The sequence below is a fragment of the Aythya marila genome (assembly GCF_965140915.1).
Source record: "Aythya marila genome assembly, chromosome: 2".
NCBI lineage: Eukaryota > Metazoa > Chordata > Aves > Anseriformes > Anatidae > Aythya > Aythya marila.
Genome location: NC_139043.1, coordinates 100224079 through 100368257, shown reverse-complemented (window position 1 = coordinate 100368257; position 144179 = coordinate 100224079). Strand labels below are relative to the sequence as shown.

Sequence of the window (144179 nt, the reverse complement as noted above, 5' to 3'; positions counted from 1 at the left end):
TACACATGGATTTGGGTGCTATAGATTATAATAGTTATCTGCAGTGGGACCATGTAAATGCACAGAGATTCATCAGTATGCAAATTTTATACACTCTGGCTCATTTTTAACAGTTGATATAGGTTGTCCTATTTTCCATGTAATATCTGAATTTCAAAGACCGTATTTCTGCTGTTGAATTGTATGCCAGAAATCATAACCAGAGCAGCAGGAGTATATAGCAGAAGTTGGCAGCTCTAATCATGCTTATTTCAGGAAACTGGAAAGTTTGATACCCTAATATGCATAACAAGCACCATAGTGCAAAGTTAGATACTTATATCTTGCGATTAGAAAATGGTACCCTTGGAGAAATTTCTCTGTCTACTGTCATTGACTCTATCAAGAAATAAATGAAAGGATGTATAATAATAAAAATAAATAAATAAATAAAAATGTGTTAATCTTATACAATATGTCTTATTTAGATTCTGTATTTAATTCCTTTTGCTTCCCTACACTTCAGATTTGTCTTCTCAGTGCATACTGAAGAGACTGGCATGTGTTGTGTATAGCAGATGGACGTGCCGTGGCATACACAGATTCTCAGAGCACTTCTGGCACACACTTTATGCTGAATTTGCTAGCTAGCGAGAACTCCAGCAGCAGCTGCTTCACAGAAAATGTTGTTTGCTGTTACTGTATTAAAATAATTAGGCCAGGATGAATCAGTGAAACCAAAGAAGAAATGAAACAACCTTAGATCAAGCTAGATTAATTTTATTGCTACATATTTCTAGACCTTGTTTGTTTTTCATTTTAACTGGAAGATATTTTATTGACAGGAAGAAAATCAGTTCTCATCCAGAATCCTCTACTAAAGTACTGACTCAACAACTTATTCTCTTTGGAAACAGCTGTAGCAGCCCTGGTAAATTTTGCTCATGTTGGAAGGGCTGTCTCAAGCAAACTCCACTGGTAGATGCACATAACTTTTCTCATTGCTGTATCTTGAGGATTTATTTTTATAATTATTTTCTCTTTTTCAGTGCAGGCTAGCCCTAAGTGGTCAAGCTTAGAAGACCTTGTCTTCCTTTCTTCTGTGTAGTAGAAGTACTGATTTTAATCTCACTCTGTTTTTGCTTGGCATTGTTAATATGATCACAAGAATAAGATCAAGGTTAGTTCTTATACATACATCCTTAATGAAGAAGAAAAAAGAACTAGGTGATTACTGTAAGGGGTCTTGTTAAATAGCTGGTCAGTGTGGAACAGAATAAAAAGGCTTCTTTCATAAAGAACACTAAATCATTTTATTAGTCTAATATTTTTTGAAGGTAGAGTGAACTAACTGTGGACAGGTCAGAAAATTTATTCCCTTCATTCCTTTCACCCTTACATGCTTTAACAGCAATCTAGTCCTCTCAATAGATTGCAGTACCTGTTTGGTGATAAACTCTCAGGGTTTTGGCTGGGATAGAGTTAATTTTCTTCAGAGAGGCTCACACAATGCTGTGGTTTGGATTTTTGATGAAAATACTGGTGATAACACACCAATGTTTCACTTGCTGCAGAGCAGTGCTTACAGATAGCCAAGGCCTTTTCTTCTCCTCTAACTGCCCGGCCAGCAAGGAGGCTGGGGATGCATCAGGAACTAGGAGGGGACAGCCAGGACAGCTGGCCCAGGCTGTCCAAAGGGACCACATCATATGGTGTCATGGTCAGTAATAAAATCTGAGGTAAAGGAGGAGGAGAGCCAGGGAAGCTGGAAGTGATGGTGTTTGTCTTCCAAAGTCATGATGCTTGTCTTCCAAGACCATGATGCTTGATGGTCCCTGTTTTCCTGGAAGTGGCTGAACACCTGTCTGCCAATAGGAAGTAGCGAACAAACTCTTTTATTATTATTATTATTATTATTATTATTATTATTATTATTATTATTATTATTATTATTATTATTATTATTTTGCTTTGGTTGCATGCAAGGCTTTTGCTTTACCAGTTAAACTGTCTTTATCCCAACCCATGAGTTCTTGCACTTTTACCTTTCTGATTTTTTCCCCCATCCCACCTGGGAGGAGTGAATAAATGTCTGTGTGGTGCTCAGCTGCCTGGTGGGGTTAAGCCACAACACAGACAAAGGTGGTACCTGATGTTAAAATTTCATCATTAGATGTAATATACCTTTGTGTATTAAACTTGCAGTTCATTCCTGCTGTAATTCCTCATTTGCAATGTCAGGATTTGATCCTCAGTTTAAGTCCCTGCTACACTGATAATTTTCTAGATGATTAGCAGTCATGTAGAGTCTTCTTGACAGTAAATCATAATAACAGATCATGTTCACACCTTTTCCTTTAAACCTTGTCTTTTTTTTAAGATTTATTAAAAATGGGCTAAACATGATTGCTCTGGTGCTTGTTGAATAATATCTCCTCATTAACTACTTGCATTTCAGGTTTAATTTCATACTGAATACCAATAGCCCAAAAATTAACAAAGAAAATGACAAAGTAAGTACCTTGAGTTTAAGGCTAAAGGTAAGCACTCCAGCATTTCAGCATTAAAATTACTGTTATTAGTAGCAGTTGTTGCTGTAGTTGCTCAGGGGTCTTTCTTTGACTTCTCCAGTTAATAAAATTGCAGGCTTACTTGTAGAACTACTGAATGCCAAGCAAGCGAAAGGGTATTTAATGCAACTGGCATTCTCTTCTGCTCTCCCACGACAGGATTAAGCTTGTAGTTCTTATTGGAAGTTGACCTATTCACCTCATCCTTATTTATGCACAGCATGTGCTGTTTCCTATGTAAAGATCTGCAAGAAAGTCTTGTTCTTTACCATGGAAAATAGCAAATGAAAAATCCCACTGCATAGATTTGTCTTTGTGGAGCCTACTTGTACTATAATGCTGTACATAACAGAATCTCATGATTTGACCTTAAGCTCTATGTATACTCTCTCTATATATATACTCTCTCTATACATGTACCCTTTCTCTCTATATATATACACTATATATAACATAGAGTGTATTTATATATATACTCTACATGTATATATACTCTCACTGTATATATTTTTTTTACATTATATTTATATAATGTGAAAATATTTATAAAAATATATTTTGTTTTGTGTTATGTTGAGGATGCTTCACATCATATATACTTTCCCCAATGGAATATGCACATGTTTCTTTTTTAATACAAGGGAATGGGTAAGAACCAGATTATTGATTTGCATTAGAGCACTATAAAAATAGTTTCTGAGCTGCACAGTCCACCTTATATATTTTCATTCTCTACTTCATTTATGAACACATTTTTTTCTTCCTTTGTAGATGACTCCACATTTAAATGATTTGCCAATATTTTGCCTTCTTGTTGATCCCTACCTTATGTGAAATTCTAAGCATAGTATTAACTAACTTTTGTCTAATATTAAGATCTGTTCATTTGCCACTGATTACTGGGCTGCCTATATGCAAAGTTACACAGAAAAACTAGCATTGATTTGCATGAGCAGAATGAGTAACTTCTCACCTAAATTAACAAAATCATTGAAAACGCATTAGCACAAAGACCAAGAGGTGAAAGCAGACAGTTCAGTAAAACTTAGTAAAGCAATAATTTGATTTGCAGACCCAAACTTGACCTGAGTGAGCAGCTGTAGATTACGGAGAAGCAAGAGTAAGCAGATACATGCAAACTGGGAATTGTGTGAAAGAAAAAAAATATATACATATTAACACTCATTAAAAGCCAACTAATATCTGTAGTCAAAGAACAAGTAAGATCTCCTTACCATTATCAAGATTACTTTTCTTTATATTTTATTTATATAGCAAATCTTTGTCTTTCTTCATTGGTCGTTCTTTTTGGCAGAATGCAGAATGGTACCACAGGTAAAGTAACTTACAGTTTGTCAGTTTGCTCCTTCTGATTTTTTTCTCTGTCTGGATTGCACAGCTGCATTTCAGGAACTATTGAAATAGTTCTAGTAATCACATTTTCCACTGTCTTGCAGTGCTAGCTTTGTTAACTGGTGTACAACTACAGTAGTAATGTATCATTCTGAAACCGTTGACAGGATTAGGCAAAGTGCTTGGAAGACAATAGTAAGTGTCTGCCTTCCCTTCCATAGCAATGTATCCAGATTTTAAAGAAAGCTTTATGCTCAAGATTTATGCCATACGACAAAACAGACTCTCTTTTCCTTGGAGTTCTGTAGGCACAGCTAAGTGTAGAAGCATTAAAGATAAGGAAAAATACAGTTAGATGGCCCCAAGTGTTACGTCTCTCAAGAAATAAATCAGCCAAGTGACATGGCAGACTATAGGAAATAAATAGGAGAAAATATGTATCAGTAAATCAACAGAATTTCATATGGCATTAACTGCATGTCTAGCTGAAACGAAAGTTAGAGTAGTAGCTGACACACTAATTCTTTACTCACCCTCATTGTCAGCTGATGGCAAAATGATATTTTCTTGGTTTTGTTTTTTAACAGGTAAGCAGTCCATCTTGTGGCATTAGAGTGACTTAGTGAAAAGATAGATATTAGTAAGGCTGGAGTAAGGAAGCAGTTTTATTCCTAGCTCTGAAGCAGCCTTCCTGTGTGACCTTGGACAAACGCCTTGACTGTTTCATGCCACAGAATATTTATCAGAATTCCTACCTGTTACCTGCAGATGATTACAATAAATACTGTCCAGTCTGGCAATGTCACCCACAGTTAAGTTTAATTTCAATATGAGTGTTTGTAGATTTTAAAGATTTTCCAGATTTTTGTTGATTTTTATTTTTTTAAATTCTAATTTAAAATTTTGTAATTAATTTATTTGTAATTTTAAAAAATCTCCAAAAATATTTAGTCTTTCAACTAAAATCACAGATAATAGGTCTATATCTCATTTCATGTTAATCAATGTAATGTTACTGATTTTAATGTTACTATATAAATATAAATTATAAATTAAAAAATTATAAATACAAATTATAAATTTAAATATAAAGTTGTTTGGGATCTAGAAAAATTCCATTGATGTAATTCAACATAGCAGTTCAAAATGGTCCATAAAATCAAAATGACAACTTCCAATAGGAAATATTTAATGAAATGAGATAATCTGATACACATCTTTACAGATTTAAATAAATAAATAAATAAATAAATAAATAAATAAATAAAACCAAGTCTTGTTCTCAAGAATTAATCTTTTAAGTCATCTCTGTAGAAATGCTTTTAAAGTATCTATGCAGTGAATGCCTCCAACAAAAAAAAATATTTTTTTTTCTCATAACTCTCTAGTTTTTTAATGTCTGTTGCTTAACAAAAAATGCCTGGGAACTCATGAGTACTTCACTAAATCCATCAACAGTCCTATCATATCTGTAGGGGAAAACAAAAAGAAAGTGCAATGATATCATCTACTCAGAAACCAGCTGCTCCAGTTGAGGGTACATGTTAAAGCTGCAGCCGATATTTTGAACTTTAACCTCTAGGTTAGAATCTTATCATATTTGATTTTATGATCTTTCTGAGAAAATATTGCAAATACTCCCGCTTGGGCAAAATGGCATCGTCAGAATTTTCCTCTCACTAAGTGGCCTCAGCATGTCACTTGTATCCTGAAGGGAATAGACTGGCTCCCTGTCAAACATTAAATTGATTTTCAAATTGCTTTGATGGCTTATAAGGCAGTGCAGTTTGAGAAGTGTGTATTTATCAGAATTGCTTTCTCTGCATGAGCCAAGTCTCTCTTTGAGATCATAAAAAGCAAAGTAAATTGGCAATTCTGGAATGTACAGTGAAAAACTTAGGAACACATATTCAGCTGTTTTACCACTCAAATATGTAATTGATTCTCTGACCAGGGTCTGTAATGTGACTTGATCCATACATATTTATGTAGCATTTCAGACAGCTGTAAATGGTAAGTAGCGTTTCTTTGTCTATACATCTATATAATCATCTAGATCAGGGCACAAGAACTGCCCCTGCAATATACTTTTAAGGAAAGGAATTTGGTCTGAAGGACACCTCACAGATGAAAAGGAAAGGTCTGGCTACTGTTTATACTGGAGTTTCTATAGGTGGAGTTGACCTATGAATGTGCAGAGGATTTGTCACGTCAGTAAGAAAGATATGACCACTGAACATGCTATGCAGAGTTCTTTGTATATATTCATAACTTTGTATTTGTATGTACCGAGTCCAGAGGAAAAGATGACTCATATATATATAAGATAGTCTCCTTTCAGTATCCTTCAACCCACAGGCTTAATGTCAAAGACAATAGATTCAGGTTTTAAACACAACTTAGTTAAATACAACTTAATTAAGGCCTGAGGAAATAAAATGTCCTTTCTTCTTAAATAAAATAAAATAAAATAAAATAAAATAAAATAAAATAAAATAAAATAAAATAAAATAAAATAAAATAAAATAAAATAAATATTTCTTATTATGCAATTTTAATATTGCAGTAGCAACCGAATACTCATTTGTTTAGACTGCACTTTCCTAGAATTTGTTGGTCATATAATAAATGATAACTCTTACATTAAAGAGATTCTAAAATGAATACAAGAATAAAAAAAAACACCACCACCACCACCACCAACAACAACAAAAAACTAAATTTCTGACATTCTGTCAGAATTTGAAAAAAAAAAAAAAATTGAAAAAAATGCTTTGAAAAAAAAAACATTTTCAAGCATACGGCTTCTTCCCAATGGGAAAATAATGGACTTTCTAAATAAGAATTCTGTCAAGCCTTTTATTAGAGCAACCATTTGTTCTCGATTTTACGTGCTGTAGAACCAGAACCTAAATTCTGTGGAAAGTAGTATTTTTATTTCATCTAAATCTGTTATTGGTCATTGTTATTTAAAATATTATGTCAGCAAAACTTATTTGCACAAATTGAATGGGTTTAGGAAATAATAATGAAATAGTAGGCACTTTCATTCAAAGACATCTGTGATAGAGATGAGAGCTTAGAGATGAAGAACCGATGAGGTCTGTTGCATAAACGAGTATGAAGTGAGTGAGAAAGATTTGAAAAAAAAAAAAAAAAAGCAAAATTATATTTGCTTTGGATGTGATTGAGTTTTTATTCCATATTTGGATCCAACTATAGTCACCTTTTATTCTTATGCTGTTGTTATTCAGGTGATTCCCAAATTATACAAAATGAAATGTGTTTATTGAGTCACTTTTTTTTTTTTTTTTAGTAATGTCACTTACCAAAATTAAAGGAATGTTTAAATGTTCACCCATAACTACACTAACATTCTATATTTTATTTTATTTTATTTTATTTTATTTTATTTTTGAAAATAATTCTCATCAATTGTAAACCATCAGAACTATTTCAAGGCTGCTTTGAAATATCTTTATATAGAAAATGACATGGCATTTTATAACATTCAAAGCAATGAGTAATGTAAAATGAACTGTTTGTAGATAATTGATAGTTAAATAGTGAGAACAATATAAAATAATAATAAAAAAAAGGTTTATCTACGCTGGAAATAATAATCAAGGAAATAAAAAGTTAAGAGTAACCTAATTGATTAAGAGTAACCTCATTGATTATCAGGCTACATTCTACCACGTTCTCTGTTTCTGACTCTCCCAAGCTAGGTAAAGATTTCAGAGTAATACAATTTAACTGCTTTACTCTTACTGACTTTTGTTTCAAGAACATAAATTGTAATGTAATTTAATCTTATTCCGTATTTTTATAATAGCTAACACAAGGATTTGTTGGTCTCACATGAAGGAGTTCAACAATTGTAACAATAAATATTTTTAAGCTTTTCAAAATAGATCTCACTGGCAATACATAAAATTATTTTTCAATTGTATTATTTATTTTTAATAAAAAATACAAATGTTCATGTTGACATTTTCAATATGACTATCAATCACCTTCATTAAAATTATCTGAAGTGCTTTGAACTTTATAATGAGAAAGAGTGGCTGTAATACCAATGAAATTAGATTGTATGTTTTCTCAACAATCTTATTTGAGTTAAGTTTAAAAAGTGTAAAAGATTTTCTTTCTTTTCAGGAACATAAAAATCAATTAAAATGTCAGAAAATTATTTCAATGAGTTAGAAATAAGCATTTTTGACATTTATCCTACGTAAAAATATGTCAAAGTTTGAAGCTTTGTTTTCTTCTGTATTGGGTTTCCATGTCAAGGGTTTTGGGGGTGGGGGGCTGTAGAGGTGGCCTCTATGAGAAGAATCCAGAAGCTGCCTCATGCTAGGTTAGGGCCAGTTTCTGCTGTCTCCAAAGGGACCCACTGCTGGCCAGAGCACAGACAATAAGCAATGTTGTTTGTACCTGCGTGAGGGCATATTTAAGAAAGGGAAAAAAACTGCTGCACAACAGCAGCTGGGAGAGAGAGAGTGGAGAGAAACAGCCCTGCAGACACCAAGGTCAGTGAAGAAGGAGGGCAGGAGGTGCTCCAGGCACACAGCAGAAGTTCCCCTGTACCCTGTAGAGAGGCCCCTGGTGGAGCAGGCTGTTCCCCTGCAGCCCGTGGCTCCCACATGGAGCAGATCTCCATGCTGCAGCCCATGGAGGAGCCCCCAGTGGAGCAGGTGGAGGTGGTCTGGAGGAGGCTGTGGCCCATGGAGAGGCCCCAGGCCAGAGCTGCTGCCCGTGGAGAGGAGCCCACACAGGAGCAGGGGAAGCTGCCACAGGGACCTGTGTTGGAGCAGTTTGCTCCTGACAGATGGACCGTGTGGTATGGACTCATTGGAGCATTTCTTGAAGAGTTGCTGCCTGTGGGAAATGCACGCAGGATCAGTTTGGGAAGGACAGCATCCCGTGGGAGGGACCCCACATGGAGCAGGGGTGGAGAGTGACCATGAAGGAGTGGCAGAGACGAAGTGCTATAGACTGATCACAGTCCCCATTCCCCAGTTTCCCTGCGCCGCTCAGGGGGAGGAGGTAGAAGAGGGTGGGAGGGAAGATGGTTTATTTTTATCTATCTATCTATCTGTCTACCTATTTTTTTTTTCTCTAGCTTGTTAGTAATAGCTAATAAAATTTATTAATCTCCCTATGCTGAGTCTGTTTTGCCTGTGACAATAATCGAAGAGTGATCTCCCCATCCTTATCTCAACCCTTGAGCCCTTTCCATTGTATTTGCTCCCACTTTTTCTTTAAGGAGGAGGAGTGAGAGAACAGTTGTGGTGCTCAGCTGCCCAGCTGGGTAATACCACCACTTCTCAACTGAACTTGCTCACATATTCAAAATTGTGATTCATGTTCTTTCATTATGACAAACACTTTTTGTCTTTGACTTCAAAGAGACAAGAATTTGGCTTGCAGTAATGTATTATGACTGTGACATACCAGCAGTTTTACATGATAAATCTAGAATTCCCTATTTCTATCCATGTATTTCACCCTGAATATGACAGCCTGTGCAACCATACTTACAGCATATTTATATATTTTTTCAGACAATTCCACCTAGAACATATGTGATGTTACAACATTACAAGGTTTAACATGGGTCAGACAGCTTATATAATGGTGTGCACGTAGATCAAATATATGGCAAACAAAGGGTAGAAAAAAGTTATGTTCAGTTTTAATGCTATGAATCAATTAGTGAACATGAACAACCTGAGTCCAACACTTCAGTTTTGTTGTTTGATTTGAACAAATTGTGTACTTGTAGCCTTGTATGGAATTTATGCATTCCTTTTAAAATAGGTTTCCCCAGTGAGTATTTATGAACATTAATTCAATTTCTGAAAATTATTATTTTATCTTTTTTTTTTTTTCCCCTTAAAATTCATTCAATTAACATTCCTATTAGTAAGGAAGAGCAGTTGCACAAAGCAAATCAGAATTGGTAAATGTGCACATCTTTTTTTAACACACAGAAAACAACAAAATGTTCTGGATATGTTATTGCTGTACCTATGTAGTTAGCTCCACTTAAAATAATTATGCGGTAGCATTTTTATTTTATAAGAGGATAAAGAGCTCTTAGCCAAGACCATTAAGACCATTAATCAATCTTTTGATTGAGAATGTCAAAACATATAGACTGAGAAATTATTCATAGTCTATGGTCATGAACTCAAACTCATAAGACAAACAAATGAACGGATTTCCCTAAATTCATTGAAACTATGTCTTTAAGTGAGACCTATTAGAATATACCAAGCTCTAGCATACAGCTTCATGCTACACAAGGGGAGACTTGGGACAATATAACCCAGTAACATTTCTGTTAAAAGCAAAAGGGAGCTGTAGCCACCCAGATGAGAAGACCAGGACTTTTATACTGTTAAAATATAAATTCTGTTTACTATAAAAGCAGTAAATCAATGGCTTGGATAGAAATAGGATTCAGATTTATAGACTCACAGTCTTACCTTCTGAACTATAGTGTGACATGTGCACAAGATGTTTTAAAATAATATTTTCGTTAGCATGGATTATAGCCTATAGGCTCAGGAGTTCATTTTCAAAGCCTACTAGGGCAATTGATATGATCTTTTTTCGTCTTACCTTGTTCCGATTTCTGTGCAAATTGAAGGTACATGATATTTACAAGAGTGACGCTAGAAGGGTAAATCTATAGGCTATAACTTCATATGACATAAATCAGCATAGTTCCTCCAGAACTGCACTGATTTATACTGATTTATACTGAACTGCAGTCTCATAAAAGTTCCTAACAAGCTAGTAGGTATTTCTTAAAATTAATAAAAGCTTGACTATTTATTTATTTATTCTGATAAAGAATGTTTTGGGGAAGAGAGTTTAGTGTGGTCACCTTCATGCTTTATTTATACTGTGAAAATAAAGCTTTCAAAGTTGAAAACCTCATATTAAGTATTTATAATACATTTAAAACTCTTATGATAAATTAAATTGATTAAGCTTAAAGAATTTAAAAAAACTCTCAAAAAGGCAGATTTATGAATGAGAGGACTTCAACATCTATTCTCTTACAGCATTGAAACTCATGTAAACAAATACAGTGAATTCCAGCAGTTTTGCTCCTTGGACATCTGATCCATTATTTTTCTTCCTTCATCTACAATAATAGGATCTACATATGTCTAAACAACAATATTTACTTTTCTCCTCAAATGATATTTCACAAGCTTCTCCCACATAGATAGCAAAAACATTTATATTTTTTTAGATGAGGCAATTTTCTTCAAATGACAGACTTTTGTGAAACATTAAAATATTCTATTTTACCATAAATTTCACATCTGTTTTCAGTAGTACTGCAACCCACGTATATTGAACTGCCGTTTGGGGAATGTGATGAAGTTGGGCCTCAGTCAAAGTAACACCTAATTTTATAGAATGCTCAAAGAAAACAGGCTACAAAAACACTGATTTCCAAAACATGTATAATTAATTCTACAGATTTATGGCTGTTATTTTAGTGTTTAAATGTATTTATATGTACACTCTATGTATAAAATGTAACATATATGACAAAAATAGGTAATTAATAATATGCTGTGGAGAAGATACAAACATATTACCTGGAGAAAAGCTAGGAAACTGGTTGACACAGTAGAACAGTAGCCAATGGTCAATAGTTGCTCCTTAACTTAGCGATTAACCTTCTGTTTCTTGTTTTGGTTTCAGAACTGCAGCAAACACAGACATAAGAACAGAGTATGTAAATTCTCTCAGTGAAGAACATTTTTCTGATAGTCAACCTGAATCTCCAATGTCGCAGCTTCATGCTGTTCTGTCAGGTCCTGTTGCTGGTCACCAGAGAGAAGAGATAAGAGCCTGCCTCTCTGCTCTCTTCTTGAGGAAGCTGGAGGCTGCCATGAGGCCTGCCCTATCTTTTCTCTAGGCCGAACAAACCAAGTGACCACAGCTGCTCCTCCATATGTCTCGCACACTAGGCCCTTCATCATCTTTGTCACCCTCCTTTGGACAATCTCTAATAGCTTTATGTCCTATTTATACTGAGGTGCCCAAACCTGCACACATTAATTCTTTATTGTTGAAAGATGAATATTTACATGAAATATTGCCTTTTAAAAGTTTTTTTTCAAAAACTTAATTTACTATTAATTTACTATTAATTTACTATTTACTATTAATTTTCGTGAAGCTACATTTCAAAGTGTTTCTGAAAGGAAAATAAAAAGATAAGAAACAGTTTTCTGTTTCTTAAACAGAAAAGATAAGAAAAATGTTTCTTATCTTAAAAGATAAGAAACAGTATTTTTGCGCTAAAAAGCCACATTATGCTTTATTTATGGTTCTTTGTTTTTGTTTTCTATGTTTTTGTTTGTTTGTTTTGTGTTGTTTTCTCTTTTCACCTGTCCATTCCAGCTCTAGATGAAGCACAATCCCACTCTTTCACATTTTCTGGGATCTGTTTTATAACTGTCAAACCACTTCTGCCCAACATTTCTTAATGATACAGAAGAGTACCAGCTATAAGCTTCAAGTTAAAATAACAACATAGATTATGCGAACACAAATACTGTCAAAAAATCCTATGCACCTAACATTGCAATTGCAAGCAAATCTGTTTTCATAAGCATTCTTTCCTAGCCTCATAAGGGTTAAAATACTGGCATGGGTACATAAACTAAATGTGAGAAACTATTTCAAAGGAGCTGAAAGCAAATAAACCTTTTAAAATACACAAATTATTAATAAATATGCCTTCTTTTGCTTATCTCTGTGAGACACGATCTTTCCCAGCCTAGGACCTACAGCGATAAAAGACTTAGCAAGACAAATCCACAGCTTCTGTTCAGCATTGCTATACATTTTCAGTGTTTCTTCATTATGATAGAGATGTTTAAATGTTTAAGAAAACTGCTAAGGTCTACAAAGGAGTCAATATGGGTAATTCAGGAAGACATTACAGGATATTGAGAAGACTAATTTTAACTAGAAATAGAATTATTAGAATTAAAATGGTTCATTTGGAAGGGACCTGCATAGATCGTAGGGTTCAACCACCTGATTACTTGAGGGCTAATCAAAAGTTAAAGAATACCGATGAGAACATTGTCCAAATAACTCCTTAACACTGACAGGCATGAGGCACCAGCCAGCTTGTTAGAAAGCCTGTTCCACTGTTCCACCACCCTCACCATAAAAAATAAATAAAAATAAATTGCCAATATCCAGTCTGACCATCCGCTGTTTCAGCTATTTCTGCATGTCCTCTCATTGATTACCAGAGAAAAGAAATCAGCATCTTCCTCTCCATTTCCCCTCCTCAAGAAGTTCTAGAGAGCTATAAGGTCACTTCTTAGCCTCCTTTTCTTTAAACTAGACAGAACAAGTGTCCTCAACCTCTCCTCATGACTTCCAGACCTTTCACCAACTTTGTTCATCTCCTCTGGATGCTTTCAAGCATCCTTTTTCTATTATGGAGCCCAGATCTGCAGACAATATTTAAGGTGAGGCTATACCAATACTAAATATATCGGAAGAATCACCTCTTTTGACTGCTTGGCTATGCCAACATTTATATGAAGTCCAGACTAGTCTCTGAAAACTAGGATCTTTGGGCGGGGGGGGGGGGCGGGATTGTTTAGTGCTCTTGGATTCCTGTTGCTGAAGGGTTATACATTTTCTATTTGTGTAGCTAACCTGAGCTATGGTACCCTTACTGTCTGAATATGAAATATGTATTTCTGAGTGTGTATGCCTGTTATAACTATACATACTTCAGCAAAAACATACATGAAGTAGTCTGTTTATGTATATCTCATATATGACTATTTTAAATTGAAGAAAATCACTATACTAATACTCCTCACAATATATTGCTAAAATAGTGCTACATGTACATATTGATGTAGAGAGAGAATTATCTGGGCTTTTCGTACTGTTTTCCTTTTGTCATTCTTTAAATATTTTAATCAATTTCTAATTTGCAAAATAAAATAAAATACACTATAATTTAAACAAAAATGTCTCAGGGCACCAGCTCTGCACCTCTTCTTTTGAGAGAAATCTTGGCAGTATTAAGAAAAAGAACAAAACAAAACAAAACAAACAAACAAAAAATATAAAATATAATTAAAATAGAATGAAAATAGAATTTAAATATAAAAATAGCAAAAAATGCCCTACTAGAACAAAAGTAAGGAAACTAAATTTCAAACACTGGACAGCATGGAGGAATAGAAAAATAGAAAAAATAGAAAATAGTGTAGTACATATTTCTAGTATATATTCAGTACATTTATCTACTTTATAGAAGCATTAAAATAGTAGTATATTAAAGTTTTCTTTGACAATATTCAATAACAATCAAAATATTTATATTCCTTTAAAAATAAAAGAGAATATCAAAAATATGTTGTTTCCAGTGTCAACAACTACTATCTTAGAAAAAAAAAAAAAAAAAAGCAGATGAAAAAGATAGCTACATTTTCTGTTTAGTCAAAATTTTGTCTTTGCACTCCTAAAGACATTAGGGATGCTTAGGGAAACAGGAAGAGCTTAGACAATTGTAGTGATAAAGGGCTTATTCATCAGAACATGCCAAATGTATGTACAAATGTACACTGATCATCCCTAACAATATACCATTAATATTTTTTCAAACCTTAGCTGGACATCAACTGCTCATTATTTCAGATTCACAAATGGTAGATCAAAGCATTACTTTTGGGGAAGAGGACGACTGTGGGCATTTTTTATAACCATGCTATTTCCAATAATGTAAGCATATGTAAAGTACTAAGAAAACTGAATTTCTTAGGGAAATTTAGGGATATCCTATTTTAGGGATAGCATGTGTCATATCGCTTCCCAGAAAAATAATGGAAAATAGGATTTTTTCATTAAAATAAATAATAATAATAATAATAATAATAATAATAATAATAATAATAATAATAATAATAATAAATAAAATAAAAAATAGGATTTTTCTCTGGATGTGTACATTCTCTTAGTTGTACAGATAGTCTTTCTCCCATGACAGAATACAGAAACATTTGGTCACAGAAAAATAAATAAATAAATAAATAATAAAGGTAAATGAGGTTAAGCAAATAGATTCATAAGCAAATTGGTTACCTGCCCATAAGTGCATGATCCCTGATAGAATACACCCATGAGTGCTGAGGAAGCTGGCTGATGTTATTTCATAGACACTCTCAGTAAGCTTTGACCTATCATGGTGAGAGGGAGTGGTGATGAAGAGAGAGATGTCTGAAAAATCAAGGATCAAGGACCCTATCCGGGTTTTGAAAGTCCTAAGAAACACTTTTATTGGTGTGTTCAATGTTCCTATTTTATATATAATTAACAATATAAGAGATCTTGCTTATGTTATCATTTGGAGTGCTTTATTTATTTATTTATTTATTTATTGGGGGGAATTAATGTAAGCTTATAGTTTTGATAGGCTGGAATGGGATATCTAATATTAACTACATGCTGAAGGTTATCTTTCAGTGAAGTAACACTGAAAATAAGTGTTACTTCATGAAGCCATGCAAATTTATATCAGTTGAGACAACAGTCCACTAAACGCCTACTTTCTTCATGTGTCCATAGCCTGCTGAGTGGAGAAGGTTAAATTGTCACTTTCTGGATCCTTATTATTTTTAAAGGCAGATTTTTGAATTCTCTCATACATAAATTTATATAGCAAGTCAAACTTCTCCAATCTATAGCTACACATTTCAGAATCTCACAGGGATAGCATTTGGAAATCAGCATTTTGATTAACAGATATTTTTTTCAAAATGCGCTTTTTAAATGTCACTGGAATACTGTCACTGAGGTATGGGGATGATGGATGCACCAGGAAAATAATGAAGGAAAAATTCTCTTTGTTTTCTTCATGAAAAGGTTCACTTTCTTCAAAGATAAATTTGTTTAACATGTGTGGAGCAAAATTTGATAAAATGGCTAACAGGCTTCAAATAACTTCTTATTTTTTTTAGTAATTTTCAATAGACAAGTGTAATGAAGAGAAGAATAAAGTCCTATCATGTATATTTTGTTTGCATTCAAATAATAGTATATAATCATAAAGCATCTTCATACCCTCATAAATTTTCCACAGGTATCTGACATTTTCACCCACTTCATCCTACTGTTGTCTGCTGTCTTGTAAAGTGTAACAGCGTAATTTGTCTGCATCCACACACACCAGATTTCTGACAACAATTAAAATTGTCATGTAGAAGCATTCTGAGATAAAATCTTTTAATTGCAGACTGATGCACTGGCTAAAAAGATATGCATTTGGGTAGTCCCTGGGCTGAAACACTGCTGGTTTCTCTGCCTCTGAAATTATTGACAATCTCATAGCCCATATCTAACAGCTGAGAGGATGCTGTGCCAACTGGTGGCAGGCTTCAAAAGGTTTAGAAAAACCGTCAGTGTAATTGTCATCTTTAATACTGAAAAGTACTTAGATGCCATTGTGATAAGCGTGATATAAACTGTATGAATAGAAAAGAGCCAGAAGTGTCTTTGTAAAGGCGTTCTGCCCTCACTATCCCCTGCTGCTTTGAACTGCCTGTAACCAGAAAGTTTATAAAAACAGACGAGTAACAACACATCAAGGCCAAAATATTATGGGAAAGACTTCAGTGAATTATTTTGATTCCTTGTCCTACACTGCAACAAGTAACTGGGACAAAGTCAAGAGGTGTCAGAAGTTCCCTGGATCAGATGGCTGCAGGATAGGACTGCTCCCTGTTCCTACTACTGGGAGAGCCAAAAAGCAGGTAAACACTTGGATTGTATGGACCCCAAAACTATTGGAGTCTTTTTTGTTATTGGTGTCTTTCTTTATTGTGGGGAGGATAAGAGAAAAACTCATATTCTCAGTGTACAACACCTTTCAAACAAGCACGTAAGTATTAAAGCTTTCAAGTCATTTTACATAGCATTAGGCTGATTATAATTATCTGTTTCCATAAAGCAATTAAAGATTCCTTGGAGCAGATTAAGGAAGAGGCAAGAACCCCAGCCTTGAGGTTCAGGCTCTTTGTCAGGAATTGGCGAAGACTTCTCTGAGGAACTATGGAGCTGTACTTCTGCAGACCCCAGTCTGCCATGCCCCATGCCTTGTTCCCCACATCTCTTCATAAGAGCCTGCTGGCATGTCTTCACATGGAGTCAGGGAAGTCCAGCCAATATTTGAGCCTAGAGAAGGGTCCCCCATATGCTGAATCTAAAAATAGTCTTTACACCTAAGCACCTAAATATGCTGAAGTTGTCCTTAGAATAAAGATTAGAAGCTGGAATTTTCCTTTCCTAACCTGCAAATTAAGGGGCCAAAATGAGGGAGTACTTATTATTATTAAAAACAAATCTAAACAAAGAAACGAACAAAAAAGAAAACAGCAAAAGGTACATTCTATTTGAAGCTTCGTTTTAAGGAAACCTTATTCATTAAAATGCATAATGAATTATCTAGAAATTCTGATTATCAAAACAACAACAACAATCAGAATGTGCAGGTTTTAGAGTATTTTCTGCACTACTAAGGGAAGAATGAATACTGAGCATTTGGAGCCCGGGTAAGATGTCAGCACAGGGCACACCCTAAATTGCTGATAAGGCTGCAGATAGTAGCTGTAACTGCTAAGCGTAAGTACCTTTTTAGATCTGTTTGGTAAAAAGAATAATGTTTTTTCTTTGTACACATAGTCTACTGTGATGTATTTACACTATAAATTGAGATGAATTGATTAAAGCATTATTAAAGCAAGTTATTCATAAAATAACAGTTCAAAAGCAGCTGCTTACGCATCTTTATTTAGTAAATAAGATACACTGTTCGGTTACTTGTGGAGATATAACACATACAAAACAGATCCAGCAGTCTTCCCATATTTCACTGACTTACTTGAAAGGATATAATTTATTATGGCATAACACTGAAATGATTTTAATTCAACCCCAAGTAAATATATTCCTTTCAAAGTTTCTCTAAGATTTTATTTACTTTATAATTCATGCAGATAAAGCTAATGAAGTTCACTAGTTTAATAACATCTTTTTCTAATCTCAGAAGTAATTGCCATCAACCACTTAGTGTAGATTGGTCAATGGTGTATATTTAATGAAAACAAAATATCTATGGTAATGAAAATGCAAATGGTGCTTTTCATTTGTATTTACTTGTAGCAGGTGTCTGTAATGTTTGTGCTTGTACTGAACGAAGAAAATAGCTGGAGATTAAATTACCCACAGAGAAAGATAAAAAATATATGATAAAATAATAATAATACCACAGATTGCACCACACATCTCCTGGCCACAGTCTTGACTGCCTTCTGTTTGCTTCTCTTGGTCAAGTTAAACACCACTCTGCCATGGAATGCACTTAGGGGAAAGATTTTCTGACCTCACAATACTGTATCTCCAAAGCTAGTGGTTCTGAACCAAGGTATTTCTAAACACTGCAGACAAACTGTGTTCTTCTACTGCAAATTCTGTAGAATTACATGGACAATATCTTCCTTTTATGTCCTGCTAAAGATCTGAAGGGCCCAAATGTGCCATAAAATGGATGTGATTTTCCAGTGTATTTTATAATTGTCCACTTTTTTTTCCCCACTCCTTATTAAATTTTCCAGGACTTTTTATAATGGAAGATTGAGTCTTTTCCCTCAAATGATACTATTGAGGAAAAAATCCCAAGCATATTTTAAATATTAATATAACACAATAATAAAAAATACTGCTGTTATTGTTCTTCTGGGAGAGCCCAACTACTGATCTCTCCAAGTAGAGATCTAAACTTCCTCAATTTCTTTAGTAGAAATCAGTAACTAAATGTATAGGAATGCCTTGATTCCCTGTATAGAGTTCTATGAATAACTAGTATTTAATTTGGAAGCATAAGGCAAAAGCTCTTAACTGCATATAAATATACTTGAATGTTTTATATTGTTCATGGATGAACTCAGGTTTATGAGAAGTGCAAAAAAGTAAATTATTTTAGAAAGATTATGAAGATGAAATCTTCAATAAGAATAAAAGCACTTTGAAAAAAATAAAATATGATCTTGATTTGAAAGCCCTAATTCTTTTGCCATTTCAATGATTTGAAAAAAAATCACATAAGGCTATCTAAAAATTAAACCTTATGTCTGAGAGTAGTTCCCAAATGCTTCTTGAACTCCAGAAAGATTGGTGCCTTGACCACTTCCCTGAGGAACATTTTCCAGTGCTCTACCACCCTCTCAGTAAAGAACATTTTCTAATATCCAATCTCAGCCTCTCCTGTCCCAGTTTCATGCTGGTCACGAGAGATAAGAGATCAGCACCTCCTGCTCTGCTTTCCCTTCTGAGGAAGCTTCAGGCTACCAAAAGGTCTCCCCACAGTTTCCTCTTCTCTAGGCTGAACAAACCAAGTGACCTCAGGAATGTCTCAGAAATCTTCCTTTCTAAACCCTTTATCACCTTTGTTGCTTTCCTTTGGATGATCTCTGATAGTTTGATAACTTTCTTATATTGTAGCTGCCTTCTATGATCAAGAAGGTCATAGATGACCAAACATGGATTAGTATTTAATAAAAAGAATAATAAAGGAAATAAACATGAAAAGAAAATTGAAAATAAATAAATGTGAGTAATACATTGATTTTTTTAAAAAAAGTATAATCTTAAAACAAAACAACAACAACAAAAAAAAAAGAGAGAGAAAAAAATAATAATAAATAAGAAGAGCATCAGGATTAATAAGAACAGGGAAAGCCAAGATGATTATAGTATTTTGAAAATTGTTTTCCAGCACTTTCTTCCCTTCATTTTTTCGACTAATAAAAAACTTTTTTTTTTTTTTGTCAATAAACTAGAAAACAATAGTTTTCAAGCATTTGACACTAGATTGCTTGATAAAATGAACAAAAGCATTATGAATGACGATGAGAAGTTATATGGCTACATTTTTTAATTTTGGGGTCATTCAGTGAACATATTTAAGGTAAAATAAAACAAAAAAAACCTCTATGCAGATGTGGAATACAGTTCAAGTTTCCTATTTTTTATGAATGTAGCAACTAACAAAAAGGTATACAATTATATGAAATTCTTTGAAATCATTAAGAATAAATCTTTCCTAGAGCTATGCTAGTATTTTATTTTATTTTATTTTATTTTATTTTATTTTATTTTATTTTATTTTATTTTATTTTATTTTATTTTATTTTATTTTATTTTATTTTATATTTTCAGTACAATAAAATCAGACATTCCAGATTGTAATGGACATTATTCATGGACGTTTTTTCACCTTTGTCATAGCTAGGGGTTATGGTCCTAACTTCAGGAAAAATGGAAACTCATGACGAAATTTAGTAAAAGAATATGAGTTCTATTAAATCTTAAGAGACTGGTGAACCTCTTGTGTTAGGCTTGTCTGGTCTGTAAATGCCATTATACCTGTTTTGAAGTAACCAAGTTCACTCACATGTCGTGATTCCATATTAGCTGAGGACCGTATACTTTTCCTACCTTTCTTTGCTATTAATTCTATATTTCCACACAGACAAAATGGTCTGTTGAACTTGTGATGATCTATCAATTTTTTGATGAGTGAATGAAGAACTTGGGCATCCTTTTGGTATGTGCCAAATAGGATAGTATAGTATACAGCAGTAGAAATTCTAACAAGCAAATCCTATGGAAAGAACAACCTACCCGTCTTTTTGAAGTAATGAACTGTTGCAAATATATTTTAATTTAAATTGGTTTGTTTCCTATTCAGAGTTTCAGGAAGGTACTGATGTGGACAGTCTGTGGGAAAAGCCATACATTTTTACACAGAAATGAAAGGAGTGTTGCAGGAAGTGCTATGCATATTCCAAGACTGAGTCTTTATAGAGAAGACTGTTTGCTTCATGTCCAGATGGAGAGCTATTATTTTGAAAGTACCAAACATACAGTGTCTGAAAATTTTAGATAGACAATATCTTTTCACCACCTCTGAACTGAATGAAAGATATGTAGAAAGGAACCAGGAAGGAACCTCTAGTTAGCTCAAAATTACATGTTATCATCTTGAATTTTTGATATCACAATGTAGATTTTAATTAAGTCATGTAACGTACATCTAAGAGGTTACTTCACAAATATCTTTATAGCATAAAAATGCAAGAACTTCAGCAGTAGCATTCTAAATAACTTGTCAAAGGTTGCCTAACAAACCAGGAAGACCCAGAGCTGAAAATCAAATCTGTTTACAAATGTGCCTTTCCTTTTCTAAAGGAAAAGATTTTCTGCTGATATCCTTCCCTAGTAAAGTAATATACTTCTCATTAAATTTAAATAAAAGATAAAAGCTCTATTTTCCTTCACACTGTGGTACAGAAAAAAAAAATAAAAATAAAAATATTAAAATAAAATCTAGAAAGGGAATGTAAGATTCAAAGTAATGCTTCAGCCACAGGCCTTAGTTGAGCTGTAGAAAATATTGAAAAACATTAGATTAATGTACTTCTAATCTTTGAATCTCCTTTTATTTATCTATTTATTTATTTATGAGACTTCTTAAAATTCCAGATTCAAATGGTTTGGGGACTTGGTCTCCTTAGTCCAACAAAAAGTTACCATTTCTTTTATAATATTGTGCCTCTGGCCTTCTATGGTGGTTTTACTTGGGTGGGCAGTCAAGCTCCACCACAGCTGCACACCCCCCCGCACCCCACCTCAAAGGGGAAGGAGGAGAAAATATGATGTAAAGGGATCAAGGTCTGAGATAAGGACAGGGAGATCACTCAACAGTTATCATGACAGGCAAAACAGACAGAGTAAGGAGAGAGTTAAGATTTATTGCCTATTAGTAACAAGCTAGAGAAGTGAGAAAGGAAAGAAACCAAAAACACCTTCCCCTTCATCCACCCTCTTCCACCTCCTCCCTCCTGAGTGGCTCAGAGGGAGGAGGGGGAATGGAGGTCAGTCCCTAACATTTCATCTCCACTGCTCCTTCTTGGTCACTCTCTGACTCTGCTCCAACATAGAGTCCCTCCAATGGGATGCTGTCCTTCCCAAACTGTGTGGGCTTCCCACAGGCAGCAGCTCTTCCAGAACTGCTCCACATATGGGTCCGTACCACAGGGTCCATCCATCAAGAGCATACTGCTCCAACCTGGGTCCCCCATGGGCGGCAGCTCCCCCCAGATCCCATGCTCCTGTGTGGGCTCCTCTTCATAGCCTACAGGTCTGGCCTGGAATCTGCTCCTGCAGGGGTCCTCCACAGGCCTCAGCAAGTGCAGATCCACCTGCTCCACCATGGTCTTCTCCATGGGCTGCAGCATGGAGATCTGCTCCATGTGGGACCCATGGGCTGCAGGGGGACAGCCTGCTCCACAGGCTACAGGGGAACTTCTGCTGCATTCTTGGAGCACCTCCTGCCCTCCTTCTTCACTGACCTTGGTGTCTGCAGGGCTGTTTCTTACTCCTTTCTCTCCCAGCTGCTGTTCCCCAGCTTTTTATTTTTTTATTTATTATTTATTATTATTATTATTATTATTTTTCTTAATTCTGATCTCACAGAGGCACAACCAACATTGCTTATTGGCTCAGCTCTGGCCAGCAGTGGGGCCCTTATCTAACGTGTGGCAGATTCTTTTCACAGAAGCTACCCCTATGTCCCCTCTGCTACCAAAACCTTGCAACATAAACCTACTACACCTTCTAGTCAAAAACACTTAGTTTACATTTAAGTGTTCCTAACAATAAATCACATATCTGATTTTCTTAGTTTCTATATATACACACATACTGAGGAGTGAAAAAGTCTTATTATTGTTATTATTATTATTATTTTAAAATAACGTCCTTACTATGGATGCTAATTGGAGGGGAAAAAAAAAAAAGTCAGTGGAAATTAGATGTAATGACAAATCAGAAGACATTTCATAAGAGATATCCTCAGCTGTATATATCTACCGTACGGTCTCATTCACATACGAATCATTAGCTTGATTCTGAAAGCCAGATCTGAATTACCAAGACTGTGCTGGAGACCAAGTTTGCACCTAAACCAACTGGACAAGAAATAAGACTTCAAAGACAGACTTGGGAATAGGTTCCAGCTGCAGAGTACAGGATATCAAAATGTCATTTTGTATAAAACCAAAGATGAGTTATTTTTCAGTCTAGCTAAATGAGTCATGCCTGGTCACCATGGGTCCATCATTATGCACATATTATGTCCGGCAAAGTTGTTACATTGCCAGCTTCAGGCAGGTAAGAGGATCCCATAAAATTCTGTAAGATTCCAACAGTTACACCTCAAGACACTATAGATCATGCATAGGCAGCCTGATGCAGACATGCAGATTGTGAGTCTCGGTGGAAGTTTTGCCCTTACTTCTTGTCGGACCCTAATCAGTCTTCTAACTTATGTGCTGCCTGCCAATTCCTATATTATTTTGGATGTTTGTGATCAGAATTTCTGTATTAACTAAAAACAGATGACAATTCACTTTTTTATCCCACAACCTATGCTGACAAAACTATGAAGTGCTCTTGCAAGGGTTAATGCTTTGCCTTTTTTATATGACTTGAGGAGTCAAAATTACATGGTCTTTCAATCACAACATAAGGAATGAGAAGAATGCAAAATGGCATTTGTACAAAAAGAATCCTTTGTAGTAGACATTGTCATTTTCATTACAATTTCTATACTGCTAAGTGTAACAGGAACTCAGCCATGACTGGTCTTCTGGAAACTATGAAAAATTTTAAAATGCATCTTTGTAGATGTATAATATGATTTCTGCTGCTTCCAAGAGCATTCTTGATTGCACATGAATTGAGAGTAAGGTTTCTGAAGATAATTTCAAACACAAATTAAAACTCACAGCTCTCCATATACAATGTTTTCCCTTTCCTTAAAAATTGAAAGTGGTTTGTGATAAAGTTCAATATGATGGGTGCCAATTATTTGATTCTTCAAAGAAAAACAAATTTTCTTTTTCTTTTTTTTTTTTTTTCTCCCTATAAATATCATATTATCAAAATGAACATAATTTTAAAAGCAGAGAACAGAAAGTTAGAAATAGACTATTTGGGACAGGAGTATCAAAAAGGGAGAAGCAGGTTAAGCTATGAAGTATGGAATATTTTCTCATTTTCTCATCTAACCTTCTAATCTTGCAAATAAAATGCTTGAGGCAAATATGAACAAATAGAGAATCACAACACCAAGACTGGAAATTAAATAAATAGATAGATAGATAGATAGATAGATAGATAGATAGACAGACAGACAGACAAATAGACAGATAAATAGATTAAAAAGAAAAGATGGAGATAAAAGGAGAAAATATAATTTCAAATGAACCATATTATAAAACATGTCAATAACATTTAAAGTATGAACACACACACAAAAAAACAAAACAAAACAAAAAAAAAAAACTTAACATGTTGAACAGAAACCTGTAAGTTTAGATTTAGTTTCATCACAAGTTAACATCAAGTTTTAGAAATCTGACCAAATATGGGAAAGCAGTAGTAAATCAGGAAAGACAAACAGATAAAATGGAAGTATATTGAATAGTCTCTTTGATTCTACTAGACCGTTTGCAATAGTAGTAACTACAGTTTTATTGCAGAGCTGTGTGCCCTCTCTAAATTGGTTTCCTGGCCTAAAAGAAGCAGAAGCAGCAGGCAGAAATCTTGGAGTCAAGGAGATAAATGTACTATTGAAAATGTTCTAATGATAGAAATCTTTTCACTTTTTACATAATTAGTTCTTGTATAGTTATAGTGAGGGAACAGAGAACAAAATTTGGATGGTAGAGTCTCATTAATATCAGAACCCGTTTAAGATATTCATAAAGATAAGAGTGATAAGGACACTCAACACAACAGTGATATCATTATTGAGAATATGCAATAAACATGTATCTGTTAACTGTACAAATTAATGCTCAAGCAGAACACAATAAAAGTGTTTTGTTTTGTTTTTAATAACTTTTAAAACACTTCTATGTTGATACAGAAATAAAATCTTTGTTTTAGAAAAAAGTTTTTTTTTTTTTTTGTAACCTAAGAACTGCTTAAACTAACAAAAGAAAAAAAAAAAAAAAAAAAAAGGAGGTAAGAAAAGGAAATAATGCACAATAGTTTATTTCTCTATACTATTAGCAATTCTATATACTATTCTCTATACTATTAGCAATTACATTATAATTTTAGATGAACCAATGGAGATATCTTTAGACTAACAGCTACTTCTACTTACAAGTATCAGATGTTATCCATTGTAAGCCAGGGAAACAAACAAACAAAAACAACACCAACAAAAAGGGCAAAAACTCTCACCCTCTTTATTTATGATGGTGGAAAAATGAAGCACTCCAAAACAGACAATTTTAATAGAAGCCAGTATTTGATATAAGAAGTGAACATCAACAAGCTTTCCATCAAATTAATTATCTGAAATTTGGAAATAAATTGCTTGAAATTGTCCAGTTTCTATGCAGATTAGTGATATCACTACTTGCTTTTCATGTTTAGAATTCAGTGCTAATGATTTATTGCCAACATGAATTTGGAAGTTAGTCTATGAAATCAACGCCCTTTTAAATGACTTTTAAAAGACCTTTAAATGAATGCCAAATTAGAGCTAATTACTTTTTCTTTGAAATCCTAGATTATTTTCTTGTATTCTGTTACTTTAAATATAACATTTCTAATCTAACATCTACAGAAAAGTATATTCTAAATGTACTGACTTTTATATTATACACCATTTTAGCATTTTCAGAATTTATTTTCATTTTTTTCTGATGAAGTTCATTAAAGGAAAAGGTAAAAGAGAAAAATCATGAGTGAAATGTAGAGTGAAATGTTGCATATATTGCAAAATCATGGAAGGCTTTGCTGAAGTGAAACAAAAATATAGTGGTGGGCAGAAAAGAGAAAATTACAGATACACATTAAGACTTCACACATAAATATTTTTTTTAAAGTATTTTGGACAGAATTTCAAGGAAGATTTAATTTATTTTTTTTTCCTGTTTTATTTTCCTCAACAAAACAGTAAAAAATAATGAACAAAAAACAATAGAAATACAAAAAATATTCAGTTATTTAGTTTACAATTTGAAATGCTGAGGCTTTCAATGTTTTGTCCTTAAAAATAAGTTTATTTTTAAAGTCTAAGTATATTATCTCTTTTTAAAAAGAAAATGAAAATACTACTTTCACAGTTGCTTTTTACAGATGGATGTTAATATACAATAGAACATAAATATTAACATCTTTTAAAAGCAATGTCAATAAAAACAATAGTGATAAGGGAGGAAGTTAATATTGAAACCAGTACTTGAAAGCTTAGAATGAACGAAAGAAAAACACAATGAAACAATTGTTAACAGACTGGAACTGGCTTACTCTTCTCTGGCCTTGTGCTGTAATCCCACCACACCTGAAAAATGAATCTCATGTCATCCTCTCAAATGTTCATTATGAATGAACATATACATGCAGCTGTTTTAATAGCTGTAAAACCTCTCACACCAGAAACTTCTGTGAAGAACCTAAATAAAAAGAATAGTCATCCCAGTGAAACTAAATGAACAACTGCCATCAGATGTGATAGTTGGTGATATAAATCCTGTCACATATTGAACGACCAGAATTTGTCAGTACCTGGTGCTAACTATGTGCCCTGGATCCCAGTCAAAGTACCTGGTGGACTCAATGCACAATTCTGCAAAACACATTCAGGGCAAAGGATACCAACTGTGTGGAAGCACTTATTAGAAATGCTTTATATAGAATTTAGGAATATGTTGGATTTTTTACTTCTCCATAGGTAGTCACTATGGGTAAATCTCATCACACTTTGGAGCGGTTCAGTCTGGAACAACATTCCTTCTGGCTAACAATTTAAGTTTTTGTTTTGGTATGGTTGGTTGGTTGGTTGTGTTTTTTGGTTTTTTTTTTTTTGTGTGTGTGTGTGTTTTTTTTTTTTCTTTTTTTTTTTTGGGGGGGGTGGGAGAGGGTTATTTATTATTTTTTTTTTTTTTACATCAAGCCTAACTTACTATCAGCCAGGGAAACTATCACGTAGGCCCTGAAGTTTATTCAGAAAACCACACAGTATTCAGACAGCCTGAAGTGTCACTACGTTAAATAATCTCTGCTTTTGCTCTCTAGTTATACTCTCTCATCTTTCGTAGTGGACATAACGTTGATGCAAAAAGAATAACAAATCTCACCCTTTGTATCTGATAAATTGTAAAAAACAAAATAAAACAAAACCAAAAAAAACCCACACACATATTTTCAAGTATTTGATACAAGAAAACACAACCCAGGTTATTCATACAGAGCACAGATATCTCATCATAAAGAAAACATGTTTCTTTTCCTTCCTGTTCTCTCCATCCCAACAAGCATGGGTAATTTATGAAGTTTATTGCTTTAGTAGGATGAGTTGGGTAACAAATTGCCATTGTGTGCCCCCTAGTGCTGTAGAAATGTGTATCTGCTTTCCACATAGAGCTGCTGAGAGCAGGTTGTTTTGTTTAAGTTTGGAATTTATCACCAGCAAGGAGGATCAGGTGAGTATTTCTTGCCACTCTTAAGCTCTGCCTCCTTTAAGGGTGAGCTGGTTATTTCATTTGCAGCTCAAAATCTGTGACTTTCCTACAGAGACAACTGCAATCTCTGAACACCAGAAGATGGAATGAAAGAATGGAGAAGGAATGAAAGTTCTGTCCATAACCCCTATTATTTTTTCCATTTTTAATATAATAATCTTTCTTAATTCTTTTCCTTAAATATGTTTTTAAGTAATGCTTTTCTTTTGTTTTTTATTTCTCAATTTGTGCAGCCTTTCAAAGCTCATCGTTTATGGCAATAACATTTCTCTATTAGCTGGGATCTCTTACTCTACATTCTTTTTATTTATAACAATAATAATGACAAAACAAAAGAAGCAGCTGCTCAACTGCAGTAAATTATCTGGCTTTCCATTCTCTGTTCAGAGTAAAAATAGCTGAAGTTTATTTCGTAAAGTGTATGTTTTCAGGATATAGCCTGCCCAACATGAGTACTGCTGAAAGACAGAATTTAACCTTTGTTCTTTCATGGCTGGTTTGAAGTGCTCAGCTACTTTCCCATAATTTTCTGCAATTTCTGGCCTCTAGTTTCTGTAAGTCTTATATGACCAATTAATTAGAAAACATAGAACCACTTGAAGAAACAAGTAATTTATAATGAAAGGTTCACTTCTGCAATTTGCAATGTTATTGGATGCTGTTAGAGTAGTTAACTCACAAAATACTTACGTCTGTTCCCCTGAGAAGCTGCTTCTTTGAATTTGACCTCTAAGCGTAAAAGAATCCTCACAGAATAAATCAGGGCTAGGCTAATATTAGAGCATCTGTCTGCAGAGAGGTGCAGGTATAGGTTTTTCAGTACAGCCACCTTTAAGCAAGTTACAGTTTTGAAGCTGCCTACTGGAGCTGGGTTTAGACACAGTTAGTATAGTTTCTTATATAAAGGCTTGATTTTGAGCCAGAGCATACTCTACAACTTTTTATGTGCTGCATTAGATATCACCTTCTTGGGCACAGAAGCTCTTATTTTCTACATATGCATTAAAGTAAATAATCTCCAGCTACTGAGTGTGGATCAATATCCACAGGCCAACTGTTTGTTCTTCCACTTAGCTTTACCATGGCTACAATTTTAGTACTTGGAGGTGAAATCAACTCATGAGGCAGATACACATTGCACTTAGAATAGGTTAGATGGATAAAAAATGATGTAAGTTTGAATAGCCTAAAATTCAACTGAATTGATGGGCACTTCTGAGACAGAATAACTAGTTTAGCTGGAACTGTCTTAGAACACACAGATCTTAAGAGTTCTACTACGTTTTAGGAACTGTATCACCTGAAAGCATCAAATTTTAGCTTATCACATACATATCAATAATAAAAATAGAAAGTAAAATAATTATTTCATAAACAGAGAGCAGTAACCTTTTACAGACTGAATACTCCAGGCTGCTGTTGGGTGATGACTGATTAGTTTGGGATTCAAAACTTAACACTCAGAACTATATAGGTGGGCATTCTCTAAGCATGATTTTTCTTATTTCACTAATATCCCCAAATTAATGACAGGTTTTAAGCCAGCAGGTTTCAAAAACTGTGATAAGACCATTGTTAACTTTTATGTTCCCATTATTTACTCTTTTCTCCTCTTGACCTTGAGATAAACCTGTAAGCTACAAACAGGCCTGATTAATTTAACAGTGGGTAATGCATTAATACTCATGTGTGATTCAAGACAAAATTCACTTGGAGATAAAACCAAATATGAAATATTGAAGTTTGCAAGCTTTATATATTTTGAAATGAATCCTTTAGGAAAGAACAAGAATTGTTTTCAGAATTAGTTTATGGAAGGCTGGGGAAAAAAAAAAAAAAAGTAGATGTAGAATAAAGACATTTCATGTGAGAACAGTGTATTTCTAACCAAAGTGCTCAACTGAAAACTGACATAAACTTATTAAAACCTAGAATTAAAAATCCCATCCTGCTGCCACTGAAAAGTTAATCACAGTGTGAAGCTAATCCTGGATATCAGGATTTTCCCACCAGTAAGCTCTGTGGTAGACCTACGGTAGATCTATGCTTTACATGCTAAGACTCGAACCCATATGAACCATCATAATGTTAAAAAAAAAAAAAAAAAAAAAAATTGTTTTTTTTTAAGAAAAAGAAACAGAGCTACAATAATCAGCATTTAAGTTAATATAAGAGCATGAAAGGATATAATCATCTACTTAGTGGAATCTGCTTGCACAGTAATTCTTGGTAAGCATTGGCTCTTCATGTCTCTTGTAGAGCAATAAAATTCACTACTTAAATGTAAAAAAAGGGTTTTTTTTTTCTTTCATTCAGCTGAAAAAAAAAAAAACTTAGATATAGTCATAGTTCATTAGGATTGTTTCAATAATTTTGCAAAATAAGCTCAGTGCATGAGAGCTTTCAAATCTGTAAATAAGCATATGACAGCAATGAAGACATTAGAACTGAATTTCAAAAAAAAAAAAAAAAAAAGTACTTATTGCTTTACTTTGATGCTTTGCAATGAGGTGCAGAAAGCTAATAACCAACTGATAAGGTTCTCAGTAAAGTTTTGATGCTAGTACAGTAATGCAGAACATCAGTATGAAAATGTTGGACAAATATTTTTAGAAGAAAAAAAAATACACATTTTCAGGACAATAATACGAAAGCATTGGACAAATAATTTCAAAGTTATTTTAGTATTGTATCAGTTTATATTAAACTGCTCAGTGTTAAAAAATGAGTGTAGCACTAATGAGCCCACATTTCTCAGATACTTAGAACTTCCATCACAGCGACTGTTTAATACTTTTTACCCCCATCCATTAGTCTAAGCAAAACTGTGTGATACATTACCACTAGTAAATAGTTGAATACTAAAAAAAAAATTAAAAAAAAAAAAAGTCACTATAAATATTTCTACAATTAAAGTATTTTAAGGACTTTTTAAGATGGTTCTGCACAGTGTAAATGATTGGAATGATTGGTTGCCCGTAGCTGACCATCACACTAAAAAGAAAAATACATTCTAAGAAAATCAGTAGCTACCTTTATTTATTTACTTATTTATTTTTGCTTTTAATTATATATATATATATGCATATATATATATATGCATACATATATGCATATATGCATATATATATATAAGTATATATATATAATTTCTACTTGTTTTGCACAGGGCAGGGATAAGTATCCTTTGGGGCTTTAGCATATCTGTTTCAGGTGACAGGACTTTATAACACACGTTGAAAATTGGATAATAAGCTTTATAATGAGGAAACATGGTTAAAAAATAGAATAAAATAAAATAATAATAAAAAAGGCAATTGAGACCAAAAGAAGAAAGGTTTTAGAAACTCTAATGTCAGATTGAGCTGGACCATTGCCTGGAATGTGTCTCTGCTCAAAAATTAGCTCAAAAATTGAAGTGAAGATAGAATTGAAAAAAAAAAAAAAAAGTCATCTGTCAGAGAATGATTATTTTCTACATTTAGACTGTTTCCAAGTATGTACTTTTGAAATCTCAGAGGTTGGGTCAGAGTATAGTATTTTAAGACAATGGCAGAGCAAAGAAATTTGACATTTGTATCTCAGATTCATCTATAAAACTTACCTTTGCCTTTTCAAGATTTGTAAAATATTTTTTGTTTGTTCTTTTTGTTTTCAAACATAGATTATGACTTGATTTCTAACTTCAGTTTTGAGTTTCATGCCTTCTATGTGTTCACTCCCTCTCTTCCCACATTCCTCTCTAACTTACATGTTTTAGGGATTCCAGTTCAACAGCTAATAAGAGCTATTAGTAGTAAGTAAGTAAGAAAGCAGTATAAGTTGTAAGAAAGTAAGAACACAAAAAAAACCCTCCCCCCTTTTTTAAGGTTAATTCACATATGTTTTATTGCTCCTAACTGTGATCAAAGAAAGAAGTAAGCAAGAGTTTCTGTTTTTAGGATGATGGTTTTTATCTGAAAACAAACAAACAAACAAAACAAAACAAACAAACAAACAAAAACAGTTTGTATGTTTTCTCAACCTAAATATACACGTTACAATATTGGCCAAAAAAAAAAAAAAAAATGGCCTCTTGAATCACAAAACATATACAAATTACAATATTGACCAAAAAAAATTTATACCTCTTGAATCACAAAACAAACATACAAAAACAGAAAGCCTATCCTTTGAGCTTACCTGTGTGCTAACAGCTTTCTAGATTAGCAGATGTTATGCTGTTTATTGTGTACCTCTCTCAGCTAGTGTACTTCTCTCCCAGTTAGAATAATTCTGGATGTAACTATTTGGCAAATCTTATCTCTAAAGTTAAATTGGCTAACATGTTGATTTCCCTTCTGAGTTAGCTAAGAAAATGAAGTGACAGTGAATATCATATTAACATATGAAACTCCACACTCAAATAGTTTCTATATCCTTAAATTTATTAGTGTCATTTGGATACCTGTGTTTCTGTGTTTTGTTACTGCTGTTTTATTTAAATCTTCATTCATTCATTTTCTTATTTATATGAATAAGTGAACTTTGTTTGTAGGTGTCTTGCGCTGACAGTCATAAAGTAACAGTTCCTTCCTATTTCAGCATACTGTAGAAGTGAGGTTGTTGGTCAGCCTCTGCATCTAGCTTTGTCAGCTTTGGCATCCTTGCCCCTCAACATACTGAATGATCCTCCCAGTTTGGTATTGTCCACTCTCTGAAGGTGCTTTTCATACCTTTGTCCAAGGCATTGTTGAAGATGATAAGCATTAGCAAACCCTAAGTTACACCAGTAGTCTGGACACTGCTGAAGAATGTGCCACAACCCATAGAGTCCACTGGTCCAGCCAGTTTTTCACCCACAATGTAGTTCACCTGTCCAGTTATACTGATCTTTTCTTCTTGGGATAGTATCTCTCTCCCTAGGCTCTGCCACTAAGTTTTATTTATTAGGAAGACTGATGGTAGATCTTGCCTGTGAAGAAGACTTTGTGCATGTTGGTCTTTTCCATGTCCCTCATCATAGATGTGGCTACTTCATTCTCAGTGAACCCACATTTTCTTTGTGTTTTCCTTTTTTAACTCATTCTTGCGGTTTAACTTGGCCCGCAGCTAAACACCACACAGTAGTTCATTTCCCCCCCCACCACCACACACACGCACAAATCCACCCCAGTGGGATGGAGAAGAGAGTCAGAAAAAAAAAGTAATGCTTGTAAGTTGAAATAAAGACAGTTTAATAAAGACAGTTAATAGGACACAAAATTAAAGGAACAATAATAATTATTATGACAATAAAAGAATATACAAAACAAGTGATGCACAATGCAATTACTCACCACACACTGGTCAATGCCCATCCCATCCCAGAGCAGTAATAGCACACCCCACACTGGCTAATTCCACCCTGATGCCATATGGTATGGAACATCCCTTTGGCCAGCCTGGGTCAGCTGTCCTGGCTGTGACCCCTCAAGCTTCTTGTGCACCCCCAGACTCCTTGATGGCAGGGCAATGTGAGAAGCTGAAGAGTCCTTGACATAGAGCAAATACTGTTCTGCAACATCTAAAATATTGGTGTGTTATCAATAGTATTCTCATCCTAAATTCAAAACATGGCACCATACCAGCTACTAGGAAGAAAATTAACTCTGTTCCAGCTGAAACCAGTGAAGGGACAAGTCCCTCTTGTCTTTCACATACCTCCACAGTTTAAAATCTACTTAATCTTAATTTTCCTAATTATATTCTCATATACCTAAACAGTGTTTTTACATTCGTCCTGTATAGCTTGTTTGTTCTTTCACCTTCTCCAGGCTTCTCTTCTGTATTTAAACAGCCAGGAATTCTTCATTCAGCCAGCATGGCCTTCTGCTATGTCTGCTATGTTTTCTTCACAAATTATGTTTAAAGCATAATTTTCCATATCCATAATGAGGCTGTCCTTGATGATCAGCTAGCTCTTCTGTGCCCATTTCTTCTTCAGAGAAGTATACCATGGTGTAATGCTTACCAGTTCCAAAATAAACTGAGATCAACTCTCCCACAATCTGTGAGCTTAGTTCTGCTACTTGCTTGACTCATTTGCTTCAGAAACTTACGGTCTTCAAATCATGACAGCCAAGTGGCTTTCAGTCAGGTCTCTGAGCAATTCTAGCTTATTCATGAGTACCTGGTCTGGCAAAGCACCTCCTGTAACTGGCCCGTCCAACTTGTACATGAAAGAGCTGGTGCCTGACATGCCAAAAATATGTATTGCTTTTGCACCCTACTGTGCTGCTCTCTGAGCAGATGTTGGGATAGAAGGAGAGTCCACTATGAGAATCAATAGGACTCCTGTCTTTTCTTTTTTTTTTTACTTTTTTTTAATTATTTTTTTTTCTGTGCAAACTGACATATAGGTTTCACTTTTCTTTAAAATATGCTCTTAGAATTAAAAAAAAAAAAAAAAGAAACAAAAAAAACCTTCAGATTTCAACTATAAAATTATTTCAAATTATTAAAATTAAACAATCAACAGGAATATGAGATCTGATCATCTGTAAATTAAAATCCTGGTACTGTCTACCTTAGAAATATCTTTATCATTGTCAGCTCCCTGATAAGGGTGGAAAAATGCTTCACTCCTAAACACACTGTTCTAAGTTTAACTTCTGTATTAAAATATCTATAATATGCCACAGTAAGAGAGCAAGAAAATGTAAAAGATCTCCGTAATAGCAGGAAAATTTGTAGGTGTCTGTGACAGTATTTTGTGGCCTGCAAAGGGGGAATAAAGTTCCAAATTCTTCTTTTGTTAGAAATTAAGTTGTGGAACTCCTGGTAAGATTCATTTCTGATTGTTTTTCAAACTGCATTATACAGTGGCATTTTTACCTGCTTGAACATGCTCGGACCAAAGAGTGAATGCCTTTCAGAATCTTACAGTCTGGTACTTCAACAACATGGAGAAACCTGGAAATCTAAAATTGATCTGCATGGTCTCTGGAGTAAACCTAAAACTGTGAATATCACAAGGCGCTTGAGGAAGAGTTAATTCATGCCCTGAACATGGTGAGGGACAATTAGAAAAATGATACAAACTGTATACACTTCTCAGTGTCCAAAAGTATTATTCCATTCCATTTACCCTGATACTCATGCTATTTGTGCTTCATCCATGAAATCAACATTGCTATAAGCAAGCAAAAATCTGCTTCAATCCCAAAGATGGACATGAGGTTCTAGCTACTACAACAGCTATTGGTATTACTCTCGCAATTATTTGTATTGCAACGTATTCCTGGACAGAAAAAAAAAAAAAAAAAAAAAAAAAAAAAAAAAAAAAAGTAACCCAGAAGAATCTTTTCTGGAGGATTTCTGCTGATACAAAACAAATCACCAATTTATAGCAGAAATATTCACTTTATGGATTTTTTTAATTTTTTTTTTTTGAATATTTGCTCTCTAACCCCTAGGTCCTCACTGACTCTCTTCGATATCAATCTAAGATAAATAACACAAACCAGATGTACTGAGTATTGCAGACTATTAGTGTTTTGTTGTTGTTGTTTGTTTTTTGGTTGTTTGGTTGGCTGATTTTTTAGGTAGGAGTGGGGGAGTGGTTTGGCTGACAATCGTCACTGGAGAATTTTGCAATCATTGAGCTCTCTTTCTTTTATCTAGTATCTTTTTGCTTCTCCAAAATTAACTGTTGAATCTTAGTCATGGACTGCTATTTATGAAGTTTCTGTAAGAAAGAATTCTGTTAGAGACCTCTGTTTGCTAATGCTTTCTATTTCCTTTAAAGCATAACAAGGCATAAGTTATACATAAGGGAGAGGACAAGAGACTTTAGTATGTGCAGGATATGTTACCTTGAATGCTGTGGTGCCCTTTACTTTTTTTTTTTTTTTTTTTTTTTTTTTTTTGACTTTCATGCACTTACATTTACTCTTGGGAAAAAGCATTATAAACCAGAAACTAGCATTTGATCACATGCAAAAAGTTATTCAAAGCGACCAAACTCAGGTGTTCAGAGCATTTATATTTTTAATTGCTTTATTATACAGATATATCAAGAAAGCACAAGTAGAGTTGAAAATAAAATAAATAAAAATAATAATAATAATTAAAAAAAAAAAAACACATAAAAACAACACAAAAACAAACAAAAAAGCAAAAAACCAACAACATGTAGTCCAGCGAGCTGGGCAGTGGACTAAATATTTCAGGATTTACGTGTTGTTTCCAGCTCAGGAGCTGACCTGTTACATGAATCATTTGACCTGGTTTTGCCTTGAGCTCATGCCTTTTGCAAAATAGTTACCTTCACAAATAGCAGACTTCGAAACTTTTAGCTGTTAGTAGGATACTATGAAACAATACCAATCATTCAAGATTAACAGGCACTATTTTCAAAGGAAAATGTTTTTGAGGTTGTTAAAAATAATCCCATAAGGGAAAGCAAGAAGGCAAAGCAGAGTCCTTATATCCCCATAAGGCTGGGGAAAGCAGATGAAGTTTTGGGGTGATTCATAATGGGTTAGAGTTGTCAGTGACATGATGGAGATGTGTTTGCAAGAGTTCTTCAGTGTGGAAAGGCTGCTGTGTGTAAGCTGTTCCCATAAGGAGGGATTCCATGTTCATTTTGCAGTACTGGAGAGTGTCCAGACTACCCCGAATTTCTGAGACATTGGAGGGAGTGGCATGCTGGACTCACAGCAAAAGGGGAACATGGGATGGGAAGGAAGAGATTCATCTTAACTTGAATCATCTAAAGTTTAGGCTTTGACTATAACTAACCTGCTAGACTTCTGCTATAGTAAACATAATGAGACTAGCACTTCCAGACAGAGACTTTGAGCATTCTTTTTTGGGTAATTGAATAACTTACACTAATTTTGATACGGTGAAAGTTGGGTGAGATGAACTACAGTGGGTGTAAACATTTTTATAGGCTAACTAGAGTGGTTTTATGTTCAGTCATGGTGGCAATGGGGTAAGACTTCTGTGAGGATAAGCTTTTTTGACAAGAACTTCAATGAAGTATTACTAAAGTTGCTGTAATGCTTAATGATTCAAATAAAATATTTCTCAAGTCATTGTAATGATATTTTGAATTCATAAGTAATGCAAATAAACTGGCATTTATAACAAATGAAATTAGGTTCACCATATGCAAAAAGTGTATATTGAATTACACTATAAATAGAAAATTTTAAGGATAACATCTTCTATCTCCTCTTTTACATCTGTTGGTCACCTCATTTATTTTGCCAGAGTTTGCAAGTATAAAAAAATTAAATAAATCATCCTATGAAAATGCTTTAACAAGTAATATTAGAATTGCCTTTGAGTTAGTGTTTAAGTGAACATGTGATGTTAGTGTGATTGGTCAGTCTGACAAGAAAAAATGAACTGCCAAGTAATTAAGCTTTTAGGTAATCAATCTCAATCTAATTTCATGGTCAACACTTTCTTTTGCCTGTTTTATTATTTTTTACAGCTTTGGTTCACATATGATTTTCTGGGTTGCATCTTGTTGGCAGTTCATAGTAAATTTAGGAGCCTGTCTTAATTACCCTAATGGGTAAATGACCAATATAATTGCAGATTTTTTTAAGAATTATTTCTAGACTGGATGATGTTGTATTTTGTGTCATTTCATTTTATACATTTTGTATTCTGTAGTCTTCAAGGCTAGTCTCTAGTGTCCTCAGTATTAATAATGGAGGATATTTTTTGACTTTTATAAGGTCAACATACAGAATCAGCATACAAAAAATTATTGTTCCGGCTCATAACTTACTGAAACAGTTGTTCAAGATGTCATTTGTGAAGTCATTTTTTTTCTGTGGAATTTGTAGTGACACAGATGAATTTACTCAAACAGTGTCAGAAGAGATCCATCATATGTTGAGATTCAACAAGGCTAATTGCTGGCTCCTGCACTTGGGGCATAACGCCCCCATGCAATGTTACAGGCTGGGGGAAGAGTGCCTGGAAAGCTGCCTGGCAGAAAGGGACTGGGAGTATTGGTTTGATAGCCAGCTGAATACGAGCCAGGAGTGTGCTCAGGTGGCCAAGAAGGCCAACAGCCTCCTGGCTTGTATCAGAAATGGTGTGGCCAGGACTAGGGAAGTGATTGTCCATCTGTACTTGGCTCCAGTGAGGCTGCACCTGAGTACTGTGTTCAGATTTGGGCCCCTCACTACAAGAAGGACATCGAGGTGCTAGAGCATGTACAAAAAATGGACAATGAAGCTGGCAAAGGGTCTGGAGCACAAGTCTTATGAGGAGTAGCTGAGAAAGCTTGGGTTGTTTAGCTTGAAGAAGGCTTGGGAGAGACTTTACTGTACTTTACAATTACCTTAAAGGGGACTATAGTGAGGTGGGGTTCGGTTTCTTCTCCTAAGCACCAAGTAATAAGACAAGATGAAAAGGCCAGGGGATGTTTAAGTTGGATACTAGGAAAAATGTCCTAACACTGGAAGGGTTGTGAGGCACCGGAACAGGCTGCTCAGGGAAGAGGTTAAGTCACCATTCATAGAGGTCTTCAAAAAACATGTAGTAAGTCAAACAATAGGTTTGACTTAGAATAGCAAGCCCAGTGGCCCAGTAACAGCTAAGAATGGCTTCTTACTTTGGAGCAAAAAAAATGGTTTTATGCCTTTTTGACTAAAGATCATGTAGTAGCCATTGCAGACCACTGCTTTCTTTCACTTAGAAGTCACTTGATATGAGAGTAGTATGCATTGGTTACAAAAATTAGTTATCATTAAAGTTCATTATAGTAAACGGAGAAAACTGTAATGTCAGAGAAAACATGGCTAGATATTTCCCCATCTAAACAGACAAATATCTGGATTGGGAAAGGATGGGATATTTTCATCCTATTTGTACTAAATACAGTCTGAAATTATGAGGAATTCTATTAAAGACACCGAGACCATCTGTGGAATAAGGATTTATCTAGTGTAAAAACTGCATAAATATATAAATTTATTACTAAAACTGTACTTCTCATCTTCTCCAAAAAATAAAGGCACATATAGTTGCACTCTGTCTATTCCTTGCCATGGACGAAATTATAAATGTATACAATATTATCTCAAAACGAATTATTTTATTACATTTGCTTAAGAGCCACTGAACAACAACAACAACAACAACAAAAAAGAGTCATTTTTTTAACCATGTCAATGGTCAATGTTTTAATTATTCACTGTTTAAAGGTGTTTTGTACTCACTCGGTCATACTCAAGGCCTTGCATGAGACTGGAGAGAGCCAATTTTTCCTTATGATGCCGTTTCATCTTCACCTAGTTGGATGACCCCCCCCTTCCCCCCATGTTTTACAGCAATTAATATCATGAATAATGTTTCTGCCCTTACTGGACCTCACATTGGAAATCTCTCCTGATTTTCAGACTCCTCCATGTGTTTTATTTTTAGCTGACATTTGAACTCAGCACTGGCGTTTTTCCACTTAGCCTATATGCCTTCCTTTTTGTTGGTTAACAGCAATTGTAGCTAGCATTGCAGCACATATTACATGTTACAAGCCTTTTTTTTTTTTCTTTTTCTTTCCACAAGCTTTGTCTGTCTGGCTCTTTGTAATTCAGTAATTCATACCTAATAGTTTTTATGTATTTATTTATTAAAAAAATGAAAAGAAGGAAAATATCACATAATTTTCTTTATCCAGATGACAGCTTTTAGTTGTGGAAATGTTGTTTTACTTAATTACAAGATGCGATCTCTGTAGTATAAGCAGCAGATGATTTTGATGATTTTAATGACTCTCAGATCTAAAATTGCTGCTGGGTAGCTGCATATATATGAGTAAAAAATATTCTAAGACACCTTTATATTCATTATAAACTACTTTTAAAAGATACAATGGGAAATTAATCTTGAAATCTGATTCAAGTTTAACAGAATGATAAAGGATCATTTTCAGAAGTGGATTAACATTAAAGCATTTTACTATCTTATCATCTAATGTTATACATAAAGTTTTATAACCATCAGTTTAGCAATTTAAAGATCCTTAATACAGTTATAATAAAATTGACTACTGCAGATAATTTTATGTTCCATTATTAAAAAAAAAAAAAAACAACAAAAAAAAAAACACACACACACAAAAAAACACCCCTTTAACTGGTCCCTCCCTCCCTCCCTCCCTTCCTTCCTTCCTTCCTTCCTTCCTTCCTTCCTTCCTTCCTTCCATCTTATTTGCTAAATTAATTATTGTGTTTATGCATTTCCCAATAATACCATTAAAGAAATTAGTATCAAATACTTGCTGTTGTTGCAATATATCATTGTTTTATTGCAATACATCATTATTTTTTTTACGCTTATATGAAAAGAGACTTGCTTTATTTATCATCCTTTGAACAATAAATAGATGATTCATTTAAATGCTTCTGACAATTGTATTAGAATATCTAGGGTTTACTTTTTTCACATAAGTCTATTTATATTATGAAGCATTATACAAATATGTAGGTTTAACTTTGGTTAAAGAATATATTCAACTGCCACAGCGGAAGTCTGTCTTAACTTTGGAAACTGTATAAAGCTTATGAATGGCAGATTATTTGCAATTCTATTTATCATTTCTATTTGGCTTCTGTGACCTTCTGCACCTGCAGGACCCAGGTGTTATGTACCCAGAATGGGACTTTGATATCCAAAGCAGCACAATTTGCATTCAAAAAAATTCAAATAGACACTAGATTTTCAAATGGAGAGGTCCTGTTCCCTCAAATCATGAGATTATTTGTATGATTTTTCACAAGATCTTCACATCCAAGACTTTGGACTTTATTTTTGTGCATAAATGTGGGATGATCTTTTTTTTTTTTTAAAAAAAAAAAAAGAGTTGGTTTTGGTTGCTGAGCATTTAGGAAAGAACAAAACCAAAAACAAACAAACAAACAAACAAGCAAACAGTAACTAATCCCTTACACTCATATGAGAAGCATACATTCCTGCAAGCTGTTTGAAGTGAGGTCCCCAATCTGAAAGGTAGTCATAATTCTGATCCACATCTGACATGTCTAAGCCTAAGGAGCTGAGAGATCCTGCCAAAGAGCCAGTCCCCTCAAACGCATATCTCTGAAGTGAGTCATATGGAGGAGCACTAGGATCTGTATTGGCTTCTTCAAGCTTTTCTGAAATAAATTGCCTGAAGATGGCACTGTCAGGGCCAACCTGCAGAGACTGTCTGTAGAGGCTGTGGATTTCTGTGGTGATGTTCTTTCGAGGTTTGCATGTTCTCATGACTGTGCGGGTCCTCAGTGCTGAAATATCAAAAGCTTCTGTGTCCTCCTCACCACCTCCTTCATCATCATACCTGACAATGTTCTCTCTAAATTCTTCCACTTTCTCTGAGAAGAGGGACTTCTTCCTCTGCTGTCTTATGGCTACAATTGCCAAAAAAAACACTGACAAATAGAAACAAAATAACAAATTTTGAATGTGCTTGGAAATACTTAAAAAATAGTAATGTTTCTTAACATTGCTACAATTACAAAGTGAGGCTATCTTAACAAATTTATAGAGCTGTGATTTTTATAGTTTTTATGGTTTTGAGATTATCACAGAAGGTGGTAGAAAAATGGCTACAGAGGGACTTATAAAATGGGTGAATGAAATGGAGCAATTCTTTGGGTAGATGAGGGTTTGAAGCAGTGATGGAAACAGATAATTATTTTTTTTGAAACTGCTTTGTTTTATCACATAATATATTAATTCAACATTCAAAATTTATTTATTTATTTATTTTTAATCTCTCCCTCTCTTACATTAAAGCCCTAGGAAAAGCAGATGAAAAATGAGACAATGTGTGAGCTATCCTACTCCATGGATTGAAAATAATTCAGGTCCATAGACCATGCAGGGTGTGGTTCACTTGTTTATACTACATTGATTTGGAGATTTGAAGAATCTGAAGAATTTTTTTGTGATGTTGTAGCAGTAATTACTGTTGGGGTTTTTGAATGAGAACAGCTTGTTTTTTTTTTTTTTTTTTTAACATACATTAAAGCTTTTTTTTTTTTTTTTTTTTTAAATAAATAAATATTTTAAATCATTCTTTTCAAATCCTGTATCGTTTCATTTTTAGCTGAATGATCCATTTTAAATATTCTATGACTTTCACAGAGATTAATGATTTCATTTTCTTCATCTAAATCTTACTGCAGTTTTATTCAACTATTCAGTAAGTAAGTAGTTTGTGAACTGTAATTTTTTACTCGGGACATAATATGACACAACTACTAACCATGACAGGATTTTACCTCAGTTAGGGATATGACACACCTGAAGTAGTTCTTTATTTCCCTATATACTCTTTCCTATCATTGTGAAATAGTAACATAAAACCTGAAAGCCCTGGAAATAATAATTTCTACAATATTATCATACATTTACAAAACCCAAATAGTTTCAAGCTATTTCAAGCTATTGCATGGTGAAGTAACTCATTATATTTTAATGATAAATACAAGGATAAAGTTCCAAATAATAATAATAATAATAATGTTCAGATTATGTATAGGAATTTGTATATCCCATTTTGAATATTCATAAAAATGCATTAGAGGATTTAATGCATTTAAAATATGTGTATCTGTAAAGAGTATGGAAGATTAGTTTCTGTCCCTTTTAAATTTATTTTTGTGTCTATATTCTTGCTTTGACATTTATGATGTACATAACCCCAGACAGTGAGTATTTATTCCACCTGAAGAGAGTACCTCTCCACAAGCAGCCTAGAATATTTAATAAATAATGTAATTGATGGCCTGGATAATGCAGTGTCAAAGTTTGCCTGATACTTGACCCTGTAAGTGCATAACACTAAGTGACCAGGTTCAAATATCCTGCAACAAGCAAAGAAGCTTTTAAATGCATTCATGCCTGCCAGTAAGCTTGCACTGACAAAAAGGTCTTCAGGGGCTTCAGTCAAGGGAGTTGCTTTTCAGTGCCACTACTGAAAGTAAGGTGACTCTGGAAGTACAGTAAAGTCTAGAAACCACAAATCCCAATCATATATTCCTGATTTCTTTGTTGGAAACAGGGAGATGGAAGTGGGGGAATTAGTTTATTCCTGGACTTTGTTATGAAGTCAAAAATGGCTAGTGTCTGGCCAAGAGCACACCCATCTAGATACAACAATTATGAAGTACACTTTCATTGTTTCAATCCTCATTCTATCTACTCAAATTGTTCTAAGGAATAAATAGAATTGGATTTATTTTTTCGGAGGCCATTGTTTTGCTTCAGTTTCCTGCATGTCACATAATCCTGAGACCCCAAAGCCAAATAAAGTTGCTGATTCATAATTCATAAACATTTTGCTTCTGCAAAACTCATATAACTGTGGGACTACATTATGGGGTACATTTTAGGAAGATTCAATAACTCATTTCAATGAATTATCACCCAGAGATTCAGTTGGACAATCAAAGGTAAAACAATGGGAAATAATTAGATCCAGATTCCTAATGCTGAGAAAAATCAACCCATAAATTTGTAGGCAGAATGCAGAGTAAGGGTGATTTTTGACTTATTCAATATCTTTTTTTTCCCTGGTGTAAAGTCCAATAATTCCATTAGCTTTATTGGACTTCTCTTTCTTTTCTTGTGTTGCTACTACAGCAGATCAAAATACAAAATCAGTATAGAGCTACCAGCCACCATTTTCAAGCCTTAGTTTTCCTGTGGTTACCAATGATATACTTTATGTGATGTTATGCATAGATTAGATGAGATCATACTGTGTAATGAAGGTAGATAAAAGAATGTTCTTCACCTAGATATGTTTGGAAAATAAATAAATAAATAGGGGTTATTTAAGATTGTTTTTTATTTTTTTTTCACTGATATAGAAGTTTAAAAATGTTAGTATTGTATTTTTTCTCATTAATAAATACATTGAGAGAATCATTATCCTTGAAAGATGTAGTTTTAAAAATAATGTGATTTCTGCTATTATTGTTTCTTTCTCTCCTGACATTACATTCGTGTTGTGACACTGTTTGTTAAAGTTTACCTGTTCATTTTGGATAATATTTTTTCACATTTTTTAATAATTTTGTTGAAAAACAGGTTGTACTAGGTTTTCACAATTTAAAATGATTTGATATCACATTACTCAGTAAAACCTTATTTTACCTTCATTTTTTCTGACTTTGAATTTATTTTTTTTTGTTTGTAGAGTTTCACTCTTGGTTGAAAAACTGTTTCCCTAACATGATCAGTCAATTGTTTTGTGATATTTCTGGATATGATATTTTATGCGCTATGTAATTACAAGGCATAATATATATATATATCATATTCTTACATAGGTAACAGTCAGAGATGGAGTTGGAAGTCTTTCCATGTTGCTTTGTTCTCATCAGCTTGAATGAGGTCTTCAGGTCCACGACCACCATCAACAACCAAGCTTTAAGATCAGTCGTTTTGTCTTGTAAAACAAACCTACCCATCTTTATCACTTCTCTTTCTTTCTAAGCTACCATACCTTAACCTTTAGTCTGTCACAGACTTACAGGATGGATGAATCACTGGAACATATTGCCCAGAGAAACTGTGGATTCCCCATCCCTGGAAGTGTTTAAATCTAGGTTGGATGGGGCCCTGGGCAAGCTAGTCTAGTGGATGGTGTCCCTGCCCATGACAGGGATATTAGAATTAGATGATCTTTAAGGTCCATTTCAACCCAAACCATTCTGTGATTCTATGAGTGGTTGCTACTGTACACCTGCTGTTATGGTATGTCAGTGTCATCAAATCACTCATCAAACACTACACTAATAATGTGTAGCCCACTAATAATGGGGTCTATTTCCTTTTTCTGAAAAAGATCAAATGCATTGTAGCAGTGATTGCTGCCAGGTATAGTTTGCAACAGCCGTAGCCCTGAGCAGGGCAGGAACAGACAGCCTTGGCTGGGTAGGTCTGGATTTGTAAGTGCCATTCACCAGCTATGCATGACTAGGGCTTTACATTGCAGAGGTACAAAGATATCTCCTATGCATTTACAGTGTTCACTTTTCACATCCATAAAATACTTTGTAATGGAAATAAACTTGGTGTCTCCTGACAGGGAAAAATGCCCAACATTGGAGAAATGTCTTTCTGGAGATTTTACATAGAGAATAACAGAGGTCACCTGGTCCAAACCCCTGCTCAAGCATGACCATCATAAGCAGGTTGCCCAGTACGATGTCCAGGCAGCTTTAGAAGATCTCCAATGAAGAAGACTCCACAACCTCTCTGAACAGTCTGTGCCACTGCTTATTCAACCACATAGCAAAGAACTGCTTTCTGCTGTTCAGATGGAACCTCTTATGCTTCATATTTTGCCTGCTTATTCTTGTTCTGTCACTGGACACCACTGAAAATCACAGAACCACAGAATTGTCTAGGTTGGAAGAGACCTTAAGATCATCGAGTCCAACCTCTGACCTAACACTAACAAGTCCTCCACTAAGCCAGATCACTAAGTTCAACATCTAAACATCTTTTAAAGACCTCCAGGGATGGTGACTCCACCACTTCCCTGGCCACCCATTCCAATGCCTAACAACTCTCTCGGTAAAGAAGTTCTTCCTAACGTCCAACCTAAAACACCCCTGGCACAACTTTAGCCCTTTCCCTTGTTCTCCAGACCCCTCACCAGCTTCATCACCCTTCTCTGGACTCACTCGAGCACCTCGATGTCCTTCTGGTAGCGAGGAGCCCAAAACTGCACACAGTGCTCAAGGTGCGGCCTCACCAGAGCTGAGTACAGGGGTACAATCACTTCCCTAGACCTGCTGGCCACACTGCTTCTGATACAAGCCAGGAGGCTGTTGGCCTTCTTGGCCACCCAAGCACACTGCTGGCTCATATTCAGCTGGCTATCGAACCAATATTCCCAGGTCCTTCTCTGCCATGCAGCTTTCCAACCACTCATCTCCCAGCCTGTAGCTCTGCTTGGGGTTGTTGTGCCCCAGGTGCAGGACCCGGCACTTGTCCTTGTTGAACTTCATACAGTTGGCCTCAGCCCATTGGTCCAGCCTATCCCTATCCTCCTGCAGAGCCTTCCTACCCTCAAGCAAATCAACACACACACCTAACTTGGTGCCATCTGCGATTGAAATAAAAAAAAAAAAAAAAAAAAGGGCCTGGCTCCATCTTCTTTGTACCTTTCGTTCAGGGATTTATACATATTGATGAAATCCTGCTAAACCTCCTCTGCTTCAGGTTGATCAGCCTGGACAGATACAGTTGCACAGTTTCTGAGTGTATCAGATTCTCTTTATCTTTTATTATTTTGTGTTGATCTTAGCTGTACATACCTAAGGCAGAACGTATTATTATGTATCTAATTTATTCTTATACTAACCAATTTCCTTTACTAATGCTGTCTTCAGCTTTACCTAGGCTCAATATTGACTTTGAATTCTCAGATTTTTATTATAATTAATGCTAAATAATTAAAGCAAACTTTTAAGGCATGGTGTTAGGATTCAAATTTTACTGAAAACTTGAAAAAAATATTTAGATTTAAGAAAACAGAAAAGAAATTAAAGATTTGACTTATTGATTTTTTTTTTTTTTCTCAATAAAACTGCACTTCCATATTTCCTGTCTGGGATTATCTTTATTTATTTATTTATTTATTTTACATAGTCATGATTACTGTAAAAAAAAAAAAAAAAAAAAAAAAAAAGTCATTTATCTTACTTCTACTTACCCAGGAGTATTAGTATGCAAGCCAAAACAGCAACTAAAGCTTCTGTACTGAGACCCATGGAATACATGAAAGCTCCATATCGACAGTAGAAGGTGTTCACTTTAGTGTCACAGTCACAGACAGTGACAGTGAGAGTATTTGTGCTTGTAAGTGGTGGGGATCCATTATCCAGAATTAATATTGGCAAATAGAAATAAAACTGTTCTTGTCTATTGAAACCACTTTTTGCTGTGAAAATCCCAGCTGTGTTATCTAGAAGATAATTTTTGTACATAATAGGCATTTATCACAATAAACAATAACAATAAACAATAAAAACAATAACAATAAAAATCCAGTGGAATATGACCTATTTAAAAACAATGCTACTGTTCAACATTAGCAACGTTAAGAAAGTAAAGCCAGCCATGGATATATGAACTGTCCTTGGGTCAACTGTGAATAATTACATTTGTTTTGTCATATGTGTTCCAGGTTCAATAATAAAAATTGACCTTAAAGCTGTTTTAATGTTTGAAGCTAAAAAATTCCAGTTTATAGTATCTGATACCTGCTCAGGCCAATAAATTGGTTCTTTTAATGGTTCCTGCAACCAGCTGTTAACAATCCAGCAGCTCACAGATGAAATATAGACAGTTTACCAATCCAAAAGGTCCAAAAATGTGCCTGACAGCACACAGAGAAAGCAGGTAAAAAGTGAAAGAAGACAAAGAAAGAAATAAAATAAAAAAAAAAAAAAAAGACTGAAATAGTCTTTTATTTCTTTCCCTGAGAGAAAACTGGAGCTAGCTTAGCACCTATTATCTAAAGGAAGGAAAAGTTGTTAGTCTCTCACCTTGCTTTAACTACTAGTGTTTAATAAGTACTGTATAAAACCCAATAAACAGTTTAAGTACAGCCCCTTCTGAACTGAACTCCTTATGAACTAATTCTAATCTGAAATTTAGCTCACTGGAAAACAAATTAAGACTATTGAAATCTGCGCACAAAGAAAAAAAAATATTTATACATGTATGTCAGGTTTTTGATCATGGCAGGATGAATAACCACATGAGTTCATACATTTTTATGAACATACATCCATTGCATTTATAGCATATTTATCCAAAGTCTACTGAAGTTAACTCCCCATATTTAAGACTTTCCATGTTTCTTAGTCATAGTTCAGAGGACAACTGTGAGATAAAAGACTCCAAATCTTTAGACTCACTTTTCCTCTTGCCTACTACTATCCCAAATCACCCAGCCATTTGTGTGAAATGCAGCAGAAGGGTAGAGACTGAAGGCTGAGCATACGATGCTGGAAAAGATTTTTCTTTTTTTCTTATCAATAGCCTCCAAAAGGAACTGAATATACTGCATATCTTTGCTTGGACTTTGTGCTGAATGAGCAAATGTGGGAAAGGCTCCTTGTACACAATTTGATCTTAATGTAACAAGTTATCTCTTCTTGGCACTGAGTGAGAGGTTAATGAAGCTGGGAACTGAAACATATTAAAACATTGACTTTAACTTTGAAGATATTAAGAAAAGTTGTTTGCCATTTAATATAGTCTGAACTTTCCAAAACTTACTTCCATTGATTTATTCACCTAGCCAGAAAATTCAAATAATTAGCAACGTCAATAAGAGCAATGTGTATTTTAGCTGAGTCTGAAGAAGCTCTTCATACTCTCAGAAGGCTGACTCTAAGTGGTTGCATTTCCTGCGGTTACTGTATTTACATTTTTTGCCTTGGACTGGTTTTGCTTGATATCTATGTTACTCTTTTTAAGAGTTTCAATCAATTGCAGTTCTGAATAACATTAAAATTCATATAGGAGACATTTATATGGTGTCATCAGTAACCAATTAATGTAGTTTAAATTGTTTTAGGAAATAAGATTACTTTCCTATTAATTTGTGTTTATAATTTTGGTCTTACTGAAGTGATGAAGTAACAGACTTGTACTAACAACAATCTTCTCTTTCTGGAAATCTTATTTCTTAAATAAATGCATAGCTTTAACAATAAAGTTGGTACTTTCCACTACATCCTATATTAAGAAGATAAATTATAAGGTATAGCAGTGTGTTTTTTTTTTTTTAATCTCAGATTTATTTATTTTTTTCTTTTCATTGATATAAAATCATCTTTTGCCATTTAGTTTACTTGACTGAAAAAGGAAAATAAACTGATATTATCAAATTATTGTTTTGAAATATGCTTCATGTTGTGTTCTTATAACAACATTCTCTATATAAGTGGAAATTTTTATAAAATTGGTGATGTGAAGACCATTCGAAACATCCATCTTTCATTAGAAAAGCCTTAAAGAGCCACATGAATGACAGTACCTTGATTATCTTTGACAGTAAAACGTGAGTTGTTTGTACTTTCCTGAGCCAATGAGAAGTAAAAATGATGACTTTCTTCTGAATCATCTTTATCCACTGCACTGATGCTCTGAATTAGCTGGAAACACATATAAGTACAATTGTTAAACTACAAAAGCATTCAAAGTTCCTTTAAAATGATAAAAGGACATATCATGTTAAGCCACTGATGCTAGAAATGAAGTTTGTAAATACATATTGAGTGTATGTTATATACTCACAAAGATACAGCTCCTATATCTAAACAGTCTCATTGAGACTGGTAATCTGAAAATATTCTGCTTTTATTTTTCATCTGTTTGAGAGCTAGGCATTAAAATCTTGAGAAAATATATGATTTCCTGGATCAAAAGACAAGGTGCAAGTTTTATAAAGTTTTCATAAAAGAAAAAAACAATCATATATATAGTATTTAGTCCTTTTTTCTTCTTTTTCTCTCTTTCTCCTACCCTACCTCCAAGGTGCCAAGGTGAAAGGTGATTCTACATTTAAACAAATTATTCTATACAAAATACTTTTCCTTCCAGCCCACACACATATTGATATCATTCAACTGATATTTTGTAGCTGCAGTAAGAGAGATATGCTGACAAGTTCCTGTGCTGAAGTATTGATTTTGAATATTATAATAGACAGATTATGGAATTTCTTGGGCATTTTTTCTCAAGAAAATAAAATATCGTTCATTTAAAAATATGTCAAAACAGATTGTCATTTGTAATATAACATCAAAAGTAACATTTAACATTTGAAAGATTCTATTTTATGTCTGTAAAGAAACAACTAAATAAATACTTAATAAATTAGATATGTTTCTGCTAACAAAGTGCTTAAATTTTTTACTTTTACCAGAAAACATTTAGTGACCTGGCCATCAGGATATAATAGTAAGTGAGGATCATTGATCATGCTGCTTCAAGTCTACCAACTTTAAGAAAAGATAGTGTCCAATTTTAACTTGGGTTCTATTTTATCAGTCACCTCATGCCTTATTTGTACCCAAGAGACCTACATACTCAACTTACCCCAAAAGAGAAAGCACATATATGCTACAAGAAGTACTTTAAAAGCAAAACCAGCAGTAAGTCAATACAAGTGACTACAGCCTTCCATCTGTGCTTTTGAAAACTCTTTCCTGATTAAACATTTTTTTTTTTTTTTTCAGTGAAAGATCTAAAAATTCAACATTTTTTTTTCAAAAAAGCTAAGTTTGATGAAATCAACACAGCAGTGTGCAAATTGTGGCTTCTACCCTAGAAGCTTTTTATTCCTATTACTCTGTCTTTTTTATACATTATATATATATATATTTCAAATCTATATTTTCACTCCATATGAGGAACCTCAATAGGAACCTTTACGCCTCAAATGAGGGCGTAAAGGCCTTACAGAGGGATCTGGACAGGTTGGAGAGCTGGGCGATCACCAACCGCATGAAGTTCAATAAGAGCAAGTGCCGGGTCCTGCACCTGGGACGGGGAAACCCTGGCTGCATGTACAGACTGGGCGATGAGATGCTGGAGAGCAGCCTAGAAGAGAGGGATCTGGGGGTCGTGGTAGACAGCAAGTTGAATATGAGCCAGCAGTGTGCCCTGGCAGCCAGGAGGGCCAATCGTGTCCTGGGGTGCATCAAGCACGGCATCACTAGTAGGTCAAGGGAGGTGATTGTCCCGCTCTACTCTGCGCTGGTGCGGCCTCACCTCGAGTACTGTGTGCAGTTCTGGGCACCACAGTATAAAAAGGACATGAAACTGTTGGAAAGTGTCCAGAGGAGGGCTACGAAGATGGTGAAAGGCCTTGAGGGGAAGACGTACGAAGAACAGCTGAGGTCACTGGGCCTGTTCAGCCTGGAGAAGAGGAGGCTGAGGGGAGACCTCATCACAATCTACAACTTCCTCGTAAGGGGGTGTCGAGAGGCAGGAGACCTTTTCTCCATTAACACTAGTGACAGGACCCGCGGGAACAGGGTTAAGCTGAGGCAGGGGAAATTTAGGCTGGACGTCAGGAGGGGGTTCTTCACAGAGAGGGTGGTTGCACACTGGAACAGGCTCCCCAGGGAAGTGGTCACTGCACCAAGCCTGTCTGAATTTAAGAAGAGATTGGACTGTGCACTTAGGCACATGGTCTGAACTTTTGGGTAGACCTGTGCGGTGTCAAGAGTTGGACTTGATGATCCTTAAGGGTCTCTTCCAACTCAGGATATTCTATGATTCTATGATTCTATAACCTTGATAAATTTTTATTATTACTATTGAGAAGAGATTGTTGAGTGATATACTTAGTGACAGTGTACAAAGGATGGAAATTCCTTAGGAACAGGTTTTTCTTTTCTCAGAGCAAACAAAATATCTAAGGTGATACAAATTTGGGTATTGGCAGGAAGTTCAAGATATCAGTGAAGAACAATAGCTGATCCCTAGTGTTACACTGGGAATAAATAATAGTCTTTATTTTGGTAAGGGGATAATATTCCCAGAATATTCCTAATATGAACAAGAACAGAGAGCAAAACTATACATATGGTCTAAAACATAAATGAGTAACATATTTTTATGATATTGTTCTGCCATATGCTACAAAAAAAAAAAAAAACAAACACCACCACCACCACCACCAACAACAACAACAAAACTCTGTTGGTATTTGATGAGGTTTTGCTGGTACTATTTCCATGTCCAGAGGTAAGAAAAAGCTTTTAAAGGTTGTATATTTGACCATAATATTCAAGGTCTATCAAGTTACACTGAATATGCAGATTCAGCTTGCATATAGCAGTAAGACATAAAGACAGCTTCTACTACACTTGATTTCTAATTTGGCTACTAAAATATAGAACTACCTACCATTGGCAATCTATTAAAAAAAAAAAAAAAAAAAAAAGTCCAAGAATAGATGATTTGCTTTTTACACATCCAGTTTTTGTTCTGACTAATAATTATTTAACCACATATTAAAAATATCTTTGAAATGTATATTTTTATAAATGTATAATTTGAAAAATCACAAAATTACTGCAGCTTTAAGTACTGCTTTGCTGTTTCATTATTAAGTTCTGTAATTTTATATACAGAATGCATTAATTCCCATAAATTTCATCTGTATCTGTTCCAATAAATACAATACTGAGGAGTACATGTCTATCTGAAAAAAAAAAAAAAAAAATCCCTTGTTTTGGTTTGCACTGTGCTGTTCTTACACAAAGCTAAGATTTCTATGGTTATGTTCAGCATATTCACATGTTTTTAAGGATTCACCCTAGAATTGGAGGACAGTGCAAACCCTTAATGTTTATTTCTTACTATACCACTTCCATTAAGACTCAGCAAAACTGAGATGAGTCTATAAAATATTCAGAAACCAATAGGCGGCTCTGATTTTGCTGAGCATACAATAAAATTCACCAGGAGAAAAGCTGTATATCTATATCTATATAAATAGATATAGATATAAAACACATTTCTTAGACTTCTGTACATCTAACCTCAGAGATTCTAGCCTTTTACTGGGGACATCATCACCACAGACAGAAACACTGCACTTTTTACTTGTGAGTCAAAATTTAGGAAAAGCTTGATATTTTTGTGTGTGTACAAACAAATAAACAAACAAACAAACAAAAAGTGAATATTTTGCTTCTGATTGTTGTATTGACTCGAATTGCTGAAAAATTTCTTACTTCAGGTCTTATTTTAGTATAGAACCTTTTATAATCCAGCAGCCCACCTGAAAATGTTTGTTGGAGAGGAGAGGAGAGGAGAGGAGAGGAGAGGAGAGGAGAGGAGAGGAGAGGAGAGGAGAGGAGAGGAGAGGAGAGGAGAGGAGAGGAGAGGAGAGGAGAGGAGAGGAGAGGAGAGGAGAGGAGAGGAGAGGAGAGGAGAGGAGAGGAGAGGAGAGGAGAGGAGAGGAGAGGAGAGGAGAGGAAGACATTTACTTTAATGCTTGCCATTTGACCCGACAATATATTAGCTGAAGACCAAGGGATATGCCTTTCTCCAGCTACTTATGAAGCACAGGTAGCCTTTGCAGATGGAAAACTACCACGTGCATAACAAACAAACCAATTGCTGATGTAGAAACATATAAATGGATGCAAAGAGCTCTATAAAATTCCTTTTTTCAAGAGGAAATCTTTATTTAACTGCAAACTAATCAAGGTCTGAGTAAATCAATCTGATGTAAAAAGAGAAAATCTGTGACTTAGAAATCAAAACAGAGCAAAATATTTGAACAGAACCATCACAGATATCCCAAAGGTCTAATTTTTAAGTCAAAAGAATTCATTACAGGATTAAAAAACATACATATTTTTTTCTCTGTTTTTAGGTATTTGTGGGTCAGTTTGAACCTAAAAAACAAAACAAAACAAAACAAAACAAAAAAACACTTTGAACATCCCCCTTTTTTTTTCTTTTAGTTTTCTTGTCTGGAGTCTGGCTGCACTCTTTTTGAAGAGTTTGTCATAGATCTGAATAACTTAGAAAAAATGTAAAACAATGAAGAATGAAGAGTGAGCAATGTACATTATGGGTATTAGGAGATTAGAGAGCTATTGGATGTGATAATATGCACGTGGGGAGGAAATAGAAAAAAAAATAAAAATCCTGGGAAGGATATTTGATACAACAAACCCTACATTTTCCAGCTATTGAAGATATAAGGATTTGACTTAAAGACTTGCAGGCTTCAACTGAATTCACTAAGGTTTGAATTTAGTTCAAAACACATGGTTTCTAACCAAAATATTCTAAACCACACACATGAAAAAAAAAAAAAATCTAAATGTTGTCTAAATCTCCCAGATGATGTTATGCTGTGACTGAAAATCTCAGGCCTAGGTCTTATACCTGTGACATTAACGTGAATCAAATCTGTTATTTATTTGTTTGTTTAGAATGTTTACAGTCAAACAAGGAGATGTATCTTTCTTTTACATGTTCTGTGGTGCTTTATTCAGTAAGGGAAAATACCTATCAGTCTTCTGAAATTTGTATTTCAAACTGTACACATATCAACAGAATTATTTTTGGAATTAGACAAAATATATCCTATGCTTGTAGTACTAAAATAGTCAATCTCAGAGGAAATAGTGTCATCTCAGATCAGATCTTCATGGCAATGAGAAAAATGGTAGCTAACTCCTTAACACTTACCTGGTTAGAAACCGCATTTTCACAAACAAATGTTTCATAAAATTTAGCGAATTCTGGTGCATGATCATTAACATCAAGAACTTGGATATATACATATGCTTCTGAAATTTTTTCAGGATTTCCTAATGGTTAAAAGAAGATGGAAATAAAAATTTATAAGTTATCTGCTATATATTTTAAAGTAATATAGACTAGAGAGAATATTATTTATATTTCACAGTGGAAAATAGTTACTGACACTTACAGACACATTAAATACTAAATCTTTTAAAATAATTCTGTTAATATATAACCTGCAATATGATTTAGCATGTGCTTTTGAAGTTAAACTTCTAGTCTTAATTGCTAACATAGAAATAAGGGTGCTTTTTTGCTTTGCTGGGGTTCTGTCTTGAAATGACTTTGTTTTTCTTCTCCAACATTATGTTAAATTACAATAGAATGTCATAGTACTTCTTACAAAAGTTTAGATATGTTCACTTTTTCATTTACTAAGTTGGAAACTGATTTAAATGTAAAAAATAAAATTTGATCTGCAGAAATTAAATGAGGTTTTGTTCATGAAGAGCATCTTATTATCATGCATACCACAATGATTGGTCACAACTTTTAAGAAATTCTATTACAATCCCTTGATATACTTATACTTCTTTACTACACTGTACTCCTTTCATATTTTGAAATTTTGAAGTTTTTAGTGAAAATCTCACCAAAATTTACATAATTTCAAAATACTTGTGCCACTGCTAACCATGAATAATTGTAATAGACACTGATAGTTGGTCCTAGCCGAAACAGAAAGTTGAGACTTCTATAAAGAACAGAGCTGGAATTTGGAAAAACAGAGCTATTCTACCCACTGGTCCCAAACATATATTTGTAAAGAAGTCTGTGTTTACCCAGACATGTGTACAGCTTTACTCTTGATGGAATTGTTAGATGGGATTACAGTTATTTTCCAAGTACTATTCACACAGCAGATTTAATACATAGGCATTTGATACTCATGAAAGCTTTAGAGCTTCTCTTAGATGAATATACTTTACTACTGTGGCTATGTAAAAGCTATGTTAATATGGCTTGTTTCCAAATGAACAGGAAAATAAAGTTGCCAATATAAGACACTTCAATTCCTGCATTTACTGCATTTACATTAGGTTATATTGCTGTAACTGTCTCAGACAAGGAAAATCCAAACCTAATTATAATAATTTAATGATAGAAAATTGTGTGTGGAATAGGCCCTAAAATCAATCAATCAAACAAAGAAACAAAACCTTATGCAATAAAAATGTTCATAAATGTCACCTTGTCCTGGTTTCAGGTGTGATAGAGTTAATTTTCTTCATAGTAGCTGATACGGTGCTGTGCTTTGGATTTACAATGAAAATAATGTTGATACCAGTTGTGGTTTAACCCAGCTGGCAGCTAAGCACCATACAGCCATTCATTCACCCTCTCCCCTCCCTCTCTGGGATGGGAGAGAGAATCAGAAAAAAAAAAAAAAAAAAAGAAGCCTGTTGGGTTGAGATAAAGACAGTTTATTAGGACAGAAAATAAAGGAAAATTAACAATAATAATAATAATAATAATAACTTGTACAAAACAAGTGATGTACAATGCAGTTGCTCACCATCCACTGACTGATGCCCAGCCTATCCCAGAGCAGCCAGTGCCCCCACCCCAGCCAGTCACCCCATATTAATTGTTCAGCATGACGCCATATAGTATGGAATACCCCTTTGGCCAGTTCAGGTCAGCTCTCCTGGGTCTATCCCCTCCCAGCTCCTGCTGAACCCCCAGCCTGCCCACTGGCAGAACAGAGCGAGAAGCTGAGATGTCCTTGGCTTAGTGTAAGTACTGCTCTGCAACACTTAAAACATCAGTGTGTTATCAACATTATTCTCATCCTAAATCCCAAACACAGCACCCTACCAGCTACTAGGAGGAAAATTAACTCTATCCTAGTCAAAACCAGGACAATACCATGCTGATGTTTTATTTGTTGCTTAGTAATTCTTGCACTAAGCCAAGGATTTTCCTACTTCTCGAAGTGCCCTGAGAGCAAGGAGGGTGGGGTACACCAGAATTTGAGAGGTAACACAGACAGGACAGCTGACCCAAACTAACCAAAGGAATATTTCAAATCACATGACACCTTGCTCAACATTTACATTGGACATACCCAACCTTTAGGAAGGACAGGCTAGGGAGATGAGTATGGAGTTTCACCCTATATGTCAATGTCCAATTGGAATGTATGTGGCTCTGCCTTGGGATGTTTGAGGAGCTAAAAGAGAATTTATGGGTTAGGATTAAAGGGAGGGCAGGGACAGGTGATATTATAGTGGGGGTCTACTACAAGCCACCTGTCCAGGAAAAAAAATAAAGATTAAAATTTCTAAAAACTGTTAGGAAAAGTCCTGGTCCTACTTGGAGACTTTTTGGACAACACAAAAGTGTATTAAGCAATCCAGGAAGTTCATGGAATGCATCGGTGATAAATTCCTTCTCCATGTGATACAGAAGGCAAAGAGGAAAGGTGTTGTACAGGACCTTGTTCTCACCAACAAAGAGGGACTTGTGGGGAATGTATAGGTCAAAGGTAGTCTTTGTTTCAGTCACCATGAAAATGTGGAGTTCAAGTTCCTTAGGGCAGCTAGGAGGTCGCACAGTAAACTCACTAAACCCCATCCAACCTGGCCTTAAACACTTGAAGGGATGGGGAACTGTGTTCAGTTTTGGGCCCCTCGCTACAAGAAGGACATCGAGGTGCTTGAGCGGGTCCAGAGAAGGGTGAGGAAGCTGGTGAGGGGCCTGGAGAACAAGTCCTGTGAAGAGCAGCTGAGGGAGCTGGGCTTGTTCAGCCTGGAGAAGAGGAGGCTCAGGGGCGACCTTATTGCTCTTTACAGATACCTTAAAGGAGGCTGTAGTGAGGTGGGGGTTGGTCTATTTTCCCATGTGCCTGGTGACAGGATGAGGGGGAATGGGCTAAAGTTGTACCAGGGGAGTTTTAGGTTAGATGTTAGGAAGAACTTCTTTACTGAAAGGGTTGTTAGACATTGGAACAGGCTGCCCAGGGAAGTGGTGGAGTCACCATCCCTGGAAGTCTTTAAAAGATGTTTAGATGTAGAGCTTAGGGATATGGTTTAGTGGGGACTGTTAGTGTTAGGTCAGAGGTTGGACTCGATGATCTTGAGGTCTCTTCCAACCTAGAAATTCTGTGATTCTGTGATTCTGGGAATCCACAACTTCTCTAGGCAACCTGTGCCTCACTACATTCTAAGTAAAGAATGTCTCCCTTATCCTAATCTAATTCTCTCTTTTAGTTAAAGCCATTACTCTACTCCCTGAACAAAAAGTCCCTCCCAGCTTTCCCATAGCCCCCGTTTCGGTATTGGAAAGTTATTATAAGGTCTCCCTGGAGCCATCTCTTCTCCTGACTGAACAACCCCCACCCTCTCAGCCTGTCTTCATAGGAGAGGTGCTCCAGTTCCTTGAGCCCCCTGTGGCCCTACTCTGGACTTGTTCTAACACATCCATGTCTTTTTTGTGCTGGGGGCCCCAGACCTGAATGCAGTACTCCAGGTGGGATCTCACAAGAACAGAGTAGAGGGTGAAAATCACCACTCTCAATGAGCTGGCCATGCTTCTTTTGATGCAGCCCAGGATAGAGTTGGCTCTCTCGACTGCAAGTGCACAATGCCAGCTCATGTTTAACTTCTAGGCAATCAACACACCCAGGTCCTTCTCATCAGAGCTGCTTTCAATCCATTTTCTACCCAGTCTGGGAGGAATACAGAGATGTTCAAGCAGCGAGGGATCAACTTAAGAAGCTTAAGTCCAGATAGAATTGAATCTGTACAAGGACATCAAAGCAAACAAGAGGTCTTCTACAAGTACCTCAATGACAAAAGAAGGCTAGGGAAAATATGTGCCCTCTCTGGAAAGAAACAGAATACTTACTTATTCAGAACATTAAAAATGTTTAGGTAATGAAACCTCTGCTTTAGCAAGGGGGTTGAACCAGATGACCTGCAGGGGTTCCTTCCCACGTCAACCATTCTGTGATATTGTAAACCATAAAACTGGGATGAGTTAGCCGGGGGGGGGGGGGGGGGGAGGAAGATTGCCTTTACTCATGGATTGGCTGGGTATCACATGGCTGGTGGTGAGCAATTGCATTGTGAATTACTTGTTTGGTTTTTTTTGTTTGCTTGTTTGTTCTGTTTCCTTCTCTCTCTCTCTTTTTTTTTTTTTTTTTTCTTTGCTCTCTTATTAAACTGCCCTGTTCTCAACACACAAGTTATGCAATTTTCTTTCCAGTTTTCTCCCCTATCTCACTAATGACAGATCTGAAAAGAATGTGTTAGAAAGAACAAATTGTTTATAATCTGTTATAAATAACAGTAATAATGAATAGTTACTGGTCACAATGTTGAATTTTTTGCTTTTGAAGTTGTTGTACTTGCTCTCCAAGTTGTACTATGTAACCTCTTATTTGCTGTATATGCTTCTTTTTTGCTGCTTTTTTTTTTTTTTTTTTTTTTTTTTTTTTTGCTCTGTGGGCTGTTTTAAGGTCACTTTTCATTTTATCACTTGGCTGTACTGTGTAACACTCCCTCATGAATGATAAAAGCAGTGATCACAAGCCTAATCTGATACCTGGTCTCAGCATTACTGTTAACTTTGGGAACCATCTCTTGAAAACTATCAACAATTATACTTACTACCTTTTCTCCTCAGAGATCCGATCTGTGGAGGAAGGACAAGGAATAACACCTTCCCCTTCTTCTTCACCTTCCCTTCCTACTCCAGGCCAGATACAATAGCTCTTAAGAATTTTGAATTTCTTTGGATGTTTAAACCTGTACTGATGTCTCCTGAATGTGTTTCTAGTTTGGTGAAAGGTTAAACATCTATTTAAGAATATCACCCAGAGATCTGCTGGGAAACAAGCTAGTTATGAATGTCAGGGTGTGGGAGATAGTATGGACAGGTACGCAGAACAGTGGGCACTTCCACTGTTTTGGAACTTTACCTCTGAACAAGTGCAGAATCCTGAAAACTGGTAGTGTTTGGAAAAATATGCTGTCACTGGCAATTCCAGAGAGATGTAAATCACTGCAACATTCTGCAGCCTGGCCCATTTCTACTGAGCTATGTTCAACACTATTCAGCACCCTCAAGGGGAAGAAAATGTCTCTGGATCTGATGCCAAGACTGAGCTTTGAGAAGCTAGAAAGTCTTTGACTTAGTGTAAGTACTGATCAGCAACAACTAAAACATCATTGTGTTATTGACATTTTCTTTATCCTAAATCCAAAAGACAGCATCTTACAAGCTACTATGAAGAAAGTTAACCCTATCACAGCTAGAATGAGGACACACCTGAAAACAGCAGAAGGAAGATCTCAGGGTACTGAATACCTCTTGGAAGTCCTTCACCTATCAGCAAATTCAATCCACGTTTAGATGGCACTAATCATCACTTAGCTCTTAGAAAGGTCTGCTTTCACCACAGTGTAATATATCTACACCAGTAGGCAAGAAGTTTTGTAGCAACAATACTATTCATACTTACTTGAATGTATTGTTGGATAAGAGACACAACGGAGACATTTTCCAATAAATAAAATCATATTAAGATATTCTAGGAGCACTAAATATCTATTAGATTACACATGTCAATATCTCAGTCTGCTCTGTCTAAAACACAAGTATGTTACTCACAGAACATTCATTACAGTTAAAATATGCTTCACGATGTGTATAAGTGTCACTGCTTATCACCCATTCAGAAGTCCTTAAGACATTTTCTTAAAATAATCTAATGGACTTTTAAGAGAAACCTTTCTGCGTCACTTCAAATTATATGGCTTTGGGTGGTTCTTACATTTCTTTTTAAATTTATAATCCACTAGTTCCTTGGAGCAGACATTTGATTTCTTGGGACTTATGGAATCTGTGTTGATAGCTTTGAGTCTTTTGCCAAAGAAATGACAGCAAAAGCAAGTACCACTGAGATAAATGGCTAGATAGTCAGCAGTTTCACATAACTATTCCTCCTGTGAAATCATTAGAGCTGTGTTAATTTACCAAAGCTTATGATCTGTCAGTGTCATCTCAGAGATAGTTCTTTGGGGAATGACATTTCTTGTGTTTAATCCCAATATTCACAATAATATAATAGACAATGAAATAATGCTTTGTTTATTTATTTTATTTTATTTACAAAAAGTAGCACACATCCCTTTTAGAAATCATACACAGAGCGCATGACTTAACCTTTTTAGTTAGGTCAGAGATGGGTGTGTAATAGACTGTAATTCTATAAGGAGTGAGGGGAAGATTTTAGTGCCTTCAGCCATACACAAAGAGGCATGGGTAGAGCCCTGCCATCTATCTTGGCTTATTCTTAACTTGCTTGTTCATCAGATTCACGGATGCTGTGTTGACTTACATCCTACCATCAAATAAATGCACACACAAACAGCACCTAGGTACTAGTAGGGACATTGGAACTAATCTGAAAAGAAGTCTATCAACAAAAGTATATATGGCCAAAGAAGGGTGACAATTACACACTGAATTAATGATATGATCCATGACTGAAACCTTCAAAGAGCTATAAATTCTGCAGTCATGAAGTAGCTCTATAACACAATAAAAATGGACATCTGAAAAACCCTATGGACAAATGACTGTTGTCTCTTTAGGGTAAGTTTATGTAAGACTAACTTTTCCACCAGAAATATAGAGAAATGAGAATCAAATTGAGCTCAAGCCAGTTGCTATCATGGGGATTTTTTTCATTCATGTTTAGTTCAATTGAGGGAAAGCTGAGCCAGTCATTCTAATTAAAAAATTAATTAATTGTCTGAAAATCATCTTCTGACTCAATAAATCACTGTCATGTAAATATAATGGCTTAAGGATCTTTTGCTGTCATGTTTGCTTCTGTTATGACTGTTAGAATGCTTCTATTTATGCTTTAGACTTGCACTTGGTGGAAGCTTATTAAAACCAAGTAAAAACTGATCAAATAAATCTTGATTTCTCTTGAGCTGGAAAAAATCCTATGTATAAAGTGGAATAAGGTTCAACAGGTTGCAGGTTCCCACTACTTGAGTTTAAACTCACGTGAATTAGATCTTATTCTGGGCTCCTTTAAACACAGTATCTCAACTGAATGATCCACATCACAAGTCATGAAATAACAGGCAAATTACTCTCAATAATTTCTGATCTCTGTCATCACAGTAAAGGCAAAAGGCTTGGGTCCTGTATAAATGCCAGGACACTGAATAAGCCCCCAGAGAGGTTGCTGCTGTAATGCAGTTTCAAGTTCTATCTCAACTTCAATGAATAGCTAGTGTGGATGAGGTCTAACGTCATTTTGATTTGGCCTCAGTGGAGCTACAATGTCATCCACATGTCATCCACAAAATGTCTCATGTACATAGTGTATGGTAGGACTATATTTCAAGGAATAAAATGTTACTAGTTCAAAATATAAATAATTTCAGGTATGTCCATAGCAAGGTGACCTAATTCCAATGCTTTGGAATATATTTTTATAGACAGTGACCTTATCATCACTAAAGAAATAAAGAATAAAAATAAGAATGTGGAGATAATGATTCTGTCTGCAATAACTTTCATTACTATGAAAGACCTGCTTTTTTTCTGCTCAGGAGATACTTATTCATTTGTAACATTTGGTTCTTTCATTTTTTATTGTTTAGCTAAACAGAAAAGTCCAGACCAAAATCATCCTGCTGTGTTTCCATAGTGTTATTCAAGACATGACAAAAATATGCCAGAGATCAACTTTACCATCACCTGCCAGCTGTCCAACAACAAGAAAAGTGAGATATATTTATATTTAAAAACACCCAGAGAAGCTGAAAAGGAAGGTAATACTATCAATTTTCAAACACAAAATAAAGACTTCACTGAAAAAGGTTACTGGATATGTTGCATTGAACTTCTAGCAGTAAAATTCTGACATATATACAGGGAATGCTTCCTTTGAGGAACTAATGAATATATGTTTAAAGTAGATTTAACAATAAATAACATTTCAATGAGATTCAGAATTAAACTAACATGCTAAAAGTATTTAGCAAATCTGTTTGGTTTATTGATTAGCCAGTTTTGTATATTTGTATATTTTGGCTTTTTCTTCTCCTTTGTAGGGATTGATATGAAGAGTTTTTAAAAAGTATCTTAATACTCTTGTTAAACCACTTTATAAATTAGTAGCTATTAATTTTCTAGAGCATTATCCTAGAGTTAGGGCAAGCAGGTAACCAAAAGTACAAATGGAGGCAATTGTATTTGACTTTCAAACAAAAATGAGAGATGAAAACTATATAAAGGAGATTTCAGAGATTTAATTGTCACTGAAGAGAAGTCTAACTGATTTAGGCCTTACATTCACAATTAATTTGAGCCACAGGTTTCTGACTGGTGTTAAATTAGACCCTGGCTAATTTCACACTAGTCAAAAATCTGGTGTGAAATTAACCAGGGTTTAATTTAACATAAGATCTTGCACTGCAGGAGCAATTCATATGCTTCAGTGTAACTTGAAAGTGTTACATGCACAATTCCATTACAATTTCTTATTTATTTATTTATTTATTTATTTTTTATAAGGTCATCTTTTATGAAAGAGCACAGGACCTTGGAGCTCAAATGCATTCTGCCTCTATTTAACTAATCATTTTAATAATGTTCCTTCGTGTAGCAAGCAATAGTAGTATAATGAGAAGGAAGCATGCATTCTTCATTTAAAATAAGGCATATTCAGAGGATAATTACAGTTTGCAGTATATAAAGCACAGTGTTCCTTAAATTTCTTACTCACTGGTTTCTGTGGCTGTAACAGTTATGTTGTGCCAAGAAGCAATCTCTCGGTCCAGAGGTTCAGTTGTAATGATTGTTCCATTGTGTTCATTGATGCTGAACAATCTCTTTAAATGTATGCCTTGAACAATAGAATACCTGCACCAAAAAAAAAAAAAAAAAAAAAAAAAAAAGTGAAGCAAGAGATTCCCTAATACAGAAATGTTCCTTGAGAAGGACATATAAAGCTATTGTCAGCTGAGAAAACAAAGCTGTGCATATATCCATATAAATGTGTGCTGCAACAACTCAGAAGTCATGAAAAATGTACACTTATAAACATTTAAAATTCACTACTGCCAAGATCAAAGCTCTTCTTTTTATAAAACTAAATATGTCTGAGATCTATATTAATGTGAACTGAATCTGAAATGCATTATTCATTCTTACATCTAAGTCAGGCTCACAGCAGGTGAATGACTTCGCTGAAAAGAAACAGCAAAAGTGCCACTTGTGAAATGAATAACACTAACAGCTAAGTGGAGGTATAATGGTAAATCTATTTTATCATTGCTGACATGCTCTGATGCTGAGGGAATGGGCATTATAAAGAAAGAAAGACAACTACGTATAATGAAGCATCACATAGGCAGGCTACAAAATCCTAAAGTAGAAGATGATTGCAAATGAGTCCACTGCTCCTGAGTCTTCATTTAAAACACTGGATGCTATGTCCATATGCAGACATGCACGTGCACACATATGTACATACATACCATTCAAATTGTTAAAGTCACAGGCCAGAGATGGACTGAAAAAAGACACCAGAGATATTGGTTCAAATGGAAAGGATATTTACCAATATTCTTTCATGACATGAAAAAAATCAATCAATCAAACAAACAAAAAACAAAACAAAACAAAAACAAAAACAAACAAAAAAAAAACCTGTGCCACAGTTCCTAGCAGAGTCCATGTCACAGAAGTAAAATCTGTGTTCAGGGTTTAAAACGTTCTTACCATTCCACTTTGGAATTCCCACAATTAATTATTCCCTCTTTTATTGTACGTCTAATTTTGTTTCAAAAAGACTTTCTATCTCTTGTTGGTATTTAATATTGTTGGTATTTAAGACTAGGTATTTAAGACGTGTCAGCATTTGGATGATTCTCTAACTTTTGATTTAGAGTTAGCTTTTTGTCTGTTTGGAAAATCAGTAAGAGAGTAAATGAAGGAACCTTCATAACACAGACAAGGTATTTCTTTTTGTTTGAGACAAACACCACTTGGAAAAATATATTTAGGGATTTATAATTCAATCTTTTTTAATTAGTTTATTTTTTTATATACAAATTATGTGAATATTTCTCATCCTTTGCATCCAAAGCTTGTTGGAGGTTTCTGACACTTTTTTTCTTGGATTTTTGTATTTTATTTTTTTTTTTTAATCTGATTACTGATGAATAATTTTTAGAAAATCAATGCTGGATAATTTGTTTGTTTGTTTATTTATTTATTGTGATTTTGCAGACCACAATATGCCTTTATGTTTTTTGTTTCTTTTTTTTGGTTAATTTAGAAACTGGAGTTCTGATTCAGCACAGCCAGATATCTAGATTATGTGTACCTGCTGTCATTTATAATATCAATGGTTTCAAAATTAGATTCATATGTGGAAGTTAGCCAAATATTTGTATATGGAAGTGACATGCTCTATTTTAAAGCAATTCAGTGATGCAATATATGTTTCATTGTTCAGACATACTGACTTCCTAGCAAGTTCCATGAAAGTATTTCAGATTCAGAAGTCATAGATAAGCACTATGTTTGCATGTTTTATTGGAGATGCTAGAAAATCATCTAATTAAACAGCAAAACATGTCATTTAAACAAAAAGTTAAGTATATAACCAAGAAACCAAACCTAAATTTTTATACAGTCTTTTTTATTCTTATTTAATCTAACCTATAACTATCTTACTAAATAACATTAAATTAATCAGAAAATATAGTAAATGGCACTGCATACTACTGAAACCCTAATTATGCTATATTTGTGTGTGTGTGTGTGTGTGTTTGATTTTGCTGTCAGGAATCTGACAAATTAATCTATACACCATAAATTATTTTATACGTCATTCATTTGTCCCTGTATCTTAGCTTCTTTAAACTGCTGAGTACAGTGAAATCAAGTAACATGAGAATTCTAAACCCTGTGTTAAAAAATAATTGCCTGTTTTCTCCCTTAAGAAACAGCAAAATTAATTTTCAAAATTATAATCCTGGGGTATTTGTTTATATATTTACATAATATTTCTGTGTGGTTATTGTGGCAGATGTAGGGAATTGGTAAATTTTGGTCTTGCTAAGTTGAACAGATATCAGAGGAACTTTTCTGTTTCTCCCTCCTAGCACACAGTCCATCTCTCCATTTCTACAGCAGATATGGGAAACAGACTGGAACACCTCTAGGCACTTACAGCTTTGACTATGGTACCCTGGCTCTGCTGTTATGCAGAATTTCTTCCAGGCCACTGTATAATAAATTTTCCCATCTCAAAATGATCTTAAAGCTGTACAAAGTTCATTTATTTAGATTTTGGGCTAGGGATCAGGATTTAACCTAGAATAACACAGGTTATCACAATGAAAGCACGATCGATTAACTACAATCATGAGCCAAAGTAAGGAATACAAATAGTCTTTGGAGACTTTGAAAATCCCATCTCTGATTATATTTGAGGACTATTCAGATTTTTAAGTTAGGTACCTGACTGGGCTGTTAACACTGTCCGGATCTCTTGCAGAAACAACGCCTACCAATGAGCCATTTGTAACACCTTCAGCTATCTCCATCACATAGTTCTCCAAGTTGAAAACTGGAGGTTCATCAGCATCTTGCACACTGATTTTGACAGTAGTTGTGTCCTCAAATGGTCCTTCTTTCAGAAAATTGTCATCAATGTATCTGTTTACAACTTTAACACTAACACTGTGTCTCCTCTTGCTTTCATAATCCACTCTCTGTTAAGAAAGAAAATGAGATGTGGAATATTTCCTTTTTTTATGCATTTGAATTAAAAACAGATCTTTAAGTGGTGTGAAATTAAAGGCAAAATAATGTTACCTTTCTTTCGGATTTTTTAATAGATACTACTAACATTAAACAAATATCTTTAAAAACACTTTAACAATTAAATGATGCAATGTTTTATTTGCTTTTACATGTAGACTGGTTTTCTTGTTACCATTAAACAACACTTCCCACAGAAAGTCACCCCTAAGAAAATACCTTCTTTTATTAGTACTTGCATTGCCACCATAAGTGTAACTTTAGCAAACATTATTCTTGACTTTAACATAAAGAATGGGAATCAATTAAATTCCGCTTTAATTTAGTCTTCCAGATTGTTAGCATTTACCCTCTAAAAGAAGAAAAAAAAAAAAAAAAAAAAAAAAAAGCATCAGAGAGCTTAATAAACACCATTATATTATTATATTTGACAGTCATTATCACCTGAAACAAAAACAAATTAGAAACCTTCCTGACCTGTAATAAACTGAAATTAGAAAAAGAAATAAAACCACCAACAGCAACAACAAAAAATGTTATAACATTCAGTTCTTCAGGCTCCTGGATTTCACTAGAGACTATTGAACTTTATCTCAGCAGAAGACCCAGATGGCCCAAAATGATTCCTCTTCCTATGTGATGTCAAAATAAGTAATACATTCCCAAATCCTCTGAAATATTGTAATTAATAAGTTAGTATATTTAGTGCCTTTATAAAGCTATGCCATTGCAAAAAACTTGACTGCCTACCCAACATTGTAATACATTCTGGTTTCAGTTGAGTTTAACAGGAGGTGTTGAAGTGCAGGAGGTATTATGTGTACATTTTATTGATAAAGATTTTACGGATGATGCACAGAAGATATACTCATAATGGAGTACACTTTGTTACACAGCTAGGAATAATATTAAGATACTTTGACTATCAGTATTGTATTTAACAGTTACAGGAATGTGGAAAAAAAGTAAACAGAAAGAAAAATGTTTCTTTTTATCCCCCAAATATTCCAGTCAAATCACAAAGCCTGAGGAAAAAATAAATAAATAAATAAATAAATAAAAATAATAAAAAATAAATGGTATTTTATAAAACATCCTTTTTATTTGAGGAGGTTCTTTTCTCTATTTAGGGATTTTTCAGAAAGCTTCTGATGTCTCACCTTTTTTAATAAGATAATTCCTTCTTGAGTCTCATTGTCAGTAATGATGTCAAAAACATCTGAACTATCTCCTTCAATGAAATAGTTCATGGCTGCATTCTCCCCAATGTCGCTGTCTTCTGCCATGATTTTGCCTACCGTAGTGCCCACAGGAGCATCTTCAGAGACATTCAAATAGTATAGTCCTGAGAAAACAAATACTATCACAGTTCAGTGATCCATGGTTTATAGTTATTGAGAGTATGATGGCCTGAGGTTCTCAGAAATCAGGAAAAAGTCCCCAGCTTTTAATAGACCTATGTATCTAATCCAGTAATGGACAGACAGGATAATCAACTACAGCAGGGTGAAAAAAAAAAAAAAAAAAAAAAAAAAGCAGTGGATTGCAGCACTTTCCAAAAAACATTTTATTAGTTCTTCCCGCCAGCGTATCTCCCACGTCTGCAACAAACTCCCTGGACAGACTGTCACATCATTTGTCAAAAGCTCACAGTACCTCCCAAAATAAATAAATAATCAAATATTAAAATCAAAACAAAACATAACATTACAAACAAACAAAGAGGAGAGGAGAGGAGAGGAGAGGAGAGGAGAGGAGAGGAGAGGAGAGGAGAGGAGAGGAGAGGAGAGGAGAGGAGAGGAGAGGAGAGGAGAGGAGAGGAGAGGAGAGGAGAGGAGAGGAGAGGAGAGGAGAGGAGAGGAGAGGAGAGGAGAGGAGAGGAGAGGAGAGGAGAGGAGAGGAGAGGAGAGGAGAGGGAGTTGTATCCTATTGTTGAGCACAAAATATATATAAAGCAAGATATTTATCTCCAAATATGTAAGATATTTATCTCTAAGATAAAGATTAATATATAAGATATTTATTTCTAAAGCCTCATGATAAAAACAGAAGGCCTGAGGTCCTTTGATAGTGGTTGGTTTTCTGTTCCATTCATTTTTTTTGTCTTTATTTTTTGTTTGCTGTAAACAAAGCATAGACTTGTTCATAAATAAAAAAAAAATATATATATATATAAATAAACACCCTATCATTGAACTTAACAGAGCTACAGTAAATCTAAATTTCCTAAAGTCTTCAGCTACTGTAAGAAGCTTATACTCACTCTCTATGAATTTAGGTGGATTGTCATTCATGTCAGAGAGATTGATGGTAACTGTAGCTGTTGCTGAAAATGCCCCAGCTTGTCCCACCATATCTTTGGCTTGGATGATGACCAAATACTGATCTTTTGTTTCTCTGTCCATTTGGGAAGCCATTCTGATGACCCCTGAAAATATAAAGCCATTTTTTATATCCCTGACATATAATAGTCATGCTTTTTCCCAATATCTGACTATATAATATGGGTATAAAATGGAACATTGGTCACAGTTGTGGATTTATGGTCTACACTATGCACGGCACACCTGTCCTAATGCTGGAAATTAGTACTCATGGGAACATCTACACTGTGTTACAGATTCATTCTTAGAGTTACAGGGAGCAGAACACACCATATATCTTCTCTACCATATGTAACCATCTTCCCCAGAAATCAAGATTTTGGAGAGATATCACATATCTGTGGTTTCTCCAACTACATAGAGATAGAAATGGTCACATAGTGAGTCTTAGAGCTGATAAGTCAAAAGTGTGTCTCTCTGGGTCCACTTGTTGAATAGGGTACTCAGAATCTAACTAAATTCTTCATTCTCTAAAAAGAGATGTAATCTCAGCTTCCCTTGGGAAAGAAAGTAATGACTTACTTATTTGTTTGTTTAAATCTAGGAGTTATGCAAAAATGCAAAAATATATGGTGATATCAATTGATATTCTTGCAGAAATGAAGAAAGAAATATTTGCTTGTATCTACTTTATGTTTGTTTGTTTATTTATTTATTTATTTATTTATTTATTTATCGGGTGACAAGATCATTCTGTAGTACCTGTCTTTGGCTCCACAGAGAAATAAGGCTGACCCTGAATGAGACTGTAAATCAGACGGGCACTATTCCCATAAGAAGGATCATCACCATCAGTGGCTGTTACCTGTGCAACCGAAGTACCTCAAAAAAAAAATAAAGTGGATTATATTTATTCATTGTCTACAAACACATATTGAAGTTACTTATTGCATTTCTCTGGAATTATCTACAGGGCTATTTTAAACTGTTGCTTATGCCTCTTGTCCTCTCATTTTTTTCATTATTGTTTCTCTTCAGTGTTTTTCATCTTGTATAAATTATTTCATAATTACACAGCACAAGCTCTTTAAAGACATTTTAATAAGTCAGTTATATTATCAAACCCTCCTGAAAATTTGCAGGAGCAAATTCACCTTCTAAAATCCATCATCAGAAATGGAAAATATTCCATAGGCAACTATTTTGATGCATTCAGATTTTCAATTAAAATAAAATGAAATAACATACAACTTTTCAGCACTGTCTATATATTGCTTAAAATTGTACATCTTATGCCTTTTCCCCTAATTTTTGGCATGTAAATGAAGTAGAATAAATTGTTTAACCTCCCCTTGAATATTCTGCTAAGTATTTTATGGAACTTTTCTTTAAGAATAAGAAAAAAAGTGACTTTGTCACTAGTAGGCCCACTACCTGACTGAAAGAAATTACTTGTTAGCAAGGAAAGCAGCCAAGAAGTATGACAAGGCTCTGATAACATTTCATATTTTTGAGTCTTTAATGAGCCTTTTCCATGGCAGAATGCACAACAGAATCAATCTGCAGAGCTTGATTTCATCTCTGACTGAAAGCTGGCTATATCCTATAAACAAGATTGGCAGAAAATTCAGGGTGCCATTAATGATGATTATTCTTTGAAATGTATTATTCACTGTAGCACAATTTCATAAGGTAAACTTTATTTTTGTCTCCTTTTTTTTTTTTTTTTTTCCTTACCTAGTTCTGCACAACATAAATATCACTTCTTGTGAGAAAAAGCAGGAAATACTTTTTTTTTTTTTTTTTTTTATCTGGTGTATGTTCATGTTTGCACCTACTTAGAGCTGTAACATATACTAATATATATATTAAAAATCTATGTATAGTTATACTGGAAGAGAAAAGTAATGATGGAGCTCAAGGAATTAGATCTGAATCTTTTTATGGTCAAACTACAAGTCAATAATTATTACCAGAAAAACAAATACGTTATTTGTTGAGGCATATATGCGCTTCATAAATAACAATATTCTTTATCAAGGCTAAAAGATAAACTAAATGAAAACATCTGGCTATACTGCAGCTAAGTTCACATCAGCTGCAATCTATGGAAAACTGTTCTGTATTAACTAATACTGAAAATTTAATCTTTAAGGAATTTTAGCATGACTATAATGCACTTGTTTAAAAAGAAATTGAGTGAATGCTAAAAAGGAACTGATCACTGTGGATAATACAATATCAAGCCTGTTATAAATTCAGTTTTCTACTAAAGAAACCCAAGCAAGGTACCAACAACCATATTCAGAAATGGACTTGTTTACAGCACCATATTTAACAAGATAGAACAACAACAGAATGAAGAACTGCAAGGTTATTGTTACAGCTCCTTGAGTCTCAAACATTTAAAGACAGATTCATTTTCTACAGTTTCTGTCCATTAGAAAGAAATGTTGAAACTAAAATAGCATTTGCTGCTTCTCTAAGCCCCAGAATATTTTTTTTTTTTTTTTTGCTTGCTTGTTAACTCTTCCATAGTATCACAGAAGGGAGAAGGATGGAATTTGCCCAGGTGGGCTCAGGGAGAAGCAGCGTAATGGAAACATGAAGCAGGCAAGGGACAAATATTTCATGATCAGTACATGAGCTTCTAAATTAAATATGGACTATGAAGGGAGCAGAAGAAAAATGTTGCCCAGATTTGGAAAACTTTTTTTTTTTTTTTTCATTTTTTAGTCTTTCACTGCTATGAAACCTCTATTTCTTTGTACATTTAACCCATATCAAAAAAAGCAAACCATTTGCCAAAAGGAAGTATGCTTTTACCTAGACATTTGTGTTTGAATGATAGAAATTAGAGCAGTAATATTAATGTTCCCAATAAATTTTGAAAAGAAAGTTCGGCCATTTTTTTAATTCCTTGGTTGGAAGAGAAAAATTGACCAGATAAAATTTATTTATTCATTTATTTATTTATTTTTCTGAACAAACAAATAAACAAGACCACCTCTTGACATTCCAGCCATTATATAATGACAGCAATCATATAATTGATATAATAAAACTCCAACATAGTTTAACATAATTTATGTGAAAACTGCTATAATGCCAGAGACAAATCAACTAAATCTATCTGTGAGCTTTTGAACATGCATTTTCTGAATATGTGAGTCTGTGTGACATCGATATAAAGTTTAGCTCCAAATATGTGTTGTGTCTACATAAATGTCTTAAGCGGCATAGTAAACATGTTTACACATTCTGTGCTTTTCATTAGGTTCTATTTAAAGCAAATTACTTTTTTTTTTTTTTTTTTTTTTTTTTTCTGATTGTTATATAAGATTTACTTTACATTCCTTTGCCGTTGGTTTTACTTCTTTTGGACAAAATATTTATTGTGCCACTTATATATTGCAACCCGTTAGGTAAACTAGAAGGCCCTTGTATAAAAAATAGTTACTCATTTTTCTAACTAGAGTTTGAAATCTACTAAAACAGTAATTACTGATATATTATTGCATCTGACCTAACCATTCCATCACATATACCGCATTTGTACACTTTTAACAGCTATATGGGAAGCACTTAATGTAAAACTGCACGGAATGCCCAAGGGAAAACTGCAGTCCTGTACTCTTAGAAGAGTTCATTTGCTGACACACTTTTCATTCACATTGACACTTGCATTTAAAATCCTAATAAAGTTTAGTACTGAAGATAAAAGAGAGCTAAGAAAGAAGTAAAATATATTCTAATTTGTTGTCACATTAGTATACATTTAGATATTTGTACCTAACTTTAGGTACAAATTATCTATGCCTGTTTTCTGTTTTTCTGTGGTTTTCTGAAGCAAGTAATACATGACCAGCTGTGAATTATTCTCTTCGCTTTCTTAGTTCCAGACAAAAAGCTCAGCAATTGTGAACTACTTTTCTGAGTATGGACCATGCTTCCTAAGCAAGTTTTTTCATAAAAAGATCCCAGGTCCAATATAATTGAGCTGAAACATCATTAGAGAGCTCTGAAATGGAGCAAAGACTAAGACTCTCTATTGCACTGTGCCATTTAAAGTAATTCCGGTCTATGTTCTTACTATGCAGAAGGAGATTCTGTTTTACTGGGAGAAAAGCACTGTGATTTTGATTGGTTACTGTTTCTGTCCATTTGGGAAGTTCAAAATTCCCTTCTAAGGATTAATGCTTTAAGATATACATCAAATGAGCTTTCACCTCAGAAGTGCAATACTTGGAGAGGCAAGGTAAGTGAGCCCAGAGAGGACAGCATGGTGTGGCTCAGCTGTTTCATGTATTGGAGCTATTAGGGTGTATACCAGTATATACCATTCCATTTATACTCTGTATGTCTCGAAATACACTTTAGTATGCCAGTATCTTAGTTTAACGTGGGTAGGTAGCTGAGCACCATACAGATGCTCTCTTATGCCCCATCCCCAATAGAACAGCGGGAGAAAATATGATGAAAGAAAAGGCTGATAATAAGGACAAGGAGATCACTCACCTACCACCACAGACAAAACAAACTTGGCATAAGGGAAATTAATGAAATTTATTACCTAAATACAGAGCACATATAGCAGTCTAAAGAAGTGAGAAATAAAAGCAAACTAAAAACACCCTCCATGATATCCACTCTCTTCTATGTCCTCTCTCCAAAATGCACAGGGGAACGGGGAATGGGGGTTGTGGTCAGTCCATAATGCCTTTTCTCTGCTTCTTCACTCGCTTCCTCTGCTCCAGTATGGGATCTGTCCCACAGGATTCAGTCCTTTCGCCTGCTCTCCAGTGGGGGCTGTCCATGGGCCACAGGCTCCTCCACGCCATATCCACCTGCTCCACTGAGTGCTCCTCTACAGGCTGCAGCGTGGACATCTGCTCCCTGGGCTGAAGGGAAACAGCCTGTTCCACCAGGGGCCTCTCCACAGGCCACAGCGGAACTTCAGCTCTGGGGCCTGGAGCACCTCCTGCACTGACCTTGTGGTCTGTAGGGTTGTTCCTCTACATTTTTTCACTCTCTCCCATATGCTCTTGCACAGCAGATTTTTCCTTTCTTAAATCTGATCTCACAGAGGCGCAACTAGAATTGCTTACTGGCTCAGCTTTGCCAGCAACAGGTGCTGGCATCCAACTTGGAGCTGGATGTAGCTGGTTCTAATTTAACCCAGGGCAGTTTCTGGAACCTTCCCACAGAGGCCACCTCTGTAGCCTCCCTGCTACTAAAACCTTGCCTCATAAACCCAATGTAGCCTGTTGTGTACTAGTATCTACACAGAAGAAGCTGATGAAAAGTAATCTCTAAAATAACAATAGCAAAAGTGCTAGAATAACAATAACAAAAGTGCTAGAGAGGCCAAACATAGGAGTGTAGAAAATATTTGAAGATCAATAGGGCCATCCTAAATTCATGTTATATAGTGGTTAATTGCAAGTCTATGAATTCACTATCTCAAGAAGTCTGTGTCTAAGAGGGGAGGCACACAGATATGTTGTTTTATTTTTTACACATTCTGACAAATTGAGAGAATGCTGTTACTTCTGATTTATTTTTCATATTTTAGTGGGATATTTTATTAAAAAAATAAATAATTAATAAATCTTATGTTGAAGCGATGTAGTATTTTAGGAATTTAAAGATACCGTAGATGACAGATTTGATAAAGACTGCTGCACCTTCTATTTTCAGATTGTCAGTTATAGGCAACTCAAGTGAACACAGATTGAAGCTTCTCATCTGTCAACTGCTTATTGGTGAACTGAGGTGAGAAACAGATAAATGGAAAGAGAATGCTACTGTTGCTTTGATCCATAAGTACTACCCTAACTGACTTCTTTTTTATTATCTTTTCCTTTTTTTTTTTTTTTTTTTTTTCTTAATCATCCTCTCATCACTAAGACAGGAACTTGTCATAAAGACAGGACGATAAAATAGAAGGGTTTCAGAATTGAATTCTTGATATAGTTCTGTGAAAGGTTATAGGTTAGGGTGAGTGTAAATGGAGCCATATTATATTATCAGCTATTTAAAATTGATTTTTTATAAGAGATCTAGTGTCTTATCAATAATAGTGAATCACATGGAAAAAAAAAAAAAAAAAAAAAAAAGCTGTATCAAAGACCCAGGTCTGTGTAATCCAAGATAAAAATATCCAGATAATTCTAAACAATAAACTGTTCTATATTATTGTGGTCACTTATTGTATTATTATATCTATGTTATATTATATATATAATATATATAATAAAATATATAACATTTTATATATAATATAATTATACATTATAATATAATATAATATAATATAATATATAATTATATTTTATATATTATATATAATATATAAAATATAATATATAATATATAATAAAATAATCTTCTATAAATCTATCTTATCTTATCTTATCTTATACTATATTACTGTGTCTATATTATTGTAGTCACAAAGCAAAATTTGCTTCATATTTGTTGTACTAAGTTTCCAGGTACATGGTCCAGATCTTCTTTTTATGTATAGATATGTGGAAGAAGTGGTCCAGAGGTTAAGTCATCACTTTTGATAGGAAAATCCTTTTGCAATTTTTGTGCTTATGAAATTGAAAGACTGCTTTATTGCCCACCATCTAATCCAAACAAAGGGAAGCTTTCCAATGTGGAAAGAGGCTTGGCTGTGTAAATAGGTAGGCATCATACAAGATATGAGGATGGTCATCATATCAGCCCACTTCATTCCTGTTCTGAACCCATTACTTACAGAAAGGAAAATATCCCTGTATTTGTGGGGAAATCATGAGTGCTTGTCATGTGATTTTGACTCTTCTTCAGTTACACTATAGTATGATTTATACTAGATAGGGCATAATAAAAGCCTATTGTTTAATTATTAAGCAGAATCAGAGGAAACTGAAGGAGGCTGTTGAGTGCTGTTCAGCCAAGCTTATTTGTGTGCTTAAAGAGTCAACTTAGGTTAGAGGCTTTTAAAATTTAAGTGAATGCTACTTTTGTTTCACAATAGTCTGAAGAGCTGACAGGTTATAATAATAATAATACATTGAACAATTTTCTAGATACTAGGGTGCTATACTGATTGAAAAAGCAGTGAATTCTGTCTGCCTAAAATCTCCTTTGCAGTACCAACTGGTTACAGTAGTCTATCTATTCTGAAGTGTGATGCTGTATTTTTAAACAAGTACCTATTTCATAGCTATGCCAGTGACGGAAAAGACAGGTTTCTATATTCAATACAAGCATGAATCCAGAATATGTAAAAGGACTCTGATACATGTAAGACTTTGGTTTATGGCATGTCATACCTTCAGGTGACATCTCTGGAACAGTAGCCACATAAGGTCCATCCAAGAACTGTGGTTCATGATCATTGATATCTCGAACCTTGATAATAAATTCTGATTCAGGTTCAACGGGAAGATGAGTGTTCCTGTTAAGTGCCTGGGCTCTTAGAATATAGAAGGGTTTCTCTTCTCGATCCACCTTTTGTATCACATAAATTTTGCCATTATATTCATCAATGATAAATATACTTCCAGCTCCTTCCCCAGTCAAAATGTATTGTAAGTTGCCATCCTGTTTGTCTAAATCTGATTTCAGCTGTAAGTGAAAAAAAAAAAACAAAAACAAACAAACACAGAAGTGAAAGAAATTAATGTTAAATACATAATTTAGATCATTGGTTTATCAGCTCCCACAAACTTCTGCTGAAAACAAGGCAAAGGACCTTAAAACATTATCTAAATTTTTATTATTATAAATTATAAGTGTACTTTAAAAGTTTTATATATACATATATTGTTTTTATACTCAGCAATACTAGGTGTGAATATGAGAGTGGTGTTCCAATTCTGTTGAAATATTAAAGAGATGAAAAGCCATTCTGTGGTATAAATCTGTATTATTTATTCTGAAATAAATTGACATATTTTGTAATTCCTTCCTGGAAGACCTGCGTCCTCTGTTATTTTGCTAAGATCAGCTTTATGAGGATGATTCCTCTGATGAAGCTGAGCCCTGGAGACCACTGTGGTTCAGCTGCATTTGTTCATGTCAACATAATTGTTCTGTTAATGCTAATGATATGCAACATCACTTTTGCGACAGCAGTAACTGAACCTTTCAATGTGCCAGTCATCTACAGTTGAGTTTGTTTGTGAACATCAACTTCCATCATATTATTTCTCTGACATTTATTTATTTCATGCTTAGACAAAATATTTAAGGGCCTGGATAAAAATTTAAAAACCCAATTTAAAAAATAAATAAATATGTATCCAACTTGCTCATTCTACTAAGTAAAGCTTTAAACGTAAGAGATATGTCTATGTGATTATTTCAATAACTTTTCTGTTTTGTTTCATTCTTATTGACCTTACAGATCAGTGTAGAATATGAGGTCACATACTGAGAAAGAATTAATTATGGCACATTTCTCTATTATATTCACTCAAAATATTTTGTGACAGATGCTGAAGTTGAAAAACAAATCATTTTAGCTTTTCCTTGGAACAATGACTGGTTATTTTGAATTGTTTAATTTTTTTTGTATGCATCAACTGGATAGTTTATTAAAAATGAGGTTGGGACACTGCTCAGAGATATGAGGAACACAGTTTTGAGTTCTTGCACTGAATCCTAACAAAGTATTCAAATTATGCAGAGTTAATTTCCCTTTCAAACACAAGATAAATAATTTTCAGTGTTATGGTGGTTAAAGTCTCTAAAATTTAAACAACTTAAAGCCAAAAGCTTTCAACATATGTACTTTTGTTTAAAACATGGGGCAAGTTCACCTTTATAGGGTGAACCTAAGGGCAGGACTCCTTTATGATTGGTTTGGTCCCGTTCGTTTAAACATCATCCAAGAATGACATCTGGCTAAGGGGCACCACAGGTTCTTTTCTAGAAACCATAAATCATAGTTTCCTTGTCATGAACACCAGGACATGGGAAAGATAATGAACATCTAGATCTTTACCTTAAGATATGGTTGAGATATGATCACAGAGTGTATCAAACCCTTAGAGACTGGAAGCCTGGAAGCCTGACTGGGACTGGGTGTTTAGACAAAACCTATGATGAACCATTTCGCTTAGTATAATTATGTCCAACATATTTTCATGACCTTAACGATAATAAATGAGAGGTCTCTAATAAATGACATATGCTGGGAAAGTAGACAGAAGGTTCTCAGCTTATTTTTGTATTTTGTTTGTTTGTTTGTTTTATAATAGATAATATACTAAGTGGTCTTTTCATTGTAAATGAGATCTGGGACAAGAAGTTATGTGTTGTCATTATCTATCTTACACTGCAGTACTGATGAACACTTTTTCTCAAACATGGTAATGGAAGATAATTCTATGTTAGATGAAACTTGAAGATTAAGCTCTGAATCTAACTGCAGAAAGAAGTTGTGATAAGGCTAACAGAGACTGTCTACCTTTGTCATTGTTGATGGAGTTTCCTCCTGGGCCTTATTTACTATAAAGTTGATCATAGAATGCCAATTTACTTGTTGATAACAGAGCATACTGTACTTCACAGAAAGCCACAAGTAAATGTGTCTGATTTAGACAATGGTTAGACTGCACTAAATGAACAATAATCTTAAATTAAAATTATCCATAGTTTACCTGTGAGAAATAGAAACACAAGATTTTGAAAATTATCTACAGCAGCGTGAAAATGTTTGGCATTTATGACATATCTTTTATGGGAAACAATGCTTTTCAGATATGGGAAAAGTAATAATGATTTTTTTTTTTTTATTTTTATTTTTTAATGACTATGTCTATACTTGTTCTTTTAGAAGTAAGACATCACAAATCACAATTCCATAGTAGTTATTTTGAAGGGGTTGAAAAAAAGCAATTAATGAATTTTGAGCACCTCACCCTTTGGGCCCAATTAAATTTTAGTGCTAGTTAATTAGCAGTTAAACTTATTTTGGTTCATTCACCTAGAAAGTGCCTTAAAGAAAAGAAAACTAGATCTCAAGACTACAATTACTTCTAGCTTACAAAAATAAATAATAATAATAAATAATAATAATAATTGTAAGTAGAAAGGAAAAATAAGGAATAGATAAAGTATCATTAAGACAATTATCTTAAAGCACATTTTTAAAGGAGGGTGAAAAATAATTGTTCATTGTGCTAAAGCTACGTTAATCTAATGAACCATGCAGATTCCTGTAGTTTCTCAGTGGTAAAAGGATTTAGTATTAATCTGCTTCATTAAAAATTAATGAGGGGTAAATCAGCTGCTACTTAGTGTAATAGAAAATCATGCTAAATACTGTTTGTAAATTTCACTCACTATGGCTTCTTTGATGAAGTGCCAAAAATAGCACAAGCAAGTTGCCAAATGTTGATAAATGAGTCCTTAACTTTCATTCAGAAGACAGGAAAATTTCAGCTTGGTACCTTCAGCTACTCTGCACAGATTTAGTTTTAGTAACAGGATGTGAGTGGTGTTTCCTTGACTGCAGAACCATGACCTTTAGCCCAGGGAGTTCTCTGACCCTAAATCAGGTTGCAGTAAAGTTGAGATGTTGTGCTGCCTGATTACAGCTATCTCAGCCCTTTTTGTATCTTTCTTGATATTTCCAAGTCAATGAGGATGGTTGATCTTCCAAGTCAAGGCAGTACGATGATAATAAGCCCATTAAATCTAACCTTGAACTATCCTTACATCATGACTTACCATACCTGTCCAACATACACAGGCATCCTTGAGGTCTGTTCCTCAGTTACAAAAAGCGGCTCCCATATCCAGCCACGTTTTACTCTTCGAACTGTTGTGAAAGACTGATCTGTGTTTTGGGCACTGTATTTCTGTGTGGTTGGAGAGCAAAGCCAAAGCTGAACCACTGTCAGCATGAGACATAGCAAAGTGGAACAATTCATGCTGAAGCCTGTCTTCAATCAATTTTCATCTGTCGAAGACGAGAAGGAGAAAAAAAAAAATAATAGACCTTAGACAAAGTTTCACAAAGGCATCACTTTTGTCTTCTTTTGTCTTCTTACTTTTACTTATATATTCTGTGCTAATGTAAGAGCTGATTTGCAATATTAAAACCTCTTCCTCTTCCTAAAAGGAAAGAGCTGGAACAAAGTCTGTTTCTGATTAAAATTGAGATACTTTTAGAGACTCTGGCATGAAAGTCAAGTGTTTAACTTTCCTTTATGAATATCCTACACAGGGACTTTTTATGCAAAAAAAGAAAAATCATCCTCCAATTAATTCATCTTCAAATTAAGCTGGGTAATTGTGTTGTTTAACCTAGGAATAATTTGATTGGGATAATTGTATGTTTCTACTTAGAGAGGAGTCATTTTGAGCAGCAGTTACAGAACTGCCTGAAGGGTGCATGACTACCCTCAGTGGCCATGATGACTGATAACTGAAACAGAGCGGTGCAGGTTTTTGTTTGTTTGTTTGTTTGTTTTTAACCTCTTCTTTCCCTCTTTCCCAAGTCAGCAGAACACCAACAAAAATGCCAAAGGAACAAGGGTACCATGTAGAAAAGCATGTCTTTGCACAAGCTATATGATATTATGTTCTTTCCTGTGATTTTTGGCACAATAAATAAAACTGAATTTTAAATAAAGTGCAATTCTCAGTTGATAATCACTGTCTTCTAAGAGGCAAAGAGGAGAATTCTGAAAACCTTTGCCCCACGTTCATTTCTTAAAACCTTATTTGACAATAGATCTAGAAATTTTCTTCAGGTCTTTAGCCAGGAAAAATAGCATTTTCTATGCAAGAACAAATTGTGGTTTATGAATTTATCTCATGGCGGTCAGTTTGTACAACACACTTGGAAATATATATAAATATATATATATATATATGGCTGCTTTTAATTTAGGCCTGAAAAATCCATAAACCATTTATCTATTCAGGATGAAATACAAATGTATATGTCTTTTAAAGCCACGGTTTAATAACAGAGCTATCAACACCTGTCTTTTGCAAAGGAAAATATTGTAATTGCTTAAAAAAACAGAGATATCACGTAGACATTTATTCATTTCCTTCCAGAGTTGATATGATGTTAAACTAGATTCTGTTAAAATGTAATCTGTGTTTATATGTTTACTGAGAAAAAGATAAAGGAGTTTTAACAGAAAGACATATATAATTGTAGAAGTTAGAATGTTGGTTCCAGTTCTGTATACATTTTGTTTTTCAAATTCAAAAGCTATAACATTGCAAGATGAGATTTGAATGGAAAGGGTGTGACTTGTGTACTCTCATTGCAGTTTGCTATGGAAAATTACTAATTATCCTAAGTCTGTAAGAATAGTGTTTGCCACATGGAAGACGATGTCAACAAAAGCTCAGCTTGTTTCTCAAATAAAGCTTGAGCAAGTGTTATGCCTTGAGTGTCTTTTTACAATGGGTGCATTTAGCGCTAAGAACTAATTTGCTCGGTATAAAATCTTGAAAATGGTCGTTTCATTTCAGTACATTCCTGCACCTGGGGAGGAACAAACCCCGATATAAGAAAAAGCTGGGGGCCACCCATCTGGAAAGCAGCTTTGCAGAAATGAACCCAGAGGTCCTGGTGGACACCAAGTTGAAAACGAGTCATCAACGTGCCCTGGCAGCTAAGAAGGCTAATGATGTTCTTGGCTACATCAGGCAAAGTATCTCAGCAGGTCAAGAGAGGCAATCTTTCTCCTCTAATCAGTACTCTGACATATTGTGGAAAAATAAATATTTTCAAATCTTGAGATGTTGCACACTATTTGTTATGTGTATAATGTGACTTTTAATTGAAAATACAGATGCTGAACAAATTGTAAAAAAAAACAAAACAAAACAAAAAACAAAAAACAAAAAAACCATAAAGCTATGTAAGGAAATTCAGAGTTGTATGTCTCTGTTTTTCCCTTCTCTGCTACATCAAACATATTCAATTTGCCATTACTTTCAAGACATTTCAGAGCACATTTATTTCCAGCATCTTCCTACTCATCTGGCAAAAGCCTCCAGCTGTCGGCCAGCATAAGTTACCATTCTTTATAAGCCATAAATACCAAATAAACAATAAAAACCAAATAGCTGCAAACAATTGCCTTCTTTCTAAACTTCAACTCACTCTCCGAAGTAACTCTTACAAAATAACCAGGAACTAATTTCTTATTTCTCATCTTTCTTTAAAACAACAGCAACAACAACACACAGTATTACTTACTTAAAGGAAAAAAGAGTTCACAGTTTTAAGGCAGTTCTGTGCTGAGTCTGCTGCCTATCACAGTGTTTTCTATTTTCCCCTGTCAGTTGTTTCTTTTATTCCCCTAATTGTAAGGTTATTGTAAGTGAAATGACCTTGTAGTCCATGTTATAGCTATAATATGTAGCAGAATGGAGGATTAGTAAAAGTACGGAGCTTTTAGGTAATATAATAATATAATTATAATATATATATATATTATATATATATATTATATATATTATATATATATTATATATATTATATATATTATTATTATATAAATTATAATATAATATATATATTATATATAATATAATATATATATTATATATATTATATATTATATATATTATTATATAATATAATAATAATAATACAAAAAAAATCTTAATAAAATAATCCCTCATTAAGAAGAAGACAAATATATTTTCATATACGAAAAAATGAGCTCTCACTAATAATTTCTCAAGGGAATAAGAGAAATCGGGACCATGTCCTATTCTTCAGTAAGTAGTACATCTCTCTTACTTTTGTTGGATTACACTGGTTTAATAAAGACTGATATTGAGAATAGAGTGATGACAATATCAATTGTGGTTGTAATAAGTAGGCTACAGTTTTTAAAGTAGTATTTTCCTTTTATATGTGGTGAAATCCATGATTTTCCTGTAGACTAGGGACAGATTTACCTCTTGGTACAAAGTGGTGGAGTACTTTGGTTTGTTCTAGTATTGTCCCCAGATGAAATCCTAACATCATTTGAAACTGGATATTAGCTTTAGGTGTTCTAGTATTCTGACTTGGTTTTGTATTCCCGTTGTCATAGTAACAGTAATTTATTATGAATTATGACCTGGTCATTGCATTACAAAATAATACTTTTACTGCCTAACATTTCAAGAATAATAATAGGAAGAGGAAAAGGTTCTAAATATCCAACCTCTGGGATATCATGAAGTAATTTGTGTGCTGATGGAAAAAAATAAGAGTGAAATAACAGCCTTCCAAAGTATTAATATATATAGAATGAGAGATAATGAGGATAACTACTGTTAGCTGAAGAATAAGGACAAAGCAGCTTAACTTTTTAAGTTAAATCATTATCAATATAATCAATATCAATAAATAAATAAATATCAATAAATCATTATCAATAATAATAACAACAACTTTATATAAGAAAAGTCTTACAATTAGGGAGTAAAAACATACCAAAACACAGTAACAAGGTAGATGTTGACTAGATAGTATTAGAAATCTTCTATTATCTTGTTTTACTGCGGGCTTTTGAAACAGTGACTCCTGAGGAAAACAGTTCTTTCTGTCCTTAAAAGTATTGTGCAGAACCAAAAATGAAAGAATGAAAAAAAAAAAAAAATCTTGAAAATGGATGGTCATTTCAAAGGTATTTCCTTTTCTGAAATTTGGTGTTGTCTTTGCTTGTTTTTATATCAAATAAACAACAAGAATAGAAAAATAGAAAATTCACGAGATAATCAAATTAATTATTATTCAGCTTCTGAAACATGATTCTTGTCTCAAGCAGAGGCCTCACATCATGTGTTTTCTTTCGTGCATCAGTGTTGTTATGATAGCAACTCATTTTCACTGGACACTTTAGGCTCCACCCAATGTAGCAGACACAAGCTATAATACTCATATAACCCTCAGGCAATTAGCAGACCTCCCTCAACACACACACATATATACACTACGTTATTTAATGTATATGTTTTTTTTTTTTTTTTCCGATACTTATATGTAGCAATCGTTTTGTTTTGAAACTGAAATATTATTATTTATTTGTTTGTTTGTTTGTTTATTTTTTGTATCATAAATAGATACTTTAGATAATTTAGGTAATAGAAAGATTGATACAATCTTTCATTTTGTGCAAAATGATGGACTTAATCTTATACTTGCTGCTTCTTGCACTTTATGAATTTCACATAGAAAACAATATTTTACACAGATTTGTTATGTTAGAAACTCTTTACCATTTTCATAGTTTTTTATCTGTGATTTAATTATTTCTAGTCAGTGCCAAGTTGTTTTTTTTTTTTTTTTTTTGTAAGTTTTCCATTCTTCACATGTTTTAAGAATTTTCTGTGGTGACACCAGAAAAAGGCATATTAAACTTTTAAGAATAAATACGGTATATTTAGCTCCAGCTATGTAGGATTCTTGATTGCAGGTTAGCACAGGGTAAGTCACTTCTATAACAGTAACAATTAGCTGAACTGGTGAAAAACATTAGTGGGAACTAAAAAATAAACATTTATTAAAAAAAAAAAAAAAAAAAAAGGTGTTATTTAAACTTTGTATTTTACTGAATATCACTGTTTTCATATGCCACCTTGCATTTTTTATTTATTTATGTGAGTTGATACCTGTCCTGCTCAGGTCACATTTTCAATAATACCTCTGAGCTTATGTTTTGTTTGTTTTTTCTTTTTTGTTTGCCTGATTTTTTTTTTTAATTAGTTTAACATTTGGTATTGTTTTAGCTTTATTTGTGCTGAATCTAAATATTTTAATTGAGTCTTTTTTGACTTTATGTCTTTCACACATTGTGTTTTTCATAATTTGGACTATTACATCTAACAAGTATGCCAAATTTAATTATACTCTGCCTAGAAGAGCTAACATCTAAAATGTAATATCTTCAGTCAATTAATTAGAGCTATATCAACAACAGCCTTGCTAATCTGTGCATGACTAGTTATTTTAAAAGCTATTACTTAACCTTGAGAAGTGTCTCCTTTAATGCACATCTTGATGTAACATTTGACCAAACCATATTGACTAGTATTGCATATTAACACATTAACAGCTACATGGCTTCACTAGTCACCCAGCACTTCACTTACTTGGAGAGCAATTACTTGTATGTTATGAATATGACATAAATTTCATTTTATTCTAATTGGGACATTATTTTTTTCATTTTGTAAATGTGAAATGATACCATTAGGGAAGGACTTCAAACTATTATATAGAATTGCCAGAGTAATTATCTGTCAGTTATACATGAACAAAATAGCATTAGAGAAATTAATTTGTCAGTATATTAGTGCCTTTAAATCTGTGGATTTTAATCAATTTAGAGCTGACTGACTAGAAACACAGTCATTCCTATCGCTTTATAATGGTGTGTTGATTATCTTTTTAGGCAGTATATTAACACCCCAGCATTTTACTAGAGTATTTGTAGAAATACAGAAAAAGCCCAATTGACATTTCAGATGACAAAAAACTGAGCTTTCAATGCCCAACAAGCAGTTGGAGGTACTTACTAGAGAAAAGAAACATCTTTTAAAATACCAAATTGTGATATTTATTTCTCAAATCCTATCTCTAGTATCAAAGTATGTAGGAATTTAAGGAAAGGTAGGACATTTGTTTTAAATGAGGGGAAAGGTCAAAGCTGAATGATGAGATTTCCTACTGTGGCTGAAGAAAAGAGATGGGAGATTCATTCCCTCTTCAGACAAAGATAATATAGACAGTACAGACAGACATATTCCCTGCTTTACAACCTTAAACCACAGTATGTCTTGTTTGTTCTCATTCCTTCAGTGGAACTATTTTAATCACCAAAAGATGATTATGAGTAGACCAACAGGGAGCCAGAATTAAAGCCAGTGACTATTGGTGTTCATACTCTTTCTGAATTTTGTCTGATATACCTAGCTGCAAAATACTTATTTGACTGTGAGTATACAAGAGGAGATAGCCAGTCTATTGCCCTTTTCAGGCCTGGTTCACCAGTATTTTTAGAACTTAGCAATAGGTTATTGATCTGCAGTTTCCCAGACATACAGGCAGCTGAAACCAGCTCATTATTTCTGGGTCTATACTTGTCTTCCCTTAGGTGACTGCTACCTCTGCTGTGGACAAAGATTCTCATGATTTGAAAAACATTAAATCATTATTTCACTCTTCTGTCTATCACATGATGCAGAGTTGAAAGTGAAGCTTCAGACGCCCATGGGAGAAGGAAGCCTAAGTCTTCCAATTGCAATTCCTTGGAGCCCCTTTAGAAACAGCCTGCAGAAGGCAACACATCCCATCCAAAAAGTCTCTGGGGCAAAGAAAGCATCACCTACACCATTTCTATCAACAGAGCATAGCTCTGTGGGGATGGATAGACTTCTTTTTGGAGTTGGACAGGACTTGGACAGATTGCTTTCATTCTGTGGCAGTGACCTTTGGAAGTGCTGGTTAAGATATGGGTGCAGCCCATATAAGTTCTTTTGTTACTGGATTTCATCTGGAACCAGGAGAATATTAAAATTAAATCAAGGACATCAAAAAGAAATAAACAAAACTTAAAGAAGACTTTTGGAATCTACTCAAATTCCCCAAAGGTGTAATGGATAATATTGCACTCACACACACACACACACACACACAGGAGCTCCAGCAGATTCTCCAAAAGTGATTTATCCTTAAAAAATTTTCCCAAGTCAGTGTGGCATCTCCTCTTCTAGTGGAAGTATAGCTTCTCCACATGTTATTAACTGAAGAATAAAAGTTGGTGTACAGTTTCATAGACAGATACTCCTACTTTATTTTTCTTCCCCATGAGAAAATGAAGTAAGCATATCTACATGGTTTTATCTAAATACTGGTAAATTAAGGATTATATTATGTTCTTTCTCGCAAACTATTCTGCCATACATCTACATGTTGTAATGTAGATGTTGAAATGTCCAGACATTTCTGAGCTAAAGAAAAGTTGAAATATTCTGTCTGAGAACTTGACATTAGAAGAAAATATGTTCATTTTCTGCAGTCCTTCAACTGCTTCAGCAATTATATTTAGACTAAAATAAATAAATAAATAAATAAATTTGATTTAGTAAACAGATGCTGAGATGCTAAGAGATTGTTAGATCTGTGGTGGTATACTGCACTATACACATTGAAATAAATAAATGTTTATTTTTAATTTTAGCTTTCTTTAACTACGACAATTATTTATTTTTAAGACAATTTGAAATATTGAAAATTATGACTAAAATCATGTATTTTTTTGTAAATATTTTGCTAATTAAAAAGACCAACATACATACACAGTAAAAACAAAAACACTTGCCTTCTGGCATTTGCTTTTTATTGTAAAGATTTGCAAGAATTTGCAAATCGAATTACAACATGTTTGATTCACTGGGCAAATCCTACTGGAACATTTTCAGCTCCACAGGATACCACTCAGTACTGAAGAACCACTTGTCAGCATAATGATGTAAAGGACCACATTCTGTGATTCACACTTGAATCTGTTTGCCAGATGATTTTCAGGAAAACACTTCATGAAATGCTCCAAAACTCTTTTCAGGATTCATGTTCCTTTTTGCTTTCATTCATAATTCCTTGCAGACATTAATAACAAAATGCATTCACCTTCCCCATGGTTTCTGAGGAGATTTAACTCCCCCAAACATGGAACACCCAAGGATAAAAAGAATTTTAAACATTTCACTTAAGCTGATGCTTTTAGACATATTCTGGTGTATTGCTAAGCTTGTGGTTTTGGCTTCTGAGACAATTCTACACGTAAAATGAGCTAAATCAGAAGAACCCTTAAATGAAATCATCCAGGCTATGCCAATGGGAAACTAGAATTAAATCATATTCAAAATCTTATATTTAAGGAGTCATTCCTGGATAAATTTTAAATGAAATAAATAATCCTAAAAACTGAAAAAAAAAAAAAAAACTAACTAAATTTAACTACACGTTAAATGTAGTTATTGATATAACTTGTAGTTATTATATAACATAACATATTATATAACATAACATGTTATATAATAACTACAAGTTATATATTATATTATATATATATTATATTATATGTTATATATATTATATGTTATGTTAAGTTATTATATAACATAACATGTTATATAATGTTATATAATGTTATATAATAATATGAATATGTTATTATATAACATGTTATGTTATATAATAGCTATGTTATGTAGTTATTACATAACATGTGTTACTTAATTACAAAGAGTTAAATAACACATGCCTTCACATAAAAATTAAGGAAAGAAAAAAAATAAAATATTTTATTTTCAATATCTGACTTTGACAATGAAGTAAATAAATCAGTGAAGTCTTTTAACAAGACTTTCCTTTATAAGCTATAATATTTCCTCTAATGCTTAACATAAAAATAGAACTAAACAAAAAAAACAAAACAGAACAAAAAACCCTGGTCAGCATGCAGTGATCCCACCCTATGTACCTCCACAATGGATGTCATTTGGAAAAATGGTGAAAGAATGCTGAAAGATTCTAGCATCCCTCAGAAAACTTGCAGTAATATGAGACAAGAAAAACAGAATTTACCTCCTTTGAGATAGAGAAAACAAACTGAAGAATATGTATAATTTTCACAATCATGATAAATTGAGATGGAAAAGACTTAATTGACAAACTTATGAAAGGATAATATTGTTTCTTAGATTTTATTCTCTTAGGCTATATTTCAGTTGATAAATCTTCCATTATCTCCTGCAATGACAGTAGTAATGACAATTTCAGTTCTATTTAGCTCCTAGTGAGCAAAGGCTTGTCTGTTATTTAGGTCTCCATGCTTTATTTGTTTTATTTTTTTTTTTCTTTAAAGATACATATTCACTGTTCTGCTCATCAACCAGGAACACATTTCATACTCTTTCTTCATACATACTATCAATTTTGTTAAAGGCTAGTATCCTTTTCTTATGTGTTTCTTATGACATAGTTATATTAATTCAATGTGGTTCTTATTTGATTTCATTCAACCTTGTAAGCACTTTTTAGGCAATGAGATATTGAGAGGGGGACAGGAACCAAGCATTAGGTCATCATTAGGCCAGAAAAATGCTGTTGCATGATACATTTCATGTCAAAGATCTTCAAACAGGTTTTCTTTTCTTTGCTGTTCTGTTTCAAGTTTTGGAATAAGATATTCCAGGTATAACACAATATACCCCATCAGATTTGCAAATTGTGCAGAGTTTAAGCAGTTTTTAATGGAATGACATTTTATGAAATTCAAAAGCACACGTGCACAATTCCTAATAATACAATGCTTTTTCTAACTATTGATATTTCACACTCTAAAAAGTCTTTAAAGGATATGAGTTAATTTAAACTCCTATGATATTCCAGTATCCTAACAGAACATCAGAGGATAATCATCCAGGCTAAGTCTAAAATAAATAAATAAATAAATGAAATATTTTAGTTCCTGTCTTTTCAGTTGCATAGTATTCTCAACCTAGTCCTTGATATTCTTAATAGCCAAGATGTCTTTTATTCATGTGATATCTCAAAGATTTAATTTTGTTGATTACTTTTGTGAAAGGAGTGCTTGCTTTTCCAGAAAATAAAGCCCCACTTTGTCCAATCCTCTTGCTAGCTACTTAGTACGTGTAATATAACATTTCCTGTCAAACGAGGGGGAAAATTACCATTTATACTTCTACGATGATTCAACACAGTTCAGTCCTTACTTGGAATCAAATTAAAATACCTTGACTTTCTTATTAATTACAAATTCATTTTTACCTAAAAAGCCGTTAATTAGAATGTCAGGAACACAGCTTTTTTGTTGTTGATGTTGAAACTTACTATTCTTAAAGTCATTGTTCTGATTTTACTGTGTTGACATATATTTTTTAAATTGTAGGAAGTAGACTTTGAAGAGTTCTTAGCAATTATTTGCCTTGAAAACCCATACTTACTTCAGGTAAAATGATGCTTTTTTAACAAAGTTTTATTTGATGCCCTTAAATTTTGGTCTTTCTTCAAGTATATTACATGAACTTAGAAGAAGAAAAACAGTAAGAGCAATGGAGAATGGCTAATTGTTATTAGTTCATAAGATTATTTATCTTCTGGACTAATACTCTTAGTTAAAAAAAAAAAAAAAAAAAAAAAAAAGTTCAAGACACACAGATGAGGATAGTAAAATATTTTGTCGTGTTGTTTCACCTTGTTTTCTGTTCTGCATCTTTAACTCTTCATTCCTTTTTTTCCTTTTCCAACCAGTATTCACCTTATCACAACATGATCCTTCCTCTTCTCATCCCATGTTGAATTATCCTTTCTCAATTAGAATGCAATTGAGGCTCCCCCTCCACTGTTTTCTCATTCTTCACTTAAAACCTGTTCTTCTGTTTGGATCTTGGATTGATGAACTACTTGCTCACTCATCACTGCTGTACCCACCACTGACGTATCTACAATAAGTTTCTTGCATCTTTATGAAAGTTTGTTTGTTTGTTTGTTTGTTTTTTTGTTTTTTTCTTGAATCTTTATGTATCTTTATCCTCTCATTACTGTGTGAGGCCCTGTTGCTTCTCTGTTCAGTGTCCTCTCTCAATCATATATCTTTATTTTTCTTTAAATATATTTTACTTCATATATTTACTTTATGTATTTACTTCATAGTAAAATCTAGTACAAAAATTAAAATACACTGTATTTTGTTGTTTAGCCAGAGTCCCTATGGGTCATTCACAAAGTAATTTTGTTTATTTCAAGAATACCCATTTATTCTGTAGCCTTAGTTTTTGTACTGCAAACTGTGAGATATGTTCATCTGATTTGTGTCAGTATGGAACAGTGCTAGGGCCGCATGGTATGATGAATGTGACCTTCTGTCTTACATACCCTTGTATAACCATAAGTCTAAGAAAAACAGAGTGGTTAGTGTATATAATACTTGTATCTTGCAAAGGAATGTTTTAGCAATTCATATCAATAGAGAGCTTGAAGGGAAATGTATTTGTAGGTTTTTCCTTGAACTCTCTGATATCTGGGGGGTTTCAGAATAACTGCTAAGTATTATGACTATTGCATGGGACACTATGGAAGTCTCTGATATCTGGTCAGGAGATTAAGGAAATGGGGAGAGCTGAAGAACAACTAAAAGACAAAGCTTGCAGGGGATGTTGCACAAGTCTCTGCCATACAGCCAAGTTGGACAAAGGAGAAGGAAAAGAGGGAGGAAGACTATGAGCCTTCAGCACAAAAGACCCCCAGAGACCCCCAGAGGGACCACCAGAGACTGATACACATGCTCCAGTAGGAGGGTTTGGATTCTGGAAACTAATTATAATAACCCTGGTTTTTTTAGAAATAGTAATGAATATGTATCAGCCTAGGAGCATAAAAATCAGCTTCTTGATGTAACTGGTGTGCGTCTTGGTGGAGCAGAGACTCCCGGCATACCCAGCGCTGTTTGCTTACCTCTATTCCTTTAATAAATTGTAAACTTTGATTATAGTCCTATTTTGAAGACTGAGCCATTTATTACACAAACTAAGCAGGTGTCCTTAGTACATGATATATTGCAAGAATGTTAAAATACAGAAACTCAACATTTTTAAACTTCATCACCTACTTTTTCTTTCACTCAGAAAGGCTTCTTAAACCAAGAAGTAAAGCATGGGTAGAAACAGGACGCATTCACACTGGAAGTAAATCCTGGCTAGCCTGAGATAAATAGGGTAGGAATCAACATGGAGAAGTGAGGGACTAGGAGAATCTGGTGCTCTTAAAATTCCAGATTGAGGTAATAGTATGACTTTGTTTTCACATAGTGAAATGTCCTTACAGGACAGTAAGAAGCTTGATATGGAGTCAGGCCTAGACTGGAATGAAACACTCAGTATGGTATGTCATGGGGCATTTATTTCATGGGAGACATTCACAGGGTGTGTGAATTTCCATCCAGTCTGTGCACACTGCCACAGATCAGGGCTGTGGAAACCAGCAAGCTGTTCTGTTGCATTTTTTTATTCTCTCTTCAGCTTCAAGAGCCAGAATTAACTAAAATCTAAAGGTATATACAGTTTATCTCAACAGATATTATTCCAAGATAGTACTTCTGAAATGTTTTTGTATCCTTTTAGCTGCAGACTGAAGGAACTGCAGAAATACAATGCAAAAGCTTCATGTCTAGAAAAAAAATAATAAATAATAATAATAATAAAGTGCTTTCCTAGTTCTTTCAAAATAATATTATAACCACTGAAAGCCAGTGTTGGTGCTGTGACAGGAGTGCTGTTCATTGCAGTCAAAATAATTTCTCCAGACCAAAGGAGGTAAAAAGAAAATGAATGAAAAAAATTCACTTAGAAGTTACTATGATCAGACTTTGCTGATGAAGTGGCACAGCACATAAAAGCAAAGTAAGTTTTGATGTCAAGAAAGAAATAGAGTTTAGGGAAGGAAGAAGAATTCTGAGAAATTTTCAAAGAACCATAAAAAACATTGTGGAAAAACAGGAGACAAAAGGCTTGGGAGTTAGTCTAAGGTAGAAACATGAGGCCTTTGCAAATAACAATTTTATCCACAGATGTTACAGATAACAGCTTCCGAATTTCTGTGTTTCTTTTAAAAAATTCCAAAGAATGGGTAAAGGTGAAATATTACTTTCATGAGTAAATTTTCTGATTAAAGAATCAAAGTAACAAGGTAAAGCTAAAATAAGTAAATAATTAAATAAAAAGTGAAAATATATTATGGCTAAGGCTGACATTTTATAACAGATTTTTAATTTATTCTGTAACTTTTTTCTTTCTGATATGTATAATTTTTCTTAAATAGAATCAACTATGTAATAATCACTGTTTGACATGGGAGATATGCCTGTGTCCTGGTTTCAGTTAGCACAGAATTAATTTTCTTCCTAGTAGCTGGTGGAATGCTGTGTTTTGGCTTAGAATGAGAAGAGTGCTGATAACACCCCGATGCTTTAATTGTTGCAGAGCAGTGCTTATACTAAGCCAAGGACATCTCAGCCTTTGCTCTGTCCTGCCAACGGGCAGGCTGGGGGGTGCAGTAAGAGCTGGGAGGGGACAGACCCAGGACAGGTGACCCAAACTAGCCAAAGGGGTATTCCATACCATCTGACGTCATGCTAAACAATATATAGGGGTGGCTAGCCGGGGGGAGGGGGCCGGACTGCTCGGGGTTAGGCTGGGCATCGGTCAGCGGGTGGTGAGCAATTGCATTGTGCATCACTTGTTTGTACATACTATTATTACTTTCGTATTATCACCATTGTATCATCATTATTATTATTGTTATTATTATTTTTGTTATTTTTTTTTCCTGTCTTATTAAACTGTCTTTATCTCAACTCACGGGCTTCACTTTCCATTTCTCTCCCCCGTCCCAGAGAGGGAGGGGGGAGGGTGAGCGAACGGCTGCGTGGTGTTTAGCTGCCGGTCGGGTTAAACCACGACAGTCTTTTTGGCGCCCAACGTGGGGCCCGAAAGGTTGAGATAACGGCAGATCTGATCAGAGTGTGTTAAACTAAAATTGGTGGAAGGATTAGACCTGCTTAATAGTCACTTGTCATGATGCTGATTGCTTTAATCACAACTCTGCTGCGCCTGTTTTCCAAATTGAGTATTATAGTACATTATTTTCCGTATTTGCTCTCTGTAGTGTTGTTTCTCCTCTCCGGGCCCTGGTTTCAGACCATTATGGTACTAAGTGTTATAGCAATGGCTTATGAGACGATAAGATATCTGGTCATGACTCTAACTTGGTATTTATACTCAGTAACATCGTGGACTCTGTATTTTGGAAACAGCATCTTGGGAACTATTAGCAATTATACCTATTGTTTTTCTCCATTAGAGAGTCAATCTGTGGAGGGGAAAGGGGAGGATATTTTTCCTTACTTGCTTACTCTCCCTTTCTCCTTCACCACCCCTGTATCCTCCTGGGTCACTCTGCCTTCCTCCTTCACCACCCTCTTATCCCCTGAGCTTGTCACAATAGCTCTCCAAGATATTGAATATTTCTGGAATACTCAGAATACCATAGTCTTGTTGTTCTGCCTCATGAATGCACTTCAGATTCTGCTTAAAGTTAAACAACTACTTATGAAGCTCATCCGGAGATCTGCCCGGAGGCAGTATAGTTGTGGGTGGCAGGGAGTATGGGTGGATATGGGCAGGCATCTAGAGCAGTTGGCACCCCCAGTGTGTTGGAAATTCACCCCTGAACAATGGCAAAATCCTCAAAAACTGGCAGAATGCTTGAAAAAAAGGTGTAATGATTCTGGCAGTTCCAAAGTAACACAAATCATTGTAACGTGCTGGGGCCTGGCTCATGCCTATCGAGCTGCCATTGATACTGCTGTCAACTTAGTGACAGACCCTGCGGCCACTCCAAACCCTGTGACAGATCCAACGGCCACTGTGACCCCTACGGTGGATTCTGCAGCTGCTCCAGTCCCAGTTCCTGCAACTGCTCCAGTCCCAGCTCCTGCAGTCGCTCCAGTTCCAGCTCCGGCCGCTACTCCAGTCCCAGTTCCTGCAACTGCTCCAGTCCCAGCTCCTGAAGCTGCTCCAGCTCCAGCTCCTGAAGCCGCTCCAGCTCCAGCTCCTGCAGCTGCTCCAGTCCCAGTTCCTGCAGTCGCTCCAGTTCCAGCTCCGGCCGCTACTCCAGTCCCAGTTCCTGCAACTGCTCCAGTCCCAGCTCCTGAAGCCGCTCTAGCTCCAGCTCCTGAAGCCGCTCCAGCTCCAGCTCCTACTGCTGCTCCAGTCCCAGCTCCTGCAACTGCTCCAGCTCCAGCTCCAGCTCCTGTAGCCGCTACAGCTCCGGTTCCTGCAACTGCTCCAGCTCCTGTAGCCGCTCCAGCTCCTGTGGCCGTGTCAGAGAAACGAGCTGTAGCAGTGCAAGTTGACCCTGCAGAGGGCATTCCAACCCCTGTGGCAGACCCTGTAACAAAGTCAGAGAAACGAGCAGTAGCAGTGCAAGCTGCCCCTGTAGAGAAGGTGAAAATATGGTATAGAAATTCAAGTCGTTTAGAACGCAGAGAGTCTTCTGCCAATCCAGGTAAGGCTTCTGCCAAAACTAAGTATAGAGATGACGAAGATGATGACGACGCTGGGCCGTCAAGGATTCAGGAGGAGGAAGATGAGGATGCCGAAAGAGCAACAGTAACTACCCGAAGCCTAAACGAGCGCGAGCTACGAGATGTGCGAAAAGATTTTGGTCGCTGTATAGGTGAGCAGCTTGTCACCTGGCTGCTCCGGTGCTGGGACTCTGGAGCCAATTGTGTGGAATTAGACGGCAGGGAAGCCAAGCGGCTGGGATCCCTTGCTCGAGACGCCGGCATTGACAAAGCAATTGCAGATGGAGCACGACCCACCAGCCTCTGGAGGCGTCTCCTCTCAGCTGTGAGGGAAAGGTATCCCTTCAAGGAAGATATTTTATGTCTACCAGGCAAGTGGACCACTATGGAGAAGGGAATCCAGTACCTGAGGGAATTAGCCGTACAGGAAGTGATTTATGAAGATCCAGACCTCAAACAAACATCCACAGATCCAGATGAAGTCAAGTGTACACGACCCATGTGGCGGAAGTTTGTACGGAGTGCACCATCATCATATGCCAGCTCATTGGCAATAATGGCCTGGAAAGAGGATGAGGAACCCACAGTGGGTGAAGCGGCTAAACAACTCCGGCAGTACGAAGAAAGTCTCTCCTCTTCCTTACAGGCCTGCGTCTCAGCTGTGGAGAAACTTTCTGAAAAGGTTCACCAACTTGAAGAGAATCTATTGTCCTCCCCACCTGAACCAACCAGTGCCCACCGACCAAAGGAGAACACTTGGGAGAAACTTTCTGAAAAGGTTCACCAACTTGAAGAGAGATTATTCTCCTTCGCACCTGTACAAAGCAGTGTCTCAGCTGTCAGGGGTAGGCGTTCACCCACACAAGGAAGACGATATGGTGGGTACTCACCCCGTGCCACCCTGTGGTTTTACTTACGAGACCATGGAGAGGACATGAGAAAGTGGGATGGAAAATCTACCGCGACCCTAGAGGCACGGGTACGTGAGTTGCAAAAGAAAACAATCAGGAAAAAGGGATTCTCCGAAAAGTTTGCTGCTCCAACTTCCAGCAGACAGTCCTTCAAACACAGAAACGAGGAAGATTCTGACCAGGATTAGGGGGGCCCTGCCTCCAGCCAGGGGGAGGAAAGGGACAATCGAGTTTATTGGACTGTGTGGATTCGATGGCCTGGCACATCACGCGCACAGAAGTATAAGGCTTTAGTAGACACCGGTGCACAATGTACTATAATGCCATCGAGCTATAAAGGACCAGAGCCCATCTATATTTGTGGAGTGACAGGGGGATCTCAGCAGTTGACTGTATTGGAGGCTGAAGTGAGTCTGACTGGGAATGAGTGGGAAAAGCACCGCATTGTGACTGGTCCGGATGCTCCATGTATCCTTGGCATAGACTATCTTAGAAGAGGATACTGCAAGGACCCAAAAGGGTTCCGGTGGGCTTTTGGTATTGCTGCCTTAGAGACAGAGGGCATTAAACAATTATCTACCTTGCCTGGTCTCTCAGAGGACCCCTCTGTTGTGGGGTTGCTGAGGGTCGAAGAACAGCAAGTGCCAATTGCTACCACAACTGTGCACCGGCGGCAATATCGCACCAACCGAGACTCCCTGATTCCCATCCATAAGCTAATTCGTCAATTGGAGAGCCAAGGAGTGATCAGCAAGACTCATTCACCTTTCAATAGTCCCATATGGCCAGTGCGAAAGTCTAATGGCGAGTGGAGACTAACAGTGGACTATCGCGGCCTGAACGAAGTCACGCCACCACTGAGTGCTGCAGTGCCGGACATGCTGGAACTTCAGTATGAACTTGAATCGAAGGCAGCCAAGTGGTACGCCACAATTGATATCGCTAATGCATTTTTCTCCATCCCTCTAGCAGCAGAGTGCAGGCCACAATTTGCCTTCACTTGGAGGGGAGTCCAATATACTTGGAATAGGCTGCCCCAGGGGTGGAAACACAGCCCTACCATTTGCCATGGGCTGATCCAGTCTGCACTAGAGCAGGGGGAAGCTCCTGAACACCTGCAGTACATCGATGACATTATTGTGTGGGGTGACACAGCAGAGGAAGTTTTCGAGAAAGGGAAGAAAATAGTCCAAATCCTTCTGAAAGCCGGTTTTGCCATAAAACAAAATAAAGTCAAAGGACCTGCACGGGAGATCCAGTTTTTAGGAATAAAATGGCAAGATGGACGTCGTCAAATCCCAATGGATGTGATCAACAAAATAACAGCTATGTCTCCACCAACTAACAAAAAAGAAACACAGACTTTCCTAGGTGTTGTGGGGTTTTGGAGAATGCACATCCCAAATTACAGTCTGATTGTAAACCCACTCTACCAAGTAACTCGTAAGAAGAATGAGTTTGAATGGGGCCCTGAACAACGACAAGCCTTTGAACAAATCAAGCAGGAAATAGTCCATGCAGTAGCCCTTGGGCCAGTTCGAACAGGACCAGATGTAAAGAATGTGCTCTACACTGCAGCCGGGGAGAACGGCCCCACCTGGAGCCTCTGGCAGAAAGAACCTGGGGAAACTCGAGGTCGGCCTCTGGGGTTTTGGAGTCGGGGATACAGAGGATCTGAGGCCCGCTATACTCCAACTGAAAAGGAGATATTGGCAGCATATGAAGGAGTTCGATCTGCTTCGGAGGTGGTCGGTACTGAAGCGCAGCTCCTCCTAGCACCCCGATTACCGGTACTAGGCTGGATGTTCAAGGGAAGGGTCCCCTCTACGCATCATGCAACTGATGCTACATGGAGCAAGTGGGTTGCACTGATTACTCAGCGGGCTCGAATAGGAAACCCCAGTCGCCCAGGAATATTGGAAGTGATCATGGACTGGCCAGAAGGCAAATACTTTGGGATATCATCAGAGGAGGAGGTGGGTCGTGCTGAAGAAGCCCCACTGTACAACCAGTTGCCAGAGAATGAAAAGAAATATGCCCTGTTCACTGATGGGTCCTGTCGTATTGTGGGGAAGCATCGGAGATGGAAGGCTGCTGTATGGAGTCCTACGCGACGAGTTGCAGAAGCTGCTGAGGGAGAAGGTGAATCGAGTCAGTTTGCAGAAGTGAAAGCCATTCAGCTGGCTTTAGACATTGCTGAACGAGAAAAATGGCCAGTTCTCTATCTCTACACCGATTCATGGATGGTAGCAAATGCCCTGTGGGGATGGTTACAGCAATGGAAGCAAAACAACTGGCAGCGTAGGGGCAAACCTATCTGGGCTGCTGCATTGTGGCAAGATATTGCTGCTCGGGTAGAGAACCTGGCTGTGAAAGTACGCCACGTAGATGCTCATGTGCCCAAGAATCGGGCTACTGAAGAACATCAAAACAACCAGCAGGTGGATCAGGCTGCTAAGATTGAAGTAGCTCAGGTGGACCTGGATTGGCAGCATAAAGGTGAATTATTTATAGCCCGATGGGCCCATGACACCTCAGGCCATCAAGGTAGAGATGCAACATACAGATGGGCTCGTGATCGAGGGGTGGACTTGACCATGGACGCTATAGCACAGGTTATTCATGACTGTGAAACATGTGCTGCAATCAAGCAAGCCAAACGGTCAAAGCCTCTTTGGTATGGAGGACGATGGCTGAAATATAAATATGGAGAGGCCTGGCAGATTGATTACATCACACTCCCTCAAACTCGCAATGGCAAGCGCCACGTACTTACAATGGTGGAAGCAACCACCGGATGGCTGGAAACATATCCTGTGCCTCATGCTACCGCCCGGAACACCATCCTGGGCCTTGAAAAGCAAGTCCTATGGCGACATGGCACCCCAGAAAGAATAGAATCAGACAATGGGACTCACTTCCGAAACAACCTTATAGACACTTGGGCCAAAGAACATGGTATTGAATGGGTGTATCACATCCCCTATCATGCACCAGCCTCCGGGAAAGTTGAACGATACAATGGCCTGTTAAAGACTACCTTGAAAGCAATGGGCGCTGGGACGTTCAAAAACTGGGATACGCATTTGGCAAAGGCCACCTGGTTAGTCAATACTAGGGGATCTACCAACCGAGCTGGACCTGCCCAATCAAACCTGTTACGTACTGTAGATGGGGATAAAGTTCCTGTAGTGCATGTAAAAAATATGCTGGGTAAAACAGTCTGGGCTACTCCTGCCTCAGGAAAAGGCAAACCTATTCGTGGAATTGTTTTCGCTCAGGGACCTGGATATACTTGGTGGGTGATGCAAAAGAACGGAGAGGTCCGGTGTGTACCTCAAGGAGATTTAATACTGGGTGAGAATAGCCCATGAACTGAATTGCACCATGTTAAATAGTATATTATACTGTATGTTATCACTACCATGATTACTATAGGTGACTAATTAGAATGTATGGAAAAGAGTGTAACCTGAGCATGACATAAATGGTATGGAATAAGGGGTGGATAGATGTCCTGGTTTCAGTTAGCACAGAATTAATTTTCTTCCTAGTAGCTGGTGGAATGCTGTGTTTTGGCTTAGAATGAGAAGAGTGCTGATAACACCCCGATGCTTTAATTGTTGCAGAGCAGTGCTTATACTAAGCCAAGGACATCTCAGCCTTTGCTCTGTCCTGCCAACGGGCAGGCTGGGGGGTGCAGTAAGAGCTGGGAGGGGACAGACCCAGGACAGGTGACCCAAACTAGCCAAAGGGGTATTCCATACCATCTGACGTCATGCTAAACAATATATAGGGGTGGCTAGCCGGGGGGAGGGGGCCGGACTGCTCGGGGTTAGGCTGGGCATCGGTCAGCGGGTGGTGAGCAATTGCATTGTGCATCACTTGTTTGTACATACTATTATTACTTTCGTATTATCACCATTGTATCATCATTATTATTATTGTTATTATTATTTTTGTTATTTTTTTTTCCTGTCTTATTAAACTGTCTTTATCTCAACTCACGGGCTTCACTTTCCATTTCTCTCCCCCGTCCCAGAGAGGGAGGGGGGAGGGTGAGCGAACGGCTGCGTGGTGTTTAGCTGCCGGTCGGGTTAAACCACGACAGCCTGTCAAAATTAGAAACTTCTAGTGTTCAGCAGGCAAAATACGATCATAAGAATTTCTGTCATAAGAATTTCTGTCAGTTTTATGACTATTTATATTGGTAACTTTTATATTTCATGGCAACTTCAGCTAGCAACTCATGGAAAAAATCAGGAAAAATAAACATGGATCCTATTTCCCATCTCTTAATTAGTATGCTGTGAGAGAAATGGGTGTGTTTTCTTAGAAGTAATATTTTAAGAAAATCTCAGGATGGGAGAATAAATATGAGTAACATTACGAATCAAATATCTTTTTTTTTTTTGGAGACAGGCAAAAACTTTCACGTGGGGTAAAATGAAATTTTCAAATGTGGGAGTTACACAAATTAATTGGCTGAAAATAAAAATATTTAAAACCAAGTTAAAAATTCTCTGAAACATCTTAATTCTACTTTAAATTTGTAAGGTTCTGTCTGTTGTTTGGTTTTGATTACATAACTTTCTGTGCATTTCTATTTAGCACATAATGATCTGTGTGGACTTTCTGTGATGCCCATGAGGTTAACATGCTGAGGCCAAGTTGTAAGAAGCAGTTGAATATCCATGATTTCTGCTTCATAGAGATAGTCTTTTTTTTCTTTCTTTTTTTTTTTTTTTTGTATTGTTTGTTTTGTGAAAATGATGCATATGACTTCTTTCAAGGTTCATCCCCTCGTGGTAGGGGGGGTAGCAATTTGCTACCAATTGGTAGCAAAGAAGCACTTCAAGTCCATTGAACTGAAAAAATATTTTTCAAGACAGCCTTAGACCTGGAGACTAGCATGCCTTCTTTCTAGATATTTCCTGTCCTCATGTAGCTTTTCTCAGGTATGAGAGCATTCTCTTACTCCTATGTAGATGAGTAAAAAACTTCAATGCATATAAACACATGCATATGCATGAGCCCTGAAAGATGCCATAATTCACTATATCAGATTATTTAAAATTGCCCCAAATTAAGTTCTCACTAAAATATGTTTGTATGGATACCGGCCTCCTTTAAATCTGGTTTCATCCACATAATTTCCTGTATTTCAGGATTCTGTCAGAGTTGCTAACTGTTTAATTCATTACAAGCCAGCTGAAGCTGGAAAGTCCATAACATTGCCATAGTAACTGAGTGGACAAAGACTTAATTCATTAGTTTATATAAGCCAGAACTCATATCCTGCAGACAGTAATGGTTATAAATTATGTATGTCTATAAAGCCCAATGTTAATGGATTATATATATATTTAATAAATAGGTGTCAGTTCCTTAATAGTGAAAAATGGGCTTTGACTGCCCAATGCTCTCTCAAAAATAGTTTTATGTTAGATAGTTAGTCAATCAAAAAGTCAAGGAGAATGAAAAAGAACAAGAAACTGGGGTATGATAACAGTAGTGCTTTCTATGTTAAGAGAGGCTATTAATTATATTATTATTAATTTATTAACTGTTTATTTTGAAGAAGTCTCCAAAACGGAGCTGTAAAACAGTGTAGATTTACAGTAACAGTTCATTTTGAATTTTGCAGCCTGATGAGAATGACTTACCTGGAGTCAATTTTCATTGTTCCTAATCCACAGATTCGGGGACACTGCTCAGGTAACAAAAGTGAAAGAGCAAGACTGAAATTTCTCTTGAAATTTCTCTTGAAAAATGTTTTCTGAATCACATAATTATGTCATGGGCAATGTGGTTTATTTAGGTGCACTGTGTTCTGTTGTATTAAAAACAAGAAGGTAACATGGTCACCAGTGGTACTTGGTGGTGTCAAGATGGATTTCAAGAAGGAAAAACTGTTACTTTGAACTAAACTGAAATCACACACCAACTCTGAGAGCATTTGCAGGGTTATTTTATTGTCTCTGTGAATTCTGTAGCTCTTTTTCATAAGATTCCTGGGGATATTAGTTATTCATTTTAATCCTGTAACTGTGAAAAGTACAACCCAGATGGGAATTGCCACTACAGCCTTATTTTACTTTATGTTGCTTTATTTCATTCTTTTCTTACACTTTAATTCTAGTGCCAGCTTTCAGCAGGATGTTGAACCTGAAAGTTTTCTCTGTGCATTTAATTCAAAGAACAGACGGTCACCTATATTTCTCCCCCAATGGAATTCTACTGCTTATCACCCTATTAGACTTTATTTGTTTTATATTGTTCTTTTTTTGTTTTGTTTTGGTTTGGTTTGGTTTTTGTTTGTTTGTTTCTTTGTGTGCGTGTGAGTGCTTTTTTGTATGAGCGTGCTTTTTTGGGGGACAATTTTTAATTTTTCCATGAAGTTCTCAGGAGCTGTAAGCTGCATAGGCTACTAACTTAATAACAGATTCCCTCTCATGTCCCTTCTCCATCCTACTCTATTGTACAGCACATTTTGACTCCTTAGATATCTCATCTGGAAAGTGCATTTATTAGATGATGTCCTGTAATTGAGGACTTCTGATATAAGCCTAGTTTATATGTTTTGTTTTGTTTTTTCTCAAAGGTTGTTAAAGTGCATATGAACTTTGTATTAAGCCTATCAAGCTTTCAACAGTAAGAGCTGATTTTAATAAAAGTGTCTAGCATCTGGAGGCTTACATTTAAAAGACAACTCTGAAAATCAATGCCCAAATCCCAGGAACATATTTAACTGCTTTCATAAAAGGCATTAAAATTATTTTAATCCTCTCTTTTTTTTTTTTTTTTTTTTTCCCTTGTTTTTTCTTGTTATTACCAACAACTCTCAGCCAGAAAGGTAAATTCTGTGCATTTTCTTTCTCATTTTGCTTAAATTTACTTTCATGGCCTTCTCACTCTTAACTGAAATATGACCAAAACCTTGGAGCTAATGCAGATTATATTTTTGTACTATTTCATCCTGGTAGCTGTGTGGTAACTAAAGAGTAAAAATAAGGGCAACATATTAGCACAGTGTTATGAAATCGTTAGCATGTCAAAAAAATTCTGCTCTCCCGGAGGGGGCCAGAGCTGTTCTCCATGAAAGAGCGCTACTGTAGTGATAGAAGAAGGAGAAGGAGAAGGAGAAGGAGAAGGAGAAGGAGAAGGAGAAGGAGAAGGAGAAGGAGAAGGAGAAGGAGAAGGAGAAGGAGAAGGAGAAGGAGAAGGAGAAGGAGGAGAAGGAGATAGAATGTATAATTTTCCTAAGAGGTAAATAAAAGTTTTAAGATTTCTTAGTGTTTGTAGAGAAACTAATATATCTAATGCGTTAACTTTACTCATTGATTAAGAAAAAAAAACCAACAATACCAAGACAGATAAAACAACAGTAAAACATTCACCCACATTCTCCAAAGGAAATGATACTCTCCAAAGAGGTAACATGCCAGCTAGAAGAGAGAGCAAATGAAAGATTTTATATCTTCTAAACTTGCCTTTCAAGATATTTGCCATTTTCTGTACATGATATCAACCAAGTTTTCCAAAATGCACACAGAATATTTAAAATAACAGTACTGTTACTTAAAATTGTAATTAGCTTGGGAAAAATATTTTACCTTGAGAAAATGGTTGAAGAACTCTGAACTGTTTCAAAGTTAAGTTATTCCAAACTGATTGAATTATCTGAAATGCCACAAAGAAATATCTTTCTCTGTTGAAGAAAAAAAAATAAAATAGTAAAATAAAATAGAAATAGAAAAAAATATAGAAAAATATAGAAAAAAAAATAAAAACAGTTAGTTCATATTAGTTTATATCAACAGAATAGGGGATATTAAACTACATATCATACCACTTTTTTTTTTTTTTTCCCAAATATCAATATCAAACTGGATGCTGAACTATATGCAGCAAGAACCAAATAGAGTCCAAGCAGACTCTGTGCAAAGGCAATCTTAAAACAAAATATGACCTATTATTAGAATTTTTGCAATTCAATCTATTTGGATTTACAATGTCATCTCTATGGAAACAACAACCAAATCAGTATACAGGGCACATAATTCATCTGCAATTAAAGTACTTCACATTGAAGAGCACTTTCTCCACCAGCTATTACTCTAATATTGTTTTAGATTAAAAAAAAAAAATAAAATCTTTTTTTTTGTACTAAATGGTAAATAAATTCTAAGCAGTCTCCTTTTACACCCACCTTGTTCTTTTGTAATTCTTCTAAAACTAATTTAGCATGTTTTTTAAATAGTACCACAACTTTAAGCTGCTTTTTCCTTCTCTTGTATTATCTGCCATTTTTAACTGGTTACCTCTCATTTTGTTTGTACCTATGAACTAAGAATTTATATGCTATAAATTAAACAAACTTAAATAACAATAATAACAATAATAATAATACTATTAAATTCCCAGATTATTTAGTGCTTATGCCAATACAATACAGGAGAAAGTCTGAAGGGAGGAAGTGCCTGATAAGATAGGAGAGTGACTGGGATGCTTTCAACATGTTTATAGCTTTATCTCTTTAGTAAAGATGTTATTGTTTCTTTTCAAGGCTAAGCTTAAATCTTTTCAGGTCACAGGACTTTTTCATGTACAGTGTTCAGTTTATTGAGCATCTTAATACAATATAAGTAGTTCTTATGAACTACTTCTAACCTCACTACACCTAAACCCAAATGCTCATCCTTCTTTAGATCACTCAGAGAATAGCCAATGGAACAAGGTTTGGTTTCTGACTATACAGCTGAGGGAGGAAAGGAACAGAAGAAAAAATTGTATTTCAAGATAATGCCTTCTGATAAAAACCACCCCAAGTTATGTTTGCAAATTAAGGAGTTTAGATGTGGTGTTAATGAACAATGGCCTCAAATTATGTAACCTTTATATATATACAGTTTATAATCCGTACAAAATATAGTCTTTGAATAAAATAGCAGTATATACTATTTATACATATCTTTATGAAAAAAATTACAGAATCACAGAATCATCTAGGTTGGAAGAGACCTCCAAGATCCAACCTCTGACCTAACATTAACAAGTCCGCCACTAAACCATATCACATCTAAACGTCTTTTAAAGACCTCCAGGGATGGTGACTCAACCACTTCTCTGGGCAGCCCATTCCAATGCCTAACAAACCTTTTGGTAAAGAAGTTTTTCCTAATATCCAACCTAAATCTCACTTGGCACAACTTTAGCCCATTCCTCCTCATCCTATCACTAGGCACGTGGGAGAATAGACCAATCCCCACCTCGCTAAAGATATATACAGATAAATACAGCTATATATAAATAGCTAGCTGCCTAATAGTAAAGTCCTGAAAATCCAAAGCAGCTACTGTTATGGTATGCTCTCAAAAGGTCTTCATCATGACTTCAGTGCTGAATCCTTTACTGACTTGTGTTTTTTTAATAATTATTATTTTATTATATTATTACATTTTATCATTATTATATATTATTGCAGTATTTCATTAATAATTATTATTATGTTATTAATTTTATTATATCATTGTTTTGATGATTATTGTTTTTATTAATTAATTTGAAAATAAAAATGTTGGGGATTTTCTGCATGTAGAACTAAATAGTCTAGCTTCTTAGTTTTTCAAAACTTGAAGAAGCTTATTTGTTTTCTTTAATGGGAGGACATACAACTTTACATTTTATTTTTTTAATTGTTTTAAAAATAATTATGAACTAATTTTTAATCAATATTTAACTGTTAACTTAATGAAACAACACAAGGCAAGACAGAGCAGACTGTGATGAATAAACGTGCTGCAATTTGCTATCAATGTAGCAGCAGCCTTCATGCCTGAGCTTGGTGGTGTGAATGGCAGCAGGGCTGGGTTGGCTCAGCATCCCCCACTTACCTCCTTTGTCCAGCTGCAGGAGGCAACAAGCCATCAGAAGCTGTTGAGGTTGTCACCAGTGGTTCTCCCTTGCATCAAGAAATCAATGTGTCTGACAGGCAAATACCTTACATTGTCTTTTATAGAGATGAACTTGCCAGCACTTGACAGTGTTCCAACCTTTTACACCTATTAAGGAAGGAAACAATAATGCTGTCCTCTTCTCTCTAGGGTTTTCTATATGCTACCTCTGACTGTGTCCTAAATGAATCAAGAAATCAATTTGCAGCCTCTCTGCCTCAGTTAAATCAAACTTATTCACAGTTTCTGCTGAGTAAAAAACATCCAGTGCTTCCCCACAGGTATCTGCTGTCACTTTGACAAAGCATATCAGAGCCCTGACCAAAGCTATGATGTCCAAAATGTTTCATTTTACTTTTATATTTTTTTAGCTTTATTTGTAACTGTTTTACTACTTCATGACATTGTTTTCATTAATAATATTTGTGTGAACTAATTCTACTCTTAAAATCAGTGCTTACTAAATACGACTGCTAAATAAGTTGGAAAAATTAATGCTATTACCAAAAGAACAAAACATAATATGGAATAAAGCCCATTTTTATTGAAAAATTGTGACTAGAAGATGAAAGACAACAGTGTTTATTGTGGACATGGACATTACAGGCTATTTAATAACCTAAATATTTACTTATTTTATTTATATGCCTGTGAATTATTGTTTAAGGCACAGATAGTGTTTTTATTTTTAACAATACATGTACAAGGCCTGAGGCTCCCATGTTTTCTAAGGATATGATTTATTAATTTAGGCACCTGAAAGATCTAGCTTAATATGCTCCCTCAGTAGTCAATGGAAAGAGAAAGGCAGTGGTGTTTTATTGCACTGTAAGAAAGACAACTAAGTACGAAGTCTAAATCAACTTATTTCTGTCTGGAATGGAGCATGATAATTAACCTAAGATAATAAAATATCTATTAAATATGTACAAACAGGTCACATGAACAACATTCTTACTACCATCTTCACAGAAATTTACTTTGGGGCAAGTTCTTTCATTTCTGAATTTATATTAACATTCAAGGTGCATCTTGTCAAATCTGGTAGTTAAAACTGGTTGTTAAATCTGGTGGTTAAATCTAGTTAAATCTGGTACTCCTTACATTTAGAGCTCAATTTCTCTATCAGATATATTTTGCATTTTAGGTAGAGATGGATGATTATAGTAAAGGAAATTAGACTACAACAAAGATGTTTTATAGATTATATTGTTTAAAAGAATGTATGAAATTCTTATAAAACACACTATTTATTATCTTGAAACAAATTACCTTGTAATATAAAATAAGCACTGTTTAGAAAAAAATTGTCTCTGGACTGGACAAGAGGAATGATATTACCCAAAGGAGTGAACATTTCTTAATGTTTTCCATTATATTATATATTATATATATTATATATATATATATTCAGGAAAACTATGTATTTTGAAACTTTACCTTATCACAGCTAATTATCAAAATATCAGAATGTAGAATGTTTTTCTGATGTAATAGTATGATTTATGATAAATAAGATTATCATGTCAGAATACTAAGTTATCATATCATATAATAAGTACGTCATGAATTCTAATAAATTTCATAGTGTAGAAATGAAATAAATATGTTACTTTTGGATATTTAAAAAAAAAAAAATCAAAGCAAAAAAAGCAAAGCTTAGTTTTCTGTATTTCCTCACTTATGATTCTATATGATTTTGCCACATGTATTTTAAAACTCTCACATCTTTTCATGCCTTTCAGTTTGATACAATTTCAGTCTTACTGACAATCAAATCATTCTTCCATAGGTTCCAATACATGAACATCTAGGCTCATCTCACTTGCCTGGTTTAGCTATAGCAACCATTCCTGCAGCAGAAAAACAGTTAAAAAATAGTCCCACACACAAAAATTACAAATTACTACAAATCTAATGTTGCTGTCTGAAAATAAATAAATAAATAAATAAAATAAATTGTTCTAGCAGAGCTAGATAGCCTATTGAAATTGTATATCTTTTAGTCTCACTTTTATGATTAGTAGTGTTCCAAAATACTGTTATTTTTTATGATGTAATGTTTTGTGCTGTGCTGCCTTGTTTACATTTGAAATAAAATCACATTATAGTAGCTCAGACTTAAGCAGTATTCCTCCACTTCAAAATCTGCTATCGTTTTGGAAAAGCTATATTTAAAAATTATTAATAATAATAATAATAATTAATTAAGACCACAGGAAAAAAAAAGTACAGAAAAGTAAAATTGTATGTTTATGACAACTTACCAGTTATTCACAGCTTTGAATTATTTGTTTCCAATTTTTATGATATATCTGAAAGTGTGGCTATGAATTTCAGAGTTTTCCTGAATGTTTCATATATTCAACAAACCCATTCTTATACTTATATTTCAGGGTAAATTATTGCTTTTGAATTGCTCTTTTTTTTCAGAGACATTTTCTCATTTTCAAGAAATGGCATCTATTATCTGTTATCTATTGGGTGTGGTTTTAAAGACTTAGTATAATAAGAATTATTTTGTTTTGTTAATGATGCATTGCCATAATCAGACAGTTATTCATCCGGGCTGTTTGGATGTAGAAGAACTATCTAGCTCTGCTCATAAAGAGAGAATAGCTCAGGATCTGGCCTCGAACCTGAGGGGGCTCTTGCTCCCATTTCAGATAATTTGCAGTACCATCCTATGTTAGCCTCTCCTAATGACATATACGTTAAGATATTTGTAACCTATCCTATATGTGACAGCTATATGTGACAGCTATAACCTAACCTATACGTGACAGCTGTGCGAGAATGTAAGCCCCAGTTGGACCCACCATGCTGGAGTGAAAACTAGTTACTACAACAGTGAAACATTGGGTGCAATCATCCAGAGAGGTACAGCTACAGGCTGGTGTGGTGTGGTGTGCTGAGAGGATTCAAATGGACAATCACAGTTGGATAATGTCTGTGAAACCAGTAATTGATGTGGTCACTTAGGGAGAAAACTCATGGGTACATGTAGGAGGAAACCCAGATATATGGGGGGACCACAGGGGTATGTGTAGGGAGAACTACCTGGGTACCTGTGGGAAGACCCCAGGAGGGAACCAAGAAGACACCAGAGACCCCCATGGCCCCATCCTGGGCTGTGCACAACATGGCGGAGATATCTGTGCTGATCTACAATGATGGTGTCATCTCTCAGATCATGGGACAGAGGAGTTGTGTGGCTCATAAAAATTACATATACACATAGCTATGATTAAAATGTTTGGATATCTGAGACCATTCAATCTCCACACTGAAGCTGAAATTGATCTTAAACCATGGCAGTCTTTGAGTCTAGGTTCTGTTTTCCTGTAATCATTAAATGGGAAGATATCTTTTCATAAGACTTAAAAAAATAGCCAAGTTAAAGAGCTGAGTAGAATAATATTACATGTAAGGCACCAGAAAATGAGTCTAATTTTATAACATTTGCACAGTCCTGAAAACACGCATATGAAAAGCTGAGCAATCAGCACAGTTTATCTCTATGTGACATTTCCAAACACTATTTACATTTTTCATGGGTCAGTCTTTTACGAAAATAGCTTTGTACGCTAGCTATCTAATGATCTGGCATTTGAAACCAATTCAATTTATATGTTAAATTTGATGTTAGGAAAAAACCAATACACTTACTACTTTTTTGTTATGTAAGTCTGGTTGTCATATTAATTTGTCTGGAAACATCTTTTTATTTTCCAGAGGTACATCAAGGGATATAAAGTAACATAAATCATTCTGGCTCATCTACCACTGGGAATTACTGCTAAGGGTAAATTTTGGCCCAGCCAGTATATATCACAGAGATACATAAAAAAGAGCACTAGCAATGCCCTTAATCTTCCCTGGCAGCTATCTGCATCTCGTGGAGAAAGACAGAGTGAGAGATCAGTCACTGGAAGATGAGCAGGACAGTAACTGAAACTAGCACTGCCTTCCAATTCACTGGCAAAGACGGGAGTTTTATTCAGCACCATGCTGGCACACATCCTTCACCCCCTCCCTCCAATTTTCTGCAGGAAGCTGGGTAGGGTGTTGCGAGCACAGTTGGTAACTGCAGTATGCCTCTTTCAGCAACAATGCTACCAGCTGCCTTATACCAGGGCTGTGGCTCTGCCCCAAATGCCACGGACACTGAGCAGTGAGTAGGGCAGCTAATGGCTTTGGAAGATCCTCTCTGCTTTAAAAAAACAAAACAAAACAAAACAAAACAAAACAAAAACACCTACATGTGAATAATTATAATAATAGTAACAACAACGGTAAAAGCATAAGTTGCTCTCTCCATTATCTCCATTGACCAAAGGAGAACTGCAGGCACTTATGTACTTCTGTTGCTTATAATACTGCAGGGAAAAGATACCAATTTTCACAAGCTTAAAAGACATCCTATTGGCTAAAGCTACCTAAGACTGTCAAAACAACTGTGGAAAACAACTTGTCTTTCAACATTCAACAGGGAAATCTCTCATTTTCTAGTTATATGGATTAAAACATTAATTTCTTGTGATGCTTTTTAAAAGTAACTTTGTTGCCACTGAGATTGTTGTGCTACCCGTTTAAGTGAGAAGGAGACCCAAGTTAATTTTAAATAAACAAGTATGTGACTGTTTAAAAAATAATAATAATAAGCCAAACTCCATTAAATGTAATTGTAATCCTTTCCATTTCCTTTTTGCTAGTCTTCCTCAACTAATTTAATTCTGCTTTAATTTGGAGTTACTCTGTTGTAATTCTGTGTGTTAGAAAAAGGCAATTTTACCACCAAGGCTTGAATAAAAATAATTTTTGCAATAATGATGGACTCTGGGAGAAAATAGTCTCTTTTAATATTCTTCTTGTATGGATGAAAGAGAGAAGCAACGTGCACCATTTGGAGAAAAAATACCATTTCAGATCCTACCAAATATCATGAATAACAGTCCGAAGATAACAGGACTGCTCCTTGTCTGTAATGTTAATGAGTAAGGATGCAAGGGAGCTTCTGTAGCAAATTGCATATTCATACTCCTCATGGCAACACATAACACATAGCACTTGTATGAATGCTTGTATGACTGTTTTCATTTCCATAAAATATGCAGAGAATATTTAGAGTATTGTGGATTATATAAAACCTTACATGTTTCTGCACTATGACTTTCTCTGCTCTGTTTATGAAGTTTGTTGGCAGTTTTCTTGACATTTTTAGAGTGCTCCCAGTCATTTAGAAAACACAAAATAATGATTTAGCAGAGATTCACTTCTTTTTCTTTTTTTGACTCCCATGTTTAATCACCATAGCTAAAACTCCTAAGTGAACACTGTTCACTTGGGGTGACCACATCCAGTGAAACCTGTCTGCTCTTTGTCCCATTTCCTGATATACTTTGTTTCTGAGATCTAGAACTCATATAGCAATTGTAAAATTCTTAAAAGACAACAAAGAATTAATATCTCCTGTGTTTTTATATTATTTTATATTATTTTTTGTTTGTTTGTTTGTTTTTCTGACCACTTCTGAAAGGCATCATAATTCATATTGCTGTGTAAACTGTTCTATCACGTTCTACAAATCCTATTCATCGTTCTGAAAATGTTCCCTGTGAAGAAAACAGTAAGTAACCACAGTTTCTTTTCCATTTGCCAAGCATTGTCTCTTTAAATCCCTTTTATATTTTTCAGTCTTTGTATTTTAGAGGAAGTCATTAACTTGGCTATACTATGAGAACACCAGCAATGAATAGCCATGTGTACTCTTATACTATGCTGCATGAGAATGAGAGCAGGACATTTTAATACTTATTCATACAAGCATTTAATATGATATTGTTTAATATAGTAGTAAAGTTCTTTTAAGCATAACATTGCCAAGCAAAATAAAACTTCAAGAACTTTAAATTGCTATCTTATTTACCTATATAATATATAAGTTTCTTAAAGATCTGTAAAATACTGAAAAACTGTCTATTTTGCAGAGAGATTTTATCTTGGCTGGATTTAAATCAGAATAAATACATCAAGGCAGTGATCAATCATATTGAATATAGTTATTCTTTTGCTAATTACATTTTATAATTTACTATAGTAGGATTGGGTTTCCAATCTGTCAAAATTCCATGTAAAAGTAAAACAGGAAAATGTTAAGTGACAGCTTACACTTTCCCTGATGTTTAGTTATCAGTTTTGCCACTTTTGCCACAGTTGAAAAAATGTCAATAATGATAAACAAATAAATAAATAAATTTTAAATTACATCAGAATATATAAACTTCAGAGTCTTTGATTAAGATAGTCTTTGAAATCTTAATTCAGGCATCATTGTTTTTATTTTTTGTTTGTTTGTTTGTTTGTTTTTAAGTTGCAGTATTATATTTGCAGACACAAAAACAGCCTTGTATGGAAAATTTGTTATTTTTTCTTCCCCCCCATCCCCCAAAAACAAACAAAAAAAAAAAGAAGTATTGTTGTGTATTTGAATGTCTCTAATTTCATCATCTCAAAAGGAATTTGACAGAACAGCTAGATCAGTGGCCTGAGAGTGAGGGATTCTAACTTAGTATCACCTTCCATTTACAAGGTCTTCACCATGTCTGTGTCCCTGTTGGTAAGCCTGGGAATAATGTGCTAAATATCATTAGCAGTTTTTGCTTGATAGCTTGGTAGCACCAGCAATTGCAAATCCTTTTATGCTACAGGCAAAGCCACTGCAGAGAAGATGCTGGGATCTGTGTATCCAAAGCACAATTATGTTCCCAGCTCTGTCCCACGTGGTCTTGTTGACACTGCTCCATCCTCATTAACTTCCTCTGTAATGGATATCTACCTTTTCTGCTTAGCAGGGCCCAAAATGAAAACTCCATAATAACCAGGGTCATTCTGGCCTGGATAGCTGGCCATGGTATGTGTTCTTTGGCCTCTCCATTCATTTATCTTCAGAAACAAGTATTTTGCTGGGGTAAGTAGCGTGAAGGGATAGATAAGGAAAATATTTTATTATACCTTCTGCTTAGCATCATGTGCACTCAGAAGGGCTTAAGAATATAGTTGAAATAGACTGAAATTTAAGTGACAGTGGTTGAACTTCTTTTTTTTTTCTTCTGGCTGTGGTAGAAATCAAGACTTTCTATGACTTGCAGTATAACAAGAACAACATTTTCTACCTACAACAGAACTAATACTTAAGTTCAATATTACTTCTTGTATTGTCAACTCTATTGGGAAAACTAGCAGTTTGTAATTACACTGATTCTAAGATGTAGCCAAATCTTTCTGATTAAAGCTGAACAAGAAATTTCCGAGAGTATTTAAAGTCAATATGATGCAACAGCTACACAATAAAAGTTTCATCCCAAAAAGTTATAAAGTATGAAAGCAACTAAAATGAAATGTAGTGGTAACAATATGTAACCTAAAACATGGGCATCATGAAAAATTTGCCTGTATAGTAAACTACATACTACTATATAATTTCAATACCAAAATGTACTAGTATTGTCTGATATTAGGTTCAGGTTAGTAACTGTAAAGTATTCTGAAACCTGGAGGCCATGTATTGAGTTAATTTCTAAATATTCTACATTATAGCAGTACTGCATGTAAAATGTACATTACAACATATTAAATTAAGGTTAAATTAATGTTAAAATCATAACATTTGGGCTTTAAAAATATGTGGATTTCCATAGTAAAGTAAAAAATTACTATGTACATAGTAAAAAATTTTGTTCTTCAATATTAATCTACTTTGCTCATAGTACTTTTTGGGCAAGTCCCTCTTTCTTCCTTCCTCCCATTTACTTAAAAATGAATGTGAGAATAGGTTTTCATCATTTTCTAGTTCTTAGGCTGATGTGTTTTTTAGTCTCTAGAAAAGCATTAAATCTGAACTCCGGATACAGCTCAGTATCCATTTTATGTGTTTGGTTCAGCACTTGTAACAGAAAAGTGCTAAAAGTTGAAATGTCCATTATAACTCTTAAAATTGAATCCACAGATTAATTTTTACACCTTAGTGCAAATGTATCCTACTATAAATTAGAAATAGTTTATCTAGAATGCTTTTACAACCACAAATGATTTTAAATTACAATCTATTAAAAAATAATGATATAATTCAAAAGCTATTTAATTCCTACCAGTTTCGTACCAAAATAATCTGTAAAATGAATGAACTTACAGATACTTAGCATTTTAATAATCAATCAGCAGCTATTAAATATATCTGAGCTATATTTTAATACACGTGTCTTGAATACAGACTAATCAAAGAGTTTAAACAGGAATAATAAATTATAGCTTTACTTCATAACAGCAGGCTTACAGAAAAAACACTAAATACAAATATTTTCATAGTATATATATTGAATTACTCTTTGAAAATGAAAGTTTTTTTTTTTATTGAAAAATTGTCATTTTTCATTTGAGATTCAATAAAAGTAGAGTCATTCCTTTGTGTGTGTGTGTGTGTGTGTGTGTGGTCTGAAAGGCTTTATATGTCTTAGATCTGAGATTATAAAGAGAAGCAGGAACAGCAAATTCAATGTAAAGCTAAGGCCAAATAATACTTTTTTAAGAGAATCTTATTGCTATACTAGAATAGAGGAAAGCAAGGCAGAAAACACTTCTTTCTGTATTACAGTATTCCTGTAAGACAAGAAACGTTTTACTCCTCTTGATTTAGTTTCAGAAATGTTAAGCACATTTTAATAACAATCACTGGAATGACTGTAGATGAAGCATTCACAAACAATCTGTCAGAGGTGGGAATCTTGAAGAAACAGCTTGATAATCAGCATGAAAATTTTAATGTGCAAGTTACAAGACAAGCGTAACAATGTTTTCATCTGGTAAATCCAATGTAGAAAGTTAGATTTCAGCAGCTAGTCAACAGACACTGAGGAAACAACAAAAGTTGATTTCCCTGTCCAGAGGGAGTTTTGGGTGGCTTCTGTTTTTGTCTTTAACTTTCATGGATTTTGCACTCAAGACACCCAGATAAATGTTTTGAATTTGATTTTTGAAGATGGCAAAGAATAAAAAGATAAAGACCTTACCCGTGTAACTTCAGGGTCTTCTAGGTTTGAAGAAATGAGTATTGTTAAAGTCAAATTAAACATCCAATGAGGAGAAGTTCTTTTTTACTTCACAGATCCTTGGAAAGCTTTAAGAGTTAGAGCTTCCTGCTCTAACTCTTAAGTCACTCCTGCTTTTAGTTTTGAAAACTCACAGTATGACACTGCTTACTGCGTGCTATTTTGGGTGCCCTGAGTAAAACTATGAACACAGGCACTTTTGTGCAAAACATCATAAGGCCTCTCTGATGTTCATTCAGAGTTCAGAATTAAAATGCAGAAGGCTTTAGCAAGCAAAATACAAGCTGATTTTCTTTTTCCTAGTGGAAAAATAAAGTACTCCCTGGCAAGTAACCAAGGTGGTGGGAAGGTAATTCATTTTGTGTGAGAGTATTTTGCAAATGAAAGGGGTATGCCTTCTGTTTAGAGATTAGTCAGGAGAACAAGTAATCAATTTAGAGTAGTCAAAAAAGTTAGTAAAAGAGAGTTTCTGAAGTCCATTTTTTGCCCTTCAGCCGTTTTTTTCCCCTTAAATAATTTAATGTCAAGAATCATAAAATCTTAATACTAAAGGAAAAAAATGCCAACGATATAATTTTATGTCCTTTCTTATTTATTTTGAAAGAGTTATTAAATAAATCCTTTCATTTTTCTCACAGTTGTTTTTTTAATTAGTTTTTAAATTTTATTTTTTAATTATTTTTTAATTATTTTTTTTCTAATAACTACAGTATTTTTTGACCAGCTGAAAATTATAATAAAAATAATATATTCATCATTAAAAAAATGAAAAAAAAAAACTTCAAATTCATGTATCTGGATTATAATTATTTCATAATAATTAAGTTTTATTTTCAGTCATTTTATGAAAATTTGAACAATTATTTATATACAGTTTATTTATTTATATACAATTTATAAATTTCTTGTGTTCTCAAAAAGAAATTGAGGATATTTGGGGAATAAACCAGAACTATAGATTACGGTAGCACTTCTGTAGTGACTATGGAAGACAAAACTTCCTGAGAAGTCTGAAAAGTTAAAAACAAAAAACCAAAAAAAAAAAAAAAAAAAAAAAAACAACCATGACATTTTTCCAGACTTATTATATCCTACTAATGTTAAAAGTAAAAAATAATAATAATAATAAAAATAAATAAATAAAAACCACCAACAACAACAAAAACAAATACACAAGAAAATCCTTTAAAACATTTTTAGATTTTTCCATTAGTAGCTTCAGGAATAAATGCTCCTTCAGTTGGCAATTTTATTTATCTTGAAGTTTTCTGCTTGAATTAGAAAATGTTGATTTCCTCAGAAAACTGTTCTCTCCTGTTTTGTGCTTCTTCACCCAGACTACAAAGTTTTAGCATCTGTTCCTATGTGGAAATTGAGAAACTCTCATACATATTTTTATCATGTTTTTTAACATAATTTTTCTGAAAAGGAAGGAAAATAAGTTCAGACTATCTCTGCAGGTCTTGCTCCGACATTCAGGAATCTCCTCTCCAGAACACAAAATACTGTTGAAGAGGAGATGTGATTCTTCAGCATCTGTAATATTATGAGAAAACACCACTAGGCGATGTTGCCAGGAGATAGAAGAGCAGTGAAGCAGAACATAGTCCTCAAAGGGAACAATGCCGGATGATGGATATGTAAGCTGGAGCACCTCAACTAGCACAGAATCACTGCTTGCTGTATTTATGTCTAAATGTCAGGAGAAAACAATTGGGTTAGAAATAAACAACAACATAAACAAACAAAACTTCACTGTTATATCGCAGGCCTTAAAACTTGAAATGAATGGGCTTGAAGGAACACAGGAAAACTGTCCTTCTGTTATGTCCATCCTGACACAATTGGAAAGAGCTACAACCTATACAAAAGTACTGTGTACAACTGTGTATACACAATTGAGTAGCTGGACTTTTTATGAGATTTGCCAGTTATTTCTCAGTATTTTGAGGATGACCTTCTGCTAACTACTTCCATCAAATTAATTTAGCTCCTTTATCTGACCAGAAATTAGTCTGCAATTTATGAACTTGCATACTAATCTGCAAAAAATTCTGGCTTTAACAAATTTGAAGATAGCTACTTTTATTTTTCTCAAATTAGATCAAACATGATAAATAATATTACACAGCACTAGGTTCTTTGAAAACCCTGTTCTTAGTAATAGTTATTTAATTATTTATGAAATTAAATATCCAAAAATAAATATCTAAACAATCTAACAAAATTTTCATATTTCTTTCTTGTGCTCTTAACTCGGGAATGTTTTTACCTATTCTAGACAACATCTTGATATCTGTTTCTAAAATTTAATGTTGGATTTGAGTGAAAAGAAAACTGACGATCTAAAATCATTTTTTCATGTCTGCACTTTTTTTCTTTTTTAATAGGAATATTTGAGGACAGATGCATTTTAGTAAAAATGGTTGAATTGTTGAATTTTACTTTCAGTTCACAGTCTGACATCAGCTCTGTACAGGGTAAGGTATAATTTCTGAGGCAGAGGATGGAAAATGTGAAGGAGAATTCTATATTTAGATTTGTGGGAACTGAAGAAGCATAATTGGAATTCATTAATATATTGCCATTTATGACTTTGAATCATAAGAATGCGGAAGAGGTTTCATTCTCCAGGACAGAAATAACTAGAAATAGATGAAAGAAATTAATAAAAGCATTGTTAATGGTAAACGAGGTGTGCTGCTTTACTGAGAATGCTGACTCCTCTCACAGGATGTAACATAAGCAAGATGTGCCATCTGAAAGGAATAGAAATGAGCAGTATGAAGGAAAGCAAAACAGAAGCTTCTTGGAAGCATTTGCTCAAGAGATAGATGATAAGGCAAATTGTCCAGCATATGGTGGACTTTGATGGGGTATCCACAGAGCACAGCAGTAAGGGAAAAAGAAATAGGTTGTGTAGCCTGAACCTTGAAAAGGAAGTCACATAAGAAATCAAACTCCCCAAACTATGAGAAAATACTTCTCATCTGAGAAGAAAACACATACTCACACACACAGTGTAGCAATCTCATGTGATAAATAGTCTTCACTTCTCTTTGTCTAGGCACTTGTTTATGACAAGCTGGCTGTTTTGATATTAACATTGAAAGGAAATAATTTTGACTGTCACATATTGACATAAACAATTACCATGTTAGCTCTTTCCTTGTCTCACAGACAATGGTATTTCCTGCAGAGAGGGATCTCAGCAATATGGTAGCTTTTAGCAGCCACTGTCACCTTAGCTGTTGTCACAGCTTTCCTCCAAGGTGTGTTAAAAGCTTAACAACATCTCGCTCCACAGGGGACATCCATTGCTTGCTGACAGCAGAATTAGCAGTACAATCAACATGAACGGGCAACCCAGTTGTGGTGGAATATGTGATGAGCTTTACATATCACCTGAGCAAAACTTTGGTGGAGGTTTGGGAAAGATGAGTGTACTTTAATTTATGAAAACAAATAAATAAATCATCATCATACTGGAGAGAAAATTCCAAATTCCAGTTAATTTATTTGGATTGCTATATTTTTTATTATTATTTTTTATTTTTCATTCTTTCTAATGTCATTAAAAAGAGGATTTTTATCTATCCAAAAACTGTAGTTTAAATTAGGTGATTGAGAGCAAAGATATTAAAATAAAATTGTCATTAAAATGAAATGTTTAAGGAAAATGCATTATGTTTTCACTGAAACAAAATTAAAATTAGAGAAGAGGAATTCTAGGAACATTGCTTATTTTTAAAATAATAAGAAAAAATGTTGAAAAAAAAAAGGAAATAAAAGAAAAATAAAGTAATAAAAATGAAAGGATTAAAAAGGGGTCAATTTTCATTCAAGAAGATGAATGAGATTGTAGAAACCTGCCTTTTGAAACCTGCCTAACTGAACTCATCTCAAAGATTTCACCATCTTGATTTCATTCAATACTATAGGTAAACAGTTATTTCCTTCCTCATTTTCCATTATGAGGAAAATTTAAAATACAGGCATATACTCTGGAAAGGGCAAAATGTTTTCCTGAAAAATCTTGGAAATACAAAAGGGAGGACAAATAAAATCTGGGGAGAAAAAAAAATATATTTTTTTTTCTTAGTATTCATTTTTTGTTGTTTAATTAATCCTCTGCTATATCCGTGTGAGAAATTTACCCAAGGCAGGACTTTAAAGGCAAGTCTGTGATGGGATTTCAGTTCTATCCAGCTGCGAGGGAATTTCTCTTATAAAACACAGAGATGAAAAAATAGTCTTTACACCTAAAGAAAAAAAAAATTGATTTTTTTATTTGAAGATATTCGTCTTTAGAAAGTGAAAAACTAATGAATAAATTACATGCATGTTAGTTTGTAAAGAATAAGAACCCATGATTTTATCTACAAATAAAGTTTGTTTGTTTGTTTGTTGGTTAAAAAAAAAAAAAAAAAAGCAATTTAGAAAGCTTCAAATTTTGGAAAAAATTCAATGAAGCTAGTTAGCATAAAGCTTCCCTTCCCTTCCCTTCCCTTCCCTTCCCTTCCCTTCCCTTCCCTTCCCTTCCCTTCCCTTCCCTTCCCTTCCCTTCCCTTCCCTTCCCTTCCCTTCCCTTCCCTTCCCTTCCCTTCCCTTGTTGTGATAAAATGCTTGTTGTATGGAAATAACATACAAACAACTAACTATAAATGTTAAAAGGTTATTCTATCTCTGTGGCAGGTAGGTAGGTAAACATTTTTGTAGCCCTTCACATGTAGAAAAATATAAAACATGAAGGGAGAAGATATATTAGAAATGTTAACCACAAATTCATTAAGCAAATTAATATGAAGACCAAATCTATAGCTATGACTGATCAGCCTAGTGTTCTGCTCCATTATAATCTCTCAGGATAAGAATGGGTATAGAGATTAGTATAAGAACTAACCAGGTCAACCTAATTTGGAAAAGACATTTATACACACATTTCCATGGCCAAAAAATAACCCTGTTGGATTAGTTCAACAAAACTATATTACATATTCCAATTTCAGAAATGTCAAAGTGTTTTTTAATTAATCCCTTTGACATTTTCATTCAAAAAATGAATGAAATTAAACAAAATGACATAAAATAAAATCAAGAACTCCTGTCTGAAGAATTTGAAAATGTCAGTGCTTCATCCTATGTCTGACCAGCTAAGCATAAATCATAGGTTCAAAGCCAATAGATTGAAAGACAATTGTGAAAAGAGTAAAGCCTTTGAGATGATCTGTTTCATGAGGAAAAAATCCAACTCTCGTCCTTGCTGCCTAGCAGAACTGCTGATGAAGAAAGAAAAAGGACAAAATTCTTTCTTTCTGTCCATGTGCACTAAGATTACACAAGAGGTGTCTTCTCTAAGCTCTGTGGACCACCCTTCAACTCTACTTTTTTTTTTTTTTTTGAGTGTCTAGGTATGGGACAGGGGAAAAACATAAGGCTTTTTTTTTTCAGCTCTCTGTTTTTCTAGAATGAATAGGAAGAAAAGACTGTTCTGAGAAAAGGTCTTTCACTCAGCAAAAAGGAAATTAAAATAACCTTGATTTGTTTGATATGTCTTTTAGGGGGGTAGGTAGGGGAGGTTAGACATTCCCCTCTGTTTTTATTTTTTATTCTAATTTGGGGTGCAGAAGGTGGGGAGTTGGAAAAAGATTAAAAAAAAAAAAAAAAAAAAAAAAAGCAGCTTTATTTTTTGCAACTTCTGTTTTGCACTGAGATTCAGAGGTAAGCCTTTAACATAACAGGAGTTAAATCAGGCTTTACAGTTGTATTCTGGGGACAATAATCATAATAATCTAACCTCATCTGTTTTAATAATGACATAATCTTAGATTGTTTCTTTTGTTTTTCACCTAGATTGTTTACAACTTATTCATACCTATCACAAATTGAAACAATTTCTGGTTTTGCTGAATAAAAGAAAAAAAAAAAAAGTTTAGACCATTTCACATTCCCATCTCCAAAAGTCAAAAGAAAAGGGGTTAAATGAATTTGTTAGCTGAAACAATTCACTATGCTTTCTGTAATGTATCTGAACTCAGATTTACAGTGTGATGTATTTTGCTGTATTTCTCACTATAATATCCACACTGACAGCCTCCTATTTAACATCTGTGTACATATGTAAATATTAACAGCATGTTCTGTCTAAAAGCCGGCTTGACATTGCACTAAAATCAATGAAAACCCTAAAGCAAACAGCAGATCAGTTTATATGGGTAAACTTCAGAACCCTGAATTGTGGAATATGTTTATAAACAATTTCAAATTCTATGTGGTGGTGGTTGTTGTTGTTTGTTTTTTGGTTTGTTTATTTAAATAAAAATGCTATCATAACTGTTAAAAAGTTAACATGGCATTATCTACAGATTTATAGCTAGTATAACATAAGTTCAACATACCTTTAAAAGGCAGACAGATCAGATAATACTGACTAACTGCTGTTTGTAAAATGCTCCTGCTTGATCTGTGAGCAGTATGGGCAGATGTGAGCTTTGTTGACTGCTGTGTAGTCTACACCAATTAGACCAGCTGAAGACTCTGACATGAATGTTACATGAGTGACAGCATAGAAATATGTTGACCTCTAAGAGGCAGAGGCACAGTTCACCAACAAACAAATCCCTACATGATAAAATCTAAGGAGAAAAATCACCCTACTTACATTGAAGTATATTATAATAATATAAAAGTATCCACAGAGTCTCGTGAAATCATCAGCTACTTATGTGTTTTACCATTGGGCACCAAGGATATAAGATGTTCATCTGAAATTAATTTTTATGAATATGTTTTGTTAGAGGGTTGTGGGTTTTTTTTTGTTGTTGTTGTTTTTTTTCCAGAGAGAGAATATGTTTGTGTAGTTGGTAATAGTTTATCAAAATAATAATGAAACTCCAGTAAAAAATAAAAGTTAAGCTGTTCCTTTCTTTTTGTGGGGAGGGTTGTTTTTAGAAGGGTGTGTAAAGTACACAGAAAAGCTGCCTAAAGATGGAAAAGTGATCTTGTAAGCAAAAATTACTGAGTATTTTGGAAACTTTCTGCCAGCTACAGGAGAAGAGAAAAGAAAGAAAGGAATAACAACAACAATAGAAGGAAACAGACAGACTCTACATTATGCAGAAATCTAGCCAAAATTAAATATGTTGTAGATGCAATAAGTAGGCTGGACATAGAGGGTAGGGAAAAATTTTCTGTGATAAATTAAGAACAGCTAATTTGTCTTTCCAAGAATAAACCAGATGGAGAAACTGTGACTGGCTCATCTTGGAAACTGGCCAAACAGAAGACCAGCTTTTCTGGCAATCAAGAGAAGAGGAGAGCAATGCTGGAGCAGCATGGCAGAGTCCCAGTCAGATAAAGACATGGGAAGCCCAGGAGCAAGGTCAGTCCTGCAATGGGTGCTGGCCAGCTCACCCGCAGCCAGATGAACAGCACATACAGCAGTGAGGCCACTGTCTGCAGGAGCAACTACACCTCCCATACAAACTGCAGGGCTGTGAAGTTTTGCACAGAGCAGGAGACTGATAAGAGAAAGAAAGATCGTTGCCATTTGATGATTATGCTCTTTGGAAAGAGTTTAGGATTTCAGGAAGCTAAATCCAGCAAGGATGCAAAACAAGCTCTTGAATTTAGATGTAGAGCTTAGGGATATGGTTTAGTGGGGACTGCTAGCGTTAGGTCAGAGGTTGGACTCGATGATCTTGAGGTCTCTTCCAACCTAGAAATTCTGTGATTCTGTGATTCTGTGAACTCTCTTCAGTACAAAATGCTGAAGCTTTTCATCTTTTTGACCTGAACTACATACCTTGCTTCCCAAAATGAAAAGGAAATATAACGTTATTTATTCCAGTTGCCCAATATTTTCAGGATCACCAGTAGCATTTATCATAGGCCCAGTCTCAAATCTGACTGTTGTTTAGAGAACTTCAAAGTAGTATTCATATTATTATTGTTATCAGACTAATTAAATATTTATTTTATTTCACAAAAAGAAATATTTTTCACTTAAGATAAAGAGTCCAGCATAGCTTTTGTTAGCACAGTGCTGTAATTTACTGGTGTTATTGTTCTTTTAATACCAGTATAACAGAAATAATGCTTAAATTGTGGCTCACAAATATAATATATATATAATATTATGAATATTAAATATATAAATATATATAAAGGGAAATAATATTAGACAAAATTTCTCACTGTGTTTTGTTTGCTTATATATGAATATTTTACAAGTTGTGAAGGTTAAACCTTTCTCTTCAATAGGAATGCCATGCTTGTCCAAATGCAGATTTGAAACCAATGTGAATGTTTACACCATAAATCAGTACACTATTTAGTGAGCTAGTGGAAACATGAGTTATTAAGTCTATAAAGTGAGATGCAGAAGTGGTATATATGTAGCTTCATTCACTGGTACCAATGCATCAAAAGTAACAAAAAGGCAGGGCTTATAAGCTTAGGTACACATTTTTAGGTACACATAGCCACACTAACTTTGTGTGATTAGATGCATTCTGGAAGGGTTGATCCACTTTGCAATAAAATAATAGGCTTTTGAATACTGGTAATTATATCTCTTTATCTTATCTGTCATCTTTAGTGATGAACACGGTATGTAGTAACAACGTAAATGTTCCCTCGTATGCAGGGTCCCCTGTATGTTGTGGAGGCTGCTCTAGTGATAAAGTTTACATGGCTGCAGTATAAACGATCGCTGAAACTAGTATGAAGACGAATATTGATTTGGATCTTTTATACCATCCGTATTGATTGTATTTGTTGTGGAGAAAGTAGCAATTTAAAGATTTACAGCTCATTAGTTTATATTACAGAAAACAAAATGTGATGGCATATGATATTCTAAATTCTGCCTTAAAAATATGCTCCAGGCAGGATCTGAAGACAGTAATCTCAGTATAGTCCTCTGCATGGCTCTATATTCATTGAAAAAAATATATATATATGTATATAAATCCTGTGCTGGAGTCTATCAAGACAATCAATTAATCAGTGGTTTATTGTCAATGACCTACTGGCTTGACTTTGGAAAAATTAATGACTCAGTCTGTGATCCCATAAATTAAATTAAAGCATCTTTTAGGACCATCTTTTGAAAGCAAACAAGCACAGTAGAGTGACGTCATTGCTTGTAACAAGCTGTAAGGTTTGTGTTGAGATAGCCACACATTCCTTGGGACTTATCAAATGACACTAGATGATTTTCCCAGTGGCCTGTGAAGAATATAAGGGTGTCAACTGGATGTGCAGGGATGAGATCAAGAAAGCCAAGGCACAGTCAGAGGTGAACTTGGCAAGGGATGAAAAGAATAAAAATAAAGGTTTCTACATGTGCATAAGCAAGAAAAGGAAGACTAAACAGAGTGTACCCACTCTGATAAACAAGATGGAAGAACTGGGGACAACAGATGTGGAGAAGGCTGAGATACTCAAAAAATTTTTGTCTCAGTCTTCACTTTCAGTCACTCTTCCCACAACTCTCAAGTCTGTCAAATCTCTGAACCTCAAGGAAGGTGCTGGGGGAACATAGTTCCTCTCACTACAAGAAAAGAGCAGTTTTGAGAATACATGATGAAATTGAACAGTTACAAGTCTATGTGGCCCGATGACAGGCATCCCAGGATCCTAAAGGATGTGGCTGATGTGGTTTCCAAGCCTCTCTCCATCATATCTGAAGAGTCCTGTCCCCAGGGGCTGAAAAAAGGAAAACGTCACTCCCATTTAAAAAAAAAAAAAAAAAAATTTGAAAGAGGGATCCAGGGAACTACTGACCGGTGAACATCACATAACCTCTGTCCCTGGGAAGATCATGGAACAGATCTTCCTTGAAGCTATGTTAAGTTATATGGAAGACAGGGAGGTGATTCAAGACAGCCAACATGGTTTCACTGAGGGAAAATCATGCCTGACCAATCTGGTGGCCTTTTATGATGGAGTGACTATGTCAGTGGACAAGGGAAAAAGAACTGATGTCATCTACTTGGACTTATGTAACACTTTTGACACAGTCACACACAGCATCCTTGTCTCTAAACTGGAGATAGATTGATTTGAAGGATGGATTTGAAGGATTGATTTTCAGTGGATTGCCAATCTGCAATCTGGCCACATACTGAATGTTGTGGTCAATGGCTTGTAGTTTAACCTGGCTGGCAGCTAAGCACCACACAGCCATTCATTCACCCTCTCCCCTCCCTCCGTGGGATAGGGAAAAGAATCAGTTAAAAAAAAAAAAAAAAAAGGCTGTGGGTTATAAAGACAGTTTATTAGGACAGAAAATAAAAGAAAACAATAATAATAATGATAATAGTACTGCTAATAATAGCACAGAGAAAATAAAACATGTGATGCACGATGTAACTGCTCACCACCCACTGACCAATGCCCAGCCTAACCCCAAGCAGCTGGTCCCCCTACCCAGGCCAGCCCCCCCATGTTAATTGTTCAGCATGATACCATATGGTATGGAACACCTTCTTGGTCAGTTTGGGTCAGCCATCCTGGGTCTGTCCACTCCCAGCTCCTGCTGCACCCCCAGCCTGCCCTCTCGTAGGACAGTGTGAGAAGCTGAAAAGTCCTTGGATTAATGTAAGCACTGCCCTGAAACACTTAAAACATCAATGTGTTATCAACACTCTTCTCATCCTAATCCAAAACATAGCACCCTACCAGCTACTAGGAGGAAAATTAACTCTATCCTAGCCGAAACCAGGATATGGTTCAACATTCACGTGGAGATCAGTGACAAGAGGTGTGTCTCAGGGGTCTGTCTTTGGCCCCCCAAATTCAACATGCCCTAGGTCAGGGCAATCCCAGGCATTAGTATAGACTAGGGTATGGGATATGAATGGTTTGAGAGAAGCCATATGGAGAAGGACTTGGAGATACTGGTGGATGAAAAGTTGGACATGAGCCAGTAGTACTTGCTTCCAGACCAGAAAGCTATCATATTCTGTTCTGCATAAAAAGAAGTGTGGTCAATAGGTCAAGGGAGGCTGTTCTCCCCGTCTAGTCCACCTTTGTGAGACCCCAATTCATAGAATCACTGAATCATAGAATGGTTTGGATTGGAAGGGACCATAAAGATCATCAAATTCCACCCCCCTGCCATGCACAGGAACACCTTCCACTAGATCTCAAAGACCTGAGAATCTAAGCAACCTACTCTGCAAATTGGAGACACCAAATTGGTAGTACATGTATGCGTGTACCACAGTGTTTCAGAATTCAAAATTATTTGCTCATCAGATGAGTTAATTTTTGCCTTCAGGCATGTAGTTTTTGATATTTTCAAGTGATAAAGTTTAAATGCTTATTTTAAATGCTTCACAGAGGTGGAGACATTAAATATTTCTGCTTTATGTCCATCCCTCTTTGTGAGGTGATCATTCTCCTCAAGTAATGGACCAATATTTTCTGTGCTCCTCCTTTTGCTGTTTGTATATTTTTGAAAGTCCTTTTTATTGTCTCCCACAGTACAGTCCAGCTTCAACTCTAAATGACCATTAGATGCACAAATTTTCTCCTTACGAAGGTGAACATCTACTCTGTCCCACCTGTCACCTGACCTTACTTACTGTGGCCATACACTTTTTTTTCCACCTAACCTCTAGAAGAAGATCCTTGCTCGGCCAGGCCAACCTTCTGTCCCACCTGTTTGACTTCTGACATTTTAGGATTGTCTGTTCAGGTGCTTTTAAAAGGTGTCACTTGAAAGGGACCAGCAATGGTGGATCTCTACACATTCAAAAGCAGTTTCCCAGGTGACCTGTCTAACTAGTTTCCTGTGAAACTTCAAGTTTGTTCTCTCCATATCCAGGGTCAAAGTTTTGCTGGCAGTTTTCTTCCTGTCACTAAAGATTTTAAACTTGACTACTTCGTGATCACTATGACAAAGACTGCCACCAATCATCACTTTACCCATGATACCCTCTGTGTTTTCAAGCAACAAATCTATCAGGGCATCTTTTCTAGTCAGCTCCCTTAGTACCTTTATCAAGAAGTTATTGTCACTGTGGTTTAGGAATCTCCTGGAGCTGTTTGTACCAAATGTGTGACATTCCCAGTTAACATCTGGCAAGTTGAAGTCACCCATAAGGACAAAGGTGGCTGATTTAGAGGTATATCTTAATTTCTTAAAGAGTAATTAATCAGTGTTAACATCCTTACTTGGTGGCCTATAGTAGACTCTCACAATGACATCTGCTTTATTTGCTTCTCCTTTAAACCTTACCCAGAGTCTCTCAATCATGTCATTGTCAACTGCAAGCTTCGTACAGTTCAGCCCTCTTCCCTCCTCCTCCTCCCCCCCCCCACACAGCACAATACAGAAGAATAAATAAACTTTATTAATTTAGTAAAGCTTAAACTGATGATTATGAACAAAACCCTAAGTTTTCCAAAGTATGTAATTCAAAAAATGCATATGTCAACTGATTTAAATGAAAATTATTTTCCCTTGGTCCATAAAACTTTCCTGTACCTACACAGTAGGAATATTAACGACATTCAAATATTCATTCTTAATAAATAAATTCAGTAAAGAAATACAGCTTTAAGTCTGGTAATGATATTTCCAGTGGAAGTTAGATGACTTTATCCCTAACTGCTCAAAGATTCTATTATATATATATTAAAAAAAAAAAATAAAAATCATTTAAACATTAAGCATTTCTCTATTGGTTTATCTGATTAAACATCTACAGTGGGTATGCAAAGTATACATTGGTCAGACTATTTCAAAAAGGTCATCTTCAGCGAAATCGGAAAAAAAATGTACAAAATAATATCCTAATATACATCAAACAAGGTAATAAGGCTTCCCCATTTCTGTATTGAATGTTATATAACACAAAATTTGCGTATTATAGCTTAATACACTTTTTAACATAAAACTTTACAACCGCCTTTAAGATAAGCAATATACATGTATAAGGGAATGTAAAATTGTTCAAAATGTAATTTATGAATATTAAAATTAACATTTTAAATTACAAAGACTATTATTTATTCTCTACAGGTCAATGATATGACATTTCATTTTCAGTCATATTTGACTTTCTACCCTTCGTGCTTCTAAGGCCAATGCATTGACAGAAACTAACTCGCTCTTTAATGATGCTTCTTTACCACTTGGTTTGATTTCATAAATCCTTCAAACTACTAGAAAAACATATTAAGTCCTGATGTAATTCTCTTAAAATTAGGGGCATAGCTCAAGAAATAAATTAATTATAATCTGTTACCCAGTAAGTTAATATTATTATTATTATTTTTATATTATGTGCAGTAATTACTAGGAAACTCTAATAGCAGTTTCATTGTATTAATTGAACATACAGAGTAGTAAGCTCTTTCATCCCACAAAATATATAACTTAAATATTTCAGTGAAAATTTAGATTTTTTTTTTTTTTTGTCCTTTGGTTGAGTCTGATATTCAATATATATATATACATGTATATATGTAAAAAGATTCATTATTCTATTTGATCTGATTATTTTAAGTATAATAAGGAAAATACCAGAAAATGTATTCTTCTATCAACAGTAATAAGAAAGCTTGTGAAAGCTTGTATGTCCATACTAGAACACTTCCAGTGCAATGATTTCACATGTTAATTGTCCTGTATCTGTGGGTTTGAATGGGTTTGAAAAGCTGGAGATTTTCAAAGACAATATGTTTGTATAAGATTTGCATATTCTTCTCAGTGACAATTAGATTAGAAACAGGAAAACAAAACAAAACAAAACAAAACAAAAGAACAAAAAATAAAAACAGTGCTGAAGTCTCAGCTTTAGTGTCTTCCCATTCATGAACTGTAGCTATAAGTGCAAAGAAAACCAGATGTTTAGAGTTCCCTGTGTATTTTGAAGACAAGAATTATGCTTCTGTGTTTACATGGTGTTCAGTTCTTTATAAATTCAAACATCTTTACTTGTCTGTAAAGAAAAAAATAGAGCTTACATAGGCCTGTCACACACACAAAATACAAGTAAAAAAGTAAGACTTGCTTAGTCTAATAACTTAAGCAGAAGTGTTGCTCTGTCAGATACTTTAAGGTGATCTTGTAAGAAGCACTCAGAGATATTTTGCTCTGAGTAGAAGAGTAGTTACTAGGAAGAGCAACAATATTACATACACAGTATGGATATGTCCCAATTGGGATATATTCCCAATTATGTCCCATCCAGAGACCTGTTAATGTTTGTTTCTGTCTTTTTGCAAGCCTTGACAGAAAGTTGACTGTACAAGCCATTAATTTTAAGAACAATTTACTTCATCAGATTTATCCAGGATGAGAAAAAGAGTAATTTGTTATAAGCTAAAAGTCAAGTACACTCTAAAACAAAATCAGCTACCTAGTAAAACAGAATGATATGAAATATAACTAGGTATTAAAGTGGAGAGCTGAAAGAAGGTAATTAGTTTTAAATATGGCACCAAATTAAGGAACAGTTGGTATTTGCAAAGAACAGATGTTAAAAATCATTATTGTAACCACTGGCAATATTGTATCTTATAATAAGCAATATATTAACACAAAATAGTGTGGGAGAAAAAGAAACCTATGGTGATAATACTCAGTTTTCAAAGCAAAAAAAGCTATCTTGATTAATGTTAACTGAGAAATTAAAATATAGTATATACCTTAAATCATCTTACAAATAAAGGTATGTTTTCTCATTAACTGACAAAATAGAAATCTGCACCCTTTCATCAGAAAAGGAGCCTATGTGCTCCTATCAGTAAGAAAGTTCACCAAACCCTGAATTAAGTCTGAAACGTAAAAGACCAATGAGAGTGAAGCCTTATTGAGTGCTAGGTGGAAATGAACTTCTCATATCTGCAGTGGAGCAAATAACAAACGTCATTATTGTGAAAATCACTATTACTATGTAAGTTATACGCATATTTGAACAATGCAAAGGTACTACTCCCCAAAGGGAGATGTCACAGACTGCTGCTAGCCAACCAAGGAAAAGAACTACATTTCCTCATTTCCTATACCCTACTTTAAGCATATTGTTTCAGAATCAATGGGCCATTCAACTGAGATGTCAAAGGAACAATATGAAAACGTAAACCAGCTGACTGTCCAGCTCACAGTACAGTTAACTAAATGAAACGGGAAGAAATTATGTGCAAGAAAACAAATACACAAAGGAAGCCTCAAAAATAAATAAACAAACAAACAAACAAACAAATAAATAAATAAATAAATAAGTGGGGTGGGGTCTGTGGTGGTAGGGGGAGAAGCTGAAAGATAGAATACACCACCCTCAAATACACTGGGGTAAGTCCAAGCTGGTTTTTGTCCAAATTGTTTTTAGTTGTTGTTGTTTTGTTTTGTTTTGTTTTGTTTTGTTTTGTTTTGTTTTTTGATTGGTTGGTTGGTTAGTTTTGGTTTTGGTTTTGGTTTTCCTAGAGTTAAGAGCTATCAGAAGTTGTCATACTCCATGACCATTGAGAAAGAACATCTAAAGAACTTCTGAGAATGGAGAATGATCTGCATAGATTCTTCCTTACCATGCTGCTGGTTTTTAATTTTGTTTTTGTTTGTTTGTTGTTGTTGTTTTTTTAACTTTTTTTTTTTAATGATATCTTCAGGTAGTATATGCTTTTTGTTGATGCTAATATCAATAACTTAAATACACAGATTAGGAAGACAGATAAAAGGCCTGGGATTACAAATTGCAAAACTACAAGCTTCTCTTTAGAACAAAACCAGAATAAAACCTAAAGTTGAACTTTTCCCAGTTTACATGAACAACTTCACCTGATAGCACCATTGTGTTTTAGCCCATTTTTCTCAGGGTTTTAAAGTATTTTCTGCAGCCTGTACTTGTCTTGACAGTCCCAGCTTTGTTTTTTAATATTACTGCTTATTATATTTTATGTGTTCCTTTCTTACTTTCTGATAACAAAATTGAATTTTCAAGGATAAAAAAAGACAGGAGGAGAAAGATTACATAATGTAATTCATACAAAAGTGCTGTAAGTGGCTCATTTAGATATAGTTTTGACATATGGGCTAAATTAAGACTTTAAATAGTGTAATACATCTTTTAATGCAAAAGAAAGAGTATAAATGGGACTCACTTAATGAGCGGAAAATGTAAAAGACATACTGGAAAAGCTTTAAATTGCTTACTAAAATAAACCAGCAAAATTAATAGATAATGACTCTTGTAGCTCACTGTCATGTCCTCTTAACCACAACATCAATCAGAAAAACAAACAAACAAACAAAAAACTTGCTTACTCCCACTTATTTTAGTTATTTAAGTTGCATGGGTGAACACTCTGATGAGGATAATTGTCTTTTTAAATTGCCAGCAGATAAGTAAATAAAATAAAATAAAATAAAATAAAATAAAATAAAATAAAATAAAATAAAATAAAATAAAATAAAATAATAAAATGGTTTATTCTTCAACAACAAGGCATCTATCAAAAAACTCTTGAACCCTCAAGGTGGAGGGATGGATTCTGCAAATGGATGAGTGAAGTCAAAGCAGACAGCCCAGCCATGGGAGAGGGAAACAGGAAGGAAAGGAGCAAGTCTCTCTCATGATTCACCAGTACTGGTTTTCTTCCCTAGGGCCTAGAAGGATGGACAAAAGGCAGCAATATACAAAACTGTGTGTTTAGCTGAGGGCTTTATTTCCCTTTCTATAACCATTAATGCAACTGCATGTTACTGTCTTGTGAAATAGTCCACTTCTGCCTTCAATAATTTTATTTCATGCTCACGGAGGAAAAACTGATGAGGTGTTGTGATTATTTATATTATGTGTGAATGTTGTCTTTCTCAGAAACATCCCAAACTAAAGTATATTTCTTCTATACATGGTGTGAAAACTATACTGTATAGTTGCCATCTCATCCTTTATTAGCGAACCACCTTTTTATTTTCTCACATAAAAGCAGATGGTTTCTGGTGTAGACAAGTATGTAAAAGCAAAATAATAATTTACTTAACTCTTTGTTGGTTTTGACCTAATAGTAGAAAGACTTTTTCTTGCTGCAACATTTTTAATTTATTCTAAGGCAATCTAACCAAACCTTCATCCAAGGCCCTATGACTTTTAGCACCACCTTAGACTTAACAAACCTTTTAAGTATTATTATTTATTTTATCTGTTTTCTGCTGTACTACAGTTCTACTTGTTTGTTTTTTATGCTTTCATTCTTGACCACTGTCATATACATGGTACTTTCTGATCATTATTTCATATGTCATGTACTATAATACTGTTTTCAAGGTTGCTAAAATGCCCTACAGAGTAGTTTCTCTGTGTCTTCAGATGTTTCTAACCTTTTTTTCCCACATGAATTCTTTTTTAAATTTTGAAATGGTCAGGCACTGATATTTTAAAGAGAGACAGTAAAAGAAAATAATACATCAGATGAGGTAAAATACCCTAACTTCAGACTGAAAATTATGATCCAAAGGGTCCTTAGTTTACTATTTAGCAAATGATAGAGGAAGTCTCTATGGAGAAGAACTGTGGGCTCTAGCCTTCAATAAACTTCCAATGAAAACAACCACTGATATCTCCCTTCACTTTGTAAGCACTATCATTTAGCTACGATGTGCATTGCTGTTGTTTTTAAATGATGGTGCAATCCTTCCACAACAATAGGTTTATAACTTCAGAGACATAAGTCTCTGCTGGTACTCCTGGATATAGTATTATATTGAAAAAGAACAAGCAGAAATTAAATTAGCTTTCAGAAACATACTTATTTGCCCATAGTCTTTCTATGTGTTGTGGTATCTATATCTATAGCTATAGCAATAGGTATATCATCTATCTGTACTTATACCTGTATTTTTTTCCCCTGTACCTTTTTCTGCAGAGGGAATACTAAAGGACATTTAGGTATATTTGTTTTCTTCCATCTATACACATTCACAGGCTTGAAACTTTCCAGCTGTAGTCTATCATAACCTGTTTAATTGTGTTATCTTGTTTTGGTCACAGTTTAATAATTACATATATAAAGCAAAGATACCTTTCTCTGTTTGTTCTGGATGCTATATGCACCTAAATCATATAAAAAAAAATAGGTTTGGTCATTCACACAATCTCAGGGATAAACAGTGCAAAGATTTAGATATGAGTTGGCAGAGTGGTAAAGTATGATTGAGAGCAAACATTGAATTGAGGGTTTAGAATGCAGAAGTGATCTGTTTTAAATGAAATTAAAATATTACAATAAAGGAAACACTTCATGCAAATGAATAGAGATAGATAACAAACTTTACTTCTGAACGTTGTTAAACTGTCCAGGGAATAAGAACGTGTTATAATAGGGCAATCTTTCAAAAGAAATGATGAAGAGTTTATCATACAAAACATTTTGACAGACCTCCATAGTTATTATGGTATTTAATAAAGAAGCAGTTAATCATGATAGGGCAGTATATTAAAATATATGACAAAACTATATACACATATAGTTTTAAAATCTATATATAATGAAGGTGAAAATAAAAGATACACAAGAAATAACAGGGAAAAGTATTCACAGTGATCATTGTGGGTAGTACTAAAAAATAATTGGCCTCACTCTAAGGAAGAAAATATGAGATTAGATATCAGACAAAATATACATTTGTTTTTTTACCATCATGGAGAATAGTTAAGTGCTATTTCTTTAAAACAATAGGCATTGGAGTATAAGTGTTTTAGGTAGGTTGCAATTTGATGCAACAAGAAAAAGTCTGAGAGTGATAGAGGTCTAGATGTAAAATGGAAGCTGTGTTATACCATATGGCTTTTAGAACAGATTATTCAAACATCTGTCAGTGATGTTTTAAATTCATTTGACTCTGTCTTTGGGCAAAGCAGTGATCTAATAACATGTTAAGGTCCATCCCAGTTTCATTTCCTATAATTACAGGACGCTGGGATATGAGGTCATCTTAACATCATATCTTTTAATATCAGAAGGTTGCCTAACCATTTATTTCAAAAATCAGTTTTCAAAAACATAATATTTGTCTCCAGCCAATATATCTACCTGTTATCTTATTGTCCACCACTTAGACATTTGAAGACTGATTTACACTAACTTCTTTCTTTCTTTCTTTCTTTCTTTCTTTCTTTCTTTCTTTCTTTCTTTCTTTCTTTCTTTCTTTCTTTCTTTCTTTCTTTCTTTCTTTCTTTCTTTCTCTTTCTTTCTTTTTCTTTTTCTTTCTTTCTTTCTTTCTTTCTTTCTTTCTTTCTTTCTTTCTTTCTTTCTTTCTTTCTTTCTTTCTTTCTTTCTTTCTTTCTTTCTTTCTTTCTTTTCTTTTTCTTCTTTCCTTCCTTCCTTCCTTCCTTCCTTTCTTTCTTTCTTTCTTTCTTTCTTTCTTTCTTTCTTTCTTTCTTTCTTTCTTTCTTTCTTTCTTTCTTTCTTTCTTTCTTTCTTTCTTTCTTTCTTTTTCTTTTCTTTCTTTTCTTTCTTTCCATTTTACCCCATACTATCTCTTGATATTACGTAAAATCATATTTTAAGAAGTAATGCACCTCAGTGACATTTTGAAGTGGAGGATGGGTTTTTGAATTCTTAGCAGAGCAATACTTAAGAATGTTTTACAGATGTTGGAGTACTCTGTTTTTCATGTGGTAGTACGATAAGAAATGTGACGGGCAAGGAGAAAGAACCTTGAAGACAAAAAATGGGGGGAAAGAAGTTGAGTGACCTTTCTCTGTCATATGTATGGCATAGTCCCAGATCAATGATCAGTTCTAGCAGGACACAGGCAATTGCCTGAGTGTCCCCAACTTGCAGTTGCTGGTGGGTATCAGTGCTGTAAAGAAGAGCTGGACTGATAATAAATAGAAGGGAATGGAAGAGAGAAAAAAACAGAGGACAGTTCGATACAAGTTTCCAAAGAGTATATTTATTATTTGTTAACAGTATATTTGCTGAGTTTACTTTGTGTTTATATGTAATTTCATGATGGTCTCATGCTGAAAACTGTATTTTACACTTATGTATGGATTCCCATGTTTTCTGAATTGTAATAAAAAGAATGACTATGATGAAAGAATGGCTGAATTCAGCACTTATGTGTCTAACACATAAGTCAAGCAAAAAAATAAAATTAAAAAGAAAAAATAATAATAGCTGAGCAATGCACAGCAATGATATGCAAAGAAAAGGAATCTTGCTTTGCTAATTGACTAAATATCATATCATATACAAGATGAAAAAGCCAACCTATTGTATTATGTGGTTGAGATGTTATGTTTCTTTTGAGCTCCAAATTTCAGGGAGAGGAGTGAATTATTAACTTTGTCCTGAGTTCCTTCATTGTTCAATCTATCAGCTGAGGTTTTGATCCAAACCAGAAACCTTGTAATTGACATACATTTATCTTCTTCCCATTTTAAAGCCAAAATGGCAACCAAAAACATCTCAAGACATGAATATTTTATTGCATCTTCTGTGCAAATCGAAAGGAAACACAAAATGGGTGATTTCACTTAATGAAACATTTTGTGATGATAAAGTGTTACAAAGATATAGATATAAAGATGTAAATTTAGTTATAAAAATATAAAGATAAATAAAAAGATAAGCCATAAAGGTGAAAAACAGACTCCACATTTTTTCTGTAATGGAAAATTTACTTCTCCCGTGTTTACCTATATGAAGTCTCATGGTGCAAATCTGTAGAATAGTCACTGAAAAAACAGATTCTGTAAAACTGTTTATACAGAGATGGGTTCTAAAGTTAAGATTCCAAAATCCTCTTTATTTTCAGTCCTCTTAAACTTTAATTTCAAATGTCTGTCTTGTTTTTCAGTATCTTGAAAATGATGAATGGTATATATTATTTGAAAATAAAGAAAAAATTCCTACTTGAACACCTTACATTGAAAAAAATGCTTATATATGTATTTCTGCTTACTGGATATAATCATAAGACACTGTATATCCTTGTTGGGTTTCTTTTTGTTGTTGTTGTTTGGGATTGCTAAGTCACTATCCATCATAATATGAGAAGCTGAGGCAGTGTTGTGAAGTTCACACTGGGGGAAACATCACGCCCATTTTTAAAAAGGGAAATAAAGGAAGACCCCAGGAAACTACAGGCGTCTCAGTCTCACTGCCTGTCAGTCTCACCTATGTGCCTGGCAAGATCATGGAGTGGATCCTCCTGAAAACTTTGCTAATGCACATGGAAAATAACGAGGTGATTGGGACAGCCAACACGGTTTCACTAAGGGTAGATCATGCCGGAGAGATCTGGAATGATGCTTTCAGGTCTGGTGCCCCCAGCACAAGAAGGATGTGAAAGTGTTAGAACAAGTCCAGAGAAGAGCCATGAAGATGATCAGAGATCTGGAGCACCTCTCCTATACAGACAGGCATAGGAGTTGGTGTTGTTTAGCCTCGAGCAGAGGAGGATCTGGGGAGATCTTATAGTGGCTTTCCAATACATGTGAGAGGTGTCCGTGCCCATGGCAGGGAAGTTTGAATTAGATGGTCTTTAAGGTCTCTTCCAACCCAAACCATACTAGGATCTTGTGCTTCTATGAATCTTAAACAAGCAAATACAAGTCAGTGTGAACAAGGACTATAATTCAGTTCTAAAATGTTCTTATTGATGATTTGTACATTATATCTATGACTGTCACTGGCTCTTCTCTCTAGAGGTTATTCCTTCTTTTTCTGTTCTCAGTGGATACAGGAAGCCCCATGTAGCACTGGGAGATTATGCCCTCTGCTGAGCTGCATCTCCCCTGTAGGATGCTGAATAGTGCATCTGGGGCAGCTGGGGGTAAAGATCATAATCTATGTTCTCACTGGGTTGCCAAGGGTACTCAAATTCACACCAAATAGACAAGGACTTTGAATGCTTTTCCTATTTTTCTTTAAATGACTCTGCTTGTGAGTACTAGTACTTACAACAGTATCCACTGCATTCAGTGTTGTAGCACAGCAATATTTAGACTTACATAAATAAGAGTTATGGAAATAAAGTAGCTGTCGAGACCTTGGAAATGTATGTGGATACATACACATGTAGATTCTCATGTACATACACATATGCACACCTATTCCCATCTATAATTCAACCCTATTCCCAACCTATTACTCCTTCCAGAAAACAGGAAACATGAATTTCATGCAGATTTCAGATTTTGACCAAACATCTATTAGCCAAAAGCATGATTTAAAGTCTAAGACACATGAATCATGTGGAATTTGACTGCTTTTATCATGAATGTGAACTGTTGTGCAAGCAGGCATATGGCTGTATCCACTTTGATTCATTGACATTTTTAAAGATGTAAACCTATTTTTCCAAGACAAAAGACAAACAAAGTGACAAATGTAATAAACCTAAGCACTTATTTTAGGAAAAAATGAAATGGTTTCAGTATTTTGCTGAAGAAGTAAAAACCCCATAAGACACAGCTTTCACCTCCCCTAAAAGTTAGACTTGAAAGACCAAAAAAAAAAAAACCAAAAAAAAAAAAAAAAAAAGCTTTTTGACTTTTTGGCTAAAAATGGTGCAAGGAAGGAGGATAAGGCCAGCATACTAGGGTGAAGGTTCATTCCACACACACCCCTAACTATCATTGTTTTCCTCCACCCCCCAAGAAATACCCAGCAAACAGCGGCAGATGTCACCCTGACAGGGAAAGTGGCAAGTGGCCATCTCAGCTGTTTGTAACTTCTTTCACAAGAGTCAAGCTGCTTTTTCCACTCCATTCAGCATGTTTGTGAGTGCTTGATTTGTTCAGAAAACAAAAAAGGGCAAGAGCTCCAGAATTCAATAGAAGGTCAGAATGGCAATCTCTTTTGCCGGGTCGGGCTTCCTTTTATACCATGACATCTGGTGCCATTACCAGAACAAATTAGAGCAATTCAAACCACCAGCAGGGGAAAGAAGGCTTTCTGTTTTTCATGTGGCAGAGCTACAGATTTGAGGGCAGGCTCTGGGGCTCCCACCGACTCAGCATAGCAAGAGATTTGGACAATTTTTTTACAGATTCTGACTGCAACGAATGTAATCAGTGATTAAATTAAAGACATCCATCCTTCAGTACAGCCTCCACAAAAGGAAAGAAGAAATAATTACACTGATGAGCTTGCATTTCATTTTCAGACTGTTAAAGCACAAAGCATTACCATCTCAGAGGAGTGTCCTTCAGAATGCATAGCATGGCTCCCCTTCCCCCATCTGGCATTTTAAAATCTGTGTCTAATGGAATTATCTTTTATTCTGTATTCCAAGAAATAATAATGCTTATGTTGCTTACAGATGTGTAGCCTCTTTAGTCTATCTGCTACATTAATTGTTACTGATATTAAATATTTTTGAATATCTGTTCATTTTGATCTATATTGCTCATATTCTTCTTCATCTCCTCTTATACTTTAATACCAAATTCTTTCTACTGCCTACAGACAGGAGAGTTCCACAGTTAACACATCTTCTAGGTACATTAGCTGTGGGCAAAAATGGGCCTTAAATGTGTAATCTCTACTTGTTAGTGGGACTCTGTTCAACAGCAAAACAATTTATTTTGTCAAATTGGACTGAATCTCACTTTCAGGGGACTTCTGCAGCTTTTATGGTTAAAATCTTTCCTCTATAAGAATTCAATTTTCATTTTGATTATATAGGCTTGCTTTACAAAACATACCTTGCTGTGATCTATCATTCAAGCAGGAAAATGGGTCTTGATGAGGTTGAGAAAATGTGTATGTGCAATACCAGGATCTCTGCTCCATTAATAAGGAATATCAATGTCTTAGTATCTCAGACATTATGCATAATTAACTATTAACTCAGCACTTATACAAATATCCTGATCAGGAATAAAACTCATGTTCAGCATGAGACCTTATGCTGAGGCATGGCTCTGACCCCTTGCTTTTGTACTGATGGCCACTTTCACTTGTACTACTGTTATATGGACTTTGAATCCATTGCACATTTTCCCTCAAACCGCAGATCATTTAACCGACTGTATCACTGCTGTACACTTACATATGCATAGATTTATGTACACTTGCATATATTTATGATAGAAAAATATGTCATTGAAAATAGATCTTTAAGAATACCATGATCTTTAAGAATACCAAGAATACCAATAGATCCTAAGAATACCCTTTAGACAGAGATAAGACATTTATTCATGGTTTTATATGGAAGAACTGCACTCAGTACATACTAAGGATTGAAGTATTTAAGCATTGAATTCCAGTGACACTGTAAAATTAATCCATAACTAATAAAAGAGTAACTGTCTTGACTCTGCCAATAAATAGCAACTTCTGTAATTTTTGCATTTTTTTTTATATCCTCATTGCAATTTATAGTTTTCCAGAACTGTGATCTCATGAAAATAACATGTTACTAACATAGTTCATAGGGGCATGGTGCAAAGTTTCCACCCTCTGTGTACTAGCTCTTATCTGCTAGTGTTTACTCAATTACATCATCCACAGTCAGACATGATATTGTTTTGCCAACACGACCCTTGATACTCAAGGACATCTATCTTCAAAGAGATCAATAGCATTTTCAAAATCTTTTGGGTTACTAGTAAATGTGTCCCCATCACCTAGATTGTTCAAAAAATAAAATAATAATAATAATATTTTAATAATATAAAATTTTCCCCCCGTACTCAGCTCTGGTGAGGCCGCACCTTGAGTACTGTGTTCAGTTTTGGGCCCCTCGCTACAAGAAGGACATCGAGGTGCTCGAGCGGGTGCAGAGAAGGGCGACGAAGCTGGTGAGGGGCCTGGAGAACAAGTCCTATGAGGAGTGGCTGAGGGAGCTGGGCTTGTTCAGCCTGGAGAAGAGGAGGCTCAGGGGCGACCTTATCGCTCTCTATGGGTACCTCAAGGGAGGCTGTAGCGAGGTGGGGGTTGGCCTGTTCTCCCACGTGCCTGGTGACAGGACGAGGGGGAATGGGCTTAAGTTGAGCCAGGGAAGATTTAGGTTAGATGTTAGGAAGAACTTCTTCACTGAAAGAGTTGTGAGGCACTGGAACAGGCTGCCCAGGGAAGTGGTGGAGTCACCATCCCTGGAAGTCTTCAAAAGACGTTTAGATGTAGAGCTTAGGGAAATGGTTTAGTGCGGACTGTTAGTGTTAGGTCAGAGGTTGGACTCGATGATCTTGAGGTCTCTTCCAACCTAGAAAATTCTGTGATTCTGTGATTCTGTAATAATAAAAAATCTTTCAGCATTGGTTATCCAGAAGACATAAATGCTCCTTTACGATGGAGGCCTCACTATGGAGAGATTATTGCTTCTATAACCCATAATTTGTAACTAATTGTTGTTGTTCTGTTTTGTTTATTTATTTTTATGGAGGCTGGCATAATTTCTAGAAAGATAAATGCAATCCTGTCCTGGTGGAATTTAATTGTAAATTCACTCACTTTATAGCAGAATTCTAGGTTCTGATCCATAAGACTTCAAGAGCTGATATTTGAGACCTAATTAACAGAGATTGCTTCTGTTTTGTTATTTGTTTAAAAAGAATAATACAACAAACAAATAAGCAAAAAGGAGCAAAGTTAAACACTGCTTCAGGATTCATGTCAGGATAGTATCTTGCCAGAATAAGTCACACAAAGCATGCACTTGCAAATCCAGAGGTCAAATCTGAATTTACCCAGGTATGATCTTTTTACCCATTCATCCAATGAAAACAGTCATACCATCAGAAGTAATTTACAAGCCCAAATACGGCTGCATTCAGCCATTGCCAACACAAGGGTTTAGTATGATGACCCATCTCAATTGTCATCATCATTTTTATTTATTTATTTATTTATTTATTTATTTATTTATTTATTTATTTTCAGAATTTGGCAGGCACATTAAAAGTGTCCTTTTAATGTATTTTAAAAGGACACTATGGCTTCAGCTTGGTAAAACTTTTACCATGTTGAGGAGATTACATTATAGTTAGTACAAGATTTACCATAACACGTCTATAATAACCAAAAGGCTTAATTTCATATGATACTTAAAAGTAAATGCTATGACTTCTAATGGTCAACTCAGTCTAAGAAAAGCCATCTTAACACAGTGCATATTCATTTATTAACACATATCTTACCTCACTGAAAGTACTTGTAAACTCAGTTTAGGATAAATGTCAACAGAAATATAAGCAGGGTTTTAAGAGAGTTGCGTTTCACAGAGCATATTTTTACCTAGGGGCATCTACTTGATTCCTGGAAATAACTAATGTCAGAGGGTCCTGAAGAGAGGAGAAAAACTACCTAGGGTTTTCTTCACGATAAATCATTACATGACTTTTGACAGTAACAACTTATTTGGAGAAAAGATGTTTTAGGATACTTGTTTTGCATATTTATTTCACATTACAAAAGACAGTGATTTTACAAAGAACCTTACCACTTCCTGAACATGCTGACAGAATGTGAATCATATTCAAGGTTGATAACACACTTATCTGTTAAAGACGCATGTCAACCAAGATAGCATTTTTATTTAGCTCTCCTCCTAGCTATTCCCCTTTAAACAGATGCCTTTTAAATGCTCTGTAATTAATGTGAAACTGGTCTGGTTACGGCAGAGAAAGAGATTGTAACATGATTGATATCATCACCCTCTTTTCTACGGAGCTGAATCAAATTACCTATGAAGAGTACTTTCTACTCTCTCTTTTTTTTTCCACCTTCAGATATGAAGACAGTGAGCAGAAACTATAATGTGGACCTAAAACAAAATGTCCTGACCATATGCAAGACTGGCAACCTGAGTAGTTATTACGACCAGTGAATCTGACATGCAGTTCAGTAACTGAAACACACTGAAATGCTGATATTCAAATGCAAGAATTGAAATGAATGATTTAATTTAATAAAATAAAATGATTTTGAATGAACTTTTATATTAATCTTCTACTCATTCTTACTGCAATAGTATAATGTAGATTTTACTGAGACATTGGATCAAAATACATTTTTAGACATATAAGTGCTTTCATTATTAGATATAATAGCTAGATATAAGCTAGATATACTTCTAAAAGTGTTTTCCAAGTTCTTGTTGCCATTACTTACTCAGAGTGCATTTGTTCTCTCATTGAAAACCAAAGCTATGTGCCTTCACATATGGAAATGTTTTTCTTATTCACTAGAGTGGATAGCTAGGGTTAATGTAGAGGTAAAGGCAAAGGCTTGCAGAAAGGCAAGGTGGAAAAGTCTCAGCTCGTCTGCTCAGGGGCAGGTCACTGCTCTACAGATTAGAAATAACTCTACTCTCATCCTCAGGACTAGGAGAGCAAAGTCTCTAGAACCTGCCTGAATGGGATATTTTTTCTACAGATTTGATGTAGACAATTACAATAAGGGTTACTAAGCTGACTTTCACAGAGAAGAAAAAAATATATTAAACTGTAGTTCTTTGTTCTGCATGTGTAAAGTAGCAGTCATAGACTGTCCTCACAACAGTAGTCTGGCACAAAAACAGCCTAGTTTTGCAGTAGGCTTACAGCCAAACATTTTGAGCAGGCTAACAATAGAAAATGATTTCACAGGCACAGGGTCTGCCCTGAGCTCACCCAGAGGCTTGAAGTCATTAACGCAAGCTCTCTCTTCCACTTGGTCCTTTCCCCCTTGTGCCCTTCACTGACATCCAGAACACAAATCTTCTAGACAAAATCTGATGCTTATATGAAGCTATGACTTGCCTGCAGCTGACAGATTTTGAGTGTCTTTAAGTACTTATCCAAAACCTCACAATCAAAATTGGCATTTTGAGACCTGATGTAATCAACACACTGTGCATTTTCTAAATTTTCCAAAAAGAAATGTTAACTTCCTCAAAACGGACAAATTAATTTTATGTGCTCAAAGGCATACTAAATGTTAATGAGATTTAGACTTTGCATTTCAGGTGAATACAGTGGAAGTGCTTGGTGCTATAACGAACTCCCCTAAAGTTTTAGTTCTCACTTGACAACACAAAAAGATGAAAGCAGTGATCAGATAGTATTTATTTCTCAGACCTGACCTGTGGGGTGTTACTGAAAGAGGCTTTCTTTCCTTCCTCCAAGAAAAATAATATGAAAATTAAAATTTCCCAGCTGTTAAAGCACTAGTCAAGGAAACCAGCACTTTATGTTCAAATGAGTATGTATTGAATGTATATTCAATACCTGATAGAAACTGTCTCCATGTGTCACATGAACCTTCTTTCACCTCTCCCTAATACTGTGGGAACTGTGTACTGCCCAGCTAAAGTCATGGCCTCAAGGGAAAATTCTCATTGATTTCTTTGTGATACAGCCAGCTACTCACTATGCCTGATGTGTTCAGATCTCTCAAGTATAAGGAGAACCTTTTCCCATCAAACAAACAAACAAACAAACAAAAAAAGCAGGCAATGAAATAGTTTTTCAAGATTAGCTATAAAATCCAAGAGGAACCTAATAAACATTTTCATGAAATCTGTTTGTGTTCTTGTTTTTCCTCTCTTCTCCTCTTTTTTTTTTTTTTTTTTTTTTTTTTCCTCTCTTCTTTTTTATAGTATCTCTTTAGCTTCACCTCACTGAGATCTTAATTTTAAGGAGAAGAAATGGATAGGTGGTCTGGTGAATATAACTTGCTTTTCATCCCACAAGCTTTCTTCTTTTTTAAATTATCCATCATTGTTTTTGCATATTCACGTTTCTTTTTACACAGCTAATTTATAAGCATTTATAAGATACTCCTCAGATGTTATTTATAGCAACAGTTCATGTTAAGAATGACTGTGAAACAAAAAGTTTCTGTTTTTCAGAAATTACTTGGTCTGCTGGCTATTTCCCACTGAATTTGGAACACCTAAATGCAGCTTAAGATACGCTGTCCCAGTATCCTCACTCATATTGAACACAATCAGAAAGGATCTGTGATGAACATATAGAGTGGAAGGTTCCAGCTGTGATAACTAGCTTTATGGACTGAGAGACATCACTGAAAGATGTGTAATCAGACCTGTGGTATAATTTGGAGAAAAATATTAAATTCCAAGGAAGGTGAGAAAGAAAAGGAAAAGAATAAGAGAGATATGTGGATGTTCCTTTTTACACCTGTATCATAAATATGTTGAAAAAAAATAGAGAATGCTTATGTTTTATTTCTATTTACAAAGATAATATAAACTTGATTTGAATATACTTTATCTGAAAGTCTTGTTTAAAATAGATTAGATTCTCAGTTATAGATGTGATAAACTAGGCAAAAGAATGAAAAATATGCCATAGGTCTAATTAGGCACCCTTTCTTCAACACCGCAGAACTGCCGTGAGAGGTTTTATAGACTTTCAACCCCATAAAATGAGAGTTTTCTGGTGCAGCATATGAATATGTTCTTTACCTGCCTCAGGTGCATAAGATGTGAGCTTCCACCAGCAATTTTTATAGTCCTGTCACAGCAAAGTGTCCAGGTCCACCATGTCTTGGAAATAAAGTACCTTCCCCAGGCATATCCAGCAGCTCTGGCTGAAGATGATTTTTTTTCAGATTTATATTTCATTACTTCAGGAGCATGTGGCAGATACTATACATATTATACATACGGACACTTTGCTCATACTTAAAAGCAAATCGCTGTCAGACTACTTGAGAAGTAGCTGACAAAAACAATAAGTAACAAAACACACTTTCCTGCCTTAGTGATCTCATTGCTCTGAGGTACTCTGGGATACTTCTGGTAGCATATTCTGATGTATCCTCTGCATTTCAAGGGTTCTTTAAAATCAAATATTTGTTTTACTTGTACCCTCTCTCTTGTTATGACTGGTCCAGTAGTTAAAGAAGAGTAACATTCTACCTCCTCTCTGCCTCAATACCAGAATTTCCCAAATGCACAAAATCAATCATATTCCTTTCCTTCATAAAGCTTGCTTTGTGTTTTTGTGAGTTTTCCACTTTTTATCTTGTTCCTACAGTAATATGCATTTTTGCCATTCT

At 35.0% G+C, this 144179-nt stretch overlaps 1 protein-coding gene across 2 annotated transcripts; it reads right to left on the bottom strand.

Annotated features, from left to right (window-relative positions):
- Positions 1-39978: 39978 nt before the first annotated feature.
- On the bottom strand, positions 39979-114235 carry LOC309875761 (cadherin-19-like). Of its 2 annotated transcripts, XM_082755447.1 has the most exons (13): positions 114156-114235; positions 102748-102842; positions 78816-79042; positions 75405-75699; positions 68842-68961; positions 68019-68183; positions 66916-67100; positions 65453-65706; positions 62706-62842; positions 53831-53952; positions 48642-48759; positions 46305-46556; positions 39979-40998 (listed from the first exon to the last, which is right to left on the bottom strand). In XM_082755447.1, the coding sequence occupies exons 3-13, from the start codon at positions 79011-79013 to the stop codon at positions 40508-40510; spliced, it is 2337 nt and encodes a 778-aa protein (XP_082611573.1). In that variant the 5' UTR covers positions 79014-79042; positions 102748-102842; positions 114156-114235; the 3' UTR covers positions 39979-40507. The 2 variants fall into 2 exon arrangements, with proteins under 2 accessions (XP_082611573.1, XP_082611574.1); XM_082755448.1 differs by lacking the exon at positions 102748-102842 and having other exon boundaries at positions 114156-114177.
- Positions 114236-144179: the final 29944 nt, after the last annotated feature.

Excerpts from the sequence above, each read along its gene's own strand:
- LOC309875761 (XM_082755447.1), bottom strand. The coding sequence starts at position 79,013 with ATGAATTGTTCCACTTTGCTATGTCTCATGCTGACAGTGGTTCAGCTT. Across the intron at positions 46,557-48,641 it reads TACTGTCAAAGATAATCAAG|ATAACACAGCTGGGATTTTC; the intron begins GTACTGTCATTC and ends ATTATCTTCTAG. Across the intron at positions 40,999-46,304 it reads TTGCATACTAATACTCCTGG|TGTTTTTTTTGGCAATTGTA; the intron begins GTAAGTAGAAGT and ends TCTATTTGTCAG.